Genomic DNA, 109103 nt, shown 5'->3' with positions numbered 1-109103 from the left:
TAGTGGGAAGGAGACAGAGCAGCAAATTGGTATGCAAATTTCAGAACGATGCACTAATTTTAGTGTAGTGATAATGGTGGACTTTATTTATCCTAATATAAACTGGGAAAATAGTAGCGTAAAGGGCAAAGAGGGGGAGCAATTCCTGAAATGTGCAGAGGAGAACTTTTTGATTAATACGTTTTTAGCCCAACGAGGAAGGAAGCAGTGCTGGATCTAATCCTGGAGATTGAAGTGGGGCAAGTGGACCATGATTCAGTGGGGAAGAATTTGGGAAACAGTCATCACAATATCATTACGTTTAGAGTAGTTATGGAAAATACAAGGAACAATCATAGATGAAAATACTCAACTGGAGGAGAGCTTATTTCCGCAAGTTGATAAGGGTTTTGCTCCAGCTGGATTGGAATCAGTGACTGGCAGGTAAATAGTAAATAATCAGTTGGAGACTTTGAATGAGGAGATATTTCGGGTACACGAGATAGACGAGACACATTCCCACGAGGGGAATGGAAGGGCATCCAAAACTAAAGCTGCCTGGATGAAAAAAGAGCATTTCAGGCAGCATGTTGTACATTTCCAAATACCAGTGTCCCGTCACGTGTGTCCGCGGTTATTAAGAACAACCTCGTCACCTCCACGCTGACAGATACAAAGCGGCCACATTCTGCTTTATTGAGATGAAATCCGAGAGCGGTTTCAAGTTCGATTGCAATTGCAAGTAGAATGCATTCTGTGGGCGTGTAGATCATTGAAGCACCTTTAAAATTCCTAATAGTTTGAACAGCAGTTCAAGATCAAAAGTCGAGGGCAAAATGAAGACTCTTTGAAGATGTAAACCCGGGATCTTCCGCATATTTTAATCATCAACTCCGAAGTGAGAATCATTCCCCTAAACGAACCCTTCTCTGTTTATCACAACATGGACGGAGACATTTTTTGACACTTGGATTCTTTGTAACTTTTAAAAGGACACCCAGGCGGACCGATTGGAATTGTGGTTTTCTGCTCAGCGAAGTTTGAATCCTATCGCTGACCATGGTTTTTTATATTATTCTATTTGCTTCTATTTCCAAAATATTGATGAGAAAGTTCCAAGCCTCCGCTTGTACATAAAACCTATCGCATCTTAGTTGACGACTTCTGTGTGGGAAACGGTCATTGAGAATTATTTTGCCATTGGAATTTTATCATTTGGATTTCACTGACCGATGGCGAGGTGACCGAGTAATTAACGCGATTGTGCTTTGCACGAGCGGATTCGAATCAAATTCTTGTCGATGCTTCTTTTGTTGGACCCAAATTGCAAACAGCTCACAGGCTGCAGTGGGATGAATTGAGTGAATGCATGTCATATTAGTTGGTGTATCCTTCCTGCACTGCCACTTTAAAGAGCCGAGTATCAGCGCCCTTACATTCGAGTATCTGCACCCTTGCATCCGAGTATCTGCACCCTTACATACGAGTATCTGCACCCCTGCATCCGAGTATCTGCACCCTGACACCGGAGTATCTGCACCCTTACACCCGAAAACTAATTAACTGTCCCCAGTCACATTTAACAGCATCGGAAACCCTAAACAAGACCCAACAGAGAAGAAATTGAATTTATAATTTTCAGTAATATAAGGTCACATTTTTATTTACAGTACTTCAAGGGAGATTTGGGGAAAGTGGGCGCTGATACTCAGAAACTCTTCCTCGTGTGACTACTTGGTGCAATCGAATTAACCGGTTCATTGGTCTAGGGGTATAATTCTCGCTTTGCTGTTAGCTGATTAAATATACATGAGAAAGCCCGGGTTCTAATCCAGAACAAGCCCTCATTTTCCCCACGGCTTTTGATCTTGAGCTGCTGTTGAAACTGGCAGGATTTACAGAGGCATCTCAATGACCTCACGTCCTCTGACTGCATTCTGCTCGCAATTGCAATCGACCTTCAAACCGCTCTCGGATTTGATTTCACTGAAGCGGAATGTGGCCGCTTTGTGTCTGTCAGCGTGGAGGTGACGAGGCTGGGATTGATCACCGCGGGCAGACGTGGCGGGACATTGGTATTCGGAACGTACAAAATGCAGTCTCAAATACTCTTTCTCTTCCAGGGAGCTCCAGCTTTCCATGCCCCATCTTTCCCCTCGTAAGAATGTGACCAGTATGTCCTCATTCAAAGCCTCCCATTGTTCATCTATTGTTTAACCTGCCAATCTTTGATTCCAATCCACCTGGACCCGATCCCTTTCCAATTTGCTGAAATTCGCTCTCCTCCAGTTGTGTATTTTCAAACTTGATTTTTCCTTGCATTTTCCATAACTACACTAAACCTGCTCGAAATGCTCCGCCACTGAATCATGCTCCACTTGCCCCACTTCTTTCCCCGAAATAAATCCATCACTGCTTCCTCCTGTTTTGGCTGAAAACATATGGATCAATAAAGTTATCTTGTACAAATTTCAGGAATTGCTCCCCATCTTTGCCTTTTAAACTGCTACTTCCCAGTCTATATTAGGTTAAATGAACTCCCCCATTATCACTGCTCTAAAATTCCTGCATCTTTCTGCAATTTGCCTGCCAATTTGCTCCTCTACCTCCTTCCCACTATTTGGTCGCCTATGGTATGCACACAGCGGCGTAATAGCTCCTCAATTGTTCCTTAATTTCAAACAAATAGATTCTGTATTTGAACCCTTAAGAACGGCGTCCCTTTCTACCACTGTAACAGTATTTTTGATCAATAGTGCCTGCTCCCATCTCCACCCTCTCCTTTTTCCCTTTTCCTCTCTTTCCTGAATATATTGTGACCATTGCTCCGCTTGTTCGAGCCAGGTCTCCATTATTTTCACTATATCATAATCCCATGTTGCTACTTGTGCCTGCAGCTTACCAACCTTATTTACCAAGTGTGTTAAACACATCAGGGCATAAAGGCAGGACAAGTTCTATTGCACAATTAGATGTTATATACACTAATGCATGTAGCATAAGAAATAAAAAAGCGAATTCGAAGCGCAAATTCAGCTCATAGTGCATGGCGCATTTTTCATCACTGAGACCTGGCTACAAACTGGGCATGACTGGGAGATAAATATTTCAGGTTATAAGCTCCTTAGAAAGGAAAGGGACATTGGAAAAGGCGGGAGAGTAGCGATATTGATGAGGGACAACGTTACAACATTAGAAAGAGGCGATATCAGTAAAGGTTAGCAGTAGAAATACTTTGAGTAGAATTGAGTAACAGAACAGGATGCAAGACTTTGGTGGGAGTTGTTTATAGAACTCCGGATTGCAGTGATAAAGTAGCAGGATACATAGAAATGGAGAATTGTTTTCACCCAGAGGGTGGTGGGGCTCTGGAACTGACTGCCTGAAAGCGTGGTAGAGGCAGAAACCCTCAACTCATTTAAAAAGTACTTGGGTGAGCACTTGAAGTGCTGTAACCTACAAGGCTACCGACCAAGTGCTGGAAAGTGTGATTAAGCTGGATAGCTCTTTTCCGGCCGGTACGGGCACGATGGGCCGAATGGCTTCCTTCTGTGCTGTAACTTTCTATTATTCTATGATTCCGTGTGCAGGAAAGGATTCACTCAGTCTGAGACACCAGCAGGTTCACAGATGACTGCAAGGGTTGGATTCTGCTGTTAATCCCATCCAGGACTGAACCATGTTCATTCTGACAGTTGGGGTTTGTTTCTTCTGATGTTAATAACCCCTATAACTGAGCTGGAGTTTAATATCCTGGATATCTGTTAAATAAATCAGCTTTGTTGTAAACACCTTGTTGTAAATTTTGGTCTTTCCCACCTGAGTGTTTAGCATCACCTGACTGGAGCTCAGAAAGGACAATCTGGGAGGAGGATCGTCCGGTGGGAACAGAACTTCAGCCTGGACACAGTCCTTCAGGGCCACACTGAGAGGGGCAAACGGCACTTTGGTCTTTCTCATCTCTCTTCACTGACAGCAAAGTCGCCGTGCGGCGTCCAGTCTAAAAATGACTGTGGTAATTATTCTATGAAGAATTAATCTGTTTGTGTGACCGTCCTGAGTCTACCATTTAAGGCAGGCGTTAACACATTTAAAATAAAACTGTTTTCAATAAATGGCTTAAAGTCTGCATTAAAGTTGCAAAGGGAGGAGTTCACAGGAGCCTGTGAATTGCTGGTTCAATTAAACAACAGTCATTTGATCTCCAGATAAAGAAGGACCTGCAGTGTGTTTCCAGAATTCCCTGTTTTATTGATGTGTGCGCGTTAGACACCAAGTTCCCTTCACAGCCCATCAGTGCCGAGAAAACAAGCGGGGATTTTACACACAGAATGAATTCTGTAACTTTTCTTAAACACTTCAGTATTTTTCACTCCGCGTTCAAAATTGTGAGCTCTCCCCTGGTGTGTCCGCTTTCTGTGTTTATAAACACTACGGTGTATTTCGTTCCGTGTTCAACACTGTGAGGTCTCCCCTGGTGCATTTGCATTTTGTGTTTACAAAGAGTGTAAATTATTGACTGGGGGTTTATGTGTAGGGGGTTTGAGGGTGAGCTCTGATTCCCGCTCCCTGATGGATTGAATGGAGGAAAGAATGAATGAGAGAGAGGCGCGATGTGGGAGACGGGTTGATTGGAGAATATATCCACGAACCTGCTTAAAAGTGGCCAAACACAAGATAATATTAAGAACATTAACATAACCTGAGCTCCGAGATCTGGTCGGGTCCCATTCCCCCGAAGTAAGGAATGAGCGGGAAAGGCAATTCCACTCGGTTTATATTTTCTTCCAAGGCGACGCCACAAAGTCCATCTTGCTTTGGAGACGAAATAGTTCAGTGGGGAGTGCGAAAATGTAAAGGTCTCTGCTTCAATTCCGAATTTTAGCAACATTTGGTTGTTTTGCTCTCGTTCTTTGGGTCGAAACTCGCATTTATTTACAGTGAAATTTTAACCGGCTCTGGAGGCTTGGGGAAGGAACAGAGAGGCATCAAGGATGAAAAATATTAATAGCATCTTTATTTAGCTTTATTTCTATATTTCATTCTGAATGTTTCTCCATGTTTTGCTTCTCTCAGTGCCGGGCGAACATTTGATTTGAAGCATTTGATTTCTAAACGGATGCATTTCCACATCTCGGGGCGGCCAGACACGCCGTGATTGTTACTGCTTGTGGCCATTAACGGGAACAGACCCCGAGTTAAACCTTTATCAGCAAACCGACAGAGAGATAACACAGCGGGAATAAAACTCGTTGAATCACATTGTTAGATACTCAGTGACTCAGGTTGTAATGTGTGTCATTCAACATACCCGGATACTGAGTGACACAGGTTGTAATGTGTGTCAGTAAACATACCCGGATACTGAGTGACACAGATTTTAATGTGTGTCAGTAAACATACCCGGATACTGAGTGACACAGATTGTAATGTGTGTCAGTAAACATACCCGGATACTGAGTGACACAGATTGTAATGTGTGTCAGTAAACATACCCGGATACTGAGTGACACAGATTGTAATGTGTGTCAGTAAACATACCCGGATACTGAGTGACACAGATTGTAATGTGTGTCAGTAAACATACCCGGATACTGAGTGAAACAGATTGTAATGTGTGTCAGTAAACATACCAGGATACTGAGTGACACAGATTGTAATGTGTGTCAGTAAACATACCCGGATACTGAGTGACACAGGTTGCAATGTGTGTCAGTGAACATACCCGGATACTGAGTGACATAGATTGTAATGTGTGTCCGTAAACATACCCGGATACTGAGTGACACAGGTTGTAATGTGTGTCCGTAAACATACCCGGATACTGAGTGACACAGGTTGTAATGTGTGTCATTAAACATACCCGGATACTGAGTGACACAGATTGTAATGTGTGTCAGTAAACATACCCGGATACTGAGTGACACAGATTGTAATGTGTGTCAGTAAACATACCCGGATACTGAGTGACACAGATTGTAATGTGTGTCAGTAAACATACCCGGATACTGAGTGACACAGATTGTAATGTGTGTCAGTAAACATACCCGGATACTGAGTGAAACAGATTGTAATGTGTGTCAGTAAACATACCAGGATACTGAGTGACACAGATTGTAATGTGTGTCAGTAAACATACCCGGATACTGAGTGACACAGGTTGCAATGTGTGTCAGTGAACATACCCGGATACTGAGTGACATAGATTGTAATGTGTGTCCGTAAACATACCCGGATACTGAGTGACACAGGTTGTAATGTGTGTCCGTAAACATACCCGGATACTGAGTGACACAGGTTGTAATGTGTGTCAGTAAACATACCCGGATACTGAGTGACACAGGTTGTAATGTGTGTCAGTAAACATACCCGGATACTGATTGACACAGGTTGTAATGTGTGTCAGTAAGCATACCCGGATACTGAGTGACACAGGGGAAAAGAAGAAGAAAGGAAAAATAAGGAGACAGATGTGTGCCTCGGCCCAAGGGCAAATAAATGTCAAACATATTGATGGATGTTATTACAAAAAATAACCTTATGATATTTTGTGTGGATTTGCTTGTTTCTAAAGTCTACCAAACTTTTAGAAGTTTCCAAAACATTGTAATGGGACCCTTATGGCGCGTGACGGGGATTGAACCCGCGCTCTTGGCATTATTAACACCAAGTTCTGAACAACTGACCGAACCGGCCATACATTAATAGCCACTTCATGGGCTTAGTCACGTGTTGGGCAGTTTTTATTACACTGTGTAATAGAGTTTTTGCACAAATATTGAACAAACCACATTTCTTAAACATTGTTACTTGTTTCTGCAAAGAACAGTCGAGGATGTAAATCAAAATTAACAGATAAAGAACACGTTATCGCAACAAATTCAATTCTGATCAATATTATTTTTCTAACAATGAACTGCCCCGCTATAAAACCTGTGGGCAGGACCCTGAGCTACTGTGAAAATGATATCACCCCAACGTGATTCGATCACGCTGGGTTTTGACGTGGTGTCAGATGTCTGTCTGTGTCTCTCTGTCTATCTGTATATGTGTCTGATTACGTCTCTGCCTTATGCTCAGGCTTTTTGTTTGCTGGCTGCAGGCCTCGCTCCCCGACTGACTGACCAACTACCGGGCCGTGTGTCGGAATCAATGACTGTGACTGACTGTCTGCCCATTTATGGCCCTGAATGGCCACATTTCTGAGTTCCTGCCTTCGCTCTGTGTCGCAGGCCTGTCTCTGTGACTTAGGATGACAACACACACACAAGCTTTACGACTGAACGCAGGTTTGGTCAGTCTGTCCTCGCAGCTCCTTCCGAAGCTAATAATTTTGAAATGAATTATTTTCCCTGGGTGCCTTGTGAAATTTTGTTCAGTTAAATATTTGCGAAAGAGAACGGAGGGAAAGGATTGCGAGCCTTTCATGAGGGACAGGAGTGATGTTGTTTAACGGAGAAGCAACCCGATCACAATCAATGCAGAGAGAAACAAGAGCAGCAGGCACATGGGAATAACACCACCTGCACGTTCCCCTCCAAGTCACACACCATCCCGACTTGGAAATACATCGCCGTTCCTTCATCCTCGCCTGGTCAAATTCCAGGAACTCCCTACCTAACTGCACTGTGGGAGAACCGTCACCACACGGACTGCAGCGGTTCAAGAAGGCGGCTCACCACCACCTTCTCAAGGGCAATTAGTGATGGGAAATAAACGCTGGCTTTGCCAACGACGCCCACATCCCGTGAACGAATAAAAAAATGGACTCAGTGGTTTATGTTCCAGCGAAACACATCCAATGAGGTGCGTTTGATCAGCTCAGGTTCCCGTCGTGTCGTGATCATCCCCTTTGTTTTACAGCCGCAAAGTCTCCGGTTCGATTCCGGCCTCAAGTGTTGTTTGGGAACTTGCTCCAGACGAAACTTCCGCGATAAACTTGCTCTCCAAAAAGGAGTGGTCACTAGTCGCTCATGTTAAATTTAAGAACGGTTGCACCAAATTCCTTGTGTCCTTAACATTTTTAACCAGACTGTTACAATACGGTCTGGAAAACGAAAATCGGTGAAAGTTCATCACATACAAAACACAAACACTTATTTAAAGTTTCACTATCCATGTTAATATTTCCGTGATTCTGCAGCAGAAAGTTATCGGTTGACCAATGGCGATTACAACAATTATTCTTCTTTCACAGACTTTCATTAGTTTAATTAATTAATTTAATAACGTTCGTTGCTCACTACAACCTCAAGCTTTAGCTCGGTGACATAGTACTTGTGTTTAAAATGAGATATGTTGCCTCTCTCTGGCGCAATCATTGAGCGCCTTAACCGAAAAGTTGGTGGTTGGAGACCACTCAGGGACGACTCAATATCCAGGATTTCAATGTGTGTTTTCACTGCATGAAAATGCACCATAAATGAATTTGATGAAGAGAGGTGAATATTGTTAACTTGAAATAGTTAGTGTACAACTTGAGATTACCGCACATCGGAATAGAAAGTGAGATTAGGGACCAAAAAGGAGATGTTTGCACGGAGGGAGCGGGCATGGCTGAGATACGAAATGAGCACTTTACATCTGTCTTCACCAAAGAGGAAAATGCTGCCAAAGTCAGGAAAACAGGGGGTATTTGAGATATTGGATGGGATAAAAATTGATAAAGAGCAGGTACTAGAAAGGCTGGCTGTAATTAAAGTAGGAAAGTCACCCGGTCCAGTTTGGATGCACCCTCGGTTGCTGAGGGAAGGAAAGGTGGAAATTGCGGAATTGCTGTCCATAATATTCCAATCATAGGGGAGTTGTGCCTGACGGCTGTTTAAGCATTTCTCAGTCCGACTACTCCCATTAATAACACTTACTGATGCTAAATTCTGCGTAATTCAATCATGTCTCATTGTCCTCACAGTGAAAAAGTCAGTAATTTTAGCCCAGTATAAAATTAAAGAAAGTCTTGTATTTATAAAGCGCTTTTCACGACCTCAAGACGTCCCAAAACGCTTTACAACCAATGAAGTATTTTTGAAGTGTAGTCACTGTTATACTTGTGGTAGAGTGGATAATCTGCGGATGCTAAGATGGATAACAATGTAGCTTTAGATCAATTAACTCCGCAGAGTCTCACTTGAAAATACAAGTCGCACATTCAAAGCGAATGTGGTAACGAGAGGCTAATATTGTTGATATGAAATAGTTAGTGTACAACTTGACATTGCTGTCCATTGGAATAGAAAACGTGATTGGATGAATAGAAGAGGCCTGAAAGGATGGCCGATCGACGATGGGTGCAGTGGCTGCAGTGTTTTGTTACCAATGACTGGTTGGTCTACCGTATGATTCTCGTTTTGGGGATTTGTTGATTAATATGCGATAGATCTTAGCGACAAATTCCGGACGAGCCCTGCGTTATCATTTTAAGTGTACATTCACTAATTGGCTTCACACGTCTTGATAGTATGTCAAAGGCAGGAATGAGCATTTTGGATTCCGAGAGTATAGAGTGTAGAGGTTCTGTCGACGCAACACACCTGGAGAAAAGAAGCTGTCTCAAGATGGTGTGTAGATTGAAGCTGAATATGAACATAAATGTATCCCAATTCACATGAAAGCAGAATAAAAATACTCCGATATTAACCGGTAACCGAACTGGGGCCTCCCGCGCAGTCAGCAAGATTTATATTCCTGAAACAGCAATGTCCGCACGGCAGCCGGCTGCATGAGTCCAGCTCGAAACCTGTCTGAACAAACATACGGTCTCATAGGTCTCCAGTGATAACCCTCCGCATTCTGATCTGCGGCCGTGTCGGATTTGTTGCATGCAGCTGCGATGACGCAATGATTAAGGCATTGGACTTGCAATGTAATTTTTCGACGCAATACACGTGGAGGAAGGAGAATGTCTCAAAATGTTGTGCAGATTGAAGCTGTTTGCGAACGTATCCCATGTCACGCGATCTCATGAATGCAGAATGACAATTGTCCTGAATTGGACGAAAATCGAACCCCAGCCTCCCTCTTGGCAGTCGAGAATTCTATCACTGGAACAGCAAAATCTGCATGGTGAGGGGCTGCAAGGGTATAGTTGCAAACCTGCCTGAAAGTACATTGTGCACAGATCGCTTGTGATAATCCGACGTATTCTGATTTACAGCCGTGCATCGCAATTGCTTGCAGCTGTGATGGCCGAGTGTTCAGGCGTTGGGGGTTTTTATACGAAGGTTCGAATCCTGCTCGCAGCGCCGTTTCTTTTAGTGTTGTTCAATGCTCAAATAAATATGAACTGGAGTTCACCAATCGTGTTTCTCTCCTTCAAAGACATATTTCAGCGCGGCAGACGAGGCTAATTCGGAGCCCAGTGATCTCTTACAAGACACTTCAATGAATCTCTCTCAAGCTCGTTCGCAGAACTTGACATTTATATTATTTGTTTCTGTACTTTAATCTATCCCTGTCTCTGCCTCTGACTCTCTGTGTTTTGTCCTGATGGACTTCTCAGGCTTTCTTGAACGCCCATGGATGACCGAACCTGCAACACCAGCAGAGAAGTGTAAAGACTGAAAGACTGAGACGGTAGGATAAGCAAAGGTGCAACCCAACAGATGAATTCGTAACTAATGTCTACACATTTATGTCTCTTCACCCTCACAGTGAAAAAATCAGCAATTTGATTACAGTACACTTATAGCAGAGAGTATAATAGGCAGATGTTCAGGCAGACAACAATCGAACCATTGCCTTGGTGATAAAAGTGCCGAATGCGAACCACGAGACCACAAGGTAACGCTGAAAATTCTTTGCTGCGAACAAGCAGATCCACGCGGCCTTTCCCACTTGGCCCTTGATCATTTAGATCATTTTCGGGCCATACAAGCTGCTCGCACAAAATGGCATTTTCTGTTCGACAGAAGATGTTGCTGAGGCAATGACAGCAACAAGTGCAAGTAGACATGTACATGAAATAGAAAGTGAGGTAAAATACTACCACAAGCTGCTGATGGACATGTTTCCATTTCCAAAATTCACGCACCGAATCAATGCAGCTCCTGGGAATGCTGCAAGGCAGTGCAGGTCTATCGGGCATCGTGTGAAGCAACTGGCAGTTTAAAGTGATATCGCCTGCTGTTTCTGTGGGGAGTGAGGGAGAGACACTGTCGGTATCTGCGTACAGTTTGATTTTGTACAGAACTGCAGAGAGAAACAGCAAATATACCGGGGCTGTGAGATATGGTATCTTATTCACATTTAACGATCGGAATATCCGCAGTCAGAAGCTGAAAGGAAGGGAGAGATAAGAGGCCTGAGAATAAACACAGAGCTGAATGAATCACGGAAGTGTAAAAGAGAAATAAATGTAATCAGTTCCACTTCGTCCCGTGCACAATCTTGGGAGCTCCCCGGTGGACCAGTCGTGAAGATTCGCCGCTTTCACTAACGCTTGGTTCAATTCGCGGTCAGGGAATTAACGTCAACTAAAAGGGAGAACCTATTGAATTAACTGTATGATACTAATTAATCGCAGTTTGTAGTTCAATCAATGCTTTAATCAACTGATAACTTTCGATTTCAGACTGAAGGAGATATTGACATGGTCATCAAAAGACAGTCAAAACTTTAATAAGATTTTTGTGCTTTGCATGTGATGAAATTTTATCGCTTTACAAACTATCGAAAGCCATAAACTGTTACAAAAACTTCAGAAGCCTTCAAACCAGGTAGGAATCCAATCTAGAATATTTTGACCCACAGGCTCAGATTGAGGAGAGCAAATAGCAGCTCACACTCCCACAGCGCTGCAGTATGAACATGTGCCGAGTTAGCCTGGGTCACGACCACGGGACTCCACGAGTCTGGGAACATCAAAAGGCGCTCATTAAACAATTACCAACGATAGGTGCACATTTCTCCGGCAGACGATAGCTCTGCTGGTCGAGCAGAGCACTTCAAAAGAATAAATCTTTAGATCCTTGGTTCAATTCTATCTCAAAGGATCGAACAAACAGCGATTCGCTCAAGGCCACTCTTGTAAGTTTGCATTTTAACATTTTAGCGCGATGGCACAGGACGCCTCTTTTCCTTTTTCAAACGTTAAGGCTTTCTGTGTCTGCTCGAACACGGCTGCTTTGCTGGAGCATTTGCCTCTCCTCGCCAGCAGGGAGTGCCTTCGAGCTGCAACACTTCAAACTGCACTCACTTTCAGGCAAAAAATCTTCCACCAGTCAGTCAGACAGACTCTCCCTGCTCCCTCAAGCTCCGGGCGGCTGGTCCTTTCCGGTGACCTCGTCTGCCTTCCACAGGCTCGGGCTCTTCTCAGCATCATTCATGATTACTGTGGTTTCCCGTTCTGCTGTTGTTCACTCGCTGATGCTCGATACCGCGGATTGAAGCAAAGTAATTAATGTATTCAGGGAGCTGGCCAATCCAAAGCAAAATTTATCTGCTGGTCGTGGAGCTGCTTGGAGGCGAGTGCGAAGCAGCTGCTGTGAAGGACAATCCGTTCTGATATTTCATGCTAGTTTACTTAAAAATAAACCTGCCGGGGACGGATATCGGGTTGATTTTATGGAAGGATCAAATCAACAGCTCAGAAAAATCACCCCCCGCCAAAGGAACAAAAAATATCTCCGTATTTGTTAAGGATTAAATGTCGGAATTCAGAATCGAACCCACGCCTCCAGGAGAGGTGGAGACCGAAAAGCAGCGCCTTCGACCCGCGAGGCCATCCAAACTCCGAAACTGTGATTTACTGACCCTGATTTGCCCAATGAGGCGCCAAGAAAGTTTCACGTCGTCCGATTTTCGGTGGATGCTGTTCGAAGGCAAAAAGATCCCACATTGGTCAGAAATCAAACCTTTCAGGTGGTGAGCGAGAATTCGACCCCTGAACCACCAATACTTACATGATCAGTAAATGCATGTGTCCTTATGGAATCTTATCTGAAAGAATATGCAGTCGGACAGAACTCCTGTGATAACCCAACTCAGTCTGATCTGCAGCAGTGCAAGTACTGCCATGTGCTGCTGCGATCGCCGAGTGGTTGAAGCGTTAAATTCAAGATCAAATGGAGTTTTCCTTCGCAAGTTTGAATTCTGCCCGCTGAATTATTGTTTAAAGATCCGTTCAATGTTCAAATGAATGAACTGGATCTAATTCACTTCATTTATCTCTCTCAGAGCATGAGAGATAATCGAGCGTGGCCGGCGCTTTCAATTGGTTGCCCAATGTACACTTGCAAAATTCAAATACACAAGAAAGAATCTTGCCCAATCTGCAACTGAAATTCTGCTACTTTGCAGAACCACCCATTTATACTCGACTTTATTTACATGCATCTCTCTATCTCTCCCTGTCTCTTGTCTCTATCTTTTGTCCCCTGATGAACTTCTCAGTCTTCCTGGAATGGTAAAGGCTGATCTAACCTGCAACACCAGCAGGGAAAGGTAAAGAAAAAAAAGACTGAGACGATAGGAAAAGTAAAGGTGCAACCCAGCTGATAAATTCGTAGCTAATGTCTCCACATTTATGTCTCTTCGCCCTCACAGTGAAAGAAAACAGCAATGTGAGTAAAGTATACTTATGGTAGCTTGTATACTCTGACGATGCCGAGACAGATGCCAATGTAGCTTCAGATTAACTAATTCTGAAAATTCTTCTTTAAAAAAACAAGCCGTACATTGGAAACGAATTTGGTAAAGAGAGGCTAATATTGGCGACTGGAAATAGTTTGTCCACAAATTTCTGTACATAGGAACAGAAAACGAGATTGGATGGACAGAAGCGGTTTGAAAGGATCGCCGATCGCCTGAAGACGGTGGTGAAATTTTAGACTGGTTGCACGACCTTTTACCCAGTGGCTCGTTGGTCTAGGGGTATGATTCTCGCTTTGGGCGTTTCACTAATTAAATATGCGAGAGGTCCCGGGTTCAAATCCCGGACGAGCCCTGTTGTTTCACTGCTTTTTAGTGAAAAGTCATCAATTGGATTCTGATATCTTTGCAGTTGTGAGAATTGAATTATATTTGAGCTCCAGACGACAGAGTGCAGTATTTTCCTCGGCGCAACACACGCGATGTCAATAAAATGGCTCAAGATGATGTGGAGATTGAAGCTGAATGTGAATTTGCTCCAATTTAGGCGGGCTCATTGATATTCGATGACGGGATCGAGAACCACATATCCAAGTTTGTCGATGACATAAAGATAGACAGAATTGTAAGCAGTGTAGATGGAAGAATAAGATTACAGAGAGATATTACTAGATTAAGTGAATGGTAATGCCGTTGAATGTCAAGGGGAGGTGGTTAGAAAGTATCCAGACTGGCACTTGTCTGGCTCCAATGTTACTTGCCCCTTATCAGCCAAGCCTGGATGTTGTCCAGGTCTTGCTGTATGCGGGCACGGACTGCTTCATTATCTGAGGGGTTGCGAATGGAACTGAACACTGTGCGATCATCAGCGAACATCCCCATTTCTGACCTCATGATGGAGGGAAGGTCATTGATGAAGCAGCTGAAGATAGTTGGGCCGAGGACACTGCCCTGAGGAACTCCTCCAGCAATGTCCAGGGGCTGAGATGATTGGCCTCCATCTTCCTTTGTGCTCGGTATGACTCCAACCACTGTAGAATTTTCTCCCTGATTCCCATTGACTTCAAATTTACTCGGGCTTCTTGATGTCACACTCGGTCAAATGCTGTCTTGATGTCAAGGGCAGTCACTCTCACCTCACCTCTGGAATTCAGCTCTTTTGTCCATGTTTGGACCAAGGCTGTCATGAGATCTGGAGCCTATTTGTCCTGATGGAACCCAAAATGAGCATCGATTAATAGGTTATCGGCGAGTTCGTGCTGCTTGATAGCACTGTCGACGACATCTTCCATCACTTTGCTGATGATTGAGAGCAGACTAATGGCGCGGCGATTGGCCGGATTCGAATTGTCCTGCTTTTTGTGGACTGAATAGCGGAACAGGCTCGATGGGCGAAATGGCCGACTCCTGTTCCCGTGTTCCTCATTGGTGCAGAATGTAAAACGATCCTGCATTGGCCAGGTATCAAACCCGGGTCGCATGATAAACAGGCGAGAATTCAACGCCAATAGCACCAGTCCTCGCATGGCCATTTGCTGCATGTGTCCATTTGGAATCTTGTTTGAAAGCACATGCAGTCTGGCGGAGGCACTGTGATAACCCTAAGCAGTATGACCTACAGCTGTGCAAGAACTGCTGTGTGCAGCTGCGATGGCCCAGTGTTTGAAGCGTGAGACTCATACCCCACTGGGGTTTTCTTGCACCGGTTTGAATTTTACTCGGTGAGTTACTGTTTAACGATCTGTTCAATGTACAAATGAATAAACTAGCTCTAATTGACCGGGTCTCCCTTTTTCAAAGCAATAGAGACATTCCACCGTGGCGGGCGCCCAATATTCTCTTTCAAGATTTCAAGACATGAGAAGGAATATCTCCCAATCAGCATCTTAAATTCTGCTAGTGTGCAGAACCTGGCATTTATGTCCTTTGTTTATTTTCTTGCATCTCTGTATTTGTCCCTGACTCTGTCTCTTGTCTCTCTGTTTTGTCCCCTGATAGAATTCTCAGGCTTCCTTGAATGGTGAAAGCTGATCTAACCGGCAACACCAGCAGGCTGAGACGGTAGAACATGTAAAGTTACAGCCCAGCTGATGAGTTCGTAACCAATGTCTCCACATTTATGGAGCTTCAGAGCAATCTATTCTGCAAACTGATTATGATAATTCAAGTCGTGCATTCAAAACGAATTGGTGAACAGAGGATAATATTGATCACTTGAAATAATTAGTGTTGAATCCGATATCGCTGTATATCGTGCATTGTACAAGAAAGCAAGTTTGGATGGGCACAGTGTCCGAAAGGATGACCGATCGGCTGCGTGGCAGCGAAATTTTACAGTGGCTGCACGGATCTGTTGCCTTTGGATCTGATTCCCGCTCAGGCAGTTTCACTGGTTCAAATCCAGGAGCTCTTATTCACATTCACTGGATTTCCCACGAAAGCCCAAATAAAGTTTCACTCTCTCCGGTCCTCCATAAATCCTGCACTCGCAGCCTCACTCACCCCGGGAGCTGGGGAACAGCGGAAAACTGATGGCTTTGTTGTCGCATCTGAAATGCGGCTTAGAACTGTTGTTATTCGCCGAGACAGCGCTGCAGGAGCCTTTAATGATCTCTCACAAATCAGCTGAACACGGTCGGAATGTGCAAACCATGTTGCTTTTCCAAAATAAAGGAGTGACATTCATTGTGGAAACTCGGTAGCAGTCTGGTCTCGCTCACTGCACAAATATCAATATCTGAGTGAACCAGCTCTCCGGCAACCATTGAGTCCTCCCTTCGGACCCTGTCTGTGAAGAAGAATTCTGAGTTCCCTGTAGCCAATCTCGGATTTTTAAATATTTTTCATGTGCCTGCTATCGGACCGCCGGGTCAGTGGTGGAATTTCAGCCGTACTCCACTGGCAATTTTTACCGTGCATTTTCTTGCAGACAAAACACACATTGGAAACCTGGCGCTGTGAGGCAATGCATCCTGAGGTAAAAGTTATCCTGGGCGGGCTTAAACCACCAACCTTACAATTAAAAGCCGAACGCGCTGACCGATTGCACCACAGAAACACCACGTGCTTTATACTAAACCATTAATTCACCGCGCGAAAGCTTGAGTTTGCAGCGACCAATACAGCAGCTGTCTCCAATCGGTTTACTTTTATAAAATAAAGGGTGTGCAGCTTGCACGAGTGAAGATCTGCGCGGCATTATTTCTGAGCATCAGACTCAACTTGCCCCATAAATACCTGTATGTTTGAAGGATCAGCTCTTGGTGGTGGAGACGATTGGTTTCTTGAGCTGTCATTTGACCAGGCTCCATTTCAGTAATATTCCCGTTACCAGAAAATGAGATGAGATGAAACGAGCAGGTCCAACCTGCCGTTCTGTAACACTACACGGCATCTACAAAGTTGCCTCTTTACACTTACCGTGAAGCGGAGGGCAGTTTTCACCACTAACCCAGCAAGATAGGTGACACGGTAAATAGTGCAGATTGGAGCAGAAAGTAGCAAAGGGCCATTGATGATAAAATTAGAGAACAAAACTGTGACAGATGGAGTTCAATGTGGGGAAGTGTGATATAACCCACTGAGAAACGAAAATAGATCACAGTATTTTCTAAATGGAGTGAAGTTCGGAACTGTCGAGGAGCGGAGAAATTCAGGGGTCCATCTCCAGAAATCTTTGCGTTAACTGATTTTTTACTGATCTTCTGGCTGGCAGCTGGTGTTTCCGAGAGAATGGTTTCACCTTTGTGCTGCGGGTTCGATTCTCGGTCAAGGAAATAATTTTAACAAACCAATTGTGAACATTACGAATTTAATGCTCGAAACCGATGATTCTCTGTGAAAGATGAATAATTGTAATCGTCATTAATGAACCAATAACTTTCTGCTGCAGACCGGTGGAAATTCTGACGTAGTTAACGTGTGACAGCGAAACTTTGTGCTTTGCATGTTACGAACTTTCATCCGTTCTCATTTCCCAGACAATAATTTAAGAGTCTGTTTAAAAATGTTCAGTGTTTATGACACCAGGACTGTGATAGATCCGTTGTTAAATTTAACAGGAACAAACAATTTGCGGCGCCTTTTCACAGGTGAAGCTCAGCCCTGGAGGGTCATCAGGAGTAACTTCCCAAATAACTTTTCCGCCTGGGATCTAACCGGATGTGAGGCGAACCTGACGACCGCTAAACTAGAGAAACCTTTGCTCAGTTCATAGCACTGTTTCGCTTCTCCTTGAGACAACATCACTTCTGTCCCACACTAAACGCCGCCAATCCTCTTCCGCTTTCCCTCACAAACATCTCAATGATCAAAACCTCACAAGTTACACAGGAAAAAATCTTCAAAATTTCAAAATCATTCAACTCCAGAAGGAACTAAGATGTTAATTCAAGGGATTTAGGCATCGCTGGCAAGGCCAGCATTAATTGCCCATCCCGAATTGCCCTTGAGAATGTGGTGGTGGGCCGCCTCCTTGAACCGCTGCTGTCCGTGTGGTGAAGGTTCTCCCACAATGCTGTTAGATAGGGAATTCCAGGATTTTGACCCAGCGACGATGAAGGAATGACGAATGACGACAGCACTCCAAGTCGGGATGGTGTGTGACTTGGAGGTGAACGTGCTCTTCCCATGTGTCTGCAGCCGTTGTCTTTCTAGGTGTTGGAGGTCGCAGGCTTGGGAGGTGCTGTCGAAGAAGCCTTGGCGAGTTGGTGCAGTGCATCTTGTGGATGGTACACACTGCAGCAGATTAAAGTTGCGTTCAGTCAAAGTCGGTGTGTGAATGTTGTGTGTGTATTGTCTTCCTGAGAGACAGAGACAGGATTGTGACACAGAGCGAAGACATGAATACAGAAATGTGGCCATTCAGGTCCATAAAAAGGCAGACAGTCAGTCAAAGTCATTCATTCCGACACACAATCCGGTACTTGGTCATTCAGTCGGGGAGTGAGGCCTGCAGCCAGCAATCAAAAAGCCTGAGAATAAGGCAGAGACGCATTCAGACGGATATACAGGTAGACAGGCAGATAGACAGACAGACAGGCAGAGAAGCAGACCGTATCCTTTGCCTTTTTTCCTGATTTGTCAGTAATAATTTTAAACAGCTTCTGGATCCATCCCTTCCTTTAATCCTGTGCAGCAGCAGTGACAATAACTTTGTGGATTTGAGGGTTGAGCAGCAAAAAGTGTTACTAATGGGAGTAGTGGGACTGAGAAATGCTTAAACAGCCGGCACCCTGTAAAACAGAGCGCCAAGTATCGGTTTAAATAAAGTCCTGAACTGACAGAGGGGAGGGAAGATGAGGATTGAATTAAATCCCACTTCACTGAATCTAAACAAGGTTTAAATAAGTGAATCTTTCAGCAGTTGGATTCCTGAGCCTGTGTGTGAGCTGAAACTGGATCGGTCCCGTTCAGTAAAAGAGACCGGCAGGCGGATCCCAGACAGGGCTCAGGCCTGGACCGGGCAGCGGCTGGATGAGAGAGCGGGGCTCCTGCGCTGTTGCTGCGACTGCTTCCGCCTCTGTGAGTCCCTGCGGTGGCCGGTACTGATTTCCCTCTTATGGATCCGGCTCCAACCTTTCGTTGTGAACCTCGTGGCGCAACAGTAGCGCGTCTGGTTTCAAATCCCAAAGATGCGTGTTCGAATTATGTTGGGAATTTTGCATTTTCGCAACGTTTCAGTATCACTCTGTTTTATCGCGGGGCAGTCTTTCAGGGATGGTCCATTCACTGTATGTAAAATAATATTTATCATAGAATGAACACACCACAGAAGGAGGCCATTCGACCCATCAATTCCTTACCTGCCTTTTGTAAGAACAATCCCATTGGTCCCATTCCCCGTCCCTTTCCCCCTGGCCCTGCATTTTCCTCTTCAAGTATTTATCAAATTCCTTTTTGAAAGCCACGATTGAATCTGCTTCCATCACCTTTTTCAGGCAGCGCATTCCAGATCATAACTATTCGCTGCGTAAAAAAGATTTTCCTCATGTCGCCTTTGGTTCTTTTGCAAGTGTCTGGAACGAGCTGCCAGAGGCAGTAGTAGACGCGGGTACAATTTTGTCTTTTAAAAAGCATTTGGACAGTTACATGGGGAAGATGGGTATCGAGGGATATGGGCCAAGTGCAGGCAATTGGGACTAGCTTAGTGGTATAAACTGGGCGACATGGACATGTTGGGCCGAAGGGCCTGTTTCCATGTTGTAACTTCTATGATTCTATGATTCTACTTCTATAATCACCTCAAATCTGTGTCCTCTGATTCTCGACACTTCCGCCAATGGGAACAGCTTCTCTTTATTAACTTTATCTGAACCCTTCATGACTTTGAACACTTCTATCAAATCTCCTCTTAACCTTCTCTGCTCGAAGGAGAACAACCCCAGCACGGGGTAAATGCGGTCAATTAGCTCCAATTTATTTTTTTGGGCATTGAACAAAACGTGAAAGACTAGCAAGGCATTGTGCGAACGGAAATCACTGCTTGAAGATAATAAATCCAATGGCTGCGAGGGAGCTGGGTTCAAATCCTACTACTGATAGAATCTCTGGCAATGTTCGTTTTGACCTGTTCGCAGAAAACCCGATTGTTGTGCGATAGAGCAGAGGATGTGAAAGAAGCTGAAAGTGAAAGTGCAGATATTAGTTTCATCACAGATACTGGACACGTTTCCACAAGTAAGGACCTCGCACCTTAAGTTTCTTTCCAGTAGAGTTGGACAGGTGATCAGAGTGACCGGACTCGAGCGGCGCAATCGGTCAGTGCGCGGTCCTTATACAACAGTACAGGATCGGGAAAAGCCGAGGTTGTTAAATCGAGTCTCAGCTAAGTCAAAGGATCCTTTGCCTTGTGAACATTTCGACCGGAGTTGAAGGTACAATTGGTTTGTTCCAAAGTGCATCTACTTATTTGTATTGCCATGTGATTCCTCCGGACTACGCTGTTGCAATAGCAGATGAGATGTTTAGTATTACTTGTATACAGGAGGGAGGCTACGGTTTTGGAGACACAAACTATGATTTTGATCCATCTACAAATTGTGGGATTTAACTGGAGCTTTGAACCAGCGCCTTCGACCGCTCAGGCAGGATACTTTCCATCCTGCACTTCAGGAGCTATTTTTACAGGAATAGAATTACTGCAAGCAAGAATTCTACCCCTGAAGCAAAATTCTCACACGGCAGCAGGGTGCATGTGTCCAGTTAGAAACCTGTCTGAAGGAACATGCAGTCTGACAGGAGCCGGAAGTCCAGCAGATTGACTTTCGGTCTGAGCAGATGATGAGCCTCCTCCTGTTTCGCCAATTCAGCTCAGAGTGGATTTAGAATCATGAATTCGGATGTGACTGGAGCCACTGGTGTAAGATGAAGTGCAGGGGGCAGTTTCCCGTCCTTGACGGACATTAAAGACCCTGTTTCGGATTTGCTGCAAAATTTCACTCCCCAGCTCTGAGCTAAAACACAACGCTGGTGGGACTTGAACACACAACCTTTGAATACCACTTCTTAAACTGTTAAACGTAGAAATCCAACACGCTGTCCATTGCGCCACAGAGTCAATTGTACAATGTGAGCGAGAGCGGGGATCCTGTGCTGTGGTTGAGGCGGTCAGGCGACTCCTGCTTCCGCCTCTCACATTCCGAGAGCCGCGGCGGCAGTCTGCACCGATCGCCGTCCAATGGATCCGGCTCCAGCCGCTTGTTGTGGGCCTGGTACAAGAACAATCGTGTCTGACACCACATCAGAAGGTTTCGTGTTTTGAACCAGGTTGAAATCACAGCATTTTCAATGTGGCTCAGGGTCCTGCCGACTGATTTTAGATCGGGACAGTGTTTTAGGGATGGGATGTTCAGTGTTTGTGCAACAATATCAACATTAATTTGATACAATAATGAGCTTTTTTTCTGTTACTTTCTGTTTACACCCTCTCCAGTTTTATGGAGAAACAGTTAACAACGTTTAAGGGATGTGGTGTGCAGTGTTTGTGGAATCAGTGTAATTAAATTTGATACTTTCATCTGTTCCTTCTCCAACCCAGACCCTTATCATTAGATTTGTACCTTCACCCTGTTTAAAATAGGTTACTCAGTGATAGAAATAAATCAGTAACAACTCTGAAACCTCAGTGGGTATATTTGTTCCAATGCTTTGTGATGGTCTCGATTTCCATTCAAATTTTCGATCAGCAATTCCCAACGGGTATTTTGGGTTTCACAAACTAATTTAAGGAATTGACTGGTTCCTGGAAATGATCCAGTGGGGATTTCCTTACCCGTACAGATATAGAAATAAATATATTCCATCATTTCACAAACGACAGTTGTGTAAATAAATATATTGCGATATGTAAGATGGAAAAGCAGCTCTTCATGTTCATAAACAAATTTCCTCATTTTATTTTATTAATCCACTTACGTTTCAATGAAGAACATATATTCAGAGCATCCCTCGAAACTTGAAGAATGGTAAAACAATTGCAGATTTTACAATCACATAACATGCTATCGTATAAGTAAGATTAAGGCCGACTTTGTGAAATGTTTATTCTAATTGTCTTTATGATGTTACGAGAAATATTTCTCGATGTCCGTCCCCAACTTAATGGAGAAACTAAGATGAAAACCGAAAGGATTTTTCAAAAACTATTTGGAGCGATTTGATCGGTTCCCCTTCTCCTTTCTTTAATTGTTACCTTTTGCGAATTGTTCATCTTGATCCGTTTGCTTCATTTTTTCCTCAGTCATTTATGATGAATTTTCTATCCGTTAACGTTCTTAAATATTTGATTTGTTTGCTCTCTCCATCTTGACTTGTGAACTGTTGATCTCCATGTAAAAGTCTGAAGCAGAAATGTGTTTATATTTAGGCGTGACTCTGAAGTGTGGGGCCGAGAGGTGATGCCGGATGTGTGACCGAGAGACCAACTGCAGGAGGCAGGACTGTCCGTAACCTCACATACCCTCTGTGGCATTGCTCATGGTAGGTCGGATGACAATGTTTTATATTGACTGAACTGCTATGCATACAAGACACAACGGATTTTGCTGCTGCTTTAACTCCACAAAGTATAATCACCATCAATGACCAAAGTCTCAGATCAGTTAGAATTGAATTGCTGTTGGTGAAGGGAGATTTTACAGTGGCAGGAGTTTATACATTTACAGCTCCAGGTAAACCTGCAAACCTCTCTCGCCCGTGGGTGACGTCACCATGAGATGATCACCTTCCTTTGCGCTTCTGGAGTTCTGAAGTATGATTGAACCTTACCAAAAGTTTCCTATAATTAGTAAGGAAGGAAGGTATCAGTGTAAATGTGAGATATAAACGTGGATGTTTCACTGGGTACCATGGGAACCAGATACACTGATCATTCCAGTTATTTGCTCAGCAGTAAACAGAAATCATTCTCTTCAACTGTACTCGTCCGAAGGAAAAGGAAACAAACAAAACTGCTCGGTTCTTTGTTTTAGCTTCTTCTGCTGGTTTACCTTTACTCACAGAGATAGTGACAGAGAGAGAGACTGAGAGATTGGATTGGCTTTTTCACTTAGTAATCTATTACACTTTGTAATTATTATAAGAGACGGTTCCATCGCAACTGTCCTGTGCCTGACATTCTCATTGATACTGAGATGTGCTTTAAATGAGTTTCTACTAATTGCACATTGCGGACAAAAGCTGAACGCCGAAAACTGCTCTGAAACCAGTTTCACTTTACAACCTTTAATGGAGATTGTTTGCTGGTTCCAGGTCAAGAAGTTTGTAAAATAAGCCCTCGAGAGCAGTATCCACAAAACGTGTTTTGGACACATTCGCAGATCAAATAACTTACATTAAATATAACAAATATACAAATACGTCACAGGTGTTAAGATTAACACATAATGATACGAGGAAGGAGGCATTGGTGGATCTGGTTCTGAAGAATGAGCTGGGTCACGTGGAGCAAGTGTCAGTGTCATATTTAGAGAACGGTGATCATAGTATCATAAGATTTAGATGAGTTATGAAAAAGGAGAAGGAGATATCTCGAGTAAAGTACTTAACAGGAGAAGGACCAATTTTAGTGGGTTGAGAACGTACCTGGCCAGTGTAAATTGGAATCAAAGATTGGCAGTCGAAAATGTAATCGATCAATGACTCGATGGGCCGAATGACCTCCTTTATTGCTCTAACGATATTATGATTTGTCAAGCTCAAAGTGCTTGCTGCTTCAATGAAAGCTCTGGCTGTACAAAGAACGAGCACTTCCGCGTTACAGTTCAGCAGTCCTTTCCTTGTTGGCTCCGGAATTAATACAAATACCGCCCTGTGTTATTTTGTTGTTTAATTCACAAATGAGCTAAATATCAAATAGAATAAAAAGGCTCCACTGGGAATCGAACCGGGACACCTTGTCACGAAAAAGGCAATTTGCTCAGCTTTTGCAAAATAAGGAGATAAATTAAGCTGCAACGACCCCACCTCCTCTTCCTGATATCTACCTGTCACTGTCTGTTAGCGTTTGAGGCAGTTTGTATTTTTCTATTTCTCTTGTCCATTTTACTGTGTTTACCGATACGCTGTATCTCTCGCTGTGTTTACCGACACTCTGTATCTCTTGCTGTGTTCACTATTACTATCGATGTCTCTCGCTGCGTTTACCGATGATCTGTATCTCTCGCTGTGTTGACCGATACTCTGTATCTCTCGCTGTGTTTACCGATACTCTGTATCTCTCGCTGTGTTTACCGATACTCTGTATCTCTTGCTGTGTTCACTATTACTATCGATGTCTCTCGCTGCGTTTACCGATGATCTGTATCTCTCGCTGTGTTGACCGATACTCTGTATCTCTCGCTGTGTTTACCGATACCCTGTATCTCTCGCTGTGTTTACCGATACTCTGTGTCTCTCGCTGTGTTTACCGATGATCTGTATCTCTCGCTGTGTTTACCGAAACTCTGTATCTCTCGCTGTGTTGACCGATACTCTGTATCTCTCGCTGTGTTTACCGATGATCTGTATCTCTCGCTGTGTTGACCGATACTCTGTATCTCTCGCTGTGTTGACCGATACTCTGTATCTCTCGCTGTGTTTACCGATACTCTGTGTCTCTCGCTGTGTTTACCGATGATCTGTATCTCTCGCTGTGTTTACCGATACTCTGTATCTCTCGCTGTGTTTACCGATACCCTGTATCTCTCGCTGTGTTTACCGATACTCTGTGTCTCTCGCTGTGTTTACCGATACTCTGTATCTCTCGCTGTGTTTACCGATACCCTGTATCTCTCGCTGTGTTTACCGATACTCTGTGTCTCTCGCTGTGTTTACCGATGATCTGTATCTCTCGCTGTGTTTACCGAAACTCTGTATCTCTCGCTGTGTTGACCGATACTCTGTATCTCTCGCTGTGTTTACCGATGATCTGTATCTCTCGCTGTGTTTACCGATGATCTGTATCTCTCGCTGTGTTGACCGATACTCTGTATCTCTCGCTGTGTTTACCGATACTCTGTGTCTCTCGCTGTGTTTACCGATGATCTGTATCTCTCGCTGTGTTTACCGATACTCTGTATCTCTCACTGTGTTTACCGATACTCTGTATCTCTCGCTGTGTTTACCGATACCCTGTATCTCTCACTGTGTTTACCGATACCCTGTATCTCTCACTGTGTTTACCGATACTCTGTATCTCTCGCTGTGTTTATCTCTCTGTGTCAATCCGTTGGCTGATTCTGAATGAACAATGAAATAAATGAGGGATTTAAGACAATTCTCCCTCTGACACTCGGGAACCAATGAGCGAAACTTTATAACAACATATTGTTTATTGTGAAGCAGCAAAGAACACATTTCATTTTGAATGATTTAGGTTCAGTTTTGTACAAAAGGAAACTGTGACCACAACGAGTTTCCAAAAAGCCGCCTTTTAAGTTGATGTCAGGCTCGCTAACATTGCAACACGAGGTGTCGGCACCGCGCTGATGACCTTCATGTGTATCTGGGCCTTTCAGACACTTCGTGTGACACAAGAACTTTCCAAACCCCTCCAGATTCTGGACACCGACACATCCGTCGAAGCAGTATTCACCACCAGGATCGATATTGCGCTACCTTTGCCGGACTTCAGCAAATTCAACGATGAAAAGACAAACCAGGACGGACAGTTTCTGGAAAACAGTAAAACTTTCCGTGTTCAGACTTTAGTGAGAACGATAAACAGGACTTTGGGTAGATATTAAGTCGGTGTGTTGTAAGAGTGCGATGTTGTTTTATAAAGTGTGGGAGTGTAGATATGAGTATGATGTTGACATATGAACTGTGGATGTGTTTATATGAGTGTGATGTTTATATATGAACTGTGGATGTGTATATATGAATGTGATGTTTATATATGAAATGTGGGTGTGTATATATGAGTGTGATGTTTATATATGAACTATGGGTGTGTATATATGAATGTGATGTTTTTTTCTGAACTGTGGGTGTGTATATATGAATGTGATGTTTATATATGAACTGTGGGTGTGTATATATGAATGTGATGTTTATATATGAAATATGGGTGTGTATATATGAGTGTGATGTTTATATATGAACTGTGGGTGTGTATATATGAATGTGATGTTTATATATGAACTGTGGGTGTTTATATATGAATGTGATGTTTATATATGAAATGTGGGTGTGTATATATGAATGCGATGTTTTTCTGTGAATTGCGGAATGAACAGGAGGGGCAATTCCTCCTGCGGTTATATTTTCTTCTAGGACAATGACATAAAGGGAAACTTTATCATGGGGTTGAAATAGCTCAGTTGGGAGAGCGTTAGAGTAAAGATGTAAAAGTCCTTGGTTCAATCCCTCGTTTCGGCAGTTTTTGCTTGTTTAGTTTCTTCTTCCTTGCTTCGATTCTCGCATTTATTTATAGTGAAATTTCATACCCGCCACAGAAGGATTGGGGATGGAATAGAGAGACATCAAGGATGGGAAATATTTATATCGTTTGTATTTGGCTATTATTTATCTGTTACCTTCAGCCTTTTTCTCTTGGTTTTGTCTCTCTCGGTGCCGGGTGACGATTTGATTTGTACTAAACTGATGCCTTTTCCACATTTCTGGGCGGTCAGACCCGCTCTGTCTGTCTGTTGCTGCTGATGATCATTAATGGGAACAGGCCGCGAGTTCAACTTTTATCTGCAAACTGGAGAAAGACAAATAAAAAGAAAGACGTGCTTCTCCGGCCCAGGGGCAAAGTTACAATGGATGTTATTCAAAAAAACTACCCGTGAATTTGTCCATGGATTTTATTTGTAAAGGTTCGAAGTTAAAAATTACAAAAACCCGAAATAAATAAAGTACATTACAAGAATCGAATCCCTGATCATGATATTACAGTATACTGTTTGCAAATGAGTTAACCGGCCGTACCAGCGGCACATTAGGCTGTTTACTTAATTTTTGTACCTGCAGCGATTTCTGTACTTGGACCCCTAATCTCTCTGCTCCTCCAAAGTTCCGAGTTTCTCACCATTTAGAAAATACTCTGATTTATCTTTCTTAGATTGAAAGTGGATGATCTCGCTCTCCCCATATTGAACTCTATTTGGCGCAGTTTTGCCGACACACTTAATCTATCAATTCTCACTTTTCAATTTCCTGCTTCTATCAACATGACTTATTGCGCCACCAGAAGGCTGCGTATTCAAAATAGAGGGTAACCGTTGCTTTCGGAGCTGATAGGATTCTGGATCGTTCCGGAATGAATGTTTCATCTGATTTTTCTCAATACCAGAACCTTGCTCTTAAATCTGCTTCTCTGATTCTCAAATGTCAGCCAATCGTTTCATTCTGACCTCGAATTTTAATCTTGTGCTGCGGATGAAACGTTTGCAAAGAGGGAGAAGAAGTCTCCAAATCACTCCACTTGAATCTCAAACGCTTTCGGAAGAAGTTCAGTGCAAACAATCAGGACGTTAAAGGCACCTCAGTGACCTGCCCTTTAATTGAATGAGTTTTGTTCGCCATTGCAATCGACGTGCAATCGCTCCCGACTTTCATCTCACCGAAGTGAAGAGTGTGACGGCCTTGTATCTGTCAGCGTGTAATTGACGAGTTTGGGGTAAGCACGGGTCGCCTTTATTTTTGAAATCTCAGCAAGCACCGGGAAAAAGAAACTTAGAATCAAACTGTCCCTGTAAGTGAAGAATTGAAGGGAATATCGCTCCAAGCAAATCTGGACAATGCGCAGCGCAGCCGCACAGGAGTTCCAAATCCACCTTCTCGCCCAGTGTCACCGCTCTGAAATCGAGTATTTCTCGGCCACATTTTTTCTTATCATCATTGTTACCGGGTTAATAGCGAAAACTGCCGTCCACTTCACTGTACGTGCAAGCGACAACTTTTTGGACACCGTGTAGTGTCACAGACCGGCTCGTTGGACCTGCTCATTTCATCCCATCTCATTTTCAGCAAACCTGTATATTATAGAATCATAGAACCATAGAAGTTTACCACATGGAAACAGGCCCTTCGGCCCAACATGTCCATGTCGCCCAGTTTATACCACTAAGTTAGTCCCATATCCCTCTATACCCATCTTACCCATGGAACTGTCCAAATGCTTTTTAAAAGACAAAATTGTACGCGCGTCTACTACTGCCTCTGGCAGCTCGTTCCAGACACTCACCACCCTTTGAGTGAAAACATTGCCCCTCTGGACCCTTTCGTATCTCTCCCCTCTCACCTTAAATCTATGCCCCCTCGTTATAGACTCCCCTACCTTTGGGAAAAGATTTTGACTATCTGCCTTATCTATGCCCCTCATTATTTTATAGACTTCTATAAGATCACCCCTTAACCTCCTACTCTCCTGGGAGAAAAGTCTCAGTCTATCCAACCTCTCCCTATAAGTCAAACCATCAAGTCCCGGTAGCATCCTATTAAATCTTTTCTGCACTCTTTCTAGTTTAATAATATCCTTTCTATAATAGGGTGACCAGAACTGTACACAGTATTCCAAGTGTGGCCTTACTAATGTCTTGTACAACTTCAACAAGACATCCCAACTCCTGTATTCAATGTTCTGACCAATGAAACCAAGCATGCTGAATGCCTTCTTCACCATCCTATCCACCTGTGACTCCACTTTCAATGAGCTATGAACCTGTACTCCCAGATCTCTTTGTTCTATAACTCTCCCTAACGCCCTACCATTAACGGAGTAGGTCCTGGCACGATTCGATCGACCAAAATGCATCACCTAACATTTATCTAAATTAAACTCCATCTGCCATTCATCGGCCCACTGGCCCAATTTATCAAGATCCCGTTGCAATCCTAGATAACCTTCTTCACTGTCCACAATGCCACCAATCTTGGTGTCATCTGCAAACTTACCAACCATGCCTCCTAAATTCTCATCCAAATCATTAATATAAATAACAAATAACAGCGGATCCAGCACCGATCCCTGAGGCACACCGCTGGTCACAGGCCTCCAGTTTGAAAAACAACCCTCTGCAACCACCCTCTGTCTTCTGTCGTTAATCCAATTTTGTATCCAATTGGCTACCTCATCTTGGATCCCGTGAGATTTAACCTTATGTAACAACCTACCATGCGGTACCTTGTCAAAGGCTTTGCTAAAGTCCGTGTAGACCACGTCTACTGCACAGCCCTCATCTATCTTCTTGGTTACCCCTTCAAAAAACTCAATCAAATTCGTGAGACATGATGTTCCTCTCACGAAACCATGCTGACTGTTGCTAATCAGTCCCTGCCTCTCCAAATGCCTGCGGATCCTGTCTCTCATAATACCCTCTAACAACTTACCCACTACAGATGTCAGGCTCACCGGTCTGTAGTTCCCAGGTTTTTCCCTGCCGCCCTTCTTAAACAAAGGCACAACATTTGCTACCCTCCAATCTTCAGGCACCTCACCTGTAGCTGTACATGATTCAAATATCTCTGCTAGAGAACCCGCAATTTCCTCCCGATCCTCCCATAACGTCCTGGGATACATTTCATCAGGTCCCGTAGATTTATCTACCTTGATGCGCGTTAAGACTTCCAGCACCTCCCTCTCTGTAATATGTACACTCCTCAAGACATCACTATTTATTTCCCCAAGTTCCCTAACATCCATGCCTTTCTCAACCGTAAATACCGATGTGAAATATTCATTTTGGATCTCACTCATCTCTTGTGGTTCCGCACATAGATGACCTTGTTGATCCTTAAGAGGCCCTACTCTCTCCCTCGTTAATCTTTTGCCCTTTATGTATTTGTAGAAGCTCTTTGAATTCCCCTTTGCCTTATCTGCCAAAGCAATCGCATGTCCCCTTATTGCCCTCCTGATTTCTCTCTTAACTCTACTACGGCAATCTCTATACTCTTTAACGGATCCACTTGATCCCAGCTGCCTATGCATGTCATATGCCTCCTTCTTCTTTTTGACTAGGGCCTCAATCTCCCGAGTCATCCAAGGTCCCTACTTCTACCAGCCTTGCCCTTCACTTTATAAGGAATGTGCTTACCCTGAACCCTGGTTAACACACTTTTGAAAGCCTCCCACTTACCAGACGTCCCTTTGCCTGCCAACAGACTCTCCCAATCAACTTCTGAAAGTTCCTGTCTAACACCATCAAAATTGGCCTTTCCCCAATTTAGAATTTAACTTTTGGGCCAGACCTATCATTCTCCATAGCTATCTTAAAACTAATGGAATTATGATCACTGGTGCCAAAGTGATCCCTCACTAACACTTCTGTCACCTGCCCTTCCTTACTTCCCAAGAGGACGTCAAGTTTTGCCCCCTCTCTAGTCGGGCCAACCACATACTGAATTAAAAATTCCTCGTGAATACACTCAACAAATTTCTCTCCATCCAAGCCGCTAATGCTATTGCTGTCACAGTCAATGTTGGGAAAGTTAAAGTCCCCTACTATTACCACCCTATTTTTCTTGCAGCTGTCTGTAATCTTCTTACATATTTGCTCCTCAATTTCCCGTTGACTACAAGGCACACGTCAGGAGTGGAATGGAATACTCTCCACTTGCCTGGATGAGTACAGCTCCAACAACACTCAAGAAGCTCGACTCCATCCAGGAGAAAGCAGCCCGCTTGAGTGGAAACCCATCCACCGCTCGGAACATTGACTCCCTTCACCACCGGCACACGGTGGCTGCTGTATGTACCATCCACAGGATGCACTGCAGCAACTCGCCAAGGCATCTTCGACAACGGCTCCCAAACCCGCGACCTCTACCACCTAGAATGACAAGTGCAGCAGGCACATGGGAACAACACCACCTGCACGTTCCCCTCCAAGTCACACACCATGCCGACTTGGAAATATATTGATGTTCCTTCATCGTTGCTGGGTCAAAATCCTGGAACTCCTTTTCAGCAGCACTGTGGGAGAACCTTCACCACATAGACTGCAACGGTTCAAGAAGGCGGCTCACCACCACCTTCTCAAGGGCAATTCGGGATGGGTATTAAACGCTGGCCTCGCCAGCGACGCCCACATCCCTAGTTCTTTCTCCTCCTGCACCACATTTGAGAATGTACCATTTAGTTTATATTTCTTCTCCTCGTCCTTCCTTCCAAAATGTACCAATTCGGACTTCCCTGCATTAAGTTTCATCTGTCATGTGTCTGCCCAATTCTTCAGTCTGTCTATGTCCTCCTGCAATCTGCTATCATCCTACTCAAGATTTACTGCATTTCCAAGTTTCTAATTTGGGCACTGTCAAACTTTTAAGCAGGAAAGTGTTAATCAGACTGCCCTCAGTCCACTAATGTTATACTGCTATTGGTCAGTTTCGATGCAGTGGCCAATGAACTATTGAGTCAAAACCTAAAGCACTGATCAGTTTAGTCACCAGTAAAGATGTTAATATTCCAGAGAACTTTATTCAGTTGATAACAAGTTAGTTCAGCAGACAGTATAAATCTGCGATTCGATCATCCTTTTCAGAAAGCTGGAGATTGGGATGGAATGGTGCAGATTGATAATTAGAGGTTTCACTTGGGAGAATAGCAACAAGAGTGAAACTATCGTCAAGATAAAGTTGGGGAATTGTACCGGTTCGTGGAAAAAGATCTGAAGATATTGATAAGAGAGAAGCTCATTGACATTCTGCGTATGTGGATTTGTATTTCGTAATGCAGAAACTGTAGATTGTGAGGTAGGAGGGGTAAGGAAAAGATATAAAAAGTAAGCGTTGGAACGGATACTTGGGATTCGATTCAGGTCTAGCGTTACATAGCTGGTTGGGAAAGTAAGCTGTGAGGAGGACGCAATGAGTCTGCAAACGAATATAGATAAGTTAAGAGAGTGGGCGCGTAGATGGCAGATGGAGTATATTGTGGGGAAATGTGAAATTATCCACTTCGGGAGGAAGAATAGAAAAGCAGAATATTTTTTAAAAGGTGTGAGACAAAGAATTGTTGGTATCCAGAGGGATTTCGGTGTCCTTGTACATGAATCACAGCAAGTTAACATGCAAGTTCAAAGATCAATTATGAAGGCAATTGGTATGATAGCCTTTATTGTAAGTTGGTTGGAATATAAGAGTAAGGAGGTCTTGCTGCAATTCGATAGAGCTCTGGTGAGACCTCACCTGGAATACCGTGTACAATTTTGGTCTCCTGAACTAAGGAAGGATATACTTGCCCTAGAGGAGGTGCAATAAAGGTTCATTCGGTTAATTCCTGGGTCGAGGGGGTTGCCTGATGAGGAGAGATTGAGTGGAATGGGCCTGTATTCTCTGGAATTTAGAAAAAATGAGAGGTTATCAAGAGAGCGTGAGCGGGTGGCGATAAAGCAGCGGCGGGTGAAAGCCCGACAGTAGAGCAAGAGTCGGAGGCGATAAAGCCCGAGAGTGGAGCGAGAGCGGGAGGCGATAAAGCAGCGGCCGGCAGATCGAGTTGGAGTCAACTGACCACAGTCGAAATTCAAAGAGTTGAAATTGAATGGTGAGTTTTTTTTTCACTCTGATAGGGCGGAGGGTTAACTTAGAACTCAAATCAATAAATGTAACTGGATAATTTAATTCGTTAATATAACTAAAAAAAAACGAGCGACTAAAATTAAATAAAATATATAAAGAAATGTTTGTTCGCCAAGCGATGGCAGAGCAGGTGATGTGTCATAAAAGCAGCATGTGGGAGTTGCTGGAAACCAGCGAGATCCCCGGCAACCACATCTGCAGTAACTCGAGGAAATTCGGCTCAGAGTTATTGAGCTGGAGTCTGAGCTGCAGACATTGCAATGCATCAGGGAGGGGGAGAGTCACCTGGACAGGGAGCAAGGACGACATGGAGGATGGGCAAACTGACGACAGCACTGTGGTAGAGGAGACCAATCAAGCGGTGGGGAGCAGTAAAAAGGAATGCGATGGTCGTAGGGGATAGCATAGTCAGAGGGATAGATCTGTTCTCAGTGGCCGTGATCGAGATTCCTGAAGACTTTGTTGCTTGCCCAGTGCCAGGGTTAAGGACATCTCCTCAGGGCTGGAAAATAATTTGGAGCTGAGGGCAAGGATCTAATTGTCGTGGTCCACGTACGAACCAACGATATAGGTAGAACTAAGAATGAGGTTCCGGTGAGAAAGTTTGTTGAGCTAGGGCCTAAATTAATAAGCAGAACCTCAAAAGTAATAATCTCTCGATTACGTCCTGAGCCACGTGCAAATTGTATTGCTCCACTTGAACCAGGCTGGAACCAGCGTTCTGGTCAATTGAATAACTCGGGCTGTGGACAGAGCTTTGAACTAAAATTAGGGGGTTGTGGGAGGAGTCAGGTGAGGGGAAATTTACAAATCTAATGAGAAAAGTTAAGACAATAGAACAGTGCAGTGTCTTGGGTAAAGATAAGCAAAGTGTGGCAGGAAGGTACAGAGAATTTACCAATCATAGTGCAACAACAAGTAAGGTAAAAGCAGGAAAAATGGTAAAAAGTCAAATGTAAAGGCTCTTTGTCTGAATGTACGAAGCATTCGTAACAAATGTAAAGAATCTTACAACACCAGGTTATAGTCCAACAGATTTATTTGAAAATCACAAGCTTTCGGAGGCTTTCTCCTTCGTCAGGTGAGCAAGTGTGGGATTCCATGGAAGGTTACCGCATTTATAGTCAGAGAACAATACCTGGTGATTAAAGATAATCTTTCCAATTGCCCGATTTCAAGGCAATCAAAGTGTTCAGACAGAGTGATGTTACCTACAGGACCACCGAATAAACAAACAGCCATAACAAAAGACAGAGAGTGAGAGAGAGAAACATCCGAAAGGAAGAGAAAGACAGAGAATGACCCGGTGTGTTAAAAACAGATAACGTTTTTTCGCTGGTGGGGTTAAATGTAGCGTGACATGAACCCAAGATCCCGGTTGAGGCCGTCCTCATGCGTGCGGAACTTGGCTATCAATTTCTGCTCGACGATTTTGCGTTGTCGTGTGCCTCGAAGGCCGCCTTGGAGTACGCTTACCCGAAGATCAGTGGCTGAATGTCCTTGACTGCTGAAGTGTTCCCCGACTGGGAGGGAACCCTCCTGTCTGGCGATTGTTGCGCGGTGTCCGTTCATCCGTTGTCGCAGTGTCTGCATGGTCTCGCCAATGTCCCATGCTCTGGGGCATTCTTTCCTGCAACGTATAAGGTGGACAACGTTGGCCGAGTCACAGGAGCATGAACCATGTACCTGGTGGGTGGTGTCCTCTTGTGTGATGGTGGTATCTGTGTCGATGATCTGGCATGTCTTGCAGAGGTTGCCGTGGCAGGGTTGTGTGATGTCGTGGACGCTGTTCTCCTGAAAGCTGGGTAATTTGCTGCGAACGATGGTCTGTTTGAGGTTGGGTGGCTGTTTGAAGGCGAGTAGTGGAGGTGTGGGGATGGCCTTAGCGAGGTGTTCCTCAAACAGACCATCGTTCGCAGCAAATTACCCAGCTTTCAGGAGAACAGCATCCACGACACCACACAACCCTGCCACGGTAACCTCTGCAAGACATGCCAGATCATCGACAAAGACACCACCATCAAACGAGAGGACACCACCCACCAGGTGCACGGTTCATACTCCTGTGACTCGGCCAACGTTTTCTTCCTCATACGTTGCAGGAAAGGATTCCCCGGAGCATTGCACATTGGCGAGACCATGCAGACACTGCGACAACGGATGAACGGACACCGTGCAACAATCGCCAGACAGGAGGGTTCCCTCCCAGTCGGGGAACACTTCAGCAGTCAAGGACATTCAGCCACCGATCTTCGGGTAAGCGTTCTCCAAGGCGGCCTTCGAGACACATGACAACGCAAAATCCTCGAACAGAAATTGATAGCCAAGTTCCGCACCCATGAGGACGGCCTCAACCGGGATCTTGGGTTCATGTCACGCTACACATAACCCCACCAGCGAAAAAAAAGTTATCTGTTTTTAACACAACGGGTCATTCTCTGTCTTTCCCTTCCTTTCGGATGTTTCTCTCTCTCTCTGTGTCTGTCTTTTGTTATGGCCGTTTGTTTATTCGGTGGTCCTGTAGGTAACATCACTCTGTCTGAACACTTTGATTGCCTTGACAACGGGCAGTCGGAAAGATTATCTGTAATCACCAGGTATTGTTCTCTGACTATCAATGCGGTAACCTTCCATGGAATCCCACACTTGCTCACCTGACGAAGGAGAAAGCCTCCGAAAGCTTGTGATTTTCAAATAAAACAGTTGGACTCTAACTTGGTGTTGTAAGATCCCTTACTTTTGTCAACCCCAGTCCATCACCGGCATCTCCACATCATTCGTAACAAGATAGATGAATTAATTGCACAAATAGAGATAAATGACTTTGAACTAAGAGCCATTACAGAGACATGGTTGCAAAATGACCAAGGTTCGGAACTAAATATTCCAGGCAGTGTGCCATTTGGAAAAGACAGGCAGAATAGAAAAGGAGGGGGTGCAGCCCTAATAATAAAGGATGACTTAAGGACAGCAGTGAGAAAGGATCTTGCTCGGAAGGTCAAGAAGTGGAATCAATATGGGTGAAAATAAGAAATAACAAGGGCAGTAAACACTGGTGGGAGTAGTTTATAGGCCCCCTCATAGAAGATATACAGTTGGACAGACTAGTACTCATGAAATAATGGGATTTTGTAACAAAGGAAATGCAGTCATCATGGGGGACTTTAATCTGCATATCGACTGGGCAAATCAAATTGGCAAATGCAGTTTGGAAGACGAATTCATGAGATGTATTCGAGAAGGTTTCCTAGTGCAATACATCATGGAACAAATCAGAGAACATGCTATCATAGATCCTGTATTATTTAATGAGATAGGTTTAATTAGTAATCTCACAGTAAAATAACCTCTTGGTAAGAGTGATCATAATAGGATAGAATTTCACATTGAGTTGGATAGTAACGTACTCATGTCAGAAACTAAAGTCTTAAACTTAAAGAAAGCCAATTCCATAGGTATGATGGGCGATTTGTCAAAGCTAGATTGGGAAATTAAATTAAAGGGTTTAACAGTTGTAAAGCAACGGCAAACTTTTAAATAAATATTTCAATATTCTCAAAAAATGTACATTCCATTGAAAAATTGAAAACTACACGGGAAAAGTGATCCATCCGTGACGAACTGAAGAAGTTAAGGAGAGTAATAGATTGAAATAAGAAGCCTGTAATATTGTCAAGAAGAGTAATAAGCCTGGGGATTGGGAAAGTATTAGAAACCAACAAAGGACGTCCAAAAATTGATAAAAAGGGAGAAAATAGAATATGAAAGTAAGCTGGCAAGAAATATATAAACGGATTGTAAGAGCTGCTGCAAGTATGTAAAACGGAAGAGAGTAGCAAAAATAAACGCTGGTCCCTTCGAGGCTGAGACAAGATAAATTATAATGGGGAATGAAGAAATGGTGGATGCGTTCAACAAATATTATGTGCCTGTCTTCACGGTACAAGACACAACAAACATGCCAAAAATGGTGTGGAACCAAAGGTTAAATGAGAGTGAGGAACTTAAAACAATTAATATCAGTAGAGAAAAAGTACTGCTCAAACGAACCAGACTAAAAGTCGACAAATCGCTCGGACCTGATTGTCTACATCCTCGGGTTGGAAAAGAGGTGGCTGCAGAGATAGTGGATGCTTTGGTTATGACCTTCCAAAATTCTCCAGATTCTGGAACGGTCCCAGTGGACCGGAAGTTAGCAAATGTAACCCCGCTATTCAAGAACGGAGGGTGAGAGAAAACAGGCAACTTCAGGCCAGTTAGCCTGACATCGGTTGTCGGGAAAATGCCGGAATCCATTATTAAGGAAGTGGTAACAGGGCACTTAGAATATCAAAATATGATTACGCAGAGTCAACATGGTTTTTTGGAGGGGAAATCGTACTGAACAAATTTATTATAGACTTTTGAAGATGTAACCAGCACTGTAGATAAAGGGCAAACATTGGACGTAGTATATTTGGGTTTTCAAAAGGCATTCGATAAGGTGACAAATAAAAGGTTGTTACACAAGTTTAGGGCTTATGGGGTTGGGGTAATATAGAGGTATGTAGAGGCATGGATGGACGATTGGTTAAAGGACAGAAAACGGAATGTAGGGATAAATTTATCATTCTCAGGTTGGCAGGCTGTAAGTAATGGGTGCCGCAAGGATTGGTGCATGGGCCTCAACTAATTATGGTTTATATAAATGACTTAGATGATGGGACTGAGTGTAATATATCCAAGTTTGCTGACGATACAAAACAAGGTGGAAAGTAAACTGTGAGAAGGACACAACGAGTCTGCAAAGGGATATAGGCTGGTTAAGTGTGTGGGCAAGAAGGTGACAAATGGAGTAGAATGTGGGGAAATGTGTTTATTCATATTGGTAGTTCGAATGGAAAAACAAAATATTTTTTTAAATGGTGAGGAACTATTATATGTTGGTGTTGAGAAAGACATGGGTGTCCTCATACAAGAAACACAAAAAGTTAGTATGCAGATGCAGTAAGCAATTAGGAAAGCAAATGTCATTTTGGCCGGTATTGCCAGGGGAAGTAAAAGAGTAAGGAAGTCTTCCTACAGTTGTACAGGGCTTTATTGAGACCTCAACTGGAGTACAGCGTACAGTTTTGGTCTCCTCATCTAAGGAATTATATTCTTACCATGGAGGCGGTGCAATGAAGGTTTACGAGATTAATTCCAGATATGAGGGGGTTGTACTATGAATAAAGGTTGAATAGAATGGGTTTAAACTCTCTGGAGTTGAGAAGAATGAGAGGTGATATCATTGAAACATATAAGATTACGAGTGAGCTTGAGAGATTGTTTCCCCTGGCTAGAGATCCTGGAACGAGGGGGCATAATCTCAGGGTTATGGGTCGGCCATTTAAGACTGAGATGAGGAGGAATTTCTTCACGCAGTGTTGTGAATCTTTGGAATTCTCTACCCCAATGTACTGTGGGTGCTGAGACATTGAATATATTCAAGGCTGAGATGGATAGATTATTGGAGTCTAGTAGAATCAATCAAGGGATATGGGGATTGGGCTGGAAAGTGGAGTTGAAGTCGAAGATTAGCCGTGATCTGATTGAATTTCAGAGCGGGCTCGAGGGGCCTTATCGACTACGCCTGCTATTATTTATGATATTCTTATTTTCCTATCAAGCATTACCTGGATCTTATTCTGGGCGGTTTGTGAATGAATTTCAGTTCCTGGTTCCACAGAGGCTTGCTTCAAGCTGATTGGTGGAGGGGACACGATGATCATTTCCTGCTCTCACCGCTCAGAGAAGCCCAGGAAATGACGCTGCAATGATTGGTGGAGGGGACATGGTAACCATTTCCTCCTCTCAGAGAAGCCCAGGAAATGACGCTGCACTTCTTGCAGCACTCAATTGAAAAAAGTTGTCGCTTTCCAGACCGCAGAAATTTTATGTGTGAGTCAGTTACTTCGCAACGGTGGGCGACATTCGTTCGCCGCTCAGAGCAATTTCCGAGCTCAATCTCATTAGGTTTAGCGTGTTTATGGAAAAGGATCAGGAACAATCAAATGTGAAAATACTTAACTGGCTAATTTCAGTGAGTTGAAAATGGACCTGGCCCAGGTGAATTGGAATCAAAGATTGCAGGTAAAGTAGTAACTGAGCAATGGGAGGCCTTCAAAGAGGAGATAGTTTGGTGACAGCGTAGACACTTTCCAAAGAGGGGGAAAGGAAAGACATCCAAAGCTAGAGCTCGCTGATTGACTAAAAATACAGAGATTGAAATGAAACTGATAAAGGATTCTTATTGTAAAAGTCCGGTTCACAATTCAGTAGAGAATCAATCTGAATCCAGAAAGTACAGAGGAGATCTCAAAAAGGAAATTGGAGGGGCAAAGATAATTGATGAGATTAGATTAATGGGTTACATAAAAGTGAAAGTCTTTTATAAATATATAAATTGTAAAAGGGCGATCAAAGGAAGGGGGTGGGGTGACTAGGGACCAATAAGGAAATCTTCTTTGCAGGCAGGGAACGTGGTTTAGGTAGTGAATGATAAATTTTCTTCTGTCTTTTCTAGAGAAGAGGATGCTGCTAATTTAGCAGTAAAGGAGGAGGGAGTAGCGAAATTTAATAGGATAGAGAAAGATAAAGAGGAGATACTAAAAGGTTGTCAGTGCTCAAAGTAGAAAAGTCACCCGGTCCGAATTGGTTGGAAGTAAGGGTGGAAATTGCGGAGGACCTGGCCACGGCTTTCAATCCTCAGTTGATATGGGAGTGGTGCCAGAGGGCGGGAGGAATCCAAATGTTACACCCCTATTCAAAAAAGGGGAGGGTCAAACCTGGCAACTACAGGCCAGTCCGCCGAACGTCAGTGGTGAGGAAAATTTTAGAGACATTTATCAGGCACAAAATTAATTTGCTCTTGGAAAACATTGGTTAATAAATGTAAGCCAGCACGGATAAGTTAAAGGCAATTCGTGTTTGACTAACTTGAATGAGTTAGTTGATGATCTAACGGAGAGTTGGTGAGGGCAGTGGAGTTCATGTTGTGTATATAAACTTTCAAAAGGCGTTTGATAATGTACCACATAATAGACTTGTTAGCAAAATTGAAGCCTATAGGATTAAAGGGCCAGTCGCTACATTGAAAAGAAATTGTCAAATGGACAGAAAGCAGAGAGTCGTGGTGAACGTTTGTTTGTGAGACTGGAGGAAATGTTCAGTAGTGTCCTCTAGGGGTCGGTGTTGGGACCACTGCCCATTTTAATATATATTAATGACCTGGACTTGGATGCAGATATGCTCCTCCTGTGTCCCTGGCGACCATGTTTGCAGGATGTGTGTCTAGCTGCAGCTACTGGCGAACCGCATTTCGGAGCTGCAGCTGGGGGTGGGTTCATTGTGGAGCATCCGTGATGCTGAGACCATCTTGGATAACACGTTCAGTGAGGTGGTCACACCTCAGTTAAAGATTACGAAGGCAGAAGGGAAATGGGTGAGCGCCAGGCAGAGTAAAGGGACTAGGCAGGTAGAGCAGGAGTCTCCTGGGGACATCTCCCTCTCAAACAGATATATCGCTTTGGATATTGTTTGGAGAGCTGGCTTATCAGGGGAAAGCAGCAAGAGCCAAGTTCGTGGCAGCACTGGTGGTTCTGCCGCACAGGAGGGGAGAGAGAAAAGTGGCAGGGCTATAGTGATGGTGGAATCAACTGTATGGGGAACAGATAGGCGTTTCTGCGGCCGCAAGTGTTACTCCAGGATGGCATGTTGCCTCCCTGGTGCTAGGGTCAAGGATGTCACGGAGCGGCTGCAGGGAATTCCGGAAGGGGAGGGTGAACAGCCAGTAGTCGTGGTCCATATCGGTACCAACGACATAGGTAAAAAAAGGGATGAGATCCTGCAAAGTGAATTTAAGGAGTTAGGAGATAAATTAAAAAGCAGGACCTCGAAGGTAGTGATCTCAGGATTACGACCAGTGGAACATGCTAGTGAGTATAGGAACAGGAGAATAGACCGGATGAATGCATGGCTGCAGGGATGATGGAGGAGGGAGAGATTTAGATTCCTGGGATATTGGGACCGGTTCTGGGGAAGGTGGGACCTGTACAAGCGAGACGGATTACACCCGAGCAGCAACGGAACCGATGTCCTAGCGGGGGTGTTTGCTAGTGCAGTTGGGGAAGGTTTAAACTGGAGTGGCAGGGGGATGGGAACGTGAGCAGGGAGCCAGAAGGGAGTAAAGTTGAGAGCGGCAAGAGAGGGGACGACACAGGGGAAATATGAAATACAAATAGCACAAACATTTGTTCAAGAACATGTGAAATCAAAACGCGTAGAGCAGCAGAAAGAAAGTGCACTTTAGGCACTGCAGATCAAGAGAAAACTAGAATGCATAAAGCGATTAACCCAGCTTCAAAGCTGAAGGTCAGGCTCGGGTGTGTGGCTCAAAGAAAAGTTCTATAAACAAATGCACGGAGTATAAGGAATAAATTAAATTAACTACAGGTTCAAATTCAATTTGGAGGGTATGACATGATAGCTATGACTGAGGCTTGGCTGCAGGATGGTCAGGATTAGGAACTAAATATACCGGGTTATAAGGTCTACAGGAGAGACAGGGAAAATGGAAGAGGGGAAGCAGTAGCCTTAGTGATTAGAGATGAAATCACTTCAATGATAAAGGAGGATATAACGAGAGGTAAGCAGCCAACAGAGACCTTATGGGTTGAATTGAGAAATAGGAAAGGATCTCAGACTATAGTGGGAGTTGTGTATAGGACCCCTGGCAGCAGTTCTGAAGTGCTAGATTGTATAAATGCAAAGATTAGACAAGGGTGTAACAAAGCCAAAGTGGTCTAAATGGGGGACTTTAACCTTCAATAGATTGGGAAAAGCAGACTAGCAACTGTCCAGAAGGAAGTGAATTTCTTGAGTGTGTCCGGGATAGTTTTCCACAGCAGTATGTCCGAGAGGTAACAAGGGGGCAGCCATACTAGATTTAGTAATAAGTAATGAACCAGATTTAGTTAACAGCTTAACTGTGCGTGAAAATCTATCCAATCGTGGTCATAACATGATCGAGTTCAAGGTAGTGTTTGAACCGGAAAAAAGTGAATCAGCTGCTAAGATTCCAGACTTGCGTAAGGCTGACTTCAATGGGATGAGACAGAGACTGTCCACAGTAAACTGGGCAAATCTGTTAATGAGTAAAACCACTGATGATCAGTGGGAAATGTTTAAATAAATATTTAATGTGATACAGAATCTGTGTATTCCCGCGAGGGGCAAGAACTCTACTTGCCAAAAAAGAAACAGCCGTGGACAAATAAAGTGGTAAGGGACAGTATAAGACATAAGGTAAGAACACACAAAAAGGCAAAAATGGCACAGGTCATGGTGAATGGGAAAGATACAAAGATCAACAAAGGGTCACAAAACAGATAGTAAGAGCAACAAAAGAGAGTATGAAAAGAAACTTGCAAGGGATATCAAAACCAATCCGAAGAACTTTGATAGTTATATTCGGAAAAAGAGGGTGGTCAGGAGCAGTGTTGGCCCATAAAAAAATGAAAGTGGGGATATTGTCATTGACAATGGGGAAATGGCGGACATGTTGAACAATAACTTTGCCTCAGTATTTACAGTCGAAACAGAGGATAGAACGTCAGAAATCCCAAGATAACTAATATTGAATCGGGGACAGGGACTCGATAAAATTAACATCAGTAAAATAACAGTAATGAAGCAAATAATAGCACTAATGAGTGACAAATCCCCAGGACCAGGTGGTTTCCATCCCAGGGTTTTAAAGGAAGTAGCTGAGCACATTAAAGGTGCTCTAACTATAATCTTTCTAAGTTCTCTAGATTCAGGAACTGTCCCTCTAGATTGGAAAATTGCACGTCACTCCGCTTTTTAGAAAAGGAGAGAGAGGGAAACCAGGGAAGTATAGACCAGTTAGCCTGTCATCTGTTGTGGGGAAAATGCTGGAGTCTATAATTAAGGATAGGGTGACTGAACACCTCGAGAAATTTCAATTCATCAGAGAGAGCCAGCATGGATTTGTGAAAGGTAGGTCGTGCCTGACAAACCTGATTGAATTTTTTGAAGAGGTGACTGATGTAGTGGACAGGGGAATGACAATGGATGTTATTTATATGGACTTCCAGAAGACATTTGATAAAGTCTCACATAAGAGATGTTAGCTAAGATGGAAGCCCATTGAATCGAGTGAAAAGTACAGCCTTGGTGAGAAAGTTGGCTGAGCAAAAGGCGACAGACAGTAGGGATAATGGGTAGGTACTCACATTGGCAGGATGTGACTAGTGGAGTCCCGCAGGGATCCGTCTTGGGGCCTCAATTATTCAAAATATTTATTAACGACTTAGATGAAGGCATAGAAAGTCTCATATCTAATTTTGCTGATGACACAAAGATTGGTGGCATTGTAAGCAGTATAGATGAAAACATAAAATTACAAAGGGATATTGATAGATTAGATGAATTGGCAAAACTGTGGCAAATGGAATTCAATGCAGGCAAATGTGAGGTCATCCACTTTGGATCAAAAAAGGATAGAACAGGGTACTTTCTAAATGTGAGACGTTAAAAACAGTGGATGTCCAAAGAGACTTCGGGGTTCAGGTACATTGTTCATTGAAGTGTCATGAACAGATGCAGAAAATAAGCAATAAGGCTAATGGAATGCTGGCCTTCATATCGAGAGGACTGGAGGGCAAGGGAGCGGAAGTTATGCTGCAGCTATACAAAACCCTGGAGTAATGTGAGCAGTTCTGGGCACCGCACCTTCTGAAGGACATATTGGCCTTGGAGGGAGTGCAGCGTAGTTTTACTAGAATGATACCCGAACTACAGTGGTTAAGTTACGAGGAGAGATTACACAAATTGGGGTTGTATTCTCTCGAGTTTAGAAGGCTAAGGGGTGATCTGATCGAAGTTTGTAAGATATTAAGGGGAACAGATAGGGTGGATAGAGAGAAACTATTTCCACTGGTTGGGGATTCTAGAAGTAGGGGGCACATTCTAAAATTAGACCTAGACCTTTCAGGAGTGAGTTTAGAAAACATTTCTACACACAAAGTGTGGTAGAAGTTTGGTACTCTCTTCCGCAAACAGCAATTGATACTAGCTCAATTGTTAAATTTAAATTTGAGATAGATAGCTTTTTGGCAACCAAAGGTGTTAAGGGATATGGGCCAAAGGCAGGTAAATGGAGTTAGATCACAGATCATCCATGGTCTAATCAAATGGCGGAGCAGGCTCGAGGGGCTGAATGGCCAACTCCTGTTGCTATGTTCCGAAAATTTCTAAGTTTGTTGATGACAGGAAAATCGGAAATGTGGTGAACAGTGAGGAAGATGGTGACAGACTTGAGGACGATCTAGTCAGACAGGTGAAATGGTGTACCTACACAAGTATTGGCAGGACAATTTAAGAAGGCTGTTAAAAAAACACACGAGATCTTTGGCTTTATAAATAGAGGCATAGAGTGCTAAAGCAAGATCGTTTTGCTAAACTTTTATAAAGGACCTGTTGGGCCCCAGCTGTGGCATTGTTCCAAATTCTGAGCACTATATTCTAGACCTTGGAGAGGGTGCAGAGAAGATTTACTGGAATGGTACCAGTTATGAGGTCGTCTTTCGTGGAAAGACTGGAAAATCTGAGCTTGTTCTCCTTGGAGCAGACAAGATTAAGGGGAGATTTGATAGAGCTGTTCAAAATCATGAAGAGTTTTGGTCGAGTAAATAACGTGAAACTGTTCGCATTGGCAGAATGGTTGTTAACCAGAAGACAGAGATTTATGGTAATTGACAAAAGAACAAGATGTGATTGGAGGAAAGAAAATCCGCAGTTATTTGTTATGAACTGGAATGGTAGAAGCAGATTCAATAATAACTTTCAAAAGGGAATTGGATAAATACTGGAAGTGGACAATTTTGCAGGGCTATGGGGAAAGAGCACGTTGATGGGACGAATTGAATAGCTCTTTCAAAGAGACAGCACAGCACGATCGGGCGAATTGCATCCTGTGCTGTGTCATTCTGTGATTCTATCAGTGTACGATGAATAATAAACATGGAAAATGAAAGCGATCTGTCAGCCCTGATTGACAATAAATTGAAGCTGTCGTAAAAATGCTCGGTGACACTGAATAATATAACTGTTGGGATGCAATAAATGGTCAACGTTGAGCTGAAATGGTGAGGTCACCCTGTCATTTCATAAATCATTACTGCGACCTCAATTAGAATTTGTTTACAGTACTGGTCGCCACAGTAGGAAAAGGATACTGCAGCTGATGAATGGATACAGTAGAGAGCAACCAGAATGAGTGAGCGGATGGAGGGATTCAGTTCTGAGGAGCGTTTATGTTAATTGTATATGTTCTCCCTGGAACAGAGAAGGTTGAGAGTTTATTTGATTCCAGGTTTTAGGATTCTAAATGGACTAGATAATGTGGACCATGAAAAGGTATTGCACCTTTCCAGAAACATAGTATCAGAGGACATGACCTGCGCTTGAAGGGTGGTGAATTCAAAACTAAACTGCAGAAATAAAATTTCAGTGTGCGAGTGATACCTCGATGGAACAGACGCACTATGGAGTAGGTGAAGCAGTCAATATTTATTCATGCAAATGTAAATTTGATAGATTTAAATTTTAAAATATATTTTGGTGTAATATGTATGAATAATTTGAGACAAGACATGCGGTAAGTGTACCATATTTAGGCTCAAAGGGTGACTTTGGACCGATGGTTCCCAAAGCACTCCACTACTGGGGTTTTCCTCGTGTTATTTCTGGGTCTGTTGTAGTCTAATTGATAGAAATTGTTTTTTATGAATAGTCAATAACACCATTATCATTGTATCAGGATGGTAGAAGGTGAACTAGATGGACCTTGGTCTTTTATCATCTAGTATTTCTGACGTGTCACTTGGTATAATTGCTGCAAGACCGTCACTTTCACATTCATGTTCTGTTCTTTCAAAGTTACTAAGATTATATTCTGATCGTCATAGCGCTGGATTATACCTTTCTGCAATACCAGTGAAAATTGTTAGTGTAACAGTGGTTAGTATAACCTGTTTGTTCAATGACGTGATTAATATCCGTCACCATGGAATACAATTCTCCCAGGAGAGGATTTCTCTACAATAAATACGGCGCTTAATTCATCATCTTACCTCAAAGTGTCAGGAGAGCATCGCCTCCAGCATCAACTGGAATCAGCAGTCCACCAACAAACTGAACGAATGGATTCGTTCCTGATAATAAAATATCTGATACTCTGGACACTTTACGATTTCCAAAAGATTTACTATCCCATCCTCGCAGCTGTTGGTGTCCCTGGTAAGTCTTTTATCCAGTTATTAATTCTATAAACCATGTTTCAATGTATTGTTATTCTTGTTATTTACTATCCCCTCGTTGCCGCTTTTGGGATTCCTGGTAAGCCTCTATTTCCAGTTATTGATTCTGTCACCAATGTAATACTGTAACACTGGTCTTGTGATGTACATCATGACATCCAGCTAACTGTTACATTCAGATCACTCATCTTACTGTGTTAGATATAATATGACGCTTCTCTTTGCTATGATTGGTATAATACGGCGCTCCTCTTACTGTGATTGGTATAACACCCCGCTCCTCTTACTGTGTTTGGTATGATACCGCGCTCCTCTTATTGTATTTGGTATAATTATGCGCGCCTTTTGGGTTTTTAGTCTAATACCGCGCTCCTCTTGCAGTGTTGGGAATAATTCCGCGTTCCCCTTCCTGTATTTGATACAATACTCGAGCTTCCTCGCTGCGATTATTCGATAGTCACCCATTTACTGGAATCAGCTGAATGAATAGTCCGCCCTTATTTACCGCTGTTTGCTCCACGTGGTTCAAAAACTCTTTGAGGTTCTAAAATCAGCAATTTCACTGAACGATTCCCGGCCTTCATCAGATTACTCTCTTTGGTCTCCAATGAAACCTGTGTCAGTTCACAAATTCTCAGCATGTGTTTGCCAGGGACCTTCCCCGGTTGCTGAGGACAGGAATGCAAGTGCTACATCTATCAGGATCAATTCTTCATTTTATTATATTGCTGTGGATCTATCTCCAATCATTGCGCTGAAATAACCATTTCGTCCCAGACCAGTCTAACACGGTTCAATGGATCTATCAGCGAGTCTCACGCTGATTTTCTACCATCTCCTGCTATTCCACAATACAAATGAGTTAACTTAATTTTTACCTGTTTATTATATGGGTATGTAACCACACGATTCTTACTGGACTGCGATGAATTATTAACTAAATTCATGTTTTATTTTCCCACATTCCCTGTTTCATTTCGTGAAACATTTGATGCTCATCAACTGATGAAACCCAGAAGCCCAGCGCTGCCACTGAGTTCAGATCTTTAATGTTTTAATGTTGTCAGACTGTTTGAAATAACTGTTCATTCTTATAAACGTTATGTGAATGTTCTGATTTTACTAATTATTCCATTAGTGCTTATAGTTACTGTAAACGATCACCTTAAAGTCCCAAATAGTTCCTCTCCTGTCCGTGCCTCATGTCCACAGTCACCTTACAGAGTAACCGTTCCACATCCCATGCTTACCTCTGGGTGTGGGTGCGATGTTTTATCAACTTCGTCGTTCCTTTTTACTGTAGAAATAAGTGTCTTGTCTGTTTCACATTGATGTATCTTTGGCCCTGTGGTCTGTTTCTCCTATAGAGAGTTTTCTCTTGCCCAAGTATCACAGTCTAATTCTGAGCACGTCCATCAAACTATTAAAGAGATTCCTTAGAATGTTGCTATTGATTGCATCAGCGCTGTCAAATGATCCTGCATGGACTGCATGGAATCAGACTACACAAGACATTGACTTGATTTTCACTATGTAACAAACATATTACTTGAGCAATGAGAGAACGTGTATTTATCACATTTCATTAAGGTACAATAATCAATTGGACATATACTTGAAAATAAAGAAATGCAGAATAATGGGGAAATTGGCTTACATGATGGCTCATTCAGAGAGCTGGCAGGAGCACGACGGGCCGAAGTGCCTCATTCTGTGCTTCAGGATTCTATGATTCGACGATTCTATAGTACTGTGATTCTCTGATTCTGTGATTCTCTGATTTTATGATTCTACGATTCTATAACACTGTGAACCTATGATTATTTCTGTCACACTCTCGCCTTTGTTCTGAGTTTACTATAATTTGCTTGTCTTCCGCTGAATTGCAGTTAACTTAATGACAATCATTGTCCTGTCTCGTGGAATGTGCGGACTCTCCAAATGTGTCACTCGCTACCTGGTGGCCATGGCAGCGGCGGATCTATTGGTCGTTATCACTGATCTGGTATTGAGGCGGATCCCCATTACTTATCGTTCACAGTTTACTTTTCTATACCACATTCCAGTGTGCAATATTCACGCCGTCCTGCTTTATGCAGCCACAGACTGTTCTGTCTGGTTCACCGTCACTTTCACCTTTGATCGATTTGTAGCCATTTGTTGTCAGAAGTTGAAAACAAAATATTGCACCGAGAAAACGGCGGATGTGGTTTTAGCAACAGTGACTGTTCTGTTCTGTTTAAAGAATATTTTTTGGTACTTTTTCTATACCCGTGATTATATGTTATCCAATAGCCCCTGGTTCTGTGGTGTGACAAGCGGTGCTGTATATTCGCAGATATGGGCAGGCATTGAATTCCTCCATTATATTCTAACTCCGGGTGTCCCATTTGTTCTGATTCTGTTGCTCAATGCTTCAACTGTCAGACACATTTTAGTGGCCAGCAGAGCCCGCAGGAGACTCCGGGGTCACAGCAGTGGGGAGAGTCCCCGTGACCCAGAGATGGAGAACCGAAGGAAATCCATCATTTTACTGTTTGTTATCTCGGGGAATTTCATCCTGTTATGGGCGCTGTTTCTGGTGTTTGTAGTTTCTGAGCGAATGTGGTTTATGGGGTATTCCTCTGTATATCTCCCTCCATTCGTAAGAGAAATGGGATTCATACTTCAGCTTCTGAGCTGTTGTACAAACACCTGTATTTATGCAATAACACAGACTAAATTCAGAAAGCAGTTGAAAAATGTGGTGAAATATCCATTTATTGTAATTGTCAGGTTAATTAAATAATTTACAGAATGGAAGAATTCCTGACATTAGATTCTTACTTGGACGCTATTCGATTCATCCTCTCCCCTGAACATCCATTCTCCCAAAATGACGCACAGTGGTTACTGTATATACAACCCACAAGATGTCCTCCTTCATCTTCCCAAGTAACTAAGCCTGGACAATAATGGAGCCTTTTCATCTTCATCCATATTCTGCATAACTTTTCTTTCAAATGTGGTCTGTTAGTTTGTCCAATCCATTCACTGCGGTCTCTGCGATTACAAATTAACAATGTTCGATATTTCAGCAAGCAATTTGGGATTATCATAGAATCAACAAATGGTTACAGCGCATATGCATGCCATTCGGCCCACCCAGCCCCTGCCGGCTCTTTATAAGAGCATTCCAGTTCGTCGCATTTCCCCACACTTTCCCTGTAGCCCTTCAAATGTTTTCCCATTAATTATTTACCAAATTCCACTTTGAAAGCCACGATTGAATCTGCTTCCACCACCCTTTCAGGCAACGTGTTCCAGTTCAAAATTACTCGCTGGGTAAAGAAGTTTTCCCTCATGTCGTCGGTGGTTCTTTTGCCAATCACCTTAAATCTGTGTCCCCTAATTCTCAACCCGTCCACCAATGGGAACAGTTTCTCTTTATTTACTTTATCTAAAACCTTCATGATTTTGAATACTTGTGTCAAATCTCCTCTTCGCCTTCTCTGCTCTAAGGAGAACAACCTCAGCTTCTCCAGTCTATCCGCATAAATGTAATCACTCATCCCTGGAACGATTCTATTAAATCTTTTCTGCACCCTCTCCAAAACCTTTACATGCTCCCTAATGTACGGTGCCCATAATTGAACACAATTCTAAAGTTGTGGCCGAACCAGTGTTGTATAAAGGTTCAACATAACTCACTTGCTTTTGTACTCTATGCCTCTATTTATACAGCCCAAGGTCCAGTATGATTTTTAAACACTTTCACAACCTGTCCTGCTACCTTCAAAGTTTTGAGTACACGTACTCCCAGGTCTCTCTGTTCCTGCACCCTCTTTAGATTTGTAACATTTAGTTTATATTGCCTCTCCTCATTCTTCCTGCCAAAATGTAATCACCTCGCATATCTCTGTGTTCAATTTCATTTGCCATGTGTCCGCCATTGCACCAGCCTGTCTATATCCTCTTGAATTCTATCACTATCCTCCTCACTGTTTATTACACTTCCAAGTTTGTGTCTTCTGCAATTTGAAATTGTGCCTGCACACTCAAGTTGAAGTCATTAATATATATCAATATTCAATGGTCCTAGTACTAACCCCTGGGGAATACCCCTATATACCTTCCTCTAGTCCGAATAACAACTGTTCACCACAACTCTCTGTTACCTGTCACTTACCAAATTTAGTATCCATGCTGCCTCTGCTCTTTTATTCCATGGGCTTCAATTTTGCATGTTTCAAAAGTTGACCAAAGTTTATAATAAGTTCAGGAGAGACACTAACAGAGAGCAAATGTAAGATGGATCTCACAGTTCTTGTGATACTCGGATGAAGACGTCATTTCAGACAGTTCTCTGCCATGCGTTACATATCATTAATGACTGTGGTTTACAGGGTAGAAAACTCACGAATTTCAGTAACAAAGGCACTGTCATCAACAGAAATTAATTTCCGTAATCTGGTCTCGGGGAGTTTATGTACAGATTAGAAAGGATAGATGCTAGGACTGATCCCTGAGGGAAACCATTGATTTGGTATCTCTGTGGCATGGTGCAGACGGCCAAGTGTACTCTGAAAATTCGGCAAGGGGCCTAATTGGTTAGTCTAAACACGGAAACAGATTGAGTGCTGTGGGGTTGAAACATGTGAGGAAAGCGGAATAGTTGCAGGACAGAGGGGAAAAGAGAGAATAAGGAACCGAGCCAAACTAGATAATAACAAACAATCTCGTGAACTGAGCTGCAAAATCTGGAAAGTAGACTAATGTCCTGCGGCTGAGACGATGGTGTGTGCATCTTTAAACTCGCTGTCTCAGTGTGCAGGTATTTTAAGTGGGATGGTGTGTGTCTCTGAGACGATGTGTAGCAGTGCTCTGTGAGAATTGTATTCTTTATCTTACGGTCTCGGTTCTCATTATCCTGTTTCACTGCCTCCATTCCTCCCCAGGATATTTCCCTCCCCTTTTATCTCCGATCCTCCACCTTTGTCTCGCTGTTTCTCCCACTATCTTTGTTTCATTCTCTCTCTCACGCTATCTACCTCTTTCTCCTTGCTTGTACCTCTATCTGCATTTCTCCCTTCTCTCTCGAGATGATGTGCAGCCGAGTGGGAGAATTGCACCCTTTATATTTTCTCTCTCCCCTTACAATCCTATTTCCCTCTCTCTTTTTGTCCTCGACAGTCTCTCCCACTATTTTTGTTTCATTCTCTCACACGCTATCTCCTCTGTTTGTTTTTCTTTCTCTCATGTGATTCTCTATCCGCCTTCCTCCTCTCTCTAATCTGGGGACCGGCAATTCGAGATGATGTGTAGCCTAGTGGAAGCAGCGCCCTGCGCACCGTTTATATTTTTTCTCTCTCGCCACTCTCCGGCTCAGTATCCTGTTTTACTGCCTTCCATTCCGCTATCATTCTATTTTCCTCGCCTCTCTGACCCTCCACATTTTCCGCTATCTCTCACCATACCTCTATCTTTGTGCTTGGTGCCTGCATCTCTTCGTTTCTTTCTCTGTGAGCATTTCTTTGTTGCCCTTCACTCTCCTTGCGTCCCTCTCTGATCTGCATCTCTCCTTTTCATTGTTTCTTTCTCAGTGCCTTTCCTCCTTTCTATTGGCTCTGTACCAATCACGGATTCTCGATTTTCATTTAGTTCATAGGATGTGGGCGTCGCTGGCTATAACGGCATTTCATGCCCATCCCGAATTGCCCTTGAGAAGGTGGTGCTGACTGATCTTCTTCAACCGCAGCAGTCTGTGTGGTGATGGTTTCTCCCATAGTGCTGTTGAGAATGGAGCTCCAGGATTGAACCAGCGACGATAAGGGAACGGCGACATATTTCCAAGTCGGGATGGTGCGTGAGTTGGTTTTTGTGGTGTCCGGTTCAATGTTAATTACGACTTTTTTTTTTAAGCGAGATTTAACAACTGAGTTGCTTGCTAGGTCATTTCAGAATCAACCACATTGTTCGGGGTGGGGAATCACACAGAGGCCAAACCTGGAAGGGACAGCACATTTTTACCACAATCCATTAATTTCACGGCCACCATTACTGACACTAGTATTTTAATTGCACATTTTATTTAATTAATTGTTTTGGATTAAATTCCCCAGCAGTAGTAGTGGGATTTCAATTTACAACTCCAGATTACTAGGGCTGTAACTTAACCACTATGCTACCGTACCCTTATGGTTAATCAAATAATGAGAAGGGGTTGATTAATAATCTTGTCGTGCGCGGTCCTTTCGGGAAGAGTGACCATAACATGATAGAATTCTTCATTATGATGGATAGTGAAGTTGTCCAATCCGAAACGAGGGTCCTTAATCTAAGAAAATGAAACTAGGAAGGTATGAGGAGTGAGTTGTCTATGATAGTTTGGGAAGCTTCATCGAAATGAATGATGGTGGTTAAGCAATGGCTGACATTTAAGGAACGAATGCATGAATTGCAACAATTTTATACATTCCTTTCTGGTGCAAAAACACAAAAAGAACATCGGCGAAACCATGGCTAACAAAATAAATTAAGGATAGTATTAGATCCAAAGAGGAGTCATATCAAGTTGCCAGAAAAATTAGCAAGCCTGAGATTTGGGAGCAGTTTAGAATTAAGCAAAAAAGGACCAAAAGATTGAATAAGAGGGGAAAATAGAATATGAGAATAAACTTGGAAGAAACATAAAAGTGGACTGTAAAAGCTTCTACATGTATGTAAAAAGAAAACGATTAGTGAAGACAAATGTAGGTTCCTTAAGAACAGAAACGGGAGAATTTATAATGGGGAACAAGGAAATGGCAGAGCAATTAAACACATACTTTAGTTCTGTCTTCACGGAAGAGGACACAAATGACTTCCCAGAAAAGCTAGGGAGACAAGGGACTGGTGAGAAGGAGGAATTAAAGGAAATTAGTATTAGTAAATCAATAGTGCTGGATAAATTAATGGGACTGAACGCTGATAAATCCCCAGGGCCTGCTAATCTGCATCCCAGAGTAATAAAAGAGGTAGCCATGGAAATAATGGATGCGTTACTTGTCATCTTCCAAAATTCGATAGATTATGGAACAGTTCCTGCAGATTGAAGGGTGGCAAAAGTAATCCCACGATTTAAAAAAGGATGGAGAGAGAAAAGAGGGAACTATAGACCGGTTAGCCGAACATCAGTAGTAGGGAGAATGCTGGAGTCCATTATAAAGGATGTGATCACAGGACATTTATAAAATATCAACGGGATTAGACAAAGTCAACATGGATTTATGAAAGGGAAATCATGTTTGACAAACCTACTGGTGTTTTTCGAGGATGTAACTGGTAGAATAAATAAGGGAGAACCACTGAATGTGTTTTTTTGTATTTTCAGAAGGCCTTTGATAAAGTCCCACATCAGAGGTTTGTGCAGAAAATTAAAGCACATCGGATTGGTGGTATTTCACTGGCATGGATTGAAAATTGGTTAACAGACAGGAAATAGAGAGTAGGAGTAAATGCGTCTTTTCCGGGTGGCAGGCAGTGACTAGTGGGGCACCGCAGGTATCAGTGCTTGAGTCCCAGATATTCACAATATATATCAATGATTTGGATGAGGGAACCAAATGTAATATTTCCAAGTTTACTGATGACACGAAACTAGGTGGGATCGTGAATTGTGAGGAGAATGCAAAGAGGCTTCAAGGTGATTTAGACAAGTTGAGTGAGTGGGCAAAAATATGGCAGATGCAGTATTAAGTGGATGAATGTGAAGTTATCCACTTCAGAAGGAAAAAACAGAAAGGCAGAGTATTATTTAAATGGTGATAGATTGGGGAATGTTGATGTACAAAAGGACCTGGGTGTCCTAGTACATCAGTCACTGAAAGCAAACATGCAGGTGCAGCAAGCAATTAGGAAGGCAAATGGTATGTTGGCCTTCATTGCAAGAGGATTTGAGTATAGGAAAAGGATGTCTTACTGCAGCTATACAGGACCTTGGTGAGACCACATCTGGAGTATTGTGTGCAGTTTTGGCCTCCTTAGCTGAGAAAAGATATACTTGCCATAGAGGGAGTGCAGCGAAGGTTCACCAGAGTGATCCCTGGGATGGCAGGACTGTCATGTAATGAGAGATTCGGTCGACTCGGTCTGTATTCACTCGAGTTTAGAAGAATGAGAGGGGATCTCAACGAAATATATAAAATTCTGACAGGACGAGATAGACTGGATGCAGGGAGGATGTTTCCCCCTGGGGCGTCCCGAACAAGGGTCACAGCCTCAGGATACGGGATAGGACATTTAGGACTGAGATAAGGAGAAATTGCTTCACTCAGAGGGTGGTGAACCTATGGAATTCTCTACCACAGGAGGCTGTGGAGGCCAAGTCACTGAATATATTTGAGAAGGAGCGAGATAGATTTCTAAGCACAAAAGGCGTCAAGGGGTATGGAGAGAGAGCGGGAATATGGTATTAAGATCAAGGATCAGCCATGATCATATTGAATGGTGGAGCAGGCTCGAAGGGCCGAATGGACTACTCCTGCTGCTATTTTCTATGTACTATGTTTCGTTCTCTGTAATTATCTTTCTGAGCATATCTCTCTCTCTGTCTCTCTCTCTCTGAATCTCTCTCTCTCTTGCTTATGACTCTCTCTGTCTCTCTGCGTGTCACTAACTCTGTCTATCTCTCTCTCCGTATCTCTCTCTGTCCATCGCTCTGCGTCTCTTTCTCACTTTCTCTCTCTCTCTTTCTCTCAGTCTCTCTGTCCATGTCTGTCTCTCCCTAACTCTCTCCCTCTTTCTCTCTCTCTGTCTCTCTCCCTGTGTCTCTCTTCCTCTCAGTGCCTCTCTCTCTCAGTGTGTCTCTCTGTGTTTCACCCGCTCTCTGTGTTTATCACTCACTGTCTGAATGTCTCTCTTTTTTTCTCTATCTTGCTCTGTGTCTATTTCTTTCTCTCTGTCTCCCTCTTTCCTTCTCTCTCTCTGACTCTCTTTGTCTCTCTCTCTCTCTGTCTCTGTGCCGCTCTCTTTCCCTTTCTCTATCTCGCTCTCTCTTTCTCCGTTCCTCTGCCTTTCTCTCGCTCACTGTGATCTTTCTCTTTCACCGTTTCTCTCTCTGTCGCTTTCTTCTTCTCTCTCACTGCTCCTCTGTCTGTCTGTCTGTCTCCCCCCCTCTCTCACCCCTGCCTCTATCCCTCTGGGTCATTCCCTGTCTGTGTCTCTCTCTTTCTGTCTCTGTTTCTGTATATATGTATTTGTGCGACTCTCACTCTATGTGTCTCTCTCTGTTTGCGTCTCTCGCTGTTTCTCCCTCTCATTGTTTCCCTTTTTCTGTCAATCACTCTCTGTTTTTTTCTCACACCCTCTCCCTGTCTCGCTCTCTCTCTCTCTGCTTCTCACTCTGTCCCTCTCCCTCTCTGTCTCTATATCCGTCTCTCTGCAGTGGCTGCTGTGGGTACCTTCCATAGGATGCACTGCAGCAACTCGCCAAGGCTTCGTCGACAGCACCTCCCACACCCGCGACCTTTAAAACCTAGAAGGACAAGGGCAGCAGACACATGGCAACAACACCACCTACACGTTCCCCTCCAAGTCACACACCATCCAGACTTGGAAATATATTGGCCGTTCCTTCAACGTCGCTGGGTCAAAGTCCTGGAACTCCCTACCGAACAGCACTGTGGGAGAGCCTTCACGACACGGACTGCAGCGGTTCAAGAAGGCAGCTCACCACCACCTTCTCAAGGGCAATTAGGAATGGGCAATAAATGCCGGCATCGCCAGCGACGCCCACATCCCATGAACAAATGAAAACAATCTCTGCGCTCCTCCAATTCTGGCGTCTTGCGCATCCCCTATTTCAATCGCTCCACCATTGGCGGCCGTGCCTTCAGCTGCCTCGGCCCGAAGCTCTGGGATTCCCTCCCTAAACTTCTCCGCCTCTCTCTCCTTTAACACATACCTTAAAACCTACCTCTTCGACTAAGCTTTTGGTCACCGGTCCCAATATCTCCTTATGTGGCTTAGTGTCAAGTTTTGTTTCATAACGCTCAAGTGAAGCGCCTTGTGACATTTTACTACGTTAAAGGCGCTTTATAAATGCGGGTTGTTATTGTTGTGTCCTCTGGTTATCGACCCTCCTGCCAATGGAAACAGCTTCTCCCCATCCATTCTGTCAAAATCCCCTCATAATTTTGAACACCTCTATTACATCTCCCCTTAACCTTTTTGTGCTCTCAGGAGAACAATCCCAGCTTCTCCAGTCTCTCCACATAAGCCATGCCTGGACACGATGCAAGGCGGATGTTTGCAACCAGGTTTGCAAATTATTGCCAGTCGGGAGTTGGACAAATCGAAAGGAACCGAAATGACAAACAACTTTGTGAATCTGTCGATACGCTTTGGGAAACGGAATCAGAGGCGAATAAAGGATTGGCCAGACAGGCGGCCAACACGCAGCTGAGTCGGCATGTCCCCCTGGAACATTTACTCTGATGTTGTGGATGAAATTAAGAGGTCGGACCCATTTAAAGTGTTCTCCGTGACTGCAGATTAGTGATCAAAACCTGACATCAGCATCAGGACGCTCAGAATACTTAGTAACAGACAACGAACCGGTGGGCGCAGGAGCGCTGGTTCGGATGATATCGATGCTGTGAGCGAGCCCAGACCGTTTCCATGTTTCCACAAACAATGCTCCATCCTTTATTTCTGGAAAAGTAACACTGATAGTGGACAATTGCATTTCTGTCGCTGCAACATTAAACTTTGGCTCGGTGACACGCTGCTTTAGCGTATCTTGCAAAAAAAGGCACTGGGTGGTCTCTGTGGCGCCATCGGTTAGCGCGTTCTGCTATTAACCAAAAAGTTGATGATTGGAGTTCACCCACGGACAAAAATTGCACCATTCTTTTCTACTTTAGGATTCATTGCTTCATTCTGATAGCCCTGAAACCGAAGTCAGGTTTTAATTCCTGATCTGCATTAACTGGAAGCATTTTAATGGCTCCGATCTCTTCATCTCATTTCAAGTTTTCTGATGTGTGATTTGGCTGCAAGAAAACACTCAGTAAACAATGACATCTGAGCATGCCTGAAACGCCATAATTTACACTGCGGTCGAAGATCAGGCCATGGTAAAAGAAACAGTGAAATGTTTGTGTCGGCGCCATGCTCTGGGATTCACTGCCGAACCATCGCCACCGATCCGTCTCTGCAGCGCTCCGAATGCACCACAGGAAATGTATCCCCGTGAATTGAGCTCCTGGACAGTAAGACGGAAATTAGTTTGGCTGAGGGGTTATGTCCCTAACACAAAGTTTTAGTAAACAAGTTTCCGTTGTGTAGTGGTTATCACGTTCGTCTAAGACACGAAATGTCCCCGGTTCAAAACCAGGCAGCAACATTTTGAAAACTTGTTACATTTCAAATGCTTAAATACTTAACGATTCACACTGCTGATTAAATGTGGACAAGTGCGTATCTCCCAGCCCTGTTATTGCAGTCCGCTGGCAGCAGGCGATGAAAGCCAGTGTGATATTGGGGGTGAAGGCTGCTTCCAACACTCTCTCACACCCGGTGGGACCTGGCGGAGATTTGATAAGCCCTATCGATTCAACCAAAGTAGGATAAATGAAACGGTGTTTGAGAATCATTCATATGTATAAAAACATCCAGAATTCTGTCTTCAGAGTGCGTGGCGCAAAGGTCTGACTCCAGATCAAAAGGCTGCGTGTTCACATCACATCGGGGTCACTGTTTCTTTTCCCGCACACATGAGACTGGATAATTCCCGAATGAAGGTTTTAATTGCTTTTTCACAAAAAAAAACAGAAGTTTGGTCTAAACCCTGACTCAGTACCTACCCAGTGGCAGGGAGGGGAGCGCCTGATACCCTCATTTATTTCATGCAACAAACAGCCACAAATACTGGTATTGATTCAAAATCGACCTGCAGATGGACACACACAGAAAAAAGACAACCACAGAAACAGACAGCAACGATTTGGATATATATATATATATATATATATATATTTCGCGCCTTTAACGTGGTCAGACGATTTAAGCTCGGTGAACGTGTTTCAGCTTTCTGAAATGTACTTGTCCATCCTTCTGAGGTCACGGGAAATATATTTTTGGCTTTCGAAAAAAGACGCGAAAAGCAGAGACATGTTTTGTTTTCAACACGGCTGGTGAAATGGCCGGACTATCATAAATTAGGAGTCGCCTTTGAAATATTTAAAGGCGACTTCTAAAAATCATTCGTGCAAATTTAAAATCACGGCTACTATTGATTTAGTTCTGAAAGAAATAACAATAAAAACGTCAGTCAGCGCCCGCGGTGAAACAGTGTCGAACTTGTTTGCTATGAAGTAACCGCTGGGCTAAAGCTGACGCCGTTCAAAGGACGCGAACCCACTGAATGTGAAGGATAAGCTCATAACCAGCAGGTCCTGGAAACGTCAAACATCTCCTTCCTTATTCAATAGAGGGAGCAGAGGCGTGTGCATTATCAGACGCCAGCAACTTTAAGAAATATAACAGATAAAGGCACAGAAGAAAGTTCCAAATCTTTTCAATGCAAAGTTATTTCACTTTACTTAAAAGGCGACTGCCGTGAGGCTGAAAACAGGTTCCAGATGATTTGCGTTCACTCGTGATTTGTTTTCCAATGTTTGTCCGTCAGGTTTGCAATTCAATTTTTATTGGATATTGAAGATATTCCAATTTCAGGATGATTGCACAACATACCACGTGTAAAGCAACCATCTTGATAACTTCAATCATCACACGCTCCACATCGACGCTTCAGAGGCCCCAGCACCCATTTCAATATTGTTTTTCTTAACTCAGTTTTCAAAAGTGAATTGGATAAACGCTTGGATGGAAACATTTTCAGGACGATGGGGAAACAGCAGGCCGGTGGGATTAACTGGACAGCTCTTTCAGAGAGCTGGCACAGGCACGATGGGCCGAATGGCGCTGTCTTATACTATGATTCTATTAATAGATCACTGTCCGCCTTTGTCTGAGCTTCCCTAAATGGAGCGCAGTAATCGTGTCCCTGTGAAATGAGCTCCTGAACAGTAATTCGGAAATTAGCGTGGCTGAGCGGTTTAAAACTGGTTATGCTCCTAACATGAAATTTCCTCTCTAAATTTGATAAGTTTATCAGTTATCTGCCCCCTTTCGATCTTAAATGTCTTTACATATTTTTTTGATCTCGTCATCTACTGTCATGCCCACAATATTTGTGTCCCTGGTAAACACTGAAGCAAAGTGATTATTAAATATTTCTGCCATTTCGCTGTCATTGCCTGTGAGTTTGTCGCGTTCATCCCTGGGTGGCCCTATTCCTATCCGAAATTTTCTTTGGCTGTTAATGTGTCCACAATACTTTGCTTTTTTGATATTCCTTTTTGCCTTTCTAACAGTTCGTTTGACTTCTTTCCCAGTCTTCTCAAATTCCCATTTGTCATCCTCTCCTTTATTGTCTAGTTTGTGCCTTTTTCAATCGTTTCAATTTTGCCCGTATTTCTTTATTCATCCCTGGTGTATCATTTCTGGCTAGTTTGTTCTTGTATTTTAGTGGGATATATTTCTCCTGGACGTTATTGATCACCGTTTTAAATGTTTCCCACTGCTGTTCTATTTCTTTGTCCAGGTCATTAATATGTCAAACATTTCACCGTTCAAAACTTCTCAAGTCACAAATCCATGACAAAGCCAGTTGCTTTTGTGGGAGGAGCAAATCGACTTGGCAGAAAAATTAGCTGCAGCCCAATCCGCAAATAAAATATTTCGATGGAGCAGTAAAAATGGGAAACGTCGGAAGGGGGATTCGAACCCACGCCTCCATAAAAAACTGCGACATGAACGCAGCGCCTTAGACCACTCGGCCATTCTGACGAGCATTTGAGTTTTTCATTCTCCATCATTTCTGCACTGTTCGCCAGTGAAGGCAGCACAAAAGTTTAAAATGGCATTTTTTTAACGTGGGGCTCGAACCCACGACCTTGAAATTAAAAGTATCATACCCTACTGACTGAGCTAGCCGGGCTTATGTGCACTCAGCCGCCTTATCTCTTATTGTAGCAAGCAGAAGACTCCATTTCCAAATTATTGGAATCAATTCTGAGGGACAGGATAAACTGTCACTGAGAAAGGCATGGACTTATCATGGACAGTCAGCACGGATTTGTTAAGGGGAGGTCGTGTCTGACTAACTTGGTTGAATTTTTCGACGAGTTGATAAGGAGGATCGATGAGGGTAGCGCAATTGATGTCGTCGGAACGGAATTTAGCAAGTCTTTGAAAAAGTTCCCACAAAGCAGATTGGTCAAAAATTCAAGGCCCATGGGATCCAAGGCAATGTGGCTTGTTGGATCCAAAATTAGCTCAGTAGCAGGAAGCAAAGGGTAATGGTCGACGGGTGTTTTTGCGGCTGGAAGGCTGTTTGCAGTGGGGTGCCGCAAGGCTCGGTATCAGGTCCTTTGCTTTTTGTGGTATACATTAACGATTTGGACTTAAACGTAGGGGACATGATTACGAAATTTGCGGGTGAAACAAAAATAGGCCGCGTGGTTGGTAGCGAGGAGGAAAGCTGTCGACTGTGAGGGTTCAGGCAATTTTCTGCTAACAAAGCACTTTGTCTATCTCTCTTTGAACTAACTTTGAACGAATCCGTGCGTTTGACCCGGCACAGGCACGATGGGCCGAATGATCTCATCTTGTGGACAAACATAATACGATGATACTAAGTGTTGTCGGACAGAAAAGCAACACATTCCAAATAGGAGCAGAGAGAGGAAACTAGTCGAACAGCATAACAGCACGGTGAGATATTGTACTTGAGAAGGATGAGGAGGGATAGTTTATCATGGTGGAAGTCACATCGGATATCAATTGTGACTTTGATAAGGACCATTTCATGCTGCGACAGGGGCGGACACCAAATTGGAGAGATTCAGCCCGGGCGCGGCCCCTTTCGTGCGCGGTGAGACGGGGTGGGGGTGCAGGTTGCGAAGTGGGGGGGGGGGCGGATTGTCAGAGCTGGGGCTCACCGGGGGAAGCAGCATAAAAGTTTAAAACGGTACTCGCCCAACGTGGGCCTCAAACCCACCACCCTGAGATCTCATGCTCTCGCAATGAGCGTCGCTGCAGATCAGTTTTCTCTTGTTCAAAGTTATTTACTTATTGAAGTAAAGGGAAGAGTTCTTAAAGAAAAGGTGAAGCAGCCACTGTCTGTATCTCTTGCTGTACTTGAAACAACACATGCCAAATAAGAGCAGAGAGAAAACACCATTCAGTTACCCATTGTGTTGAGTGGGATGCCACCGGTTTCCACAGTGTAATCGTTATCCTTATTCGCTTTGCACGCGAAAAGTCCCGGTTCAATCCCGGGTGGAAACGTTATGTTGGAACTTGGTCTCCATAAACATCCTGACGGATTTTCTTCTCCTGCCGAAAATGGAGACAGTGGCTCCTCCCTTATTCTTTAAAAGCTGCATCTTTTACTTCATTAAAGAGATAACTTTGAACAAGAGAAAACTGATGCACAGTGACGCTCATTTCAAGTTTTATTCCCTTTTTATCTGGATAGATATATTGGCTTTGAACAGAGTGGATTTTTGAAAGGAGTTGGTTCGGGTGGGATCGACAAACCTTTTTCGCTGGTGGCAGACAAGGGAACCTAAACAATCACCTGCCAAGTTCTCCTGGATTCTAAGGTGCAATGGGAGACCGACCAACAAAAACCCTTTCATTGACCGTGGAGATTCAGACAATTTTCGGATCACAAAGTACTCAATCCATTTCTCTTGTCTGTTTCCAGATGTTTCCGGATACTGTCTGCATCTCTGCCCTGTGTTTATCTCACGATGTGTCCACCTACAGGTTGTTTTTTGAAAGAAGACGTGTGTTTGTCTTCTGTTTGTTACATTAAATAAATGAGGCCATCAGGTGCATCCCTCCCTGACACGGGGGAACCAGAGGCAGACTTTAGAGCAGGGTTCTGTTAATTGTGAAGACGCAAAGAAAACATTAATTGAGGAATTATACAAACCAGCTCGAAGGAAAATGTGGAACCCCGACGGGATTTGAACACGCAACTTTCTAATACTGTAGTCAGACGGGCTACCGTTGCGCCACAAGATATGTGCATACTTATAAGTGTTTGTTTATGTGAATGTTTATCAAGCACCGCTTTATTTCTCCAATATTGGTGCAATGGGTTGGCTTTCAAATCCCCGCCCACTTTTACTGGATGTCAGGCAGCATCAGAAGTTGCCTTCACCTGTCAGCGGGAGCACGGCGCTCGCTTCCATCGCCTGCTGTCAGCGGACTGCAGCAAATCCAATTACATTCATCCTGCACCCTGAATTATCACGTCACAGGCAAAGGATGCAGGAAACTGCTCAAGATACATAACAGGACGGGAAACTTCTGAAAAACACTTAGACTTTCGATGTTTGGATTTTGGTCAGAACTGCAAAAAAAGAGAGTGTGAAAATATAAACTATGGGTGTGATGTTTATATATAAAGTGAATGTTTGTTCGCGGATTTCTCCCGTTACTGTCGCAACTATGGGTTGCTAATCCATCAACAACAACTTCCGCTTGATTTTAGCCCGAGTGGTTACAAAATTGCAAGTTTAATTGATTGACTTACAACAGAGTTGCACTCCAGCTGTCTTCAACATTACATTCAACGGTATTATAATTATAATACAACTGTCTACAGATTACATTAATGACAAGCAATTAACACAACCTGACCTGTCTGCGAATCCAGGTCGATCAGACCTGACATTTGCAGACCGCCTGTGACAATGGACTTCTGACTGTCCCCTATTGAGAGCTCGAACATACGAGAAGGGAGCATGCCTTCGGCTGCATTGTTCTGTACGTAAGCACCGCTGATCTTAACTCATGGTCGTAAACCATCCCACTTTGCTGACTCTCAGAAATCACGAAGGTTTGTTTAATGTCGTAATGTTTATTTAGCCTTTGTCCGTCATCAGGTTATGTATGTTACACTAGGTTAGCTCAACCTGGAGTTCAGATGTCCAGGACACCCAAGTCTCTCTGGACATCAACATTTAATAGTTTCTCACCATTTCAAAACATTCGGTTTTTCTTTTCTTTCTACATATATCCCTGTATATATCCCTTTGCAGACTCTTTGTGTCCTGCTCACAGCTTACATTCCCACCTAGCTTTGTATCATCAGCAAACTTGGATACATAACACTCGGTTCCTTCATCAAGTCATTAAATGTCTTCTATAGGCATAATAATAGTAAACGGTTAGTGGGAGGAGAGGTAAGACCGATTAGGGACCAAAAAGGAGATCTACGCATGGAGGCAGATGTACTAAATAAATACTTTGCATCTGTCTTTACCGAGGAAGAACATGCTGCCGAAGTCACAGTAAAAGGGGATGTTTTGAGATACTGGATGGGGTGAAAATTGATAAAAGAAATGTACTAGAAAGGCTAGCTGTTCTTAATGTAGATAAGTCACCTGGTCCGAATGGGATGCATCCCAGGTTGCTGAGGGAAGTAAGGATGTAAATTGCAGAGATCCTGGCCATAGTCTTTCAATCCTTCTTAGATACAGGTTTAGGTTCCAGAGGACTGGAGAATTGCAGATGTTACACCCCTGTTCAAAAAAGTGTGCAAGGATAAACCTAGCAACTACAGGCCAGCCAGTTGAACCATGGAGGTGGGAAGCTTTTGGAAATGATAATCTGGGACAAAATTAATAGTCATTTGAAGAAGTGTGTATTGATAATAGAAAGCCACTGTGGATTTGTTAAAGGCAAATCATGATTGAGTTTTTGTGATGAGTTAACAGAGAGGGCCGATGAGGGCAATGTGGTTGATGTTGTGTAAAAGGCCTTTCAAAAGGCGTTTGACAAAGTGCCACAAAATAGGCTTGTCAAAAGGGGCGAGAGTGGCTGCTTCCTTATTCTTTCAAAGCTCTTTCTTTTACTTCAATCAACAGATAACTTTGAGTGAGCGAAAACTGAACCACAGTGAGACTTATTTCAAGTTTATACCCTTTTAATCTGAAAGGATATATTGGCCTTGGAAGGAGTGCAGCACAGATTCACCAGATTGTTACCAGGGTGCAATGCGTTAAATTATGAGAAGAGGCTACATAAACTAGGCTAAAATCACACAAGTCTCAGTGCAAAAAGTTTTCATTTTTGATACATACATTGATGACCTGGACTTGGGTATACAGGGTATAATTTCAAAGTTTGCAGATGACATGAAATTCGGGAATGTAGTAAACAATGTGGTGGATAGTATCAGACTTCAGGAGGACATAGACATCCTGGTGAAATGGTCTTTATTAATCGAGGCACAGTACAAAAGCAACAACGTTATGCTAAACATTTATAAAACACTGGTTAGGCTGCAGCTGGAGTATTGTGTTCAATTCTGGGCACCACACTTTAGGAAAGATGTCAAGGCCTTGGAGAGGGTGCAGAGGGGATTTACTAGAATGGTACCAGGGATGAGGGACTCCAGTTATGTGGCGAGAATGGAGAAGCTGGGAATATCCCCTTAGAGTAGAAAAGGTTAAGGGGAGATTTGATAGAGGTGTTCAAAATCATGAAGGGATTTTGATAGAGTAAATGAGGAAAACAATGTTTTCAGTGGCAGAAGGGTCGGTAACCAGAGGACACAGATTTAAGGTAATTGGCAAAAGAGCCAGAGAGGACACGAGGGAAGTTAATTTACGCAGCGAGTTGTTATGATCTGGAATGCGCTGCCTGAAAGGGCGGTGGAAACAGATTCAATAGTAGCTTTCAAAAGGGGAGTGGATAAATACTTGAAGGAGAAAAAATTGCAGGGCTTATGAGGAAAGAGCTTATGGGTGGTGAGACTACTTGGATAGCTCTTTCAAAGAGCTAGCACTGGCACGATGGGCCGAATAATCTCCTTCTGTGTTGCAACATATTAAGTGTTGCTGAACGGAGAAGCAACACATTCCAAATCAGAGACAGGAGACTAAGTCAGTTCCCCATTGTTTTTAATAAAAAAGCAGCGGTTTCCGTAGTGTAGCCGTTATCACGTTTGCTTTACACGCGAAAGGTTCCCGAGCGGGAACATTCTGTCGGAACCTGCTCTCCATAAACATCCAAGGAGGAGATTTTTTCTCCTGCCAAAAAGGGCGATAGTGGCTGCTCCCTTCTTCTTTAAATGCTGCATCTTTAATTCACTAAACAGATAACTTTGAGGGAGAGAAAACTGATCCTCAGTGACGCTCATTTCAAATTTTATACCCTTTTACTCTAAAAGGGTATACTGGCCTTGGAAGGAGCGCAGCCCAGATTTACCAGAATGTGAGCAGGGATCGAAGGGTTAAATTATGAGGAGCGGTTACATACTTGTATTCCCTGGAATATAGAAGGCTTTTCTGGATTTTGAAAGGTAGACAGACAAGCTGGTGAGGGAGTCCAGGACAATATCACAATATCGCAGCAGCTGGTTTCCGGGTGAAAACGGCCCGACGCATCACTGTGAGTTCAAGAGACTCTCGGTGCCGCGTCCTGTGCAGTGAATGTCAAGACTTTTAAAAGGTGCAGAAAGTGTTGGGGGTACAGATACACAAACCTCTCTGATGGAAATGAGAATTTGTCAGAGGTTGCAGCCTTCCCTACTTCTCTTGCATTTTGCGAGGCATCTGTTCCGGTTTAAACTTACAAACTGCGTGAGTTGGTGATCACGGCACAGCAGTCTCAGCGGTCCCGGGTGAGACAGAGAAAAAGCAGCCCGGGCGCGGCCAGAATGTGCGCGGTGACACTGCAAGGGGGTGGTGGAAGTCAGAGGTGGGGCTCTCCCCTGAAAGCAACATAAAAAGTTTAGAACAGAAATCGCCCAACGTGGGGCTTGAACCCACGACTCTGAGATTAAGAATCTCATGCTGAATCGACTGAGCTAGCTGGTCTTGAAAAGCCAAGCCACTCTTGTCTTTCATTGCAGTAAACTCGTCCCTGGGCGTCCATGTGCAACAATCGAAAGATAACGTCTTTTTCTTTGGCTGTGTTTATTTGTGTGTGTGTGTCCACCTGCAGGTTGATTTTGAACGAATACGAGTGTTTGTCTTCTGTCTGCAACATTAAATAAAAGAGGGCATCAGACGCTTCCTTCCCTGACACTGGGGAACCAGTGAGACAGACTTGTTATTGTGAAAACTCAAATAAAGCATTAATTGAGGAATTATACAGACTCTTTTCAGCGCCAAAAGTAGCTTTACAATATAAACACCCCAATAAATAAATACATAATACAGATACATGTAAATCAATTTGCAACTAACAGAGTGATGAAACCAGAAATATTATTTGTGCCGAATACAAACACTCCCAGATATATTGCGAAATCTGAAATGCCTTCCCTGGTGGACGCTCTCACCGCCCCAACGCGGGTTCGATTCCGGTTCAGGGAATTTGCGGTTACAAAAACAAGTGCCAATTTTGTAGAATCATAGCAAATTTACGGCACAGAAGGAGGCCATTCCGCCCATCGCCTCCGCGCCGGCCGAAAATAAGCCACCCAGCCTCATCCCACTTTCCAGCACTTGGTCCGTAGACTTGTCGGTTCCGGCAATTCAGGTGCACAACCAAGTATTTTTTAAATGTAACGAGGGATTCTGCCTCTACCAGCCTTTCAGGCAGTGAGTTGCAGACCCCCACCACGCTCTGGGTGAAAAGATTGCTCCTCATGTCCCCTCTAATCCTTCTACCAATCACTTTAAATCTACGCCCCCTGTTTATTGACCTCTCTGTTAAGGTAAATAGGTCCTTCCTGTCCACTCTATCTCGGCCCCTCATAATTTTGTACACCTCATTAATCACCCCTCAGCCTCCTCTGTTCCAAAGAAAACAACCCCAGCCTATCCAATCTTTCCTCACAGCCAAAATTCGACAGCCCTGGCAACCTCCTCGTAAATCTCCTCTGTACCCTCTCTAGTGCAATCACATCTTTTTTGACCAGTATGCCATGTGGGACCTTGCTAAAATCCATCTACACTACATCAAAGTACTCCAGGTGTGTTCTCACCAAAGCCCTATTTAATTGCAGCAAGACTTCTTAACTCTTGTGCTGCAACCTCCTTGCAATAAAGGCCAACATACCATTTTTTTCCTAATTGCTTGCTGTACCTGCATGCTAACTTACTGCGATTCGTTTACATGTACACCCAACTCCCTCTGAATAACAACATTTATTGGACTCTCACCTTTTAAAAATATTCTGCTTTTCTATTCTTCCTACCAAGGTGGACAATTTCACATTTTTCCACCTGATACTCCAACTGCCACCTTCTTACCCAATCGCTTAATCTGTCCACCTCCCTTTGCGTCCTCCTCACGGCTTACTTTCCCACTTACCTCTGTATCATCAGCAAACTTGGATACGTTGCACTCGGTCCCCTCATCTAAGTCATTAATATAGAATGTAAACAGCAATTGCAACATAAATTGTCCGCCCAGGATCGAAAGCAGGGCCGTTCGCGTGTAAAGCGAACTGGTAACCACTACCCCACAAAAAACCGCTGGTGACTTATACTGGACAGAGGGGAACTGACCAGTCATCATGTTCAAGTAATTAACGTTCCGAAGGAGATCCCTAATTTCGCTCCCCGAACTTTATGAATCAGTTCATTCTCGTCCGGATCTTTTTCCACGTGAACCGGCCGCCCTCCCCCCAGGAAGTAGCCTTTCTGATTCTGTGACTGTGGCCGGCTTTGTTGGCACCCTTGTCCCTTGTCCCTTGTTTTCTTCCACATCCGCAGATTGGGGCCGGGCCCTGACTGATTTTTTTTTTCTCTGTCTCACCTGGGGCCGCTGAGTCTCCGACTGAGATCACCAACTTGGTCTCCGACACCCGATCACCAACTCACCCAGTTTGTAAATTGAAACCGGAGCAAGTGCCTCGTAAGAGGGCAAGAGATGTAGGGGAGGCAGCAACCTCTGACAAAATCTCAGGCTCATCAGAGAGATTTGTGTATCTGAACTCCAAACACTTTCTTTCTCCTTTTAAAGTTTTGACCATTGCACACGACGCGGCACTTACAGACTCGTCTCTTGCACGCGGAGGGTTCACACGTGAAAGCAGCGGAAAAGTTTAAAACAGAGCTTACCCAACGTGGAGCTCGAACCCACGAAACTGAAAATATGAGTCTTATGCTTGACTCAATGAGCTAGCCGAGCCAGTTGAAGGATTTCCATTTGTTCTGCTATTTCAACGAGGCGGCTGTTGGCTCCGCCCAGGGGCAGAGTTGAAAATCGTGGAAGGAGACAGCTCAGAGCCAGACCATTCGGGCCATCGCGGCCGTGCCTTGTCCCACAAACCAAGTACCAGATTCCCCTGAATTCCAAGGTGTGGAAAGATAGCGAAAAACAAAAGCCCTTTCATTCGACTGTGGAGGTACAGGCAACTCTCTGAGAAACCGTATTGTCTATTTCTCGTGTCTATTTCCCGGTGTTTGCCGATACCGCCTGTCTCTCTGGCTGTGTTTATCTCTGTGCGTGTGGAGCTGCAGGCTGAATTTGAATTAATAAGTGTGTTTGTGTATGTTTCTTACAATTAATAAATGATGGAATCAGACGCTTCTCTCCCTGACACTGCGGAACCAGTGAGCCTGAATTCAGATCAGGGTTCTGTTCATTGTGAAAAAGGGCATGCAATTTGAATTCCGGAATTATTCAGACTCCTCCCTGCGCTAAAAACATCTCTGATCCAGACGTGATTTGAATACGCAGCTTTACTGATTTGGAGCCAGACGCGATACCTTTGCGCCACGAGCTCTGATGACCGAGAGGTGGATGTTTATCTTATGATATGTTCTCATACACCGTTTCATTTATTTCAGATCACCAAATCCCCGCCCACTCCCACCGGGTGTCAGGCACCGTCAGAAGCAGCAATCACCTGTCCGCGGCAGCATGACTGCAGCAAATCCAATTACCCACACCCGGCACCCAGAATCATCACATCACAGGAAAGGAACTGCTCAAAATGCATAACAGGACTGGCAGCATTTGAATAAACACTGAGACTTTCGGTGTGTGGATTTTGTTCAGGACTGCTAACAGGACGGTGTGCAAATACAATCTATGGGTGTGCATAAATGGATGTCATTTTTTAAAATTATTCGTTCATGGGATGTGGGCGTCGCTGGCGAGGCCGGCATTTATTGCCCATCCCTAATTACCTTTGAGAAGGTGGTGGTGAGCCGCCTTCTTGAACGGCTGCAGTCCGTGTGGTGACGGTTCTCCCACAGTGCTGTTAGGAAGGGAGTTCCAGGATTTTGACCCAGCGACGATGAAGGAACGGCGATATATTTCCAAGTCGGAATGGTGTGTGACTTGGAGGGCAACTCTCTGGGGTGACTGGGTGCACTCTAGTAACCCTGGCTGCACTCTTGAATGACTCTGCTGTGACTGGGTGCACTCTAGTAGCCCTGGCTGCACTCTGGGATCATTCTGGGGTGGCAGGTTGTTCTGCGGGATGCCCGGTTGCACTCTGAGATCACTCGGGGTGACCGGGAGCACACTGGGATCACTGGCTGCACTCTAGGATCACTCTGGGGTGAATGGTTGCACTCTGATAACCCTGGCAGCACTCTGGGATCAATCTGGGATTACTTGGTGCACTCGCGGATGCCTGGCCGCCCTCTGGGATCACGCTGGTGTGACTGAGTGCACTCTGGGCTCCCTGGCTCCATACTGGGATCACTCTGGGGTGACTGGGTGCTCTCTGGGATGCCGGGCTGCATATTTGGATCAATATTGTGTGATTGGGTGCACTCTGGCATCCCTGGCTGCAATCTGGGATCACTCTTGGGTGACTGGGTGCATTCTGGGATCATTCTCGTGTGACTGGGTGCAATCTGGGCTGCTTGGCTGCTCTCTGGGATGAATGGGAGCACTGTGGGATGCCTGGCTGCAATCTGCGATCACTCAGGGGTGACTGGGTGCAATCTGGTAACTCTGGCTGAACTCTGGGATGCGAGAGTCTGAGAGGTGAGCACAGTATAAAAGGAGATACCTGGAGCAGGAGGAGAATCTGAGAGTCTAAAGCAAGTCATGGCAGCACAGCTCGCACCCGTGATATGCTGCTCCAGCTCGATGTGGGAAGTCATGGACAATACCAATGTCCCTGGTGGCCATGTGTGCAGGAAGTGTGTCCAGCTGCAGCTACTGGCTAACCGTCTTTCGGAGCTGGAGCTGCGGGTGGGCTCACTGTGGAGAATCCACGATGCTGAGACTATCGTGGATAGCACGTTCAGTGAGGTGGTCACACCGCAGTTAAAGATTACGCAGGCAGAAAGGAAATGGGTGACCGCCAGGCAGAGTAAAAGGACTAGGCAGGTAGAGCAGGAGTCCCCTGGGGCCATCACCCTCTCAAACAGATATTCTGCTTTGGATACTGTTGGGGGAGATGGCTTATCAGTGGAAAGCAGCAAGAGCCAAGTTCGGGGAACCACGGGTGGCTCTGCTGCACAGGAGGGGAGGAAGAAGAGTGGCAGGGCTAGAGTGATAGGGGATTCAATTTTCAGGGGAACAGATAGGCGTTTCTGCGGCCGCAAACTTGACTCCAGGGTGGTATGTTGCCTCCCTGGTGCTAGGGTCAAGGATGTCACGGAGCGGCTGCAGGGCATTCTGGAGGGGGAGGGTGAACAGCCAGTAGTCGTGGTCCTATCAGTACCAACGACACAGGTAAAAAAAGGGATGAGGTCCTGCAAGGTGAATTTAATGAGTTAGGAGATAAATTAAAAAGCAGGACTTCAAAGGTAGTGATTTCAGGATTACCACCAGTGCCACGTGCTAGTGAGTATAGGAACAGGAGAATAGACAGGATGAATGCGTGGCTGCAGGGATGGTGTAGGAGGGAGGGATTTAGATTCCTGGGACATTGGGACCGGTTCTGGGGAAGGTGGGACCTGTACAAGCGGGACGGGTTACACCCGAGCAGGACCGGGACCAATGTCCTCGCGGGGGTGTTTGCTAGTGCTGTTGGGGAAGGTTTAAATTGGAGTGTCGGGGGATGGGAACCTGAGCGGGGAGTCAGAAAGGAGTAAAGTTGAAAGCAGCAAGAGAGGGGAAGACCCATGGGAAATCTACAATACAAATAGTACAAACAGTTTATCAAGAACAAGTGAAAGGAAAAAGCGTAGAGCAGCATAAAGAAAGTGTACTTTAGGCACGACAGATGAAATAAAAACTGGAAGGCGTAAGGCGATTAACCCAGCATCAAAGCTGAAGGCCAGGCTAGGATGTGTGGACACCTAAGAGTTCTATATACAAATGCACGGAGTATAAGGAATAAATTTAATGAACTACAGGTTCAAATTCAAATTGGAGGGTATGACATGATAGCTATTACTGAGACTTGGCTGCAGGATGGTCAGGATTGGGAACTAAATATACCGGGTTATAAGGTCTACAGGAGAGACAGGGAAAATGAAAAAGGGGGAGGAGTAGCCTTAATGATTTGAGATGAAATCACTTCAATGATAAATGGGGATATAACGAGGGGTAAGCAGCCAACAGAGACCTTATGGGTTGAATTGAGAAATAGGAAAGAATCTAAGACTATTGTGGGTTTTGTATATAGGAGCCTTGGCAGCAGTTCTGAAGTGCTAGATTGCATAAATGCAGAGATTGGATAAGCGTGTAAGAAAGGCATCGTGGTCTTAATGGGGGACTTTAACCTTCACATAGATTGGGAAAAGCAGACTAGCAACTGTCAGAAAGGCAGCGAATTTCTTGAGTGTGTCCGGTTAGTTTTCTACAGCAGTATGTCCTGGAGGCAACAAGGGGGCAAGTCATACTAGATTTAGTAATGAGTAATGAACCAGATTTAGTTAACGGCTTAACTGTGCATGAACATCGATCCAATTGTGATCATAATATAATCGAGTTCAATGTAATGTTTGAAAGGGAAAAAATTGAATCAGCTGCTCAGATTCTAGACTTGGGCAAGGCCGACTTCAATGGGATGAGACAGAGACTGTCCACAGTAAACTGGGCAAATCTGTTAATGGGTAAAACGACTGATGATCAGTGGGGAATGTTTAAAGAAACGTTTAACGTGATGGAGAATCGGTTTATACCCCTGAGGGGCAAGAACTCTACTTACCAAAAAAAAAACAGCCATGGACAACTAAAGAGATAACAGACAGTGTAAGACATAAGGAAAGGGCATACACAAAGGCAAAAAATGGCACACATCCTGGCGAATGGGAAAGTAACAAAGATCAACAAAGGGTCACAAAACAGATAGTTAGAGCTACAAAAAAGAGTTTGAAAAGAAACTCGCAAGGGATATCAAAACCAATATGAAGAACTTTTCTAGTTCTATTAGGAAAAAGAAGGGGGTCAGGAGCAGTGTTGGCCCCTTAAAAACGGAAAGTGGGGATATTGTCATTGATAATGGAGAAATGGCGGACATGTTGAACAATTACTTTGCGTCAGTAATTACAGTCGAAACAGAGGATAGCATGCCGGAAATACCAATAAAACTTATATTGAATCGGGGACAGGGACTCGATAAAATTAACATAAGTAAAGAAACAATAATGAAGAAAAGAATAGCACTTAAAGAGTGACAAATCCCGAGGACCAGATGGTTTCCATCCCAGGGTTTTAAAGGAAGTAGGTGAGCACATTGCGAATGCCCTAACTTTAATCTTTCAATGTTCTCTAGATTCAGGAACTGTCCCTCTAGATTGGAAAATTGCACATGTCACTCCGCTTTTTAAGAAAGGAGAAAGGCGGAAACAGGGGAATGATAGACCAGTTAGCCGAACATCTGTTGTGGGGAAAATGCTGGAGTCTATAATAAAGGACAGGGTAACTGAACACCTCGGGAATTTTCAGTTAATCAGAGAGAGCCAGCATGGATTTGTGAAAGGTAGGTCGTGCCTGACAAACCTGATTGGATTTTTTGAAGAGGTGACTAAAGTATTGGACAGGGGAATGTCAATGGATGTAATTTATATGGAATTCCAGAAGGCATTTGATAAGGTCCTACATAAGAGACTGTTAGCTAAGATAGAAGCCCAGGGAAAAGTACGGACTTGGTAAGGAAGATGGCTGAGCGAAAGGCGACAGAGAGTAGGGATAATGGGGAGGTACTCACATTGGCAGGATGTGACTAGTGGAGTCCCGCAGGGACCTGTCTTGGTGCCTCAATTATTCACAATATTTAATAACAAGTTAGATGAAGGCATAGAATGTCTCATATCTAAGTTTGCCGATGACACAAAGATTGGTGGCATTGTAAGTAGTGTAGATGAAAACATAAAATTACAAAGTGATATTGATATATTGGGTGAATGGGCAAAACTATGGCAAATGGGATTCAATGTAGACAAATGTGAGGTCATCCACTTTGGATCAAAAAAAGAATAGAACAGGGTACTTTCTAAATGGTAAAAAGTTAAAAAAAAACAGTGGATGTCCAAAGGGACTTAGGGGTTCAATTCCATAGATCATTGAAGTGTCATGAACAGGTGCAGAAAATAATCAATAAGGCTAATGGAATGCTGGCTTTTATATCTAGAGGACTTGAGCACAAGGGGGCAGAAGTTATGCTGCAGCTATCCAAAACTCTGGTGAGTCAGCACCTGGAGTACTGTCAGCAGTTCTGGGCACTGCACCTTCGGAAGGACATATTGGCCTTGCAGGGAGTGCAGCGTAGGTTTCCTAGAATGATACCCGCATTTCAAGGGTTAAGTTACGAGGAGAGATTACACAAATTGGGGTTGTGTTCTCCAGAGTTTCGAAGGTTAAGGGGTGATCTGATCGAAGTTTGTAAGATATTAAGGGGAACAGATAGGGTGGATGTGAGTAACTATTTCCGCTGGTTGCGGATTTTAGGAGTGGGGGGCACAGTCTAAAAATTAGAGCCAGACCTTTCAGGAGCAAGATTAGAAAACATTTCTACTCACAAAGGGTTGTAGAAGTTTGGAACTCTCTTCCGCAAACGGCAATTGATACGAGCTCAATTGGTAAATTTAAATCTGAGATTGATCGCTTTTTGTCAACCAAAGGTATTAAGGGATATGGGGCAAAGGCAGGTATATGAAGTTAGATCACAGATCAGCCATGGACTTATCAAATGGCGGAGCAGGCACGAGGGGCTGAATGGCCTCCTCCTGTTCCTATGCTCCTATGTTGCAGAGAGAGAGATCGAAATGAATAAACACACGAGGATTGGACAGGGTGAGAGCGAACGTAATAAACACCCAGAGATTGGACCGAGCGAGATGGAAGGGAAAAAACACCCGAGGATTTGACAGGGAGAGGTGGAAGTGTACTGTTTGAGGGGCACGACCTGTCTCGCAGTAATCATAGACTTTTACACATGCCGGCTACAAATTCTCCACCACAAAATTATGGATGGCGTGAAAGGATAATTGTTGGAGACGATTCGATTCTATCTGCAGAGTGAATTGGGATAAGTACCGGAGAAAAAAGCACATTTAAGCACATTAACCTTACTATCCCATGGCCCTGGCCTCTCGACACATCTCAACCCCACATCAAAACCCACATCGCAACTGACATCTCAATCGCACATCACAACTTACATCACAAACCCACATCACCACAACCCACATCACAACCACACATCACAACACCACATCTCACTGACATCACGACCCCACATCCGAAACAGCACATCACAAACCCACATCACAAACCAACATCTCTTCCCCAGAAAGGTGCCGAGGCAGCAGGAGGAGTTGTGGAGGCCAGGACGCGGCACAGGCCAAGGTGGAGCCGCCATATCGATAACTATTCGGAGCTGCACTCACCCCGAGTCTCAAGCCTGGTTGTAAAATGGCCCTTGTATTCTGGAGGCTTTACAAGAGGCAACACCTCAATCCGAGTTGGGAGAGGTGCTTTCTCACTTCCCTAAACAAACAAAAAACGGTGCTCTCTCCACAGAGAGAGAGGGAAGGAGAGTGGGTATCTGACGAAGTCGGGAACGGTGAGTTAGGTGGGATACACTTTCCCGTTGGCCGATATTGTCTTCTTGTGGGAGTGGACGGGTGGAAGAGATCTCGTCACCTCAGACGGCTGGAACAGCCCAGGCTCAGTACTCCACAGGAAGCGTTTTGCAGGAAAACTTCGGCCAGACAACGGGGGTGTTTATCAAATATGAATCACCTCCCCATTTTAGACCTTGTGTCTTATTTTCTCCCCCTCCCTCTCATCAACCTCTTCCTAGATCTTGTCTTTTCCAGGCGAATCAAAAAAGCCCAAAAGAAGATGCAGAAAATTGCCCCAAACGCAGACCTCTTCTTCCACCTCCTTTGATGTGTTGATAGATAGAACCACCCCCACGCAATCGAGGTTGGGATGAATCTGAATGTGTCGGTCAATCTCCCTCCTTCCAGGTAGATGTCGTTTTCCTTTATCCTTTCCCTTCCCTCACCCCTCTCCTCCAATCTTGAGAGCAAAACGCCCACTCTCCTTGAATCCATCTCTTTGACCGAGCTTTTGGTCACCCCTCCTAATATCTCCTTCCTTGGCTTATCTTTTTCCTCGCCCCACCCTGAAGCCCCTCAGGATGTTTTTTTCCCCATTTAAGGCGTTGTATTATACAAGTTGTTGTTGCTGTTGTAATAACTCGGCCTGAATGGCTGCACACAGTATTTGGGCAGGTGGTGGGAACAGAAGGTGGTTGAATTCGGACTGATATCCTCGTGTCAAGATGCCTTTAAATCTTTCAATGGCAGCATCCCTGCTCTGGCCAATTGTTAAACATTTCACCTCACACGCTAAATGCTCAAGAAATACTTAATATTAAAAATGGTACAGGGAAATTCAGACATGCCTGATTACTGCAATATTAATAGAATGTAGTTCATCGATTTAAATATCGTTCTAAAACATGACTTAGCCTCCCCCTCAGCTTTCTTCCATATTATTTAATTGATCTATTTATCTCTTTAATCTTGTTTTTTTGTGCCTGTACCATACATTTTAGGTCACATTGCTTTCAATCTCCACCGAACTGGCTGCTTCAGCTGAGCAATCAATTAGCTGATTGGCAGCTTTCGAAAAGAGCTGGGGTTGGTGGGGATGGTTTCTGTATTTGATATCCGAATGGGTTGCTGTGTGGATAGAGCGGTCGCTGAACTGCGAGGGTAAAGAAGGTTTATTACAGGGAAGGAAAGTGGTGCAGGATGTGTAAAGCAGATATAAGCCCAGAATAAGCACTGGGAAACTTTACTCAACTTAGGTTTGGGTGTTGAAGAAAAACGTTTCAGGCCTCTTACTCCCCCCTCAAAATAATACCATTGAGGTTACGTGTTGGAGCAACTTCCTTGCTTTTTAAATTAATAAATCCCAGTGTCCCATAGGCTATGATTTGATCTATCTTGATATGTGGGAGTTAACTGGAGGTTTAAACCAGCGGCTTAGACACGATACTTTCAATCCTGCATTTCAGGAACAGAATTATTACAAGCAAGAATAATGGCTCGGCAGAAGAGTGCTTTGTCCAGTTGGAAATCTGTATGAAAGAACGTGCGGTCTGACAGAGCTGGACGTCCAGCAGATTGAATTTTGTGCGAAGTAGATGATGAGGCTCCTTCTTGAGAGTTCTCTGGTCTTCAGTGTAACAGTTCCAGGGGTCAGAATGGCGCAACGGGTGTAAGTTGCTGAGTTCAGGTCGCAATCTTCCCTGCAGGCTTGGGCTCCAATCCCAATAATTCTCTGATTCTAATAAACTTGCGTGAGTTGCTTGCTTACGTATTTAAAAGCGATAAGTCCAGGGTCCAAGTCCCGGATAAAGCAAGCATTTTTAGTCAAAAATCTCCAATTCATATAAACGTTGAAAAAGACAGAAATATGTTTAATTACTAACTGCGACAAAATCTGATTTACGTTGAAATATTATTCATGTTTCAAACTAACAGCAACAAGCTTTGCATCAAAATATAAACGAAGGATTTTAACGAAACGCAGTAGAATGAATTCTAGCCGTTTTTTTGTCTCCTGTTCTTCACATTGAGAGGATTCAAATTCACAGGAGACACTTAGATTTGTGAGAGAATGCGCTGCAAACAAGGCGGGAACCTGAGCGGGGAAAACCGCAGTGAGTGTCGAGTCCAACGGCTTAACCTCCCGCCCAAGGTTTCAACAGTCGGCGGGAAGGAAGTCGAGGCTGAGGCTGATCTGTGTCACGTGGGAGCTGAACACCAAATAATATTCATCGAGTTACATCGAAACTGCAACACAGAAACAGGCCATTCGGCCCAACTGGTCTCTGCCGGCGTTTAAGCTCCACACGAGCCTCCACCCTCCCTACTTTATCTCACCCTGTCAGGATACCCTTCTATTACTTTCTCCCTCATGGGCTTATCTGGCTTCCTCTTCAATGCATCTCTACGATTTGCCTCAACTATTCCTTGTGGTAGCGCGTTCCACATTCTAACCAGTGTATTAGCGACTATTCCTTCTGTTTATATTCGTTATCCTGCAGAATATTCGATACTGTTTTCAACATCTTCTATTAGCTTTAATATTGGAAGGGTTTAGACTGTTGTAATGGTCGCTGCGATTATTTCCGATTTAATTAATTTCATGCAAATTGAACAATACAAACTAGCAAAACATTTCCTGCCGATATTAAACACACCTTGAGGTGCAATCGTAACGTGTCTGACAACAACTTATAAAGCGACGTCTTTGAAACACGTTGGGGCCACAGTTTGTTTTTGCACAGAACTGAACCTAAATCATTCAAGATGGGATTTTATTTAATGTATCAAAATAAACAATATCTTGCTGTTAAGTTTGGCTGCTCAGTTCCCCAGTGTCAAAGGGAGAATTGTCTGATTTCCTCATTTATTCCACGTAAGGAACAAACACAAACAAAAACACATGCATTAAATCAGAATCAAGTCACAGATGGACAAACAAAGAAAAACAGAGCGAGAGACACAGAGAGGATCGGGAAACACAGTGAAACAGACAAAAGAAATGGATGAAGACAAAATGGCGCCACAATCCTCAAACTCACCGTCTCGACTCAAAGGAAGCTCACATATCAGTGAGAAGATGTGGTGCTTTATCAATGTGATTTGGCGCCGTGTCTTAGCTGGTTAATGCGACTATCTAACTAAACAGCTGATCCTGGGTTTGATTCCCAGCGTGTGTCCTTTTTGTTTCCTAAGTGATATTTACAACTTTGTGAATTTAAGCAACAAAATATCACAGGGCGGAATTGAGGTCCAGATCACCCATGATAAATTAAATAGCGCAGCAGGTTCGAAGGGCTGGATGGTCTTCTCCTGTCCCCATGTTCCCGTCCTGATCAACGTGGAGCTGTCTGACAGGTAAAGAACATCAGACTGACTCCAGATTGAAAATCAGGTGTTCAGAAGGAAGTCCCCTTCGATTGTTGGACAAATTGACCAAATGAAGCAAAGCCCATTGGTACCTTTCTGCCAGAAGAGGTAACGAATGTTACCAGTGGGCCCAGCTATCTCTCGTCATTAAACACATGAGACTCTTAATTTCAGGGTCGTGGGTTCAATCCCCACGTTGGGTGGTTCGCATTTTATTGTTCACAAAGGGTTGCAAGTGCAACCTCTTATCTTCAATTAATGAAATCCAGATATAAAAAACGGATACAACAATGAGCTGTGAGAAAGAAAACCGTGAGCACTGGCAAACATCCAGTCCCGTCCCGATTCTACCTTTTCATTCCCTGCACGTGGGACACGGCAGATTATCTGTTCAATTCGGATTCATTTTTTGCTGTTATTAAATATTAAGAAATGTAATGTTTAGAAGATGACAACTCTGGATCCATGGGCCTCTCTGATCCCTCCTGAACACCCCTCTCCCTCTTTAATTCTCCCTAAGCTCATTGCCTTCTCTGATACGGTCTGTCTCTTACATTCTCCGATACCCTCAGAGAGTCCATGATCCTTTTTGATACCTTGTCAGCGCCCTTTACGTTCTCTGATACCCTGAGTGCCCCTTACACATTGATATGCCCGGAGACCCCTTACATTCTTTGACACCCTCTCACAATCCGTTCCCCCTATCTCAGATCCCCTTGCCCTACCGGATCACCACGAAGAAGCCATTAAACTCCCTGATACCTTCTCAGAAGATTTACAGGTTTATAGTTCAATCTCGGGTTTCGGCAGCTTTCGCTGTTGGGAGAATCCAGAATGAGGGGGCTTAATCTGAAAAGTAGAGCAAAACCATTCAGCTGATAAATCAGGAAGCACTTTATCACAGAAAGTATCGTAGAAATCTGGAACTCTTTTCAACAAAAGGCTTTAGATGTTGGGTCAATTCATATTTTGAAGACTGACATCGATGGATTTTTCCCCGAAAGTGTATCAAGGGATATGTGTCACAGTCGGGGAAATAGAGTTGATGCACAGATAAACCATGATCTTATTCAATAGCGCAGCAGGTTCGAGGGGCTGAATAGTCTTCTCCTGTCCCCAATTTTCGACATTTATCAACGTCGGGCTCGATGACAAGTTTTTTGAAAAAGTGTTAAATGCAGTAAGCGCTCAGAAAGCCCTTTAAATTCCATCTTGCACAATTCAAAAGCACTGGACCCAGATGACAAAGAGCAAGAAAGCCGGATTTCAATCACTAGCCTCATGTTTAATTAACGATGAGCTTCTACCGTGGCAGCATGGCCGAGCGGTCTAAGGCGCTGGATTTAGGCTCCAGTCTCTGCGGGGACGTGGGTTCGAATCCCACTGCTGTCAGGATTAGTAGTAATGTTTATTTTGACGTATTCACAGAAAATCGTGGTGCAGTGTCGTCCAGAGGAGAATGCAAAAGAAGCGAAAAGTACAGCAATGAGGATCATGGAGAGTTGCTGCACAAAGGTGGACCATTCGGCCCATCGTGTCCGTGCCGCTTTCAAATTTTTGCAGCGTTGCGATTCTGTATCATGTCCCCGGAGAGACTGGAGCTCTAATCCAGGATTCGTTTCAACAAGGGGATAAGACACGTTTTCATCGGTAAGGGCGGCTCCCGTTTGCATCATTTCCAGCAGAGTTGGTCATGTGAATACGCGTTATTTGTATGTCAGTAAAGGTTCGGGGAATGCCGAGATTGTGAGTTCGATTACCCACTTAGAACAAAGAATCGTTTTGCTTCTGAACAATTCGAACGGAGTTGAAGGAACAATTGGTGTTCTTCAAACTGCATCTCCTTATTGGTGTTGCCACGTGGTTCCTCCGGCCTATCGTGTTCCAATACCAGATGAGAGGTTGAAAGCAGCGCTTCAGCATTCCTTGTTTACTGCAGGGAGGCTGCGGTTTTGGAGCCATCGGCTTTGATTTTGATCCAACTACAAAATGTGGGATTTATCTGGAGCTTTAAACCAGCGCCTCAGAACATTCAGACACGATACTTTCCATCCTGCACTTCAGCATTTACTGTTACAGGAACAGAATTACTACAGCCAAGAATAGGACCTCTGAAGCACCAATGTTCGTACGGCAGAAGAGTGTTTTTTCCAATTGGAAATCTATATGAAAGAACATGCAGTCTGGCAGAGACCGGCGTCCAGCAGATTGAATTTTGCGCGAAGCAGACGATGCGGTTCCTTCATGAGAGTTGTCTGGACTTTAGTGTAACAGCTCCAGGGGTCAAAATGGCCTAACGGGTGTAAGGTGCTGGGTTCAGGTCGCAATCTTCCCTGGAGGCGTGGGCTCCAATCCGAACAATTTAATGATTCTAATAAAGTCGCTTGAGTCGCTTGTTCAGGGACTTGCTCTGATTGAAATGCGATAAGTCAATGGTCCAAGTCCAGGATAAAGCGGGCATCTTCAGTCAAAAATCTCCAATTCATATAAACGTTGAAGAAAACAGAAATATTTTTAATTAATAACTGCCACAACATCTGATTTACGCTGAAATATTATTCATGATTCCAACTAACAGCAACAAGCGTTGCATCAAAATAAAATTAGAGATTTTTACGAAACGAAGTAAAATGAATTCCAGCCGTTTTTTGTCGACTGTTCTTCACAGGGAGAGGAATCAAATTCACAGGAGTCACTTAGATTGTTGAGAGAATGCGCTGCAAACAAGACGGGAACCTGAGCGGGGAAAACCGCAGTGAGTGTCGAGTCCAACGGTGGAACCTCCCGCCCACGGTTTCGGCAGTCGGTGGGAAGGAAGTTGAGGCTGAGGCTGATCAGCGTCACGTGGGAGCAGACCACCAAATAATATTCATCGAATTACATCGAAACTACAGCACAGAAACAGGCCATTCGGCCCAACTGGTCTCTGCCGGCGTTTAAGCTCCACCCGAGCATTCACCCTCCCTACTTTATCTCATCCTATCAGGATACCCTTCTATAAATTTCTCCCTCATGGGCTTATCTGGCTTCCTCTTCAATGTATCTCGACTATTTCCCTCAACTATTCCTTGTGGTAGCGCATTCCACATTCTAACCAGTCTATTAGCGACTATTCCTTTTGTTTATATTCATTATCCTGCAGAATATTCGAGACTGTTCTCAGCATCTTCTGTTACCGTTAATATTGGAGGGGTTTATACCATTGTGATGGTCGCTGCGATTATTTCCGATTTCATGCAAATTGAATAATACTAAACTAGTGAAACATTTCCTGCCGAGACACACCTTGAGGTGCAATCGGAACGTGTCTGGAAACAACTTATAAAACGATGTGTTTGAAACACGTTGTGGTCACAGTTTCTTTTTGAACAGAACTGAACCAAAATCATTCAAGATGGAAGCTTTATAATGCTTAAAAATAAACAATATCTTGCCATTAAGTTTGGCTGCTTGGTTCCCCAGTGTCAAAGGGAGAATGGTCTGATTTCCTCATCTATATCACGTAATAAACAAACACAAACACAAGGACATGCATTAAATCAGAATCAACTCACAGATGGACAAACAAAGAAAAACACAGCGAGAGACACAGACAGTATCGGGAAACACAGAGAAACAGACACAAGAAATGGATGAGTACAAAATGGCCCCACACTCCTCAAACTCACCTTCTCTTCTCAAAGGAAGCCGACGGATATCAGTGAGATGTGGTATTTTAGTATTGTGATTTGGCGCCGTGGTTTAGCTCTTCAAAGCACACTATCTACACTATCTAGTAAATAGGTAGAACTTGGGGTCGATTTCCAGCAGTGCCTTTTTGCTTCCTTCGTGATATTTGGTACTTTGTGAATTTAACCAACAAAATATCACAGGGCGGAGTTGAGGTCCAGATCACCCATGATCAAATTGAACAGCTCAGCAGGTTCGGAGGGGCTGAATGTATTTCTCCTGTGGCGATGTTCCAGTACTGCTCAACGCGGGGCTGTATGACAGGTGAAAAAACACAGACAGTCTCCAGATTGAAAAATCGGGTGTTCAGAAGGAACACTCCTGGAATTGTTGGACAAATTGACCCAATGAAGCAATACCAATTGCTCCCTTCCTGCCAGAAGAGGCAACAAATGTTGCCAGTGGGCCCAGCGATTTCGCGCGTTGGACTCTTTATTTCAGGGTCGTGGGTTCGAGGCCCACGTTGGGTGGTTCACATTTTATTGCTCACAAAGAGTTCCAGGTGCAGCCTCTTATCTTCAATTAATGAAATCCAGTTTTTGAAACGGAACAACAAAGAGCTGTGTGAAAGAAAACCGTGAGCACTGGCAAATATCCAGTGCCGTCCCGATTCTACCTTTTCATTCCCTGCACGTGGGACACGGCAGATTATCTGTTCAATTCGGCTTCATTTTTTGCTGTTATTAAATATTAAGAAATGTAATGTTTGGAAGATGACAACTCTGGATCCATGAGCTTCTCTGATACCTCCTGAACGCCCGTTTCCCTATTTAATTCAATCTGAGCTCATTGTCTTCTCTGATACGGTCTGTCTCTTACCTTCTCCGATCCCCTCAGAGAGTCCATGATCCTTTTTGATACCTTGTCAGCGCCCTTTACGTTCTCTGATACCCTGAATGCCCCCACCACACTGATATGCCCGGAGAACCCTTACATTTTCTGAAACCCTCTGACAATCCGTTCCCCTATCTCAGATCCCCTTGTCCTACGGGATCACCACGAAGAAGCCATTAAACTCCCTGATACCTTCTCAGAAGATTTACAGGTTTATAGTCCAATCTCGGGTTTCGGCAGCTTTCTCTGTTGGGAGAATCCAGAATGAGGGGGCTTAATCTGAAAAGCGGAGCAAGACCATTCAGCTGATGAATCACGAAGCACTTTATCACAGAAAGTATCGTAGAAATCTGGAACTCTTTTCAACAAAAGGCTGTAGATGCTGGGTCAATTCACATTTTGAAGACTGAGATCGATGGAATTTTCCCCGAAAGTGTATCAAGGGATATGTGTCACAGTCGGGGAAATAGAGTTGATGCACAGATCACCCCTGATCGAATTAAATGGCGCAGCAGGTTCGAGGGGCTGAATAGTCTTCTCCTGTCCCCAATTTTCGACATTTATCAACGTCGGGCTCGATGACAAGTTTTTTGATCAAGTGTTAAATGCAGGAAGGGCTCAGAAAGCCCTTTAAATTCCTTCTTGCACAAATCAAAAGCACTGGACCCAGATGACAAAGAGCAAGAAAGCCGGATTTCAATCACTAGCCTCATGTTTCATTAATGATCGGCTTATTTCGTGACAGCATGGCCGAGCGGTCTAAGGCGCTGGATTTAGGCTCCAGTCTCTGCGGGGACGTGGGTTCGAATCCCACTGCTGTCAGGGTTAGTAGCAATGTTTATTTTGACGAATTCACAGAAAATCATGGTGCAGTGTCGTCCAGCGGAGAATGCAAAAGAAGCGAAAAGTACAGCAATGAGGATCGTGGAGAGTTCCTGCACAAAGGTGGACCATTCGGCCCATTGTGTCCGTGCCGCTATCAATTTTTTGCAGCGGTGCGATGCCATACCATATACCCAGAGAGACTTTTGGGCTTAATCCAGGATTCGTTTCAACAAGGGGACAAGACACGTTTTCATTGGGAAGTGCGGCTCATGTCCGTATCTTTTCCAGCTGAGTGGGACAGGGAAATAGGCGGTATTCGGATACCAAAAAAGGCTCGGGGAATGCCGAGATTGTGAGTTCGATTCCCACTTGGAACAAACAGTCGTTTTGCTTGTGAACAATTCGAACGGAGTTGAAGGAACAATTGGTGTTCTTCAAACGGCATCTCCTAATTGGTGTTGCCAAGTGGTTCCTCCGGCCTATCGTGTTCCAATACCAGATGAGAGGTTGAAAGCAGCGCTTCAGCATTACTTGTTCACTGGAGGGAGGCTGCGGTTTTGGAGCCATCGGCTTTGATTTTGATCCATCTACAAAATGTGGGATTTATCGCGAGCTTTAAACCAGCGCCTCAGACCACTCAGACACGATACTTTCCATCCTGCACTTCAGGATCTACTGTTACAGGAATAGAATCACTACAAGCAAGAATAGTACCTCTGAAGCACCAATGTTCGCACGGCAGAAGAGTGTTTTGTCCAATTGAAAACCTATATGAAAGAACATGCAGTCTGGCAGAGCTAGGCGTCCAGCAGATTGAATTTTGTGCGAAGCAGATGATGAGGCTCCTTCTTGAGAGTTCTCTGGACTTTCTTGTAACAGCTCCAGGGGTCAGAATGGCCGAACCGGTGTAAGGTGCTGAGTTCAGGTCGCAATCTTCCCTGGAGGCGTGGGCTCCAATCCGAATAATTTAATGATTCTAATAAAGTTGCTTGAGTCGCTTGTTCAGGGACTTGCACTGATTGAAATGCGATAAGTCAATGGTCCAAGTCCCGGATAAAGCGGGCATCTTCAGTCAAAAATCTCCAATTCATATAAACGTTGAAGAAAACAGAAATATTTTTAATTAATAACTGCCACAACATCTGATTTACGCAGAAATATTATTCATGATTCCAACAAACAGCAACAAGCGTTGCATCAAAATATAAATGAGAGATTTTTACAAAACGAAGTAAAATGAATTCTAGCCGTTTTTTGTCTCCTTTTCTTCACAGGGAGAGGATTCAAATTCACAGGAGACACTCAGATTGTTGAGAGAATGCGCTGCAAACAAGAAGGGAACCTGAGCGGGGAAAACCGCAGTGAGTGTCGAGTCCAACGGTGGAACCTCCCGCCCAAGGTTTCTGCAGTCGGTGGGAAGGAAGTTGAGGCTGAGGCTGATCAGCGTCACGTGGGAGCAGACCACCAAATAATATTCATCGAATTACATCGAAACTACAGCACGGAAACAGGCCATTCGGCCCAACTAGCCTGTGCCGGCGTTTAAGCTCCACCCGAGCATCCACCCTCCCTACTTTATCTCACCCTGTCAGGATACCCTTCTATTACTTTCTCCCTCATGGGCTTATCTGGCTTCCTCTTCAATGTATCTCGACTATTTGCCTCAACTATTCCTTGTGGTAGCGCGTTCCACATTCTAACCAGTCTATCAGCGACTATTCCTTCTGTTTATATTCATTATCCTGCAGAATATTCGAGACTGTTCTCAGCATCTTCAATTACCGTTAATGTTGGAGGGTTTATACTATTGTAATGGTCGCAGCGATTATTTCCGATTCATTAATTTCATGCAAATTGAATAATACTAAACTAGCGAATCATTTCCTGCCGAGACACACCTTGAGGTGCAATCGGAACGTGTCTGGCAACAACTTATAAAACGATGTGTTTGAAACACGTTGTGGTCACAGTTTCTTTTTGAACAGAACTGAAACTAAATCATTCAAGATGGCAGCTTTATAATGCCTAAAAATTAACAATATCTTGCCAATAAGTTTGGCTGCTTAGTTCCCCAGTGTCAAAGGGAGAATTGTCTGATTTCCTCATTTATTTCACGTAAGAAACAAACACAAACACAAGGACATGCATTAAATCAGAATCAACTCACAGATGGACAAACAAAGAAAAACACAGCGAGAGACAAAGACAGTATCGGGAAACACAGATAAACAGACAAAAGAAATGGATGAGTACAAAATGGCCCAACACTCCTCAAACTCACCTTCTCTGCTCAAAGGAAGCTGACAGATATCAGTGAGATGTGGTATTTTAGTATTGTGATTTGGCGCCGTGGTTTAGCTCTTCAAAGCACACTATCTACACTATCTAGTAAATAGGTAGATATTGGAGTCGATTTCCAGCGGTGCCTTTTTGTTTCCTTCGTGATATTTGGTACTTTGTGAATGCAACCAACACAATATCACAGGGCGGAGTTGAGGTACAGATCACCCATGATCAAATTGAATAGCGCAGCAGGTTCGAGGGGCTGAATGGTCTTCTCCTGTCCCGATGTTCCCATATTGCTCAACGCGGGGCTGTATGACAAGTAAAAAAATACAGACAGACTCCAGATTGAAAAATCGGGTCTTCAGAAGGAACTCTCCTCGGACTGTGAGACAAATTGACCCAATGAAGCAAAACCAATTGCTCCCTTCCTGCCAGAATGCTGCCAGTGGGCCCGGCTATCTCGAATCGTTAGCGCATGAGACTCTGATTTTCAGGGTCGTGGGTTCGAGCCCCACGTTGGGTGGTTCACATTTTATTTCTCACAAAGGGTTCCAGGTGCAACCTCTTATCTTCAATTAATGAAATCCAGTTATATGAACGGAACAACAATGAGCTGTGTGAAACAAAACCGTGAGCACTGGCAAACATCCAGTCCCGTCCCGATTCTATCTTTTCATTCCCTGTACGTGGGACACAGCAGATTATCTGTTCAATTCGGATTCATTTTTTGCTGTTATTAAATATTAAGAAAGGTAATGTTTAGAAGATGACAACTCTGGATCCATGAGACTCTCTGATACCTCCTGAACGCCCCTTATCCTCTTTAATTCTCCCTGAGCTCATTGCCTTCACTGATACGCTCTGTCTTTTAACTTCTCCGATACCCTCAGAGAGTCCATGATCCTCTTTGATACCTTGTCAGCGCCCTTTACGTTCTCTGATACCCTGAGTGCCCCTTACACACTGATAAGCCCGGAGACCCCTTACATTCTCTGACACCCTCTGACAATCCGTTCCCCTATCTCAGATCCCCTTGCCAGAACCGGATCACCACAAAGAAGCCATTCGACTCCCTGATACCTTCACAGAAGATTTACAGGTTTATAGTTCAATCTCGGGTTTCGGCAGCTTTCTCTGTTGCGAGAATCCAGAATGAGGCGGCTTAATCTGAAACCGAGAGCAAAACCATTCAGCTGATCAATCAGGAAGCACTTTATCACAGAAAGTGTCTTAGAAATCTGGAACTCTTTTCAACAAAAGGCTTTAGATGTTGGGTCAATTCATATTTTGAAGACTGACATCGATGGATTTTTCCCCGAAAGTGTATCAAGGGATATGTGTCACAGTCGGGTAAATAGAGTTGATACACAGATAACCCTGATCGAATTAAATGGCGCAGCAGGTTCGAGGGGCTGAATAGTCTTCTCCTGTCCCCAATTTTCGACATTTATCAACGTGGAGCTCGATGACAAGTTTTTTCATCAAGTGTTAAATGCAGGATGGGCTCAGAAAGCCCTTCAATTTCCTTCCTGCACATTTCAAAAGCACTGAGCCCAGATGATAAATAGCAAGAAAGCCGGATTTCAATCACTAGCCTCATGTTTCAGTAATGCTGCACTTCTTTTGTATTGCATGGCCGAGCGGTCTCAGGCGCTGAATTTAGGTTCCAGTCTCTTCGGGGACCTGGGTTCAAATCCCACTGTTGTCAGGATTAGGAGTAATGTTTGTTTTGACGTATTCACAGAAAATCTTGGTGGAGTGTGGTCCAGCGAAGAATGCAAAAGAAGCGAAAAGTGCAGCAATGAGAATCATGCACAGTTGCTGCGCAAAGGTGGACCAATCGGCCCATCGTGTCCATGCCGCTTTCAAATTTTTGCAGCGTTGCGATTCTATATCATGTACCCGGAGAGACTGGAGCTCGAATCCAGGATTCGTTTCAACAAGGGGATAAGACACGTTTTCATCGGTAAGGGCGGCTCATGTTTGTATCCTTTCCAGCAGTATTTGGAGATCAGTGAAGGTTCGGGGATTGCCGAGATTGTGAGTTCGATTCCCACTTGGAACAAACAATCGTTTTGCTTGTGAACAATTTGAACGGTGTTGAAGCTACAATTGGTCTTGTTCCAACGACATCTCCTCATTGGTGTTGCCATGTGGTTCCTCCGGCCTATCGTGTTCCAATAGCAGATGAGAGGTTAAAAGCAGCGCTTCAGCATTACTTATTTCCAGGAGCGAGGCTGTGGTTTTGCAGCCACAGGCTATGATTTTGATCCATCTAAAAAATGTGGGATTTAACTGCAGCTTTAAAACAGCGCCTTCGACGACTCAGACACGATACTTTCCACCCTGCACTTCAGGATCTACTGTTACAGGAATAGAATTACTACAAGCAAGAATAGTACCTCTGAAGCACCAATGCTCGCACGGCAGAATAGTGTTTTGTCCAGTTGGAAACCTGTATGAAAGAACATGCAGTCTGGCAGAACTGGACGTCCAGCAGATTGAATTTTGTGTGAAGCAGATGATGAGGCACCTTCTTGAGAGTTCTCTGGGCTTCAGTGTAACAGCTCCAGGTGTCAGAATGGCCTCCAGGGTGTAAGGTGCTGAGCTCATGTCGCAATCTTCCCTGTAGGCGTGGGTTCCAATCCCAACAATTTAATGCTTCTAATAAAGTTGCATGAGTCGCCAGCATAGGGACTTGCACTGATTGAAATACGAGAAGCCCAGTGTCCAAGTCCCGCATGAAGCGGACAGTTTTAATCAAAAATCTCCAATTCATAAAAAAAACATTGAAGAAGATAGAAATATTTCTAATTAATAACTGCCACGAAATCCGATTTACGCTGAAATATTATTCATGTTTCCAATTAACTGCAACAAGCTTTGCATCAAAATATAAACAGGATTTTTTAACCAAACGCAGCCGAACGAATTCTAGCCGTTTTTTGAATCCTGTTCTTCACAGGGAGAGGATTCAAATTCAAAATAGAAACTTAGATTGTTGAGAGAATGCTCTGCAATCAAGGCGAGAACCTGAGCGGGGAATAACCGCAGTGAGTGTCGAGTCCAACGGCCTAACCTCCCGCCCAAGGTTTCTGCACTGGGCGGGAAGGAAGTAGAGACTGTGGCTCTCAGCGTCACGTGGGAGCAGAACACCAAAAAATATTCATCGAGTTTCATCGAAACAAGAACACAGAAGCAGGCCATTCGGCCCAACTGGTGTCTGCCGGCGTTTATGCTCCACACGAGCCTCCTCCCTCCCTACTTCATCTAAACATATCAGGATACCCTTCTATTCCTGTCTCCCTCATGGGCTTATCTCGCTTCCTCTTCAATGCATCGATATTATTTTCTTCATCTATTCCTTGTGGTCGCGCGTCCCACATTCTAACCACTCCCTACTGGAATTATTGGCGACTATTCCTTCTGTTTATATTCATTATCCTGCAGAATATTCGATACTGTTCTCAACATCTTCTGTTACCGTTAATATTAGAATGGTTTAGACTGTTGTAATGGTCGCTGCGATTATTTCAGATTTCATTAATTTAACGCAAATTATATAATACGAAACTAGCGAAACATTCCCTGTCGAAATTAAACACACCTTGAGGTGCAAACGTAACGTTTCTGACAACAACTTACAAGGCGACGTGTTCGAAATATCTTCGGGTCACAGTTTCAGGTTTTTTGCACATAACTGAACCGAAATCATTCAAGGTGTCATATTTTATTTACTGTATCAAAACAAACAATATCTTGCGATTAAGTTTGGTTCCTTAGTTCCCCAGTGTCAAAGGGAGCACTGTTTCATCTCCTCATTTATTTCACGTAAGAAATAAACACAAACACAAACACAGGCAATAAATCAAAATTAACTCACAGATGGACTCAAAAAGAAAAACACAGCGAGAGACACAGACAGTATCGGAAAACACAGAGAAATCGACAAAAGAAATCGATGACTTCAAAATGGCCCCGCATTCCTCAAATTAACCTTCTCTGCTCTTCGGCAGCTCACAGGTGTCAGTGCGAAGATGTGTTGGCTTCGCAACGTGATTTTGCACCGTGGTTCAGCTGGTCAAAGCGCTTGTTTCATAAACAGGCGATTCTGCGTTCGACTCCCAGCGGTGTATTTTTGTTTCCATAGTGGTATTTAGCACTTTGTGAATTTAAGCAACAAAAGATCACTGGTCGGTATTTGTATCGGTTGAGAAGCCAACAAGGAAAGGATTCCAGAATTACAGTGCGGAAGTCCTCTTTCGTTCTGCAGACAGGCCTCTCACAGAAAGTGTCCTGAATACATTTCGCGGTTACTGCTCTGGACGGCTGATTTTACAAGCATCTTTACTTTCAAACAGCAACCCACCTCCCACTCAAAGATGCGATGCGAAGCTGGTATGAGAGCAAGTTTCGGTGGTCAGCTTTTGTCCGCAATGTGCAATTCGGAGAAACTCATTTATAGCACATCTTAGTAGCAATGAGAATGTCAGGCACATGACAGTTGGGTTGGACCCGTCTCTTACAAGAATTACAAAGGATAATAGATTACAAAGTAAAAAGCCAATGCAATCTCTCAATCTCTCCGTCACATTCTCGGTGAGTGGACGTAAACCAGGAGAAGAAGCGATAACAAAGAACTGAGCAGTTTAGTTTGTTTCATTTTCCTTCAGGCAAGTACAGATGAAGAGAATGATCGCTGTTTCCTGCCAAACAAGTAACTGGAATGAGCAGTGTATCTGGTTCCCACGGTACCATCCACGTGTATATCTGATATTTACACAGATACCTTCCTTCCTTACTAATTGTAGGAAACTTCTGGTACGGTTCGATCACACTTCAGAAGGACAGAAACACGTAAAATATAGCCACCGCCTGGTGACATCTTCTAGATGAGAGAAGTTTTAGGTTTGTGGAACCATAGAATCATAGAATTTTACAGCACGGCAGGAGGCCATTCGGCACGTCGTGCCTGTGCCGGCTCTTCGAAAGTTCAGTCCAATTTAGTCCCACTTTACCCCGATAGCTCTGCAATTTAGTCCTCTTCACATAAATGTTCAATTCCCGTTTGAAAGATCATGTGCAATCTGCTTCCACCACCCTATCAGGTTGTGCGTTCCATCTCTTAAGAACCCTCTGTGTGGAAAGAAATTCTCCTCAATTCCCCTCTGGTTCTTTTGACAACTATTTTCAATCTAAGACCTCTGGTTACCGACCCGCTTGCCAGAGGAAACAGGCTCGTCCTCCTTGCTCTATCAAAACCCCTCATGATATTGAATGCCTCTATTAGGTCTCCACTTAACCTTCTCTGCTCTAAGAAGAACAATCACAGCTTCTCCGATCTCTCCACATAACTGAAGTCCCTCATCCCTGGTATCTTCCTGGTAAACTGCCTTTGTACCGTCTCCAAAGCATTTTCATCCTTCCTCAATGGTGGTGCCCAGAATTGAACAACGTACTCCAGCTGAGGCCTAACGAGTAATTGGTAAAGGTTTAGCCTTGACTTTCTTTGTTGGACTATAACCGGATGTTGTGCATCTCCTTACATTTGTCCACCCCAGTCCATCATCGGCATCTCCACATCGTGGCCACTATCGACACCACAAACTGCCGGCTAAAAGTGGAGAGAATCTCCAAGAAGATCACGCATATCGACACAGACATCAAGTTTCTACAGAGCTGAAAGAAAGCAGACAAGATCCCGAAAGGACAAGAGATCACGAACCCACTCAAGTCGATATACAACACAGACTACGCTGAGAGACTCTGCCTTCGTACCTCTCGCACACTCCGCAACCATCTCATACACCAGCTCTCCAACAGACGCCGCAACCTCGAAACCAAGATAGAGTCCATACTGTCAACCTGTACTCAGGACACAGCAGACCAGCTACGAGACACCGCCAAACAGACGAGGCAACAGAACTACGCTTCCTGCATGCAAACCAAGAGCAGGATGCTTGAGAAACTCGGCATCACCACCAGCATCGACCAAGCTTCCCCTGGTACCACGGTTGCAACCACATGGAAGTCTGTCGTCAATTTGTCCGACCACACCCTTCAACCAGACGAAATCGAAGTTCTCAGCCGAGGGCTCAATTTCTGCCCCACGACCAAAATGGACCCCACTAGTCTCGCGCCGGACACAGAGGAATTCATCAGGAGAATGAGGCTCCGGGAATACTTCCACAAACCCCAAGATTTCAGCAGCGAACCCAATGAGACAATCAACGATCCGGAACAGCAGACAGAGCGATCCGCGGTACAGCAACCGAAGAGGAAAGAGTCTCACTGGACTCCTCCAGAGGGTCGCTGCCCTCAGCTTGACATGTATGCTCAAGCTGTCAGGAAATGCGTCAATGACAGATTCATCAGCCGCACTCAGAAGACAGTCCAGAATGTAACCCGAGCACAACGCAAATCCATCAACGCTCTCAAGACCAACCGCAACATCGTCATCAAACCAGCGGACAAAGGAGAAACCATTGTCATAGAGAACAGAACGGACTATTGCAAAGAAGCATACCGACAACTGGACAACCAGGAACACTACAGACGGTTACCCGCAGATCCAACCAAAGAACACACACACCAGCTCAACAAACTGATCAAGACCTTCGATCCAGACCTTCAAAGCATCCTACGCGCTCTCATCGCACGTTCTCCCCGCTTGGGAGACTTCCACTGCCTCCCAAAGATACACAAAGCCAACACACCCGGACGTCATATCGTATCAGGCAACGGAACCCTGTGTGAGAACCTCTCTGGATACATCGAGGGCATCCTGAAACCCATCGTACAGGGAACCCCCAGCTTCTGTCGCGAAACTACAGACTTCCGACAAAAACTCAGTACCCACGGACCAGTTGAACCAGGAACACTTCTCACCACGATGGACGTCTCGGCACTCTACACCAGTATCCCCCACGATGACGGCATCGCTGCGACAGCATCAATACTCAACACCAACAGCAGCCAATCTCCAGACGCCATCCTACAACTCATCCGCTTCATCCTGGATCACAATGTCTTCACCTTCGATAACCAGTTCTTTACCCCAACACACGGAACAGCCATGGGGACCAAATTCGCACCCCAATACGCCAACATTTTCATGCACAAGTTCAAGCAGGACTTCTTCACTGCACAAGACCTCCAACCAACACTATACACCAGATACATCGACGACATTTTCTTTATATGGACCCACGGCGAAGAATCACGAAAGAGACTACACAATAATATTAACAAGTTCCATCCCACCATCAAGCACACCATGGACTACTCCTCAGAATCAGTTTCTTTCTTGGACACACGAATCTCCATCAAAGACGGGCACCTCAGCACCTCACTCTACCGCAAGCCCACGGACAACCTCACGATGCTCCACTTTTCCAGCTTCCACCCTAACCACGTCAAAGAGGCCATCCCCTATGGACAGGCCCTGCGAATACACAGGGTCTGCTCAGACGAGGAGGAACGCGATGGACACCTACAGACGCTGAAAGACGCCCTAGTAAGAACGGGATATGACGCTCGACTCATCGATCGACAGTTCCGACGGGCCACAGCAAAAAATCGCATAGACCTCCTCAGGAGACTAACACGGGACGCAACCAACAGAGTACCCTTTGTCGTCCAGTACTTCCCCGGAGCGGAGAAACTACGCCATGTTCTCCGCAGCCTTCAACATGTCATCAATGAGGACAAACACCTCGCTATGGCCATCCCCACACCTCCACTACTCGCCTTTAAACAGCCACCCAACCTCAAACAGACCATCGTTCGCAGCAAACTACCTAGCTTTCAAGAGAACAGCGTCCACGACGCCACACAACCCTGCCACGGTAACCTCTGCAAGACATGCCAGATCATCGACACAGATACCACCATCACACGAGAGGACACCACCCACCAGGTGCATGGTTCATACTCCTGTGACTCGGCCAACGTTGTCTACCTCATACGTTGCAGGAAAGGATGCCCCAGAGCATGGTACATTGGCGAGAACATGCAGACACTGCGACAACGGATGAACGGACACCGCGCAACAATCGCCAAACAGGAGGGTTCTCTCCCAGTCGGGGAACACTTCAGCAGTCATGGACATTCATCCACCGACCTTCGGGTAAGCGTACTCCAAGGCGGCCTTCGAGACACACGACAACGCAAAATCGTCGAGCAGAAATTGATAGCCAAGTTCCGCACCCACGAGGACGGCCTCAACCGGGATCTTGGGTTCATGTCACGCTACACGTTACCCCACCAGCGAACAAATGTTATCTGTTTTTAATATAATGGGTCATTTGCTGGCTCTCTCTGCCTTCCGGAGGTTTCTGCCTCTCTCTGTGTTTTTTTTTCTCTGTTTTTTTTCCCTGTTTGTTTTTTTGTTGAATGTGTATTCGGGGGTTCTGCAGGTGACACCTCTCTGTCTGAACACGGTGATTGCCTTGGCAACGGGCAGTTGCAGGGGCAGTCTGTAAACACCATGTATTGTTCTATATGTATAAATGCGTAGGCTTCAAGGAGCTCTTGAAACATTTGCCTGAGGAAGGAGGAAATCTCCGAAAGCTTGTGAATTTAAAATAAAATTGCTGGACTATAACTTGGTGTTGTAAAATTGTTTACAATCGGTTAATAACTGCAGTTCTAAACAGCACTGCATCCATCAGTTTTTCGATTTTGATGTTCCCCAGCTCCCGGATTGAGTGAAGCCACGACAGCAACAACATTCAGGCCGCCTGTCCGGCCCCGCTCTCTCCAATCACACGTTGCTGGCGGAAAGAAGCGAATGCCGCCGAAGAAAGCGCATTTCTGTCCATCCCTGGGAAACAGGATACCACCGAAGCTTTGACAGCACATCGCAGGCCTCGTCTGTCCCGCAGTTGTTGCTCCGCTGCAAAGGCAGAACTTGCCAGCTGTTTCAAAATTTACAGCCTGAACCAGACTTTGAACCTTCAGATCATTATCGGTTTTTAAAGTCCGATGTTCTTCCGATTGAGCTACCCGGACTCGCGATTAGAAAAGTTTCCATTATGCAGATTCCTGTGCTCGGAATTATCCCTCGTTGACGTTGAACCATGATGAGGATCCCTTTTTGAAAATTCTCAGTGACGTGTTGAGGGGATTCCTTGTTTCTGTTGAACATGATGTAAGAAACGTGGAGAGCGAACTCGTGAGTTTACAATTCTGTTTGTTTGTGCCAAATGTCTTGTCAATCGTTAGCACCAATTAAAATAACACTTTACCCAGTGGCTCAAAAGCTAAACTTGTCCCACACGGGAGCTGGAATAAACCTCTCGACCTTTCAGCGTATTAACATCTGTAAACTGAATAGTTTCACCCGTTACACAGTGACACCAGGCAGCAGATTTCCCTTCCAAATTTTCCTCACACGAAACTTCCAATCGACGAATATCCACTCAACGAAAAGAAGATTTGTGTGTTTGGTTCTTTAGATTTAAGGACTTCGTGTCGGCCGCTTTGCCATATCAGCTGTCGCTGATCGGCCCCTCTTCCCTTATAAACAAGTAAACTCGCACCTGCTATTGCAAGACGGTCGGCCAGAGGAACTCAAGTACCCACAAGTGCCTACATGGGAACACTGAGAAGTAGATGCCTTATGGAACATGCCAGTTGCACCTTGAACTCCGGTCAAAATGCTCGGATTGGAAGGTTTGTCTATCCAAGGTGCGACTCGAATTCATAACCTGGGTATTTCTAGAACCCTCTAATTACCGCAGGCTGACCGATTGCACCACAACCTTATACACCCAGAAACGCTGCTCACTGTGATATCTAATTTGATGCTAGCGACAAACGTGGCGATACGGCTTCCTATACCTTCACCTACGTTATTTATACATATAGTCAAAAGCTCATGCCCCAGCACTGATCACATCCTGCCAATTTGAGTACATACCTTATTATTCTGGCTCTCTGTCTCCCACCTTCTAACCAACTCCGAACCCATTTCATTAGGTTGCCTTAAATTCTACGCACTCTCATTGTTGTTCACAGCTTCTTATGTGGTACCTTATCGAATGCATCTGGAAGTGAATATTATATAACACCCAAGGAAACTCCATTATCTACCACGTCAGTTACACCTTCAAAAAGTTCAACTAGTTTTGTTAGACTTGACTTACCCTTTACAAATCCATGCTGGCTCTCGCTGATGACTTCATATTTATCCAAGTGTTCAGTCATTATTTCCCTAATAACAGATACTGGTAACTCCCCCACAACAGACTTCAGACTAATGGGTCTTTAATTTCTAACTTTATCTCTCCTACCCATCCTAAATAATGGAGTGAGAGTGACAATGTTTCAATCAAAGGAACAATTCCTGAATCAAGAGGCTTTTGAACGATCATGACTAAAACATGTACCATTTCCTCGCCTATTCCTCTTAGTCCCCTGGGATGGTAACCATCAGGTCCTGGAGATTTGTCTATCTTTCGTCTCATTATTTTCTCCATTACCATTATTTTACTTATACGAATCCCCTTGATTTATTTTCAGTTTTCCTCGTGTCTCTGGTATGTTAGCCCCATCCATTTCTGTGAAGACCGATGAAAAGTAAATATTTAGCAACTCTGGCATTTCCTGATTTTCAATTACAATATCACCTCCATCTGTCTTTAAGGGGCCCACGTTACTCTTAGTCACCCTTCTTTCTCTTAATATACGTGTAAAAACCTTGATTGTTGTCAATATTTTCCCTCACAAGTTTATCTCTTTTTCCCTTTTTGGACCTCTTACGATTTTTTAGTTTCGGCACCATAATAAACAACACTTCGCTGTAAAGTTTGGGTCAACGGTTGTCCAATGTCAGAGCGAGAATTGTCTGAACCCCTAATTTATTTAATGTAACAAACACAAGCACACATAATCATCCGTGTATCAACGCACTGAGGGATACACAAAGTTGAACAGAGAGAAATGCAAGCGAAATTGGGATGCACAGGTTAACGGACAAGCGAAATAGACAAAGATAAAACGGTCTGAACCCCAAACAGACAGTAACGTGTCACTGATAGATATTAGTGAGAGGAGGTGGGCGATCAATGGTATCAAGTGGCGCTGTGGCTTAGTTGGTTAAAGCATCTGTCTTGTAAATAGAAGATCCTGGGTTCAACTCCCAGCAGTGCCTTTCGTAATTCATTGTTTTCACCTAATTTGTGGAATTAAACGACAAAATAAGAGTGTGGAATTTGCATTTGTTCAAGTTTCAGGAGGAAACGGATATCAGAATGACTGATCAAAAACGCCCTTTCATTGGACAGACAGACCTCTCATAGAATGTGTCTGTAACACGTTAATTTATTTGTTTTTGGGCTCGTTGGAGTTGTGGTATAATTCACGATTTGAGGTTTAAACCCGGAAGTTGTCCTAATTTTGACCGAGACTTGTGATCTTGACCAGCGGTGCAAACTTTTGCAAACAGAAAATAGAAAGTACCCAAATCATTCCGCCTGAATCCCCAGGCCCGGATGAAATATATCCCAGGTTGTTAATAGAAGCAAGAAAGGAAATAACGGATGCTCTGACCATCATTTTCCAATCATCTCTGGTTACAGGTGTGATGCCGGAGGATTGGAGGACTGCTAAAGATGTACCGTTGTTTAAAAAGGGAGAAAGGGATAGATCGAGTAATAACTGGCCAGTCAGAATAACCTCGGTCAGGCTGAAGGTATTCCATTAAATCTACACTGTACTTCCTCCACAGCCAATACTGGGAGGAGGGGACTCTTGACTGACAAGCCTCAGCTACATCAGGAGGGGGAAACTGACCCTCGGTCTCTCTTATTCCTGGGATGTGCTACTTTTGAACAAAAAGGTGAGTGTCTCTATACCTTTAAACTCGCTGTCTCACTTCACATGTATTGAAAGTGTATCGTAGGACGGTGTGTGAGTGTCTCTGTACCTTTAAACTCTTTGTCTCTCTGCACAGGTATTGAAAGTGTATCGTAGGACGGTGTGTGAGTGTCTCTATACCTTGAAACTCGCTGTCTCACGACACATGTATTGAAAGTGTATCGTAGGACGGTGTGTGAGTGTCTCTATACCTTGAAACTCGCTGTCTCACTGCACAGGTATTGAAAGTGTATCGTAGGACGGTGTGTGAATGTCTCTATACCTTGAAACTCGCTGTCTCACTGCACAGGTATTGAAAGTGTATTGTAGGACGGTGTGAGTGTCTTTGTACCTTGAAATTCTCTGTTTCACTGCACAGCATTGACAGTGTATTGTAGGATGTTATGAATGGGACGAGGGTCAGTGGGGCGAAGTGCAGCCGATTGGGAGCAGCGCCCGTTTGCCGGGTGAGTATTGCACGTTTGTCTTTCTCTCTCCCGTCTTTCTTTCTTTCTTTCTTTCTTTCTTTCTTTCATCGCCTTCTATCCCATCCTTTCTTTCACTCTCTTTTCATTCCTCTTAATTCGTTCTTTTGCTTTCTGCCTCCAACACCTTTGTCTGTATCCTGTCTTTGTTCTCTCATGTGTCTCTGCTGAAAGATCCAAAATTCAGACCCGCCGCTTCTTCCAGATTTTTTTCCTTCCACAATCATGGTCCATTTCATTTAGACTTTACTGCGGCCTTACCGACTCTAACATTCACTTTCACATTCTTATGTCTTTAAGTTTGCTCCACATCGACCGCTGTTACTCGGGGACACATGTCCCGTTCGCACCAATGTTCATTTTTGCCTTGAAACATTCCCACCTGCGAGACTGCTCCAGAGACAAGAACGAATAAAGCAGGGCTGGCAATCGGAAGGACAGAGGCATACTTCTCGTGAAATTTCCATGGGGTATTTTGTGACACGGGGGATGTTAACTGAAGAACTGGGTTTTGTTTCCATGGTCGTTGGCGCTTTTCCCCGAGCAGTTGATGTGCGGGAGAGACGGGCGGCGCGACATCGCTGCGAATGACGGCTGAAATGTGCACTTTTGGCAATCTGGGCGTTGCAGTCAGGTCGGAAATGTTCCACTTAATTTTAACAGGTCTGTGGAAATGTCCGATTGAAAAGGAATGAGGAGAAATGCAAAGAGCGGCAGTGGTGAAAAAGTGTCGATTACAGGAGGTTGGCAGTGAGCGAAAGATCCTTTGAATGTCCGGCGTGGAAGGGATTTTGTTTGGAAACGACAGACTTTAAAGCGCGTTGGGAAAGTGAAGTGCGAGCTGCGTCCTTGGGTCAAATTGGGTGTTTTCAGGAAAACAGCCATTCTGAAATCATAAAAATGAAACCAGAAAATGCTGAACACACTCAGCAGGTCAGGCAGAACCTGTGGAGAAAGAGCCAGAGGTAACGTTTCAGCTCCATGACATCTTTCAGCCGCAACGAATCGATTGCCATGTGGGACAGTGGCTTCGTTTTCGAAAATGTTAGATTTGATCTCTGAATTACAAGGTTTCGAATTCCACCGCTGTAAGAATTTGCTGGCGCTGTTCAGTTTGTTCTCTTCACCAAAAATCCTTCTTTTCTAAGAAGTGCCTTTCCGCATTGCTGGCGAACATCTGTTTGCTCAAATCAGCAAAGTCAAATTAGCACCAAAACTGTTTCTTGCACGGAGGTGTTGGGACTGTCAGGTGTGATCTAGGTGAATTATCAATCAAAGTGCACAATGGCCCCCTGGTAAATCAAGTATCTCTTATGGTCAGCATAAGATAAAAAATATGTACAATAATTATGTATTTCTTCTTTCCCTCACTCGAGGATTCATTATCAGGGAATGGACATGAGCAGGTCGATTGACGTCACGCTCCGGTCGTTTAGCATCGCCTCCTACAAATAGAATAGAATCATAGAAATGTTACAGCACGGAAAGAGGCCATTCGGCACATTGAGTCCTTGCCGGCTCTCTGCAAGAGCAATTCAGCAAGACCCACTCCCCCACCCTTTCCCTGTAGTCCTGTATTTTTTTCCTTTCAAATACTTATCCAGTTCCCTTTTGAAGGCCATGATTGAATCTGCCTCCAAGACCCCCTCGGGCGGTGCATTCCACATCATAACCACTCGCTGTGTAAAAAAAGTTTTTCCTTCAACTTTGGTTCTTTTGCCAAAGACCTGAGATCTATGTGCTCTGGTCCTTGACCCTTCCGCCAACGGGATCAGTTTCTCTCTGTCTACTCTCTTCGTGATTTTGAATACTTCTATCAAATCTCCTCGCAACCGTCTCTGTTCGAAGGAGAACAACCTCAGCTTCTCCAGTCTATCCATGGAACTAAAGACCCTCATCCCTGGAATCTTTCCAGTAAATCTCTTCTGTGGGAGATTCCCATTACCATGGCATTACCATCGCCGAATCCCCCCGAGTAACATCCTGAGGATCACCATTGACCAGAAACTTAACTGGGCCAGCCACATAAATACTGTGGCTGTAAGAGCAGGTCAGAGGCTGGATGTTCTGCGGTGAGTGACTCACCTCGTGACTCTCCAAAGCTGTTCTACGATCTGCAAGGCGCAAGTCAGGAGTGTGATGTAATACTCATGTGATGGTCATCCACCTGAAACGTTAACTCTGTTTCTATATCTAAAGATTCTGCCTGACCTGCTGAGGATATCCACATTCACTGTTTTTGTTTCAGATTGGCAACATAACCAGTATTTTCATTTTGAATAAAAGGGATTTCGCAGCTTTCCTCATGTGACGAGGTGGCCGAGAGGTTAAGGCGATGGACTGCTAATCCATTGTGTTCTGCACGCGTGGGTTCGAATCTCACCCTCGTCGTTATTGTGTTTAAGTCTTCTTTCCCTCATTCAGCAGGTCTGGTTAAAGTCCCATCCTTCTCGAAACGGCGGGCAGAGGTTTTTGCAAAAGTTCCTTCCACGAACGTGTTGAAGTGAGAATGGCCGCGAAGTATCAAAGAGAAAAGCGGAGTCATTGTAAAAGGAGCAAATCTTATCGTCAACGTCAGAAAAACTTATGTACCATAATGATGATTTATGTCCGGATCATTCCGTGTCTGTGTCACCCGATTTTCTTGATACCTTTTTCCTTCTGAACTGAAATGACGATCCTCTCTCGAGAAGAAGGTTCACCGCCTGCTTCGGGCATCTGGTAGGAAAAATAACAAAAACTGATGAGACCAAGTTCATTCTGATGAGCTTCCATTCCAATCTCCGCACTCTATCCCCCATTCAGTCCCACCCCGCCTGTACATTATAATCTGCGATATTCATAAGGGAATAGAAAAGCCGAATTTCACGTTTAAAATTCTCCTCAACTCCCCTCTAGTTCTTTTGCCAATTATTTTAAATCAATGACCTCTGGTTACTGACCCACTTGCCAGAGGAAGCAATTCCGACCTACTTGATCTTTCAAAACCACTCATTACTTTGAATACATCCATTAGATTCACTCCTTAACCTTCTCTGCTGTAAGTGGAATAATTCCAGCTTCTCCAATCTCTCAACATAACTGAAGTTCCTCAACCCTGGTATTATCCAGGTCAACCTGCTCTGAATCCTCTTCAATGCCTTTTCATTCTAAAGTGTGGTGCCCAGAACCGTACAATATATTCCAGCTGAGCCGAACCAATGATTTGTAATGGTTTAGTATGACTTCCTTGTTTCTATATTCAATGTCCTATTTACAAAGCGAAGTACCCCATTCGCTTGCTTAACCGCCTTATCAACTTGCCCTGTTTTGTGAATATGCACCCCAGGTCCCTCTGCTCTTGCAACCAGCCATAAATTGTTCTTCTTCCAAAAGTGCATCACTTCAAACTGATCTGCGTTAAATCTGTCACGTGACTTCCCGTTTCACTTGTCTGTCTGTGTCCTCCTGAAATCTGCTACTATCTTCCTCACTATTTGCTACGTTGCCAAGTTTTGTATCATCCGCAAACTTCGAAATCGTACTCCCTATTCCCACATCCAAGTCATTTATAAAAACAAGAAAAGCAATAGTCCTAATACCGACCCCCGGGGGATCACACTGCATATTTCTCTCCAGTCAGAAAAACATCCGTTCACCACTACTCTCTGCCTCCTTCCCTTTAGCCAATTATGTGCCCAGGTTATCACCTGCCCTTTAATCCCACGTTTCCGAATAAGTCTGTTATGTGTTAACTTCTAAAATGTGTCCTGAGACTAGCTGTAGCCCCGTAATTTTATTCTTAAGCAATGAGAATACAGATATTAAGACGAGTGATAGATCGGGTTCATTTCCTTTATCGGGAGGTGACGGGACCCGAGGAGAGGAATTTCCATCTGGGTTTATATTTTCCGAAAGCGGAGACGAAAAATAGCAAAGCTCATCCCGTCGAAATAAAGCAACTGGACTGAAGATCCGACAGCCTTGTCCCATCCCAGGTTTCCAGACCTGGCCGTTCAAGGAAGCCTGATAAGTCCATCAGGGGAAATAGAGAGAAAGAAGAAACACAGACAGAGATAGAGAGATGCATGCAAAGAAAAATATTATAAATCTCCAAATTCTGTGATTGAGCAGAATTTAAAGTACAGGTTAAAATAAATTCAGTCTCATGTCGTGAAATCTTTTAGTTGAACAATGGGCTGGATTATCCTTTATGCTCTGAGGGAGTAAACACTGCCTGGTAAATACAGCTCTTATTTATTTGAGCATTTCACAGTGGCGGTGTGCGGTGGTTTCAAGCCCCCATTGAATTACACGGCTATGTTTGACCCACTCCTTACGTAACCCACAGGAACTGCACGGCAGTGGAGCAGACTGCGTAGGGTTATCACGGGAACTCTGCCAGACTGCATCTTCTGGACATGTACCCAACGCTACACGTGCAGCCTGCAGTTGTGTGTGCATTAGTATTTCAGTGTTAGTATCTTCGCCTGCCGGTGGGAAATCAGGGATTTGGTTCCAGTCCAATTCAGCATCCTTTACCTTTTGTATTCTGTACCCGTGAGACCGCCTGAGTTGGGATAAATTAATTTGCCGGCTTCAGTCAGTACAACTTCTGGAAAACTTGTCTTCATTTCGTCTCAGTGTGTTGCGTGGACAAACCCTCTGCATTCTGTCCTCTGGCGCTCAAACATGCTCTGCTGGAGATAAGTCAAAACCGCTGAAAAGCTGTGAGAAGCCAATTGGTGATTTTTGACCAAAAATGGGGACACAATGGGGCTGATCCGGCACTTGAACCAGTGAAACTCCCTGAGCGAGAATCAGACCCAAAGACCAACTGGCAACAGAGCCGTGCAGCCACTGTAAAATTTCGCTGCCTTGAAGCCGATCCACCATCCTTTCAGAACGCTCTGTCCCTCCAATCTCGCTTTCTTGTACGATGTACGATGGAGAGCAACATCAGGTTCTACACGAATTATTTCACATCGACAATATTAGCCTCTCTTTATCAAATTTGTTTTGATTGTACGACTTGTATTTTCAAGTAACACTTTACAGAATGAATTGCTCCGAAACGACATTGTCATCTGTCTCGGCATCGTCATAGTTTACACTCCACCATAAGTACACTTTACTCAAATTGCTGCTTCCATTCACTATGAGGGCGAAGAGACATAAATGTGGGTACATTAGCTCCGAATTTATCAGCTGGGTTCCACCTTTACTTGTCCAACCGCCTCAATCTTTTTATTCTTTACCCTTCTCTGCTGGTTTTGCAGTTGAGATCAGAATTACATCGGGGACAACACAGAGAGACAAGAGTCAGAGACAGGGGGAGATAGAGAGATGCACGAAAATAAAATAAAGAGTATAAATGTCAGGTCTTGTAAACTAGCAGAATTTAAGTTACAGATTGGGAGAGATTCCTTCTCGGGTCTTGAAATCTTTCAAGAGAAGTTTGGGCACTCAATCAAAAGCACCGGCCACGCTGAAATATCTGTCATGCTGAGCGAGAAATAAATGCGGTCAACTAACTCCAATTTTTCTATTTCAGCATTGAAGAGATCTTTAAACAGTGACGCTGCGAGCAGAATTCCAATCGAGGGAGAAAAACACCATTGGAATTTTGAGACCAACGCTTCAATCACTCGGCCATCCCAACAGCAAACGGCATGTTCGTTCAGAGATCATTTCAAATGGAAACAAGCAAGGCCTCCTTTATGAGCATTGGTGGTTCAGGGGTAGAATTCTCGCCTGCCACGCGGGAGACCCGGGTTCGATTCCCGGCCAATGCAGCAACTTTTTGCATTCCGGACCATGCGGAACTGAGGAACAGGAGTGGGTCATTTGGTGCACCTCGAGCCTGTTCCACAATTCAATGAGATCATGGCTGATCTGTGACGTAACTCCATATATGGGCCTTCGCCGCTAATCTCTTAATACCTTTGGTGAACAAAATAATTTCAATCTCAGCTTTAAAATCAACAATTGAGCTCGCATCAACTGCCGTTTGCGAAAAAGATTTTCAAACTTCCACCTCCTTTTGCTGATAGAAGTATTTCCTAACTTCAATCCTGAAAGTCCTGACTCCAATGTTTCGGCCGTGTCCCCCCATCCTGGACTCCCCACCAGCGGAAATGGTTTCTCACCATCAACCCCATCAGTTCTCATTAATATCTTGAAAACTTCGATCAAATCAGCCCTTAATCTACTAAATTTCGGGGAATATAGCCCTAGTTTGTGTAATCTCTCCTCGTAATTTAACCCTTGGAGTCCAGGTATCATTCTAGTAAATCTACGCTGCACTCCATTCACGGCCAATATATCCTTCCTAATATGCGGTGCTCAGAACTGAACACAGTACTCCAGGTGTGGTCTAACAAGAGGTTTGTATCGCTGTAGCATAATGTCTATCCCCTTGTCGTCTAGTCCTCTAGATATAAAGGCCAGCATTCCATTAGCCTTTTCGATTATTTTCTGTACCTGTCTATGATATTTAATGATCTATGTACATGGACCCTATGTCCCTTTGGAACTCCACAGTTTCAAGTTTTTCTCTATTTAGAACGTATTCTGATCTATCCTTTTTAGGTCCAAAGTGGATGACCTCACACTTGCGTCAATTCAAATCCGTTTGCCACAGTTTTGCCCATTCATTTATTATATTACTGTCTCTCTCTAATTTTATGCCTCAATCTACTCTGCTTACAATGCTGACCATCTTGGTGTCATCAGCAAACTTGGATATGTGGCTCTCTATCCCATCATCCAATATCAATGAGACTGTCTGAATTGAGATAAATTCACAGTCAGCTTCAATCTCCTCATCATCTTGAAACATTTTATTTACGTCCCGTGTGTTGCGCCTTGGAAACTTCCGAACTCTGTCCTCTGGAGCTCAAACATGCTCTGGATGTAATTCAATTCTACCAACAGCAACACTGGAAAGATATTAGAAGCCAATTGGAGACTTTTCACCAAAAGCAGCAAGACAGCAGGCCTCGAACCCAGGACCTCTCGCATATCAATCAATAAAACCAGCAAAGCGAGAATCATATCCCGAGACCAACGCACCGCTCTCATTGTGCAGCCAGTGTAAACGTTCACTGCCTCCGACAACCGCTCGGCCATCCTGTCAGACCTCTTCTGTCCATCCAATCTCGTTTTCTATTGCGGTGTGCAGCAATATCAAGTTGTACACTAACTATTTCCAGTCACCAATATTAGTCTCCCTTTACCAAATTGGTTTCGACTGACGACTTGTATTATCAAGTGAGACATTTCAGAATTAGTTGCACTGAAAGGCAGTTCAGGGCCGATTCCCAGGCTATGGCAGAGCTGTTGAATGACTATTTCTCATCAGCCTACACTCCTGTAGATGATGCTCAGATTCCAGCTGTGGGATGTGCTGTCGACAATCGCATCATAAATTTTAAAATAGAAAGGGATGTGATCTTGGATAAAAGATGAAATCTCAAAATGGATTGTGCTCCAGATCAAGATGATATTCACCCCCGGGTGTATAAAGAGATGGGACGGGTGCTCTGTGAGCCCCTTGCCTGTATCTTCAACAGCTCAGTCGAGTCAGGGATTGTTCCCTGAGATTGGAAGGTAGCTCACGTAGTTCCCATTTTCATTAAAGGGGACAAATCAGAGCCGGGGAATGACAGGCCCTTCAGTGTGACCTCGATCAGAGGGAAGATGATTGAAGGGATCCTAGGAGATGCTGTTTATGATCACGGGGAAAAATTGGTGTATAATTAGCAAATTAATCTAAATGCAGATGAGGGTTAAGTGGAGCATTTTGTTAGCAAGAACAAGGAGGCCGCATGCTACTTGGACGATAAGAGTCTAAATGTCCTTGGTTCCAAAGAAAACAACCCCAGCCTATCCAATCTTTCATCAAAGCTAAAATTCTCAACTCCTGGCAACGTCGTCGTAAATCTCCTCTGTACCCTCTCTAGAGCAATCACATCTTTCCCGTAATGTGGTGACCAGAATTGTACGCAGTACTCTAGATGTGGCCTTACTAGTGTTTTATGTCGTTGTAACATAACCTCCCTGCTATTATATCCTATGCCTAGGCTAATAAAGGAAAGTATCCCGAATGTCTTCTTAACCACCTTATCTACCTGTCCTGCTACCTTCAGTGATCTGTGGACATGCACTCCAAGGTTCCGCTGTACGTCTCCACCTCTCAGTATCCTCCCAATCACAGAATTTGGAAATTTATATTGTTTTTTTCTCTGCCTGCATCTCTCTATCTCTGTCTGTGTTTCTTCTCTCTCTGTGTTTCCCCTGATGGACTTATCAGGCTTTCTTGGACGGCCAGGCCTGGAAACCCGGGACGGGACAATGCTGTTTGATCTTCAGTCCAATTGTTTTATTTGGAAGGGATGAACTTTGCTATTTTCAGTCACCGTTTTCGGAAAATATAAACCCAGATGAGATTTGCCCTGCTCGGGTCCCGTCACCTCCAGGTAATGGGAATGAACCTGATCTCGCACTCGGTCTTAATACCTGTACTCTCATTAGTTAAGAATAAAATTACGGGGCTACAGATATTTTCAGGACACATTTTGGAAATTAACACATAACAGACTTATTCGTAAACAAGAAGCACGTGAGTTCAAAGGGCCGGTGGTAACCTGGGTACGTAATTGGTTAAAGGATACAAGGCAGAGAGTCGTGGTGAGCGGATGTTTTTCTGACTGGAGAGAAATATGCAGTGGGATCCCCCAGGGTTCGGTATTCGGACTATTGTTTTTTTGTTATGTATAGATGACTTGGATGTGGTAATTTGGAGTAAAATTTCGAAGTTTGCTGATGATACAAAAATTGGCAACGTAGTAAATAGTGAGGAAGATAGTAGCAGACTTCAGGAGGACATGGACAGAATGGTGAAACGGGAAGTCACATGACAGATTAAACACAGATCAGTGTGAAGTGATGCACTTTTGCAAGAAGAATATGGAGCGGCAGTATAATCTAAATGGACCAATTTATGGCGGGTTGCAAGAGCAGAGGGACCTGGGGGTGTATATTCAGAAAACACGGCAAGTTGATAAGGCGGTTCAGCAAGCGAATGGGGTACTCGGCTTTGTAAAGAGGGCATTGAATATAGAAACAAGGAAGTCATACTAAACCATTACTAATCATTGGTTAGGCCTCAGCTGGAATATATTGGACGGTTCTGGACCACACACTTCAAGATCAAAAGGCATTGAAGAGGATTCAGGGCAGGTTTACCTGGATGATTCCAGAGATGAGGGACTTCAGTTACGTGGAAAGATTGGAGAAGCTGGGATTATTCTCCTTACAGCGGAGAAGTTTAAGGGGAGATCCAATGGATGTATTCAAAATAATGAGGGGTTTTGAAAGATCAAGTAGGTAGGAACTCCATCCTTTGGCAAGTGGGTCGGTAACCAGAGGTCACAGACTTAAAATAATTGGCAAAAGAACTTGAGTGGAATTGAGGAGAATTTTAACCGTGATATTCGGCTTCTCGATTCACTTATGAATATCGCAGATTATAATGTCCAGGCGGGGGTGGGTCTGAATGGGGGATAGAGTGCGGAGCTTGGAATGGAAGCCCAGCAGAATGAACTTGGTCTCATCAGATTTTGTTATTTTTCCTACCAGTTGCCCGAAGCAGGCGGTGAACCTTCTTCTCGAGAGAGGATCGTCATTTCAGTTCAGAAGGAAAAATGTATCGAGAAAATCGGGTGAAACGCACACAGAATGAGCCGGGACTTGAAGCACATCCCTTTTAAACAAACACAGAATGATCCGGGACATAAACCGGGACATAACCCGTAATTATGGTACATAAGTTCCTCTTTCGTTGACCATAAGATTTACTGTTTTTACCAGGACACCACGAAACACTTTGAAACTTCGCGACCTGACATCGCACACCTTCGTGGAAGGTCGCGAAAACATCTCATTTGCTTCAAGGACGCAGCTCCAAGCAGAACTTTCTTGTGCTCTTCTCACACGCAAGAGCACACTTTACTTCCCTGCTCACGCGCTTTAAAGTCTGCCGTTTCCGAACAAACTCCCCTCCGCGCCGGACATTCAAAAGACCTTTCGCTCACGGCCAACCTCCTGCAATCGACACTTTTCCTCCACTGCCGTTCTTTTAATTTCTCCTCATTCCTTTTCAATCGGACATTTCCACAGACCTATTAAGATCAAGCGGAACATTTCCAACCTGACTGCACCGCCCAGATTGCCAAAAGTGCACTTTTCAGCCGTCATTCGCAGCTATGTTGCGCCGTCCGTCTCTCCCGCACTTCAAATGCTCGGGGAAAAGCGCCAATGACCATGAAAACAAAACCCAGTTCTTCATTTAACATCCCCCGTGTCACAAGATACCCCATGGAAATTTCACGGAAAAGTATGCGCTGTCCTTCCGAATGCCAGCCCTGCTTTCTTAGTGCTTGTCTCTGGAACAGTCACGCAGATCGAAATGTATCGACTGGTCTGAAGGCACGGATGAACATTGGTGTGAACGGGACATGTGCCCCCGAGGAACAGCGGTCGATGTGGAGCAAACTTAAAGCGGAAGAATGTGAAAGTAAATATTAGAGTAGGCATGGCCGCAGTAAAGTCTCAATGAAATGGACCATGATTGTGGAAGGAAGAAAAAGCTGGAAGAAGCGGCAGGTCTGAATTTTGGATCATCCAGCAGAGACACATGAGAGTGCTCGGATGTAAAAGAGTAAGCAGGCTTTCACCAGAAAACTTCTTTCTTTCATGTAGTAAATATTGATTTCTCGTTGCGTTCTATTAGCATGTGTCGCAGAGAGCAAAACAATCTG

General features: G+C 44.0%; 1 protein-coding gene and 7 non-coding genes across 8 annotated transcripts; 7 read left to right on the top strand and 1 right to left on the bottom strand.

The window, feature by feature from the left end:
* The first annotated feature begins 13831 nt into the window (after positions 1-13831).
* trnap-ugg (transfer RNA proline (anticodon UGG)) lies at positions 13832-13921 on the top strand. Its single transcript is given in 2 exon segments — positions 13832-13867; positions 13886-13921. It is a non-coding gene; the product is annotated as a tRNA-Pro (tRNA).
* A 1255-nt stretch (positions 13922-15176) lies between these two features.
* LOC137335928 (uncharacterized) lies at positions 15177-48717 on the top strand. Its single transcript, XM_068001441.1, has 6 exons — positions 15177-15235; positions 18932-19109; positions 21091-21278; positions 25493-25728; positions 45697-45909; positions 47819-48717. The coding sequence occupies exons 1-6, from the start codon at positions 15177-15179 to the stop codon at positions 48715-48717; spliced, it is 1773 nt and encodes a 590-aa protein (XP_067857542.1).
* An 11001-nt stretch (positions 48718-59718) lies between these two features.
* Positions 59719-59801, bottom strand: trnam-cau (transfer RNA methionine (anticodon CAU)). Its single transcript has one exon. It is a non-coding gene; the product is annotated as a tRNA-Met (tRNA).
* Positions 59802-79593: 19792 nt separating this feature from the next.
* Positions 79594-79675, top strand: trnal-uag (transfer RNA leucine (anticodon UAG)). Its single transcript has one exon. It is a non-coding gene; the product is annotated as a tRNA-Leu (tRNA).
* A 3911-nt stretch (positions 79676-83586) lies between these two features.
* Positions 83587-83668, top strand: trnal-uag (transfer RNA leucine (anticodon UAG)). Its single transcript has one exon. It is a non-coding gene; the product is annotated as a tRNA-Leu (tRNA).
* Positions 83669-97038: 13370 nt separating this feature from the next.
* trnat-ugu (transfer RNA threonine (anticodon UGU)) lies at positions 97039-97112 on the top strand. The gene has a single exon. It is a non-coding gene; the product is annotated as a tRNA-Thr (tRNA).
* A 3498-nt stretch (positions 97113-100610) lies between these two features.
* trnas-gcu (transfer RNA serine (anticodon GCU)) lies at positions 100611-100692 on the top strand. The gene has a single exon. It is a non-coding gene; the product is annotated as a tRNA-Ser (tRNA).
* A 3312-nt stretch (positions 100693-104004) lies between these two features.
* On the top strand, positions 104005-104075 carry trnag-gcc (transfer RNA glycine (anticodon GCC)). Its single transcript has one exon. It is a non-coding gene; the product is annotated as a tRNA-Gly (tRNA).
* Positions 104076-109103: the final 5028 nt, after the last annotated feature.

Source organism: Heptranchias perlo, chromosome 20, assembly GCF_035084215.1.
Source record: "Heptranchias perlo isolate sHepPer1 chromosome 20, sHepPer1.hap1, whole genome shotgun sequence".
Lineage (NCBI taxonomy): Eukaryota > Metazoa > Chordata > Chondrichthyes > Hexanchiformes > Hexanchidae > Heptranchias > Heptranchias perlo.
The sequence above is the reverse complement of the archived record's forward strand: the minus strand, read 5'-3'. Positions and strand labels throughout refer to the sequence as shown.

What these genes read in the sequence shown, in the direction of transcription:
- LOC137335928 (XM_068001441.1), top strand. Translation starts at nt 15,177, where the DNA reads ATGACCTACAGCTGTGCAAGAACTGCTGTGTGCAGCTGCGATGGCCCA. An exon ending in GATGGCCCAGTGTTTGAAGC is followed by an intron (nt 15,236 to 18,931) that starts GTGAGACTCATA and finishes ATCTTTCAGCAG; the next exon opens with TTGGATTCCTGAGCCTGTGT. An exon ending in CGCAGCTGTTGGTGTCCCTG is followed by an intron (nt 45,910 to 47,818) that starts GTAAGTCTTTTA and finishes GCTGAATTGCAG; the next exon opens with TTAACTTAATGACAATCATT.